This window comes from Rhea pennata, chromosome 4, assembly GCF_028389875.1.
Source record: "Rhea pennata isolate bPtePen1 chromosome 4, bPtePen1.pri, whole genome shotgun sequence".
NCBI lineage: Eukaryota > Metazoa > Chordata > Aves > Rheiformes > Rheidae > Rhea > Rhea pennata.
The window spans coordinates 74,818,905-74,961,025 of NC_084666.1; the positions used below are offsets into that span (position 1 = coordinate 74,818,905).

General features: G+C 45.4%; 2 protein-coding genes, 1 long non-coding RNA gene and 1 other non-coding gene across 4 annotated transcripts; 2 read left to right on the forward strand and 2 right to left on the reverse strand.

Annotated features, from left to right (window-relative positions):
• Positions 1-2,371: 2,371 nt before the first annotated feature.
• ABCG2 (ATP binding cassette subfamily G member 2 (JR blood group)) lies at positions 2,372-19,542 on the reverse strand. Its single transcript, XM_062575091.1, has 15 exons — positions 19,337-19,542; positions 15,396-15,455; positions 14,406-14,520; positions 13,123-13,275; positions 12,518-12,675; positions 11,619-11,770; positions 11,042-11,146; positions 9,708-9,958; positions 7,272-7,354; positions 6,551-6,640; positions 5,809-5,933; positions 4,381-4,535; positions 3,432-3,521; positions 3,000-3,091; positions 2,372-2,522 (listed from the first exon to the last, which is right to left on the reverse strand). The coding sequence occupies exons 1-15, from the start codon at positions 19,540-19,542 to the stop codon at positions 2,372-2,374; spliced, it is 1,986 nt and encodes a 661-aa protein (XP_062431075.1).
• Positions 19,543-29,558: 10,016 nt separating this feature from the next.
• Positions 29,559-45,885, forward strand: LOC134140115 (maestro heat-like repeat-containing protein family member 2B). Its single transcript, XM_062574977.1, has 42 exons — positions 29,559-29,583; positions 30,189-30,423; positions 30,585-30,750; positions 31,157-31,322; positions 31,515-31,613; positions 32,052-32,203; positions 32,518-32,661; positions 33,193-33,285; positions 33,537-33,606; positions 33,720-33,833; positions 34,168-34,241; positions 34,502-34,621; positions 35,157-35,264; positions 35,446-35,605; positions 35,793-35,833; positions 36,110-36,251; positions 36,857-36,909; positions 37,467-37,574; positions 37,868-37,987; positions 38,188-38,310; positions 38,488-38,640; positions 38,781-38,807; positions 39,154-39,276; positions 39,619-39,698; positions 39,793-39,928; positions 40,058-40,153; positions 40,443-40,547; positions 40,633-40,756; positions 40,899-41,008; positions 41,345-41,497; positions 41,886-42,040; positions 42,228-42,390; positions 42,681-42,874; positions 43,233-43,370; positions 43,555-43,666; positions 44,022-44,168; positions 44,465-44,647; positions 44,801-44,956; positions 45,106-45,225; positions 45,358-45,460; positions 45,574-45,639; positions 45,752-45,885. The coding sequence occupies exons 1-42, from the start codon at positions 29,559-29,561 to the stop codon at positions 45,850-45,852; spliced, it is 5,058 nt and encodes a 1,685-aa protein (XP_062430961.1). The 3' UTR covers positions 45,853-45,885.
• Positions 45,886-47,190: 1,305 nt separating this feature from the next.
• LOC134140205 (uncharacterized) lies at positions 47,191-48,756 on the reverse strand. The gene is made up of 2 exons (XR_009958343.1): positions 48,672-48,756; positions 47,191-48,260 (listed from the first exon to the last, which is right to left on the reverse strand). It is a non-coding gene; the product is annotated as an uncharacterized LOC134140205 (long non-coding RNA).
• Positions 48,757-96,707: 47,951 nt separating this feature from the next.
• TRNAM-CAU (transfer RNA methionine (anticodon CAU)) lies at positions 96,708-96,779 on the forward strand. The gene has a single exon. It is a non-coding gene; the product is annotated as a tRNA-Met (tRNA).
• Positions 96,780-142,121: the final 45,342 nt, after the last annotated feature.

Sequence of the window (142,121 nt, forward strand, 5' to 3'; positions counted from 1 at the left end):
AATTTCTGAGTGTTAGGTGAAACGGTGATTAACTGCCAGAGTCTCTCAGTGTATGGTATGCTGTTGGCTGCTCCATTCATGATTTACCTTGTCTGTTACAAACCATATTTTGTTCTGCTTTCATGCATAAATTGCCTGGTGTCATTGGTTGTCCTCTAAACTTGTTGTAAAGACATATTAAAAATGGCAGAGGAATCACCTTTCTGGTACAACAGCAGCACCTTTAAGAGGTGAAATATGCATAGACCTCAAATAACTCATTGTTAAGAAAGGTCTCTGTTACTTGACGTATGTCTCATTTAAAGTGCACTGTAATTGTATTCTTGTGGTATAGCATTTTGAGTTAATATGTAACAGTTGAATTGTCTAAAATCCACCCCCCCCCCCGAGTGCTTTGTTTAGAATATAGCAATTGCTGTGGTGTGAAAGGTTTATAAAATCAGCAGGACAAGTGTAAGAAGCTTTCAGTTACATAGATGAGTTGTGCTGTTTATTTTGATAGGTCTCTAAAAAGAAAGAGATTGAGAATTTTACTCTTAAGAAATGTTTGTGGAATCAGCAGGAGACAGCAGTTCCTAGAACTGTAGGAGAAGGTAGGGCAGTGCACTGACTTTGTGGAAACTGCTATTCTTTCAATTTTACTGACACCACAGTAACCTTTTACTGCTCACCATTGATTCTGAAGTCTGAAACAGTAATTTCTATGTAGTAAGCAGTTATGGCCCCATAGTTGTGACTCTCTTGACTCCACATTAAATATTGACGTAGAAAGGACTGCAGATGAACATCCGGTTTGAGGTAAGATGTTTTTTGTTATCTTGTATACAGTTTTATTGCAACATCTGAGTTTCATTCAAGGAGAAAAATGGGTCATCTACAGGATACAGGATACAGCAGGTAGACTAGAGAGGTAATATAGGCGGGCAGGTGTTTTTCCATTATGTTATGGTACTACATGTGCACCTTCTAAATAAACTAAAGAGGAGGGAGGACTGTCTATGCCATAGAACCTAGCCAAAATTAAGCAACACATCTTTAAAATTCAGCTAATTTTAGTGTATGAACTAGTACTGGGGATTGAGAAGGGCAGAGAGGTACATGCTAGAAATGCTAACGTATGTGTGAATTGTTGCAGATGAAAAGAGATATAACTATCATAGGCAGCTAATCTCAACTTTGGATGGTGAGGGGAAAATTTAGGCTACCACAAAACAGTTACTGTAATGTATAAATTGCTGTAAATGTAATACCATCTCAATTAGGTATATATTTAAAACTGGTCAGCATTAAAAAATAATAATGCCCTATAGCAGCAAGAACAGAACTCCTAAGGACAGAAAAAATGATTTGTTGCAGTTACTCAGAATGAGTGAAAATTTCAAGAAGGAATAAATAAAAGGATTATGCAAATTGGCAGATTAAAAAAGTACAGCATCACCTTTATTTAAAAAACAGTATTTCCAGTACTCTGGCTTGGTAAGAAAAACTTGGCGACATCAGTCAAACACACTGTGGAGTGGTTATGGTTCCCTGAATAGAACAGGATGTAAGACATGACCTAGCATGTAGAGGACACCTTTGTCACTGTCAGTTGTAGGACTGGAACTATGGTTCATTTATGACTTGTCGATACTAGCTATTCTTCCAGACAGTACATCACCTTTAGTAATGTAGTAGTCTGTACAAGCATGGAAACCTCTACCTTCCTGAAATAAGGTAGAAAGAAGGCATAATACTTGAGAGGCACATTTTATTATGCATTTTCACATTGTAGATAATTTAGGGCTTGGACTAGTCAGTAAGTATGTCTTAATTTCCAGATTACTAGAGTCCTTGAAAGGGACTTGCCATCTGTGCAGCATGGGAGTAGGGAGCAGAAGGGCAGCAGGGAGGAATAAGAGCATTGCTTCCTGTCCACTCCTGCTTGTGCCAGTGTTGCTCTGTCCCACATCTGCATAGGTGTAGAGGTCTCAGCATCAGCTGCGTCAGTCTGCTGATGTGCTTCTATTTGGACTGAATTACTTGCTAGTAAATGTAGCTGCTAATAAAATTATGGAACCATTTTTTGCAGATTAAGCCATTAAGCATCAGCTTTGTTTCTTAAATATATAACTAGAATATGCAGAAAGACTGTGAAAGTCTTGAAGAAATGAATAGTGTAGTACACTTTTAATGGCAATCAAGAGAATTGACGCATGCTGGATATTTCAGCAAAGTACATTAATACTGAGTATTTAATACTATACAAGAATCACACATTTTTGAATTATGAAATCAGAAACAAAAATGCAAAGGAAGATCTCTCAAAATAACCAAGTCAGATCTGCAATCAGTTTATCAAACAATGTGAATTACATTTTTAGTTCTGGTTTTAAGAGAACTTCTTCATGAAGTGCAATTTCAGGTATGAAATTGTAAGGAATATTACTATCATGCATGCAAGAGCCAGATGATTCTGCCATAGACCCCAACTGCTTGCATCAATGCCTTGTTTTTTCAAGTAATCTTCTCCTGTACACCCCCTGCAGATAAATACAAGCAGATTTATAAAGGCAATCTGTTTTAGATATTTAGGAAGTTCCCTAGAAGTTGTAGAGTGAGTTCATATTTATAACAGGCCAGGCAAACACTTGTGATAGGGTACTATTTTCATTTATAATTTTATTTTTCTTGTAGCTAGAATCAGCTTCTTTTAGGAAGATGAAATTAATTTTACAAGGCTGTATGATTGTCGTGTGTGTGGAGTTTTCAGTAAACAGAAAAGTGAAATGTATAATGACAGAAATGTTTCTAAATAGTTATGAATACTACACTTGATAATAACTATGTAACATGTTCTTTGCAGACAGCATGCAAAAATCCGGTAAAGCGCTACTTTAAATGTAAAAACTCTTAATAGATTTTGCTGATGATGAATGAATATTTCACAAACAGACTAACACTCAAGGACTTTTAAGCCTTTTGTGGAGGTATTAACTTTAATATAACAAAATACTTACAGTTGGCTTATCTCTTGACAACTATCATTGAGATTTATGGTACTACTGCTGTTGCAGAAGTTCAGACCTTTCAGTTCATTAATTTGTAAAGCCTTTTAAAATAAAAGAAACATAGAATAATAAAATATTAGAAGAATAATATAAAACAGAAATTAGTAGTAAAGGAATGATAAATCAACAAGGTGAGATAATACAAACCAATTTATCCTAAAAATGTGATGGTATCACATTTTTAATCAGCAGTAGGTGCTACTTGATTAGAAGCCTTTTGTCTTTCATGATATGACATGAAATTTGAAGGCTGCTATATCTAATTGACTTACCTTTTTCTCATTAATCCATTAAAACTTGGAATTCTCATTATCATAAGTGAAGACATTCGTTTCTAACAAGTCTTTTTGAACTTTGTACACAGGAAAATATAGCACTTACTGTCATTCCGTATCGGGGTATGCTAAAATACTGGAGCCAGGACAGCCAGGACATGATGCTTGTTAGATTTACCAGCAACCCAGAGAAAATCTAGAGGCAGTGAAAACAGAGTGGAAAAGGTAGATAAAAAAATACATGCTGTTACATGTTTTAGCTTCTAGCTCTTGACTCTGCCTCTTCAGATGAAAAAAAGCAGACCTTTCTACAGGTAGAAACTCTTCCAGTGGAATAATGGGTCAGAGGGAAGGGGAATGAGTGAAGAACTTCTGTTATCAAGCTCTGTGTTGTACCCTTTGAAATCTTTTTCTCGCAATGAATAACGGGGAATGCTTTCGCTCTTGCATTCATTCTGGATGCTTCCTGTCTAGTGGATGCCACATCTGTTCACATCAGCTGTCTGCTTTTACTATGTGGATTTTAGCTACATGGAGGTACTGGAGGTGTACACTCTGTTTTGCTTGTGTGTGCTGAGGCACCTTTTAGACTTTTTGTTTGTTTTTTGCTTATGGCTCAGTATTACCACATTGTTTCTTTCTGTGGTTTCTGTTTTCTCCCTGTAAGTGCTGAGGACCTTGTCCAGTTGGAACATGTCTAATGACTAGCTGAAGAGGATAGGTAAAGTAGTGATCTTGAAATGCAGGGAACTACTGGGCATATTCTCAGCCAGCTATATTTGTCTTTGGCTAAAGGGGAGTTATCAGAATGTTGCTCTAAGCCACTTCTCTGCTTTCCAGACAGTGCTCAGGTTGCCAGTCACTGAGAATGAAGCAAAGGAACCACTGTCTTTCCCATTCACGCCTAGACCCCCAGCCCCAAGTTCCTCAGAAGGACAAACCAGAATATAACATACTCAACCCCGCAGTCTTTTTGCAGAATTCAGAACTCAGACTGGAGTTGAACTCTGTAGCTGCTAGGTTTTCTGTCTAGAAAAATAAATAATGCTACTCACAATCATAAAAACAAATGCAATAGTCATGAGTAGGTTTGCCAAAGCGACCACACTCTGTCCTGTTGCAATGGCTAGCGCCATAGAAGTGGCTGTGTAGGACACCATCACAAGGGTAAACATCATTATAAAGAAGGCTTCTACTGTTGGTTTCAAACCTTAAAGATCAGAATAAGAAGGTTTTCAGTATGATTCTGCCAAAAGTTGTACCATAACCAAAAATAAATAGCACATCCTCCTTACATAATATGTTTATTTTGACAACATAGAATATGCCATTGAGATCCATGAGTGCAGAGAGACTTGTGATGCTTATGTATGCCCTGTCAGCAGTGGACAAGATGAATACGGAATATGTCTATAACTGCAGTAACAGCAGAGAGAATTTGCAGAGAAATAGGTAGAAGTTACAGTTGTACTCCATATAGGTCAAGGTCAAGGATTCACCATGGTTTCAAGTTTTCTATCAAAAGAGCAACTTCTGCTGAGCCTCCATAAGTGGCAATTATACAGCATTTCACTAGTTTCCAACAGACAGCTCTCCTAATAGTGAGTGGACTTTGTAGGGCTATAGATTTGGTAGCAGCTCATCCCAGTTAAGCATTCTCACAAGAGTCTCTTGCTGATGCTGTTTCCTGTTCTTCAGGAAAGACAAGTCTGATCAGAGTGAATTGTGATTATGTTTTAATTTGTTCATACTTTCAAATTTTAGAGACATCACAAAAGGGTATTACTAGCTGAAACCTTATCCTAGGAAAATGGTCTGCCTGGAACATGTTTAGAGTATGGTGTTTGAAGATGTTCTAGTGTTCTAGAAGTTGGCACTTGCACTTTACAAAGTCTTCTTATGCACCAGAAGGAACAAGCTGATAGCAATTTCTTACTGATTCTATGATTCTATGAATTCACATCATACTGAGTAGTTGTAACAAAACTTGACCTTTGATAGGTATTCTTGCAAAACACACAAGAAGGAAAAAGTATTGTGTAAAAGTCACTGTAAGTTACAATAACCATAAATGAAATAGAATAAATCAAATCTATTTAGTGTGGATAATGACACTGTTGTTTCTAGGGACAGTGGTGATGAGGCATTTCACAGATTCAGACAAGAATGCTTTAGGCTTCAGAAGTGTATCTATTGTGTAAATTGCATAGTTTGCTAAAAGCAACAGAGTCTTCCCTTCAACAAGCTCAGTAACTGATGCCACACTGATGAGGGAGTGGGAAGAAAAAATATATATATATTGCCCATATACATACACACACACACACACACACACATATATATACACATACATATATACATATATATATATATATGTATATATATATGTAGGTACATGTATAAAATGTGAGTGCATTGTTGATTTGATTTATTTCAGTGTTGTTCTTTGGGGAGGAGGGGGAACTTTGAGAGATAATACTTGCCTAACATGAAATAAGTTATACAAGTGAAGATGATACTTGGTAAAGTCCTTATGGGTATTAAATCAGCCATCAGCTTTGAAATGAAATATGCAGATGTTCTGTAGTACCCACTGATATATTCATGTCTGGAACACAGATATATGCATCATGTTACAAATCTAATCATTTTTAGAAAAGCAGTAAAATTATTTTCACTTAGCTAGCTTAAATTGAAAAGAAAAAAAAAAAGTGTTATTTTATGCCTAGAATGTAATGCAAATGTCCACCAAGATACCATAATAATGGTAGTATTTTCCTGTGCAAATGAACATGGATGGTTATAATTTTCAGTACATTTTTGTATCATCAAAATAGAGGGAGTTAAGCTTAGTTTATTTTTCTTTTCTATATAGCATTATCTATACAGCTTTAAAGAATCCATTTAGACAGTATTTACTAACTTTGGTAACAAGTCACAAACTTACTAATCAATACTTAATTGAGTTTTCAGGGTTTTTTCCTACATATGTTAATAATTTCAAACTCAGAGCTGCTCTCAATTATAAATACTATTTTTGAGTGGATTTGCAAACAATTCACTTACAGGCTAAGAATACATTTGCAGTGAGCAGTACCAATGAAAGAATTTGAAGTTCTGCATTGAACATACTTAAATGACAATTTGTTACTGCAAGAAGATAATCATCCAAATTGAACCTCTCTAACAGTAGACATTGTTAACTTTTCTGTATGTGTTACTTACATAAATATCTTTTTTTCCACAACAAAGAGTTCAATAGCTGAAATGCTGCTGAAACACTGGTTTGTGGTCAGAAAGAACAATGCACCAACTCTACAAAAAGTAAAACAGTAAGTTGTATGAACAATGTGATATATTCAGTAGCTTTTACAATATGGCATATATTGACCCAACCATAGCGTGTGGAGCTCAGCAGTATGTGAAATACCATGGAATTCCATGGGAATAGGCTTAGCTACACATCTGGGTCTGTAACAAGCTTGAAACTATGTACACCTAGTATTTGTTGCTAGAATGCAGCAATGTATGTCCTTTGATACAGGATTGAAAACAAACTGATTTTCCTTGATTTCTTTTTTTTTTTTTTTTTTTCATTTCCTTGTACTGGCACTTATTCTAAAAATTCTCTTGTTTGAAGAAAACTATGAGGAACTGATTAAATAATGTCAAAAGCTGTTTTCACATTATCTGCTGAAGTTAAAGGCTTTGTTTTCACATTTTCATATCCAATTTAAAATCGGAGAACTTCCAATATGTAGAAGGACATATTAATCTCAAAGTCATTGAAATAGGCTTGACTTTAATTCCTAATTTGAAGAGGGGCATTTTTAAAGGGGTAGTGATAAAGGGCTTTCTTCTCAGCCTCAAAATTTTTCACTATCTTATCACCATAATGAGAGCACCATATCAAACCTTTGGCTATCCAGTACCTAAACTGGCTAACCTGTTTTGTAGACCAGTGTAGTCATCTTTAACTCCGAAGAAAATGGCACCTACAATAAGTCCCAGGAAAGCTGTAACACAGAGCTAAATTAAAAAAAAAAAAAAAAAAAAAAAAATTATCCTTGTTGCTTTTGGAGTTCAAAGCTTTCATAATTATTTTGAAATATTCAGACAGTCAGTACAGACTAACAGGAGATGTATTTAAGATGACTAGGTAAAAAGCAATCCAAGTTGGGAAGGGAGTCAGTGGAAGGGTCAGCAACCTATAGCATTCTAAGATTTTCATTCATGCATCACAGTATCCTTGGAGAGAGATCTGAGAGACACAGTAGCTCCTGATTCCTGCCCTTGGCAGCAGCCAGCAACTTCTGCATCAAGCATAGGCAAGGTGCTAGAAAAAAATTTAGAAAGGAGGGAAACTCCAGGAGCTTCATTTGCTCCTTATAGCTCACTCTTCTGTGGTGGCACTGGCACTAGACATTCCTGGAGCAATATTACCATTCTTCCCTACCCTTGTGCCAAGCCAGATTTCTGATCTGAGAGAACTGTTCTGGGAGTGCACAGTGAACACTAGCACCAGTAACAGGAGGAGGAAGCTAACAGGGGTTGGGGAGGGAGGGGGTTAGAAAGAGGAAATAAAACCTCTGCACTGAGGTTAACCATTAAATTACCTCAGCCAAGTTTTGTTCCCCTCCATCCCTGTTTCATTCATTCTTGGATATCACTACTAAGTTAATCACTGACACATTGCAATGTTTCTCGCTCTACTAGTATGCTCTGCCATTCATACTCTTTGTGAAACTGGTGATTCACAATCTGCTGTCAGTAAGAAGTATATCCTCTAACTCTAGAGCTAACCATGGCTTTTCAGTGCAGCGTTTGCTGTGGGGTTTTCTCTGAACCTGCCTAAATGCTACTTTGAGCAGAATCAGGACATATGTGAACTGATATTTGCAGTCTGTATCACAATTCAAATAGCAAACATAGCAGCAGCCTCAAGGTTATAATTTAAATGACTGAAGTCTATATATCACGAATTTTTAAGACTAAGTGCAAATGACAAAAATCTCCGGGGGGAACAGTATCAGGCAGTTCTGTCAGTTTTAAGCATGAGCGATGCATGAGTCTTAACACCATAAACCTTTTGATCCATGGTAATGTATCACTAAGATCTTGCCGAAAGCACCAAATGTCAGGGATAATTCCAACCCTAAGCCAATTGTACTGGAAAGCAAGGATCATATCAAGACCAATTTGGAGCAGATTAACGAATAAGGCTTAATGAACTGTGTACCACTTAAAGAATGCATGTAAAATCCCTCCGTAATGAGGGTGAGCAGATAGAAAAGATGGTGAGAAAAAATTCAGGACCATTAACCGTGGGGTATTATAAGATCCTTAAGTGTATAATTCTTGTCACAAGGTCAAGCTTTTACAAAGCAATTATTACGGATTTCCATAATATCAACATACAGACACACACATATACTCAAAGCCTTTTAACTTCAGGGATTCTGCACTCCTTTCCTCTCCATGCTGGCCATTTTGTTCATTCATCACATAAATCTTGATATGGAAAACTTGTACCACTGAAATGGAACTGATTTTTCTGTTGGCTTCTCCAAAATTGCTCAAAATTCCAGTGGGAGTTTTGCTAGTGTTAAGATGACAGAATTTGGCCCATGAATTAGAGATTCCCAAGGATTAGTCATTCTTCAGAAGAAATCAGCTAGGCATTCTTTATTTTTAAAGGCAATGTGTAGCTTTAAAGAAATTCAGTCACTGTGTTGATTCTTCTAAGAAAGCAGTGCTAACAGGGCCAATCATGTATAACGTGCTCATCTTCCTTAACAAATGTTAGAACCTATTGTGTTTTCCCTGACATCCTTTTCAGAACGTATCATAATCATTATCAACAGTCACGTGATAAAATGATATGCACATTGCAAGACTGTGAAAATATCTCTATATTTGAGTCAACTACCAGCACTTAATTGTGTGCTGAAGTTTAAATGTACAAGTGTGGTCTGTTAACTTTCCTTCATGAGAAAGATTTGAGGCCTAATGCCACAATACAAAGCCTGGACAATTAGATGAGAGGTGTTCCTGAGTAAATGTGTGAAACTACTTGCACAATAATCTACTGACTATGAGTGGGGAGGGAGGAAGGAACACAGGAGCAGAATACACTGCTGAAAAAGACCTTGGCTCCTGAGATATTTAAGTAGTAAAAAAAAAACAAAGCAGTCTGTCGTGCTGCTCAGCTGGGACCTTCCAAGACCATTTCTAATGAATAAGATTTTCAGACCATTAACTCTCTTAGTTCAGATGCTAATTTTAGTCAAATATCAAGAGGCAAAATTGTCCCCAGTGGCTTATCTAATATAGAAGTGGAGTAAACTCAACATACAGCACAAACTGATGGACATAGTGTTACCTGAGCTATGGAGGCTTGAGGGTTTCCGATCAGGTTTTTAAATGTGCGTCTGGACACCCATTTCAGCTGATGCCAGAAGGAATTGGCATATGTAATTTGTCTGAAAACTGCTTTTGTTTTCTTTTTATTTCTCAAAGAAATATTCTCTAGTATTGCTTTTGTTTCTTGGTAGTAAGTAGAGTTGGAGTATTGTTCTGCTAACTTCTCTGCCAAAGTTTTACCACGATCAATGTGTTCTTCAGTGTCCTCTGCTGAAAAGATAAATATTTGACTGCTTACTGAATCCACAGGAATATTCTTTAGGAGTTAGGCTGAAAGAGTTACGTGAGAGTTATTAATGAATGAGAAGAATTATTATGTATATTTAGTTCAAATGTTTTATTACACTCAGTCTCATAGCATGTGTTTCAAAAGACTCTGTAAATAAGAGCAAAACTCAACAGAAATTCTGTGTTTGTCTGTGCAACCTATCCATAGACAGCAGCTTTATGGCAGACTGCATTGGCAAATTTTTGTGTGCCAATGAAGTCTGGTTTGTTAGTCTAGGGGATAATTTTGGCTGTACCACAGCTTTCGGGAAGCATCAGGAGAAAAGATGCTGCTGCACTTGTCTCCTGTCTCTATTCCTATTCCCAGCCTGATCAGAGGTGGGAAATGGTGATTCCGTAGTAGATGAGCCATTTCATTATGTAAAATATATAAAGCATAGCTAAATCATATTATGTCCCTAACCAAAATAATTGTCCTGATATATCATTTGTGCTTATGTTGGCATTTAGTTGATTTGCCTTAAGGAGGAAGGAAACTCACTCTGTGCTGAGTCGCAATAAAACAATTTCTTAAATCCCCAGATATGTATACTCAACACAGAAAGCTTCCTTCATTTTTAACATCTAGTAATTTGATCATGACACAAAAATATAAGGACTGGATAGCAATGATGGATTATTAAATAGCTAATTATGTGAAGTAAACTATTCTAGTAAGCTACATAGTTAGGAATATTTTATGTAATAAGGATGTATGTAAATTCAGTATTAATTTCAGGTTATCCTAACTGTTTTCCATAAACAAGTAACATAGGTTTAGGATTTTTTAAATTTTATTTTATCCCTAAAATAACAGTATTTTTTTGGTAAAGCAGGTGGTACAAACTTGCCTTTCATGGATCAGCAATAGATATTACTTGCATGCATACAAATAACTCTTAAATGTACATAAGTACAACACAGTTATTTGTGTGCGACACCTGTAAGTGATCTTTCTGTGTTGCACTGGATGCATTCTGGGAGAATGTGTGTTGCAAGAATTTAAATCATCACTGTGATTCATACCTGCGTTAGCTTCATCTGTCTTGCTTATTGCCACCGCAGTTGAGTCTCCATTAATGATGTCCAGAAAAAAATCAGCAGGGTTGTTGTATGCCTCACACTCATAACCTGTAGTGACAGCATTACAAGTCCTGAGCAACTGCTCTGTGGGTGGCAGAGTGCTTTGCACAGCATCGGAACCTGGCCGTCGTGACACAAACGTGCCATTATTCCCACTGACTAGCCTGCATCATAAGCATTTCAGGCTTCCCAAAGTCAGAGCCTACCTAGGTGATTAGCAATACTGTCAGCTGTCTTTGTCAACAAAAGCAAGGTGACAATATGCCCTTCTGAAATGTACCTAATTAAAATGCACCTACTAGTAGTTGCTTAGAAGTCAGCCAAATCGTTCAAAAACACATCAAGGTCAAGAGATGGAACACCAAGAGAAAAGCTTAGCTTGTTAAAATCTCAGCCTTGCTAATACCCACTATATTCAATTCTGGTCAAGTGCTATTGGCATACTTTCAAGTTACTGCCTACTAAACATCTTCCTCTCAGTTGTTACTAATTGTGACTGGTGTTACCCATGAAGGCTTACCGACAGATTTGAAGTACTCAATGGCATTCTGAGCTGGCCCATGGTACAGCATCCTCCCTGCAGCCAACAGTGTGAGGTTATCAAACAGTCGGAATATGGAGTACCGAGGCTGGTGAATGGAGAAGATGATTGTTTTTCCTTGTTTTGACATCCTGGATGTAAAAGTAAAGAATAACAGAGATGCTAGCTTTACAAGTCCTTTCGGAATTTAGATAGAGAATTTCCAAGTTCAGTTAAGGCTTACATTGCACAATGTAGTGTAAGGGGGAGGAAGGGGGGAAAGGAAAAAAAAATGCAGACCAGATATTTAGGTCATATTTATAATGTCTGTGTGAAAAAGAAAGTCTACTATAGCTGTGAATTTTTTTGGAGATTCACAAATCTTGAGCAAATTTCAAAAAGGTTGAATTCAAAACCTGGGTAGGTTTTCAAACAGAGGCTCTGGAGAGAGGTATTTAAGCCCCTTCTGATTGTATGAAATGCAAAATGATATAAAATACTTGAAAGTAGAGGGTGGGTTGTACTTCTTTCTCCAAAGATAGTCCTGAGATTTTGTGATGGGGAAAAAGCTAGTTGTGTGTTAACTACCCTCAGTATTAAAATCCATCACTTTACCAGATTGTAACAGGCACTTTAATCACTTTTTTGTCATCTACAATGGGGATGACTGTAACCAACAACCCAGCTATCACTCACAAATTACAGTCCCGGTGTGCATTTACTTCTAGCAAGGCACTTTGCATACTACTGTGAGTAGCTGCTTTGGAGTAAGAGATGTCCTTTATATGTATGTCCATTCAGCCTTTTCATACAGCTATGTGCCCATACAATCTTGGTTCACTGGTAAACAGTTAGATATCTGATTTCCCTGTTTGCTCAGCTGGTTTTGAGGCAAACACCTTTTCAGGAGCAGCAGGACAGCATTAGCAGTACTGGCATCAAGTCCAGTAGTTGGCTCATCCAAAAACAAGATGGCAGGATCTGTAATGAGCTCCATCCCAATATTCGTCCTTTTCCTCTCTCCTCCAGACACACCACGGATGAACGGGGTGCCAACCTGACACAAAACAAGAAACTTGTGTCATTTGATCTGATATCACAGTATCAAAGTGAACAGCATCCTACTAACATGTAAGCAAGTTAGAACAGTTCTGAGAAATTTTGACCCCACTCTCAGATACGGTTGTAGGTGTTACCTCATGGTGGCTCTGCTGCACATCAGGCTATTCCTTACCATTAAATATCACCTGAGATGATACTCACTTTTTGCCAACCACTGACTACCTTTCCTCTTCCCCATAGTGTAATAGTAATGGAGGTATCAGCACAGAGTCTGTAAGGGTAGATAGATTTTATGTATGTGGGTTTTATGTATCCCTGTGCTACTAAAAGTCTTATTTAATTCTATCTACATTATGTACCTGCCACATTGAGCCATGTAATTGTTTAAATACATCATTTCATATTTGTTCACAATTTAAGCAGCATGTTTACATGCCATTACCTTGGAATCTGCCACTTTGTTCAATCCTAGTTCCTTGATGAGCTGGTTAACTCGTTCATTTTTTTCCTGTTCCTTCACTGACTTGGGCAAACGAAGTGCTGCTGAGAACTGCAAATTTTCTCTTACAGTCAAGGTTCCCATCACCACATCATCCTTCCAAAACAAAAAGCAGATACGTGGTGTTCATTTTACCGTTTCTATTTCTTACTTTTAGAGCTGCTTGTATGTGTGTTTTATGTTGTCTTTGCATGCAGAGGGACAGTAGCAATTGCTAAAAACATGTTGTAAGATGAAGCTTTAACACCTAAATGTCATTTCTATTTACCTTTATCTATAAGGCAAAGCTATATAGGAACATCCTCTGTCACACATGATATCAAAATGCATAAACAGAACTACTTCAGTGTATTCTTACCGCTTTCATTTTTTTGGAGGTGTGGAGTAGGACACTGAAGGGCTAAAGGGAGCTAAAGAGCAGGTACAGTTCAGGTTGTTATCTCTATGTGTTTGTTGATCCAGCCTCAGCTGACTGCAGATAAAAGCAGGAAGAAGAGAAGAGAGAAAGTAGGGTGAAGGTTTTCTGAGCTGATTTTAGCCAAGGAGGAAGGAGGGTAGATATTTCAGGTACTAGCTGCTCATCTCTTATGAAGGGAATCTCTCTTGCAATATACAAGTTTAGAGAGATATGCTTGTTTTGAGAAACTACTTTTCTATAATGTGCTGACCATACTTTATAAGGGGTTTACACAAATGTGTCTCTTTAGATCTTCATAAACTACAAGCACACTGCTGAGCATGGGCTTTTGGGAAGGGAGATAAATGTAAAGGATGTTGTTTCCTTACTTTTATCATTCATGTTTCGCTCTCCCCTAACTCACTTTGGCCAGAGAAGATTTGCTCAGAGCAAGAGTTAGTTAGATGATCTCTAGGCAAGCTGAGACATGCTGTATCTTATCAGAAAGCATTAGACCTGGAAAATACTCTGTGCATACTGATAGCCTGCCACTGTTTCCACAAATGAAGAATAAGGAGATGGTTTTGCTAACAAGAGAAAGTATCCAAAGCAGCCTCTCCAGTGTATTGTGGGATATTAAGGATAGAGATTCAAATGCAAAACAAAATCTCTTTCCCTATGAAGGAAGATGTGTAGAGAGTTGCTACTGCGCAGGCCTTGATTCTTTGATAAAGGCAAGTTACTTGGAACACTGCAACAGTAGTAGTTATCTCCTGCAACTGCAGTCAGAAGGGGATAATAAAAGCCACAAAGATATTAAATATCTTACCTGTACTACATATCCAGAGGTACATTTAAAGTTGGCAGGCTGAGGAGCTCCATTTATCAAAACATCTCCAGAAAGCCCATGAGGATCTTTCCTTGCAGCCAAAATATCAAGCAGACTAGAAGAAAAGCCAGTCACTTTATAAAATCAGCCTGTAAGAGTTGAGGTCCCTGAACACCAAACCCAGTGCATGAAATAAACAGATACATGAAAACATTCCATATTAAAAATCTGCTATTTAAAAAAACTCCAGCAACTTTCAAGGGCACAGTTTCTTCTATCCTCATCTCCTAAGGAAATGAGATTGTTGCCATTTCCTAGCACCTTTATGTATCTGTGCCTCTGTCATTTGTCTCCTTACGATCTTTGAACTTGTTGGCCATTTTTGGACAAATCAGATTATTGCAAGTCTTGCAATTGAAAGCAGTCTTGCAAATTGTGAAAAAAATCCAGTAATAGAAAAGGAGGATGCCATTAATGCCTTATGGACATAGTGTAAGCTCAACTATTAGACATTAGTGAGTAAATTTCCTTTTGCAGATGCATCTTCGAGTATCATGTAAAGCACAGATTCTGTTTGAAGCTTTTCCTGTGATGAGACATTGATGAACTTTTTTTATGAGTATTTGCACCACAGCCTTTGCTAACTCAATTAAGAATTAGCGATTGTGATAGACATGCTTTGGAAACCAGACTTTCTTTGCTCTTTTACTCCTTTCATTATTCCTTTAATAATATAAGCTTTCTGATTTATGTAGATTGATACATAAAGATAGCTTATCAGTAAACTATTTACTAAAAAACAAAATTAATTATTTGCCATTTAAGCTAATTGTTTTTTGAATTAAAGCATTTCTCAGAAATTAGTAAGATTTGCACAGATATAAATGAGACCAAATTCTGGCCCTGTAAGTCTTATTCATTACTTCTAAATATGTACAGGGTAATTTTCTCTTTGGCATAATTTCTTTGTATAGCAAAAAGAATACTTACGAAGATTTACCACTGCCAGTGGGTCCCAAAATTGCATTCAGTCCTGGTTTCATAATACCACTGTAAGACAAAATTGATGTTTTGTTTTATTTTGTTTTTTTTTTCTGTTACTGTTGTGTCTGGTAGGCTAATTTAAATTATTTGGAGAACTACCTTTGGCATTCCATTCCTTTTGGAAGTAATAAATCTGACTGATGACAAACAGTAATTGCTGAACTCCACCATAATTTTTATCCTTAACTCAAGGAGAACTAATCATCATATAACAAAAAACAACCAGAAAATAGTAATAAAAAATAGCAAAACCTGTACGGTTGCTTTTTCCCTGATGTGTCTGAGGACATGAAGCAGCACGTACCTGCTTTAAACACATTCAGTTGGGGAATTTTATTCTCTTAGCAGCTTACTAGAGACAGAACATACCATGGACTTGTCTGTATTTAAAAAAGCTGGGTTTAGTTTTTTCTGAACCTGATTTTAAAGAATAAGCTCAAAAGTTAGATGGAAGTGGCTAGTAAGTATTTATTTGGGATACAGCCATTTTGTGTTATAAAGAATGAGACAAATATATGGAAATACTGCTGCCATTTCTTTTGTTTGCTGGAACACTTGAAGGCACCACTGATAATTCTCCTCACTTGCCCCTAAAGTTTGCACTCAACAAGCATTTGTAGTGCTACATATATAATAATAATTGTAGTATAAATAAGAATTGTAGTGTAAAGCCTACTAAGAATTAGGCTGTACATACAGATGCCTGTCTGTATGTTACGGTACTAGGTAACTGTAGTAACTAGGTTACTGTAGTAACATGCTGACCATACAAAAGTAGAGATCACTGCCTAAACAGTTATTGTTGAATGCAATATAAATAGTTGCTTGTGCAGGGCATCAGCAGGCTTCCAGCCAAAGGAAAGCAAAAAGAGCCCATTTAGTTATGGGTGATGGAGCCTAGGTACCTCAACTGAAGAAAATTAGCACTGAATTACAGAGAGCTAGAAAATTGGCAGAAGGGCTTGGAATTTGGAAATGGCAGAAAATTGAAAGTCTTTTATCCATCATTGCTTCCTATTTATTTTAACTGTTTTTTTGTCATGTTACTTGCTTTTGACCAAGAAGCCACAACATTTTTTTACTAAGCTTAGCAAGCCAAAGGTAGAAATGATTGAGGCAGTAAATTCCATTCATTTAACCTCAGTAATGTGCCAATCTCTAGAATGTTTTTTTTAACAAAGTAGATCACATCATACTGATTTGATAGCTTTCTTTAATAAGATAGCTGATTTTCTGTAGAGCCTAAATGCAGCTCTTCAGTTATGGATTAGGCACCATAAAAAACCTGGGACCATGTGCAAAGAAACTAGAAAGGGAGAATCCAACCCTCGTAGGCCAGGTTATGGCACAAAAGTAAAAACATCTGAATAGATTTCAAGAAAGAAATGTTTATACATGTGTATCTGCACAATTTACAAATTTACTGTTCTCTGAGCTCCATACAAATGTTTTTTTATTTATCTTTAAATGAAGCTCTCAAGACTATAGTAATTTTCCCTGGAGTCAAGTTAATCTAGCCCAGAACTCTTGTGCACAACTTTGAGAAGCCACATAACTAAATAGCTTATTTTAAACTTAAAGAACATTCCATCGAACCATATATGAATATTGCTTGCTAATAATGTCTGAGCTAGCATCAGAAAAGTATTTGACTTTGAAACTCTTCAACAAAACACATTTTAAAAGTCACTGAAATTACAAATTATCCTGAAATGTTTTCAGCACTGTTTAATGTTGATCAGGGATGAATTGTAGAATACTTTATAAATTCTCAAGGCCACTGAAACATCAGCTATCAAAGTGGATTCTGAGGATGACCAGCTACTAAGTTGAGCCCAGTGGTTCATACATTGTCACTGTCTTGGTGACAAAGCATTTTCTAGCTCTTTAAGATGACCCCAAAGCACATTATTGTATTCAGGTACCTTGCATGACTTTAGAGAACCTAAAAAAAAAAAAAGGCATCCAGGTTGAGTCTAGGAAATGATACATGCTAATGATCAATAAGAATTCCACTAAATTTACCTGTTTTGATAGTAGTACTGTCATTCAAGACACCTGCAAGCTTTTTAAAAAAAACCCATGCAGCTTCCTATTGTAAAAAAAAAATCACATGATCCATGATCCTTTTCAAGTACTCATGTTTGAAAAGCATTCTAAGGTCATTATTAGATTCCATGTGAACCACATTAAAATAGTCATGGTCTAATTATTAATAATCAATACATGAACCTACCACTTACGAGAGGAATTCTGTGTGAACTCTGTTTGGTGCAGGAAATGTCAAATACATTTAATACTGTCTTTCTGAATAGCTATGGGATAAAACCTTCACTCCTGGATAAAGCAATGCATAAAGCAATGCAGTGTGTAATTACAATAGGTAAAAAGTTAAAAGACAGGTTATGGCTACAGAAAACAAAATGTTTGTGTCGTCTCCAAACATGTAGATTATTCTAGTCTATATTGCAGCAAATCTGTTTTTTATGTTGGTGTGAGTTTTGTAAGAGAAAGGCATGCAGGAGAATATCTATTGTGTCATATCAAAGTCCCTCATGTAATATTTTGGGTACTAGAAACAGTGGTATCTTTCTAATTGGGATAATACAGAGATTACCTAGTTTTCACTGCCAGCTTGAAACATCAGACTGTTAGTTTAATTCTATGTTCCTGTGTAGAAATTTTATAAAAACTTGACATTAGCTTGCTGTTCATGTGGCATACCTGAGAGTGTTTTAGCTGGGAAACTGGCTAAAACTGTAATTATTTCTTAGCTTTGCTACCTGGAGGGTATATATTGGGGAATTTAGATTAGATTAGATGATGCTCTTTCTGAAGCATGTTGTACAAGTACTTGCCACTCAGTTTAATTAACTGTGAATGGGCAAACCTTATGCACAGATTATGGAACAAGGGGCATATAACGGCATGAGTCTTAAATAGCAGTAATGCAAAATGTTGTGCAAAAAAAAAAAACAACTTTACAAACACTCAAAGTTAATTATATTACTACTTTAAACATTATAAATTACCCCCTTCAAACGTAACCTTCTGAAAGACTGCCTTTTTAATGAATTCTTTCACTGAAATCTCTAGTAGATTTTTAAAGGTCATCATAGGTTGTAATGTAGCCTGAAATGAGTTTACAAGAATGGAGCATCCCAGAACATTTGCTGCACTCTGTCTGTCCTCACTCCTTGTGGTATGTACGTTTTTACTTCACTTATAGCATGAGTGAATGATATAAGATGACTTCACATGTAAGAAGTTTCATGGGACCAGTACAATCAATATTCTATGGCCAAGAAAAGGTATCAATTACTTTGACTTTTCAGACCCTTAGGAAACTGGTTTATTTGTGCATATTCCATTTTTCACTATAGCACCCAGTGGTGTTCAATGGCATGACCATGCCATTTTCCAGACCTGCCCTGTGAAACTTGCACTGGTCTTTCCTGTCCCTCCGAGATAAAAGGAAAGGAGACACAAATATCCAGGACAGGATGTTTGTTTCTCAGTTAAACACCACGTCACAGTGGGACACTGGCCAGGTAGTGTAAATCAACGTGACAAACTTGTATGCCATTGTATTGCAGCAGCCGATATGCTGTCCGGGAGCTGGGAGAAATGAGGTTTAGCATTGCAAGCTTTGTGTCTCAGCTGTAACAACTGTGGACCACTGAGGCCTTGCCAGAATCTTATAACACATGTAAGAAGAGCCTTATAGTAATCTGGCAGCTAATGTGCAGCAACTATATGTATATATTTTCTGTAAATGTTGACCAAATTCTGTACATTGCTCTTAGTGGCTCAGTGACTTCAGTAGGCTTAGTTGTCAAGAACAGAAATATAACACATATACTCTAAAGAGAAGTCTAAATACATACTTGATATCTCTCAAAACCTCTTTATCCAATGTTTTTTTACAGCAAATGAACCCACTCTTCATCTTCACGTGGTAGCAGACATTGTGGAAAGTTAATATGCTCCCTCCTCTGCTGGCAAGGTCTAGAGAGGACAGCTGTCTGCTAGGGTTGCCATTTGTGCTAGAGTCCGACATCTGAATACATACATGTGATTGGCCTTGTGCCATTTTTCCTCTATAAATGAAAAATAGGAAGAAAAGAAAATGAGAGATTAGTATCGAGAAAGACATATCTTAATGCAGTGCAGCAACGTTTGTGTAAATGCTCTACAGGAAGTCTAGTATTCTGCTTGAATAGTTTCACAAAGTCCTTTCCCTTCATCCATGCTCACTGCTTCGTGTGTCCTCTTTGCAGTGGCCTAGAAAATGAAGAAGCCTCATATGGAGAATACTGGGAAAAGAAAGAACTATAGGACACTCAGGAAATGCCATCATTAAGGTTGCTTATGGAATCTTAATTCAGGCCCTTTACCGTGTGTGTGTTGAGATATATATTATCTAGTGGCACAATCTCATGCTGCAGTTTTCGCAAATTGCTCACTTTGGTCAGAACACTGTGCAAAATTCAGATAGAGAAGTCTTCCTGTAACATTCAAATGGCATTTTTAAGGCAGTAGAGCCAAAGCTGTCTTAAGAGCCCATGAGGCTCTGAGTAGGCAGGCAGAGAGCTCTTGTCTTGTGTTGAGTGCCTGGCCCCTCATCCAACTGTATGCGCTGTGGAACCACCACCTGTGGATGGGAGGTATCTGGTTGCCCCATAGTTCAGGCACGGGGCTTGCGGTGGGCCTTGCAGATGTCCCTCTTGGCCTCTTTCAGACAAAGAGTTTGGGTCCTGTAGACTCAAACCTTAAGAGGACACTGAACGGATCTGGAGCTGGGTCTTCCATGTTGCTTTACTGCTCGTGTTGTATTAGGGAGTTAGAAGGGTCCCATCCCATTCTGTTCTACAGTTGCAAGCAAGCAGGTGCCTTTTGCAGTGGGTTTTATCTTGACATTATACTCTATCTGGAGAGCTGCCATTGAGAGAGAAGTTTTGTAAATGAACTTTACAAGCTTTTTTGAAATCACGGATACAACAGGTGACTCTCTGAAAGATCAATTCAGAATTTGTGAGAGCCAAAAGGACTTGGCTTTTTTACATTTTATCGTTTGGTCAGCCTTCTTTACGGTTTTGAACATGCTTAGAGTTTGCCCTTTACATACTATTTTAAATGGATAGTTTGAAAGTTGGGATACTCACCTTACCTCTGGTAGGCTTGTGCAACAACACCACAAACTGAAATTTGTTTTATTTTTTAAAAATCAAAATAATTTTGCTCAGAATACAGGTATAAGCAATTTGACATGTTTGGTGAGTAATTCTCTTTACTGGATTTGTTTTTAATGTAAACAATAGCAGAGAGTTGTTGTGTAATAACTAAAGTTATTTCTCCTCCTGTCTCCTGTCAGGTTTCTGTCTTTAAGGCCATCTCAAGGTAGTTTCGAGAAACACAGCCTGCCTGCCACCGAGGAATCCATACCCTGGGGAATCCCTGGTGGCCTTGTGCGTGCAGGCCTTGGTCCCCTCCGTATTACCTAAGTGGCACAGTAATATTGAGATGACCTGGCCTCTCCTTATATATCAAATAGACTTATCTCAGTCTAATCACTTTAATTGTCACTAAGGAAAATGTCAATAATTCTGGGGAACAGAGAGGGAAGATAAGCAGTTAGGAAGTTTAGGAAGATCAGTCCTGTAAGTTAGCATAGTTGCACTGCTTGGGAAGAAAACAAACTGTGAGTCCTTTTCAGATATGCTGAATGAATTTCTTTGTTAGTACTAGTCTCATGAACAGGCGTATCTTCATGGAAAGGTTTGTTCAACAGTTTTCCAAAAAATATGATCCCAAAGCTAGCAGAAAGTTGCTTCTTCTGACAAAAGCACAGTCTCCCATGCCAGCAAAAATATAAGATGTGAATGTATTAGCACTTAATCAGTAATCTTGGCCCATTTTCCCTAAAATGAAAAGAAACTCTGCTCCAAATATTACTATGATGAGATTAGCTTTATTTTTAATTTAAGTTGAAATAGATTTTGAGTGAATTGAATACCAACTGAATGTGTAAAATTTAAAGCCTGAGGTCTTTTATGGATATACTTCTTACGTTCCTTTGTACTTGTCCCAGAGAAGACTTGTCTGCCTACAGAAGAGCAGCTCATTTTGTAAGGCTAGTTAGATACCAGTTTTAGTGCTCATCTGGCTGTGCATCAGTCATTGTCATTTAAAAGGATGTTTTGGAGAAGCAGAGCTGTACATTCAGCACTACAGCCAGAACTTTTCACTTTGTTTCATCATATGCTGAGGAGATGTTTGCTAGCATGCCAGGCAGGGTAGCAAACACTCAACCACAAAGCAAACACCACGGTAAGACATTATGAAGTCCCTTGAACTGCTGGACAGCCCACAGCATAGTGTCAGTGCAAAATTGCTCACCAGAGAGTGCGACTCTAACCTTGTTATGTTACTATATCTGCAGTGTAGCTAGATCACTATTTTGCATGATCTATATTTTTTTCCCAGATTAATGTTTCAGCATTAATGATTTAATATTATGAGCATACTAAACATAGTTTGTGCAGTTGTGGGAGAATGAGCTGGAGTATGACCTCAGACATCATTGACAGAATAGCTGAATTCTTTTTTTGTTTGTTTGTTTGTTTTGTCAAGGCCAGAATAAAAAGCTAACTCTTAGTACTTGTACTGAATTTTCAGAAATACCTTTTAGAAAATAAACTTTTCATGTAACAATTAAACAAACTCAATCTGTAATCATGGGCAGACAATAAACTGGGGATCACAAACTGGTTTTCTAATTACAGGATCACACTATTTTGACAGAGTCATTCTTAAGAACAGACTGGCACACTGTACATTGGAGTTAAATTTAATTTACCATTTAAGTTATAGTTAGATTATGTAACTCTCTGCAGAGAACTTTTTAGGAGCTAGATATATAGATCAACTACAAGAGGATTAGACACATCCATAGTAGACAGGTCTCTCAGTGGCTACTTAATACAGCAGTCTGAAAGAACCTTCAAGCTCAGGAAGGCACACTAGATCTTGTTTAAAAATTATTTATTAAGTTTAATATGAGATATAGTTATGAAACATGTAAGTCAGAACATGTGCAGGGCAAAGAAATAGCCATGAAAATTGTTAATTAAATCAACATGTATGCAAATTAAAACCCCTGAAGTGAGGTTGCCTAGAACTCATTGCAAATTGTGTATAAATAATCTACTTCAGTTTGGAATTGACCAGCAGATTCAATGAAAATGTGTACTGTTGTTGTTCTGAAAGTACTGACGCATCACTGGTACCCAATCAAAATGCTTTAAGCTGCAGGATTCAGAAGGATTTGATAATATGATAAACCAAGTGTTTCATATCACATCAACTGTGGGTAAAATACATTATTTTTGCATCGGTTAAATATAAAAGTGAAGAACTGTTCAGGAATTTTATGCACTGTATTTCTTTTCCCAAATCTTCTTGAAGTATTTTTACTGCCAATGATTTCAGCGTTGCTTTCAATTAAAGCCTAACAGGAAAACCTTTTATTTTTAGATCTTCAGTCTCATAAATTGTTTTAGTGGTTTAGTAGTATTTCTTAATTTAGTATCTGAATTTCTTAAATTAATATCTTAATTTCCATAGCAAATAGAATAAACAAATAACAAATATTTTCAAACTTTGTATCTAAAAATGCTAAATAATTTTTCTTTTATGTGATGTGATCCAACATGAATCTTGTAAATTAAGCACACAGCTTGCAAATATTCACATTGTATTAATTTCTGTGGTGATAGTGTTTCTGATGGTTGATGTTTCTACTGCTTAAAAGACAAAAGGGAATGACCCTTTAGTCTTCAAGGTACTTCCTTACTCTTCTTTAATTTTTAAACATTTTATTCTTACTAAAGCTATCCACAAATAAAAGTCCTTTCTTTTACCATCTTTCAAAGCAGAAATTCAATGGCTGTAATCTTTCATGATATTATCATGTCAGAAGACAAAATAGCACCTTTGGAAAACTGAAGTATTCGATCTTGAGATTTAACCTTTTGCTAAGCGCAAACCAAAACTGCTTTCTTAAAAAAAAAAACCCATCAAATCTTTGTCCACTGTTTCTATCCAAAGAGTACAAAATCCTCACTCTACTCACTTTTCTGTGTATTCTACCCAGACTTGAAAAGTCCGAAGTCTTCTTTTCCCTCATATTCAATGGTAAAAAACTAACAAGATACACAATAAAGTTACATTGATCTAAACCTACTTGAGCCACAGCAATATCATGTCTGGACTCTTTCAAGCAGTTTTAGTAAAACTATTTGTTTTACTAAAAATACTTAAGATATTTCGTATATATAAAAAGATAAGTGATACTCATTCCTGCCAGTCTTCCTGCAAAGCTCTTGGCACTGGGGAGATTGCTGCTTTTGAAAAGAAAAAACAGTACTTGTAGATCAGTAGTAAAATTTCAAATGGCAAAATTCAGTAGTGCATTTTAATTGGTTTTTGAAAATCCAGCCAATTATTCTAAGTATTTTATTTCTCAAGAGAGAATTTAAATTACTCAGAGAATGAGTTTTAGAGCCCCAAGCAAATTTCAGCAAAGTTTTCTAATGGAAGCTGGGTCAAACCCTTCAAAAAAAGAACGTGATTTTTTTCAGCATACTTGAACATGCCAGATACACTACTATTAGATAAGCTGTTACGCCCCTTATTTATAATGGGGACAAAGTTTAGTCTTGAAATCTGCTACTAGCTGAAACAGTAAAGTAAGTACTACTGATACATGTTTTAGATTTTAGATAAATATAAATTCCAATAAGTTTTTTTCAATACAGTGCTTTTGAAGAGATGTAGACTGACCACCAAAGGCATGTGAAAACACAGAGAGGGCAGTACAGCGTTGTACTGTCACTCCAAGGCAATACAGTCTTCTTTTGCAGGAGTATTCATGGGAAATGAAAACCGTTTGAGTACATGAGGATATTGTGATTCAGGCAATCTGTAAGTTAATTGGCAACTGGTTTATTATGGATTTGTAACCTACGTTCTGTGAAAAGAGCACTGTGTGTTAATTGGGACTGAGCAGACAATGCTACGCGTGTGCGGGTTATTTATACCAGTGTTCCCTGCACTACATTAACACGCACAGAAAAATTCTTAATAGTATGGTAATTCCGGCAAAATATTCTGACCTTTCACTTCTTTACTGTTTTTATTTTAAGTCTTGAAGTTTTCTTTGCCCATTTATAAAATGTATTGTCATGAACTTCTTGCCAAATTACTCCGTAAAATTATCTGTAAAGCTAGGAGAAAGTAGGCAAGTGTTTTGTGATGTTGCCCTTTCCTGTCAGTGAAAAACAGCTGCAGAATTGAATTTGTGGTGGCAGAGTACATGTTTGCTAATGTACCGCACGGACAAGGAAGCAAGCCATTAAACAGAATTAAATCTTTCTCGATAGCAGGGCTGCAGTGCCGCTGCTAACTCACTCACCAGCAGGCTGTGGTCAACACTGAGGAGATGGCAGAGGCAGTGGAAGGGGGAGAAGGCCGGTGCGCGGAGAGACGTAGCAGAGAGACGTAGTCCCAACCGCTCATTCAGCTTGCAGGGAAAGGCAGTCCCAGTGGTGTCATCGCATGTGCTGCGAAGCCGAGAGCAGGGAGCTCGGTTTTGCCCCCTCCCCGTGGCCGGGAGGAGCCTCCGGCCTCTGCTCTGCTGTGCTGGGGGAATGAGAGGCTGGTGTGGAGAGGGCAGGGCCAGCGGTAGGCAGCACTTTCACCTCTGCTCTTCCCTCAGAGAGTGTCATAAATGAACAACAGGGCAGCACCTCCTCAGGGTTCCACCCCAAACACAGTACGTCACCCGGAGTAACTTTTGCATGTGGTATAGTGTCTAAGCCCACTAGGCATTCCCAAAGGCCGCTGAGGCTGCCTATACATGCGTATACATCTAACTGGACCTGACAAATGGCAGCATGGCATATGGGGCAGGGTGCAGCTTGTTGTAAGGTGTTCTCCCCAAAACTAGCCAAAACTAAGCACAGCTCCACTCATCCTCCCTCTCCGCCCAAGCCAAATGGTTTTCTGTGTTTTTGCCACACAGCACTTAGCCCTGTCTCCTGCCGGACCCATGTAGTGCCTTAAGTCAGTTGTTATTATCGTATGCTTTTCCTCAGTTCAAAATATCTGAAATAATGCAAAAGCAGTGTCATCCCCCATCACAATGGCATTTTCATAGGATATCATGAAGGGCATGTAATTTATGATATGCGGTGTGCTGTGAGGGTCTGTAGGGTTATTTATGGGGTGCATTCTGCTGGGGTAGTTTCAGATGACACTTGCTGGGTAAAATGAGGGGAGACAAACCTGATGCAGCCCTGTCTATGCTACCTAGCAGAATTGGTCCCTGGCACAGACTGTCTCCCAGGCTGGGCCTGGGCATTGTCCCAGAGAGCTTTAGGCAGCATGGGCCACAGCTGCCAGGGGTCCGGCTAACAGTTTAAGCCATACTGATGGTCAGTGGTGTGGTCTGCTGATTTGTTCCCTGCACTTGTTTTATTTAGCAGGATGGCTGCAGCATCTGAGTCCAGTAACCTCAAAGGTTAGGTCAGCCTGGCTCTGGGACAACTTGAAGAAACTCTTAGCTTTAATTCAGCTGCATTTCTCTCACTGTGCTGGCATCTCGGGCACCATCCTGCTGAAGGACTCTGCCAGGTATTTGACAAGAACAAGAATCAATTTGGTCAAAATTCTTCTCATTGGCAGAGGGACACAGAAAAGCCCATTACAGACATTTTCCAGTTAAAAGAATAAGGTCTATGCTGACATAATCCTAGCAAGACTTTTCACTAATTGATGAGCACTGCTCTGCAAGCGCAGTCTGGCTAAGAACCTGAGAATGCCGCTCGCTTCTTTAGGTAGGGGTACACCTGAGATGAGTAAGTGTCTCATCATTCAGGAACCTGACTTCTAGACTTTCTTAGTCCTTCTTTTATTGCTAATGCAAATGTAATCAGCTCTGAAGTATATTTATACAAGACTTTTAAGGATCCTAACAGCTAATGAAGATTATAGCATAGTCCCAGCAGTACTTGACAAGGACCTTATTTGTCCAAATAGATACAAAAATGGTGTTATTTTCTTCAGGGAGCATATCTCCAGAAATCTTAGCAGATCTTTTGTAGCATCAGATCGGAGCTATTCCAAAGCAAGCTGGGTAGCAAAAAGCAGAGTGTTTGCACAGGATTCAGTCAAAGGAGTATATTGGCTTTTAAGATGACTGGCACTGTCATGCTAAAACAACAACAACAACAACAAAAAAAAGGAAAATGGAGATGTCAAATTATTATTTGTTTTGTTCTCATAGATAATTGCAGTAGCTTTGAAATGTGATAGTTTTTTTTTTTTATCGAGTTGTACACACATGTCCACAAATGATCCTCTAGATCATTTTTGAGTGAGTCAATGCACCCTTGGCCCTGTTGGCAGAAGTAGCAGACTGTGGAACAGATTATCTAAAGAAAAGCCACTGTTCATATTTGCATTACTATCTGAAACAATAAGTGAGAAATATTTAGCCTCTGTTTCTAGTTTTTTTTTTTGTTTTGTTTTGTTTTTTTAAGTTACTCTCGTTGTGAAGTTTTCTTTGTTGTTTACTTTCTGATCCCATCAGGGCTCACTCCGATAAGACATTTGGTTACTAGAGTTTTCATCAGAGAGATCCAATATGGATTCTACTGTCCTGTGCAGCATGTTTTAAGTACGTAACAGGATCACGACAGGATTGGATGAACCCAGACCTCATGTGCAGGAAGAGGGCTTGACACCAGCTCCCACTGAAGTGCATGGCAAAACTGCTGATTTGATTACTGAGGGATCTTCAACCTTAATAAAGAGTTTTATTACTTTACTGTCTTTCCAGGCCATGCCTTCTATGGCAACTGCCTGTGGAGCCCTAAAAGCCTAGGCTTGTTTATTTGTCAGATAAGAATGCGTGACAGTCATAAAGACAGTCATAAAAATCTATCTCTAGGCACACCTATGACGATATCATGAAAACATTTAATATTAGTAACTAATTAAACAGAGAGTTCAACCTTTCAGCTTACTGTTCTGTGCTCATCAGATGTATGACACATCCCTATCATGTAACTGACCTTCGCTCAGCTCACAGAATATGAAACTTGAGATCTTATTGTAAATCGCAAGTGGGTTATGGCCTAATCAGACAATGTTTCAAAACAGCTTTCAGCAGTTTGCATGTGCTGTTTAATATTAAATCTGATAAAAGGTTACTGCAGGAATGTGTTAAATCCGACAGAAGTTGGAATCCATGTAATGTGGCCTGCAGTCAGTAGGGCACCAATTGCATAATTACTGGATCTGAATCTGTGTCCATTTAAAGAACTGAAGATTATTCTTTGCCTTTACCCCAGCATATAGAGGCAATGGTTTTTTTTGTTTGTTTTGGTTTTTTTTTGTTTTTAATAATTCAGTAGGAAGAAGAGAAGAGGAATGTATTTTCTATGAGTAACTGCAGTTAAAAAAAGACTTGAAGTGGTGAACACTAGGGAGGGCTGTGGAGCCTAAGTCTAATTTTACCTGATATGATGTTAATCAGGAATCACTTCTGAGCTGTGGATCAAACTGGCATGGTACATTATGGTACCTTGACTTGGCATCAGATGCAAATCTCTCAGGAGTTTCTTCTGTCAGTCCTGTTAGCACTGAAATCAAGATGATGGGCCTGGCCATGGAAAAGCTCAGCATTCATACATCAAATGATTTTACCCATGTTCTGGAAGCGGACCAGTTAGCACACCATAACATTAACGCTGCATATTTTACTGTACTTGCAATGTCTCAGCAGCTTTGCTGCTGCTGGATTTCATTGATGTGTTACCTTATGTTAAATCATGGCTTAATATTACACCTGTGAGCAGCCCTGGGGTCCTTTGAGCTTACAAGTGTCTTACTTTTATTTTTGCTTTTCAGACCAAGGCTTAGCATATTTTTGAAAATTAATGTACATATGGAATGATTTAAGACTTCTTGCTTTCTTGCGAATGAACACAATAATCCCTAGAAAGGCAGACTGAGCTAACACACAGGTAAAATTGACTGCACCTACAGCCCCATCAGTTATTCTGGCCTCAGTGTCCTCGTTGTTGGGGCAAGTACTGTGCTCACTGTGAAGAGTCACTAATACAAATTGAGTAGAGGAACAAAGACAACTTCATAGATACATTCAAAATTCTTATGCTCATTTATTGCTGTTCTATCATGTTCTACTGTTAAATTCCTGTAAGCCTTTTTGCCTTTGTGCCTAAGTGTCACATCATGCGGAGGGAAAGCCTAGGGACAAAGTAGCAGCAGCAGGATATTTCTGCAGAACACTCTTTCTCTTCCAGAAGCTGGAATATGAGCAGAGAGGCACAGTCCTCTTCCTTCCTCATCCTTCTTGATCCACAGCTCCATGCTCAGCCTGTGTTTTGCTCTGAGCATGGTGTGTTTTACAACGCTGGATGGCTGCTGTGGGTCCTCATCGTTCTCTCTGAGCCCGGCTGTGCCAGCCCCGGGGTCGGCATTCCTTAGGGACTTTTTTTTTGGCAACTTTGGTCCCTGCAGCCAGGCCGTGTTCACTTACGGCCCAGAGACAGCGCTTTGGCCTGCCCCGTCCCCTAGGTGGGGACCAGCCGCTTCTGGTTGGGTTTACTTCCATTTTTCTCCTGGAAGAACTTTGATTCCAAGGTAGGAAGATGTCACTGGCCGGCACCACCGAGGTGTTAGGTGGAGGGAGATGGGGCAGCTCGGCTGTGGGGCCGGTTGGATCCTTTGCCTCCTGCCCTGTCTGCTGCCCCGCCCCGAGCGGGCGCGGCCCTTATTGGCTGGCGGCCCTTTGTGACGTGTGCGGGCGGGGCCCGGGGCGAGCCCTCATTGGCCCAGGTGCAGGGGCGTGTCCCAGGCGGGCCCCCATTGGTGGGGCCTCTGTGACGCGGCGGGCGTGGCCGGGGCGGCCAGTGGTGGCGGCAGGGCCGGCGGCGAGGGAGGCGCTGGGAGCGGGTCCCCGCGGTGCCGCCGTGCTCTCGCGCGGGGCGGCCGCAGCGGCGCTGCCCCTGGCGTGGCGCCATGAGGAGACTCCGGGCGCTCCGAGGTGAGGGGCCGGCCGGGGGCGCCGGAGACCCCCCGGCGCTCGGCGCCGCCGCCGCGGGAGCTCCCCGGGCCCTGCGACCGCACCGGCTCCTCGGGAGGAAGCCTCCTCCTCCTCCTCGCGGCCGCGCGGCTCCCTCCAGGCCCCCGTCCAACAGGCCTTCGCCCGAGGAGCTCCCGTGCCCCCGCCGCGAGGGAGACGGGACACGGAGCAGACGGTGCCGAACTGTGCCCCTGCCTCGGGCTCACCCCCGGCACCGCGGGGGGCCTCGGTGCCGGCCACGAGGATGGGGCCCGATGGGCCCGGTGGCCCCAGCACTGCCCCAGCCGGGTAGCAGAGGCCTCGGCTCCAAAGCTGCCGGGCCCTGGGTGTTAGGTGTGCGGGTAACTGGTGGGGATGGGACCCTGCGGTGGGGGTCCGACCTTGGGCTCGGAGCAGGGCCCTTCGGAGCAGGGCTGCGCGGGCCTTGTCTCGGCAGGGTGGGAGCAGCTCCAGCTCTCTCCAGGGATGGAGGTCCCACAGCCTCCGCGAGCACCTCTTTCCTTGCTCGACCGCCCTCAGGGGGCCAGTTGTTTCCTGAGAGTTAACGGGAATTTCCCGTCTCCCAGGTTTCTCTCCCGGCGAGGGAGCTGTTCGGTCTGACCCGGTGCAGACAGCTGAGGCCAGCAGAGCTGACGCTCGTCCTCTGGTTCTCTCCTTCCAGGTCTCTTCACTTGTGGAGGTTGCTGGTCCCGACCTCACGTTCTGGAGGATGGAGGCCGGGCGACCGAGTCGGTCCCCGCAGCCGTCCCCACCTTTGCGGACCGTGTCGCTTCTCTGTCACACCGACTGCAAGACGCGGAGGTGAGGCGGGGGCGTCGCGCGGTGCTGCGCGCGGGCTCGCGGGCGCCCGGCGGAGCTCCTGGCTTCCCGAGGGCGCCGCTGCCCTCGTGCGAACCGCGCGGGCTGCAAACGCGGCCGCCGGTGGGGCCGTGTCCTCGGCGCTGGGGCTCCCTGGTGCTCAGGAAAAGCAAGGCCAAGCTCTTCCCTTCTGGGCTGCGTCCCCAGGGCGACAGAGAGGAGATGTACCGAGAGCTGGAGAGAGCTGTGCAGGACGAGGACGGCCGCTTGCCCAGCGCTGTCCTCAGCAGGGTGATCGCAGCGGCGTCAAGGGACGTGAGAGAAGCGCAGGTGAGCTGCTGCTCTCTGAAGGCAGCCGGAGGCGCCTGGCTGGAGCCTGGTTTGTGAAATGCAGGAGGGCTCTGGGCCGTGTCCGAGGCACTGAGACCCGTCAGAGGTTCCCAGACCCCCTGGGACAGCTCCTTCCCTGCGGACGTGCCTCCGGGGGCGCCTGCGCCAGGGCTGGTGGCGGAGCTGGGAGGCGCAGGGCCAGGATTTCTGCACCAGAACGCGTTTCCTGAGGCCAGGGCCACGGGGACTCGGGGCTGCAGCGGCTTTGGGGGCGCTGGCCGGAGCTGTGCGGGGAGGTGGCCGCAGCAGGACCCGAGGGCTGGAGGCAGCGGGTGGCTGGCGGCGCGTTGGGCCTGTCTGGCCGCCTCGGCCCTTCTCCCACTGAGGGGGTCGTTGCTCTCGCCAGGGCGTGACGGAGGACGTGCGGGCAGCTGCCAGCGACCTCCTGGTGGCTCTGGCACGCTGCCACTTTGACAGCGTCATGTGCGAGCTCCAAAGCCACCTGAGAGTCCTGGGAGGGATCTCGGAGGACTTTGTGTTTGTCACCCTGGGCAAGCTGGCCAGCAGCTACGGTAGGGCCCCTCGGCCCCGGCTCAGTGCTAACGGGGGGGAGGGATCAGCCCCTCTGGGGCCCCCTGGTGCATCCCCAGGGCCCTGGCAGCCCGGGGCCTCGTCCCACTGTGCTGCCCCGGGGCTTCCCCCGGTGCTGCCCCAGCTCCCACTGACGCGACCGCTCTCTGTGCCTCTGCCCTGCCCTCTCGCAGCGCTGCGGTGCGTCCCCTTCATTGGAATGACGCTCTTCACCCTGCGCGCGATGCTGAGCCGTGTGGGGAGCAGCCGGACCCTGCGCGCTGTCTGCGGCGGTGAGTGCTGGCCCCACGGGGAGGGGAAGGGCCGGGCAGCCTCGGCGCCCGGGGCTGTTCCCGGGCCGCGGCAGGTCGCAGCCTGCGGCCATCTCCGGGCTCTGCCGTGCCCGCCTTCTCCCTGCAGGGCCGGCTGCTTCTCCGGGGTTTAGGGAGGTGGCGAGTGCTCGGGAGGCTTGGGCAGGGGTGCGGGGAGAGGTGCAGGCGGGGAACCAGCTGGGAGGGGAGGAGGTGTCACGGGCAGGAGGAGAGCAGTAACGCGGCGTTTCAGCCCCGGCATCCCCGAGCGTTGCCCGGCTCGTCCCTGGAGCCAGGGCCGCTCCCGGCTGGAGCTGCGGCGCGTGGGGGCTGTGGTTAAGGGCAGGCTGGGGCGGCGGAGCTGGGTCTCCTCCCTGCCGCGAGCTCTGCCCTGATCCCGCTTCCCTTCCCTGGCGGCAGTCCTGGAGCAGTGGTCGAAGGCCACAAACAGCTACCTGAGCCGCTGGGAGAAATGTCCCTTCCCGCGCGTGGGGGAGGCCCAGTTCTGCAGCAGCGTTTACCCGCTCTTCTGCCACGTGGTCGGGAGCTGGCTGGACTGCGAGGAGGAGGAGGTGAGCGCGGCGCCCTGCCGGCCCCGCGGCGGCAGAGCGACGTCGCGGTCCGTCTGTCTTTCCGCGTGAGAGCGGCATGGGAGGAGAGGCGCCCGAGGAGGGCGCAGGGGTCTGAGGCAGCGCCCACGGCTGGACCCTGCCGGTGCGGTGGCACTGCGGATGGGGGGCCGGGGCTGGGGAGGTGCCCTGTCCTCTGGAGCAAGCCCTGCTCCTCCAGGGGAGCAGGGAGGCGCCTCTCTGTGGGGAGGGCAGACCGTGTCGGGGTGGCAGGACCTTCGGCCCCGATGAAGAGCGTCCCGCGGCCCTCCCTGCAGGTCAAGCAGGCCGTCCTGGGGGCGATGGCTGCCATGATGGGCCTCCTCCTGCACGAAGAGGAGCACCGTGAGCGGGTGTGGGAGCAGCTCCCCTGGCTCCTGGGCCAGTACCAGCAGGTCCAGGACACTTCCTGGGTGACCAAGGTGAGGTGGCACATGGGGCACAGTGCGGCCCTGGGGTCTGTACGTGTGCCGCGAGGTGCTGGGGGCTGGGGGGTGCCAGGAGGAGCCAGGACCCCTTGAGAAGAAAGGGAGAGAGCAGGGGAGGCTTGAGGCCTCCTGGGCTTCTCGGGCAGCCCCAGAGCAGCCCCGGTAGGGCCGAGAGGGAGCCGAGCGTCCCGGGGCCCGACCTCCTCAGGAGGGGAGGCCTCGAGGCCCGTCCCTGGGGCGTCGCGTGCGCGAGGGGCTCTGCTTGAGCGGCCCCGTCTGGCAGGGAGGGGAGGCGTGAGGGGTGTGAAGAGCTGGGAAACGCCATCAGAGGGGCTCTGTGCGGAGGAGAGGCCCTCTAAGGCTGCTGATGGGGAGGGAAGGACGCAGGAGCAGCCCTGTGCAGAAGGGTTTGGGTTTTCTCCTGGGGGCTGGAGTCAAGGATTTCCTCATGGAAACTCCAGGTTTCCTTTCTTAAGCTGTTGCTGTAGGTGACAGCCCCGCTCTTCTTCCCTCATTCCCTTGCAGGGTCTCCGTTATTTTCTTGAAATACTGGGAGAAGTGAAGATCCCCGTCCCCAAGGCCAAGGTGCAGGCCATCGGCACCGCTGTGCACAGCCAGGTGAGGCAGCCTGGCGCCGTACCGCTTGCGCTGGGTGCAGCGGGCCCGACTCAGGCGACCGGGAGAGTCCTGCCGGGCGGCCGGGCAGAGCTGTCAGGCCGGGTCTGTGCAGATGCTTGGGCGTCACCTCCTGCACCGGTGTCTAGAGGCTGCTGCAGCCAGAGCTCCCGGGGAGACGAGAGCGGAGGGAGCAGTTTTCCGTCCCCTCAGTCCGGACGCTGCTTTCTCTAACGCGCACCGTGTTCCCACAGCTCAGCGATGAGACGAAGCAGCACAGCGGGGAGCACTGGTCGGAGCTGCGCTCCTGTGTCCTGCTGCTGGGTGAGGGCGGGAGGCTCCGCGTGGCACCGCCGTGCCCTGGCTGCTGTCTCCCAGGCCTCTGCCAAGGGGGAAGACATGGAGGGCTGACGCAGAGCACGAATTTTCCCTCGCAGCCCGAGTTAGCCTGGAGGACACAGTGACGTTTCTGGGGTCACAGCTGGGGAGCAAGAGCGAGGCCGCCCGCGTGGTGTCCTTGGATCTGCTCAGAGCCCTGGTGCGCCCTGCAGGTCAGTGCCGCGGGGCGCAGCGAGGCCGGCCGGGGTCCGGGCTGCCGGGCTGGGGGCAGACACGACTGCGAGCGATGCACAAATGCCCGACACGAGCTGCAGAGCGCGTGCTCCCCGGCCGAGCTGCCCCGCGGCTGCGGGGACGGGGGTCTGCCAGTCCCGTCGCACAGTGTGTCTGTGAACAGAGTCCCTGGGGCACTCTGCCGCTTCCTCGGCCCTCACGGTCTCGTCCCCGGTTTCTGGGCCGCTCGTGCGCGAACGAGCCGGGAGCGGGGCCAGGTCCCTGCTGAAACGAGGGCTCTGCCTCAGCGCCGCCTCTCCCCGTCTTTTCCAGCAGCGGAGGGAGGACAGAGCCTGGCGCCGCTTGCGCGGGCGGTGCGGGGCGTGCTGAGGGACCCCGGCAGGGAGGTGAGCTGCGTGGCGAGGGGCGGCTCCGCGGCGGGCGGCGGGGAAAGCTTCCGCTCGGGCAGGGCCTGGGCAGCCCCCGGCGGGGCTGCTGATGGGGCCGAGCCCAGACCAGCGTGGTGCTGCAGCGCGGCGGTGACGGCGGGAGCGGGGGTCTGCTGCACCCGCGGGGTCTCCCCAGGGGCCCCGGGGCTGGGTCGGTGCTTGGGCGTCTGCCCCGGGGCTCCTGAGCAGAGCAGCAACCGCAGCCTCCTCGGCGGCAGGTGGCGAGGGCAGTTCTGCGCTTCACCAAGGAGCTGCTCGGCTGCAGCGTCCAGAGCTGCTCGGCCTGGGAGCTGGTGGCCCACGTCTTCGCCAGGTTCAGCCAGGCCTCCGGCAGACTGGTGAGGGCCGAGCGTGGCGCTTGGGCTCCGCTCCGTGCCAGGGCGTCCTGGGAGCCCCCGCGGGCGCCCTGGGAACGGGGAGGCCCCGCGGCAGGGCCGCAGTCACCGGTGCGGGGGGCTGAGCGGCGTCCCCGTCGCCGTTCCTCGGGGGGATCTCGGAGGGTGCCGGGGCCGCGCTCTGGCCTCCCCCCCAGCGCGTGACAGATCCGACTGCGGCGCTGGCTCTTGGCCCCGGGAGCTGAGTGGTGCTCACCAGCGCCCTGGCTGGAGCCCATCTCAGGGGGTCCTGGTTTGCACCCCGACCGAGGACGCTGGCGACCGCCCTGCTGAGCTGCGGGTCTCCCTGGTCGCAGCCTGTTTAGTCCTTCCTCCCCCTGGGATCTGGCCCCTCTTGGGGGACTTGCTGCTCTCTCCTCCTCTGGAGATGGGGGCTCCCAGGGGAGGGAGCATCACGGTGGCGCTGGGTGGTACCTGTGTCCCTCTCCTGTCTCAGGGACAGGGCTGATGCTGGTGTTGTCCAAACTGTGTCTTGCAGGCGGAGGGAAACCTTTCGGAGGCAGAAGCACAGGAGGAAGCAGATCTTCAGGCCCTGTGCTTGGACATCCTGCACTCCCTGGATGTCTCCATCAAGGGGATGAGCAAAGTAAGTTGTCCTGCCGCCGGCTGCTGCCTCCCGGCCCTGCTCTCCCCAGGCTGCTCCCTGAACAGGCCCTTGCACGCACAAGGCGAGCGGAAATGCCGAGCATCGTTGCCAGCTCAGAGCTAAATGAGCTCGCGCTGAGGTGGGAACCCCGAGGTGCTGAATTGCCCTGTTCTTACCACAGCTCTTGTGGCCGCGGCTCCTCCAGTACGTGGTGCCAGCCCAGTACACGGGCACACTGGTCCCGCTCTCCCGATGCCTCCGAGAGCTGGCAGAGAGACGGGAGAGCGCGGAAGGCGAGGACGGAGAGGAGGAGCCCGATGCTGCGGCCGCTCGGGATCAAGGCAGGAAGCCAACCTCTGGCATGAGTGCTGCCGGGCTGTGCCGGGGCCGGGGCGGCCTGCGTCCCTCTGCCGCCCGCCTGACCCAGGCGGTCGCCGGCCCGTGGGCTGCGCGGGGGCTGCCCGGCCCGGACAGGGGCAGGGTTTAGCGGGCGACGCCGCTCTCACCGGCCTCTCTTTCTCCTTGCAGCCAGGCTGCCAACGCCGCAGGCCCTGCTGGCTCGCCTGCTGGTGAGTAGGGCCCTGGGGAAAGGCTCCCGGGGCCTCGAGGCAACGGGAGAGGTGGGGGCAGAGCCACTTCGCGGGCCGGGGCCGGCAGCCTCCGGACAGGAAGGGGCGTGCGAGAGCGAGTCGGAGCCTCCCCTGCCCCGCGGGGACCCCGCTGCGGTGCGGGGGAGAAGCTCCCGGCTCGGCCGGGGCCCGGCGACCGCCCTCCCTCCCGGGAGAAGCGGCGGCTCTCGGACTCCCGCAGCCGCCCCAGCCCGGCTCTCGCCTGCCCTCTCCCAGGTGGTGGCGGCGGCTCCTCACGCCGGCGGCGGCTGCGGCATCGCTGCCCTGCGGCTGCTGCAGGCCTTGTCCACGGAGATCCACGGCGCCGTGGGCATGGTGTGGGCCGTGAAGATCCCCTTCCTGCTGGAGCACCTGGCAGGTAAAGTGCCGTCGGTCGGGGAGGAGGAGGCTGGGGAGGCCGAGGGGGAGGCGGGAGAAGGCAGCGCCCAGGCGCGAGGGAGGGGAACTGGCACTGGGTTTCTGGGCGCTTGCTCTGCAGCCGTCCCCCTCCCCGGGGGCGAGCGCTGGCGCCGAGGGCAGGATGGGGCCCGGAGCAGCTCCCGGGGGCGGGGGCCTTTGCTGCCCGTCACCACCGTGAGCAGGCTTTGCAGCAGCCCAGCGTCCTCACCGGGGGACGTTTGGGAGGGCCAGGCTTGGCACTCCGGGGGGTGGGTGAAACGTGCCCCGGTGCAAACGCCTGCGCGCGGTCGGTGTCCTCGTGTGACGGCCTGGTTTGCTCTGAGAGCCGCAGTCGAGCGATGGGGATTGGGGCCGGCGGGGCTGTGGCTGACCTGAGCCAGTGACCCTGTCCCCAGGTCCCTCGGGTGTCCTGGGCCTGGCAAGGAGTTTGGCGCTGGGGCTTGAGCCTCCCGGCTTCAGCCTCTTCTGGCGTGGGACCCGGAGGGTGTTTGAGTGCGCGGGAGACCCCGGGGCTCCTCTCCGGTGCTAAGTAACGCAGCGTGTTTTCTTGCTCCGGCTTTGTAGAGAGAAGCGAGAGCTCCCTGGACTCTGCCGAGTGGGAGCATTTTCTGCTTAAGGTACGGCACCGCTGCGAGGCAGCGGAGACGGGCGGGGAGCAGAGAAGGGGTGGGTGGAAACAGGGGAAAGCCGGGAAGGAGAAGGCCAGTTCTGTTTAGAGAACGGGAAAGCCAGCAGACGCCCTGGGAAGGCCCTGAGGATGTTGTCTGCAAAGAGCTGGGGATCACGGAGGGTCGTTTCCTGCTCTGCCCTGTCCCGGCGTTGCGACCCGCTCGGCGGGGACACGGGCAGCGGCCCCGTGCAGCCGGGGAGCTGCCGGGGGAAGGCTTGCGCTGGGCGTGCCTCCGAGTCCCACCAGAAGGATCTCCCACCGCCCAGACAGATGGGAGCAGGGAAGGGAAAGGCGGGTGGGATTTGGGGCTGTCTCTCGTGGAAAGCTCTCCCTGGGCACACGGGCAGGATTCCCTGACCCCACGCGGTGCCTGCAGGAGAGCTGTGCCCCACGGCCGGTCCCTCGGGCTCCCCGTTTGGAGGGCGGGAGAGGGCAGGAGCGCCGGGCGCTGGCCGAGCAGCTCTGGGGCCGGGGAGGCTCTGCCTCAGCTCGTGTTCCCCCTAGTTCCTGAGGACGTCGCTGGAGACCATCGAGAGCCAGGCCTGGACCATGGCCTTCAGCTTCGAGCTGAACCAGCAGGCGGGCAGCTACTGCCGGCTCTCCCGGGAGCAGGTGGGTCCCTGCCGAGGCCTCGTTCCTGCTCCCGGCGGGCGCTGGCGGGAGAGCCGGGACGCCGCCCCGGGCTGCGCCTGCAGCTCTCGCCCCCTGCGGCCGGCCGGGCTCCCCGGCTCCCCGGCCCTTCCCCAGACGGGCTTTGCTCTCCGCACCGCGGGCAGCGGCGCTGGGCTGAAGGGCCGGCGCTGCGGCCAGCTCGGCTGTGCCTGGTGCGGGCTGGCGCTGCCCGGCCCGGCCGTGTCCCGCCAGGGCGCGCGTGACCGCGTCTGGGGTGGCCTCTTCTCTTCCAGGCCTTCCTCTACAAGGCTGTCGGGGTGTCCCTGGCAGCCTGTCAGCACGTCCCCTACGTCCGCGGGGAAATCCGGAAGTACCTCTTCCAGACAAACTATTTGGAGGCGTCTGAGAGAGAGGTGAGTTTCCTCTTCTCCCCTTGCTCTCCCCGGAGACCCCCGTGTTTGGGGAGCAGTGACCTCTCCCAGCAGGGCGCTCCCGGGTCTTCCGGTCTCCGTGTTGCTGCTGCAGCCGTCGGACGATACCGCGAGTATTGCTCAGAGCTTGCCGTGGCCGAGGGCCAGCCAGAGGCTGACTCCCGCTCTCTCCTGCCTTGCAGGCAATGATTTCTGTTGTCGCCGGCTCTGCTGAGAGCCACTTCCCCCTCGCCTTGGAGGTGGTGCACGAGTTTGGGGCTACAATGGAGGAAAGACCAGTGTCCGGGGCTTTCAGACGCCTCAAGGTGAAGGATCCCGCGTGTCTGGCTTGTTTCCCTCTGCTTTATCCCCACTCCTAACCAGAGGCCGCCCAGCGGTGGCGGCTGCGTGGGAAGCGGGGCGGCTCCTTCGCTGGGGGGCAGCGGGAGCTGGGGCCGCCTGAGGCGCTGGGCTGACGCCTCGCGGCCTCTCCCGCGGCGCAGGAATACCACCAGGGCAAGAGAGCGGGGACGCACACGGCGCTGGTGCTGGCCTACGGCCGGATGGCGCTCTGCGCCCCCCGGGAGCAGCTCCTGGCCTGCGTCGAGAGCGACGTCGTGGGGCCCATCCTGCGGCACTACCGCGCCAGCTGCCAGGTGGGTGCGCGGGCGACACAGGCGTCCCGGCTTGTCCCCGCCGTGCTGCAGGGTCTGCGCACGCCGTGGCCGTCGCTGCGCGAGCTGCGTCTGGGCGCCGCGGTTCGTCGCCGCTCACCGTGTCCCCTTTCCCCTTCCAGGTGCTGGGCTTCACCTTCTCCACCAAGGTAAGTGCTGCCCAACGGGGCCTCGCTTCCTGCCCTTCCCGCACACCTTCCCTACTGCGGGCGTGCAGGACCGGCGCTCCCCAGGCCACGGGCCCGGGCTCTTCTGGCGGTAGGTAGCCGGGAAAGCTCATGCCGTCCCCGAGGGAGCTGCTTCCCGGGAGGGGAGAGGAGGTTTCCTTCCTCGGGGCCGTGTGCCGAGCTGCGGTCCCCGAGGCTCCCGGGAGCCTCAGTCGCCCCTGTGTGCCGTGCGTTGGGGCTGGGCTCTGCGCCGCGCCGCTCTTTCGGCCCCTGGCGCTGCGAGGAGCCCGTCATCGGCGCCACTGTGTTTCTCTCTGCTGGGATGCAGGACGTGCAGCTCAAGCTGGCGCTGGTGCGGAGCGTCGCCGAGGTCAGCCGGGCCATGCAGGGGGCGGGGGGCTCCCAGCGCGCGGAGCTCTGCTGCAAACGGGAGCTGCTGAGCGTCCTGCTGGTGAGTGCCGGGGCCGGGGCGGTGCCGCCAGGGAGTCGGGGCTGTGCCCCGAGGCCGGCTACCCGGAGGGGTGATGCTCTCCCTGGGCCGTGCGCCACCTCCCCAGTGCCTGCGCCTTGTCCCCGGGCAGCGGGGCCCTCGGGTGCTGGCGCCCAGCAGCCGCTGTGGGGCCGAGCAGCGGGTCTGTCCCCAGCGGGACCGCAGCCCGGCCCCAGGGCTGTTGCGGGAGCCATGCGGGCCCCCGGGGCTGGTGCCTGGGGCAGGGCGAGCGGCAGAGCCTGTCCCTGGCGGGAGGGCGCTCGGTCGCTGCCCACTGCACGCCTGTCTCTCTGCGACCTGCAGGGCTTCGTGAGGGCCGAGCCCCGGGATTGCCTGGCGTCCCCGGTGCGCCAGGAGGCGTTTCTGGCCGTGGGGCACCTGAAGTAGGGTCTTCCCGCCGGGGCTGCGGGGGCTTTCGCTTGAGCGCGCCGGGGAGTGGCAGTAAGACTCTTCCCTGGTTTCCCTGTCCTCTGCCAGCAAACTGAAGCCGTCACTGAGCCGAGAGGAAAGCCGCGACCTCCTGGATCAGTGCCTGCAGAGCGTGATGCCCCTGCCTGCCCTGGAGCCGGCGGAAGAGGAAGGGGCGACAGCGGCGGGCGCTCTGCACCTGCGGGTACCTGCCGGCGCTTCTCTGCCGGCCTCTCCGGGGATCCCCCCGCAGCACCCGCTGCGCTCGGCCCCCTCCGGACGAGCCGGGCGTCTCTGTGCATGGCCAAACGCCCGTCCTGCCCTCCGCTCTCAGGCTCTGCACGCTCAGACCATGGGGGCGCTGGGCGAGCTGGTGACGGCGCTGCTGGAGGAAGACCTCACCTCCGGCTGGCTCGCGGAGATGCTGCACGTGAGCACCCGTGGGGCGGCGGGGGAGGCGTCCCCGGCGTGGGGCGCAGGGTGCGCGGGAGAGCCGGGCTGCGGAGTCGGCAGGGTCGGCGCCAGGCAGCCGTGGGGCAGCTGCGGGGCACGTCTGCGCCACTGCCCGCGCCGTGGGGCTGCCGGGGATGGTGCGGGGCTGGCGCCGCTGGCTGCCGAGGCGGCAGCTCCCGAGCGGGACGCTGTGCGGGAGGGAGACGTCTGGGGCGGCGGCGGGCAGGCCGGGGCCGCCGCTGTGAGACAGGGCTGCTCTTGCGCAGGTGCTGGAGTACTGGCTCATCTCGGCCCGCGAGTGGGAGCGGGAGAGGGCCCTGCAGGCCTGCGCCCAGCTGCTGGGCGCCTACGAGGAGCGGTTCGAGCTCACGGTGAGAAGGGACCCCCGCGCACCGCGTCCCCGTCCCCGCCGGCCGCAGGGCTGCCATGACCTCCTTGCCGGCTGCTTGTCCCCAGGGAGAAAATTCTTTCGGGCTCTTTGGCTCCACGGTGGGACTGCTGGCGCCTTTCGTCTGCGACTCGCTGGCCACGTCCCGCCAGCGGGCAGGCGCCTGCCTCGGCCACCTCCTCCGCATACAAGGTGGGGGCAGCCCCCTCTCGGCCCCGGCCGGCCGCCCTTGCCGCACGGCTGCGCGGGGCCGGGCTGCGTTCCTGCTGGCCCGCGGCCCAGGGGTGGGGTCTCCGTCACCACCGCTGCCCTTTCCTCCTGGTGCTCGCTGCAGGCAAGGCCCTGGAGACGACGGCCGAGGAGGACGAGGTGCAGTCCCTGTGCCAGCGGCTGCGAGCCCCCGACGCCGAGGCTCTGCTCCAGGCGTCCTCCAGACTCTCAAAGGTACCTGGTCCCGACAGCATGGGGGAGCCGGCGCCTGGGCTCCTGCGCGGCTCCTCTTCCCTGCCGGGGCCCCGCTCCGTTCTGGGAGAGCTGCTGCGATGGGCGGCCGGGGTTAGGGAGTCGCGAGCTGTTGAGTGTGTGTCCGTCCTCCGGGCATGCTGGGGAAGGAGGAGAGGCCGTGGGTGGGGGGGTGCACTCCTGTGGGACGGCCGTGCACCCGCCCCGAAGCACACGTAGCTGTCGGTGGGGCCCGAGGGGCTGGAGGGAAGGCGGGAAGCTCCTCGGAGCCGGAGCAGACGTGTGATGTGGTCTCTCCTGTGCCTGATTTCTCCGCAGATCGTTTGCAAATACATCCCCCCGGCGCAGGCGGCGGATTTCGTTTCTGCCGCCCTGGACGGGATGCTGTCGGCGAGGGCGGCGTGCGCTCAGGGAGCTGGCGAGTGGCTGCTCGCCTTCCTGGAGACGTGCGGGGGACAGCTGCTCATGCAGGTGCGAGGGACGCCTTTCCCTGGGCTTCGGCCTCCCCGCCTCAGCCGCTGCCGCGCACCTCGCGTGCCGGCAGCCCATTGCCAGAGCTGCTCTTCGCCCGGCGACACCGACCCTCCTGGGTCCCATCCTCCCGATGGCTCCCGCGGCCGAGGCCCCTAGAGCAGGGGCACCCAAAGCGCCCAGTTCCTGCCTGGTGCGCGGGTGCGATGCTCAGCCCTCCCGGCCCCGGGTCAAAGGGGGCCGCGCGGACGGCTGTGGCCCCCGTGGTGGTCCAGCGTCCCCCCGCGGCTGCGCAGAGCCGTGGGGCTTTAGGGCTGGGTCTTGAGAAACGGTCGGGGAGCAGGACGAGGACAGGATGGAGAGGACGGCTCCTCCGCTCTGCGTTCAGGTGCCGGAAATCCTGAGCATCATCTACATCCGGATGCCGACCATGCAGCAGGACACCCTCCGCGGCCTCCTCTTCAAGGCGGTGTCCCTGCTCGCCCACTACCACCCCGGGGCCGTCATCGACAGCCTCCTGCACAAGCAGCTGCCCGTGGACAGGTACGTGCGCTGCGCTGGCCCCAGGGGCGGGCAGGACCCCCGCTGCCGGGGCGAGGAGGAGCCGGCGGGGAAGCCAGTGCCCGGAGCCTGACCCCCGTCGGCCCCTCCGGGGGCGGGAGAGCGTTTGGCTGCTGCCGAGGGTGTCGCAGGTACCGGTGCTCACGGGGGGTCTTGTGCTCCCCTGCAGTGAAACCGTGGAGCTGTGGGGGGTCCTGGGGAGGACGTTCGTTGCCGGCCAGCTCCTGGGGGTTTTGATGGAGAAACTGAAGGACTCGGGAAGCGACCGGCCCGGGACCAGCTCCGCCAAGCCCGAGGCAGACGACAGCCAGGCTGCGCTGGAGCCTCTCAAGGTGCGTGCGCTGGCCGCCACCCTGCTGCAGCGTCGCGCCCGACGTCCCGCGTAACCTTCAGCCCGGGGGAGGCTGTGCCTCGCGCGCGCTGCGCGTGCCCCCGAGCCCCCCGGTGCCGGGCCGGGCCCTGGGCAGCACTGGCAGCGGGGGCGCCCGAGACCTTCTGCTGCTCGCAGCCTGCAGGGCCGCTGCCGAAAGCCAAGGCGCAGGCAGGAGAGGTCCCCGAGGCGGGCAGGGGGCGGCGGGGAACGGCGCGTTTTCACGGGCCGCGCTGGGGGCACTGTCTGCAGATCACCCGCGCCATCTTCGAGGTGGTGTCAACGCTGCAGAGCCCGGAGGCTGTGCAGCACCTGCTCCCGGAGCTGCTCCCGGTGCTCCTGCAGCAGATCAGCGCCACGCTGGGAAAGGAGATGCCGTTCTCCAAAGTCAGCGGCCGGGGAAAGCTGTTCCTGAAGGGACACACGAGCGACGACAATCCGTGCAGGTAGGAGCCGGCGGGACGGAGGCGCCGGGGCTGGGCTGCGGGGCCCGTGACCAGGCCGCGTTCGCTCGTGGCCCCGAGGCAGCGCTTTGGGCTGCCCGTCCCCTAGGCGGGGAAGCCGCTTCTGGTTGGTTTCCTAGTGCTGCCAGCGCGTTTGGGGCATCAGGAGGGGGAGGAGGGCGGTTCCCTTGCTGCTTGGCAGACCTCGGGGTCGTGGGGTGTCACTTCAGGGGTGCGGTGCCCAACCCACCCCAGTGGGGCTGAGCGCGAGCGACCGAGCGCCTCGCGGGCGGCGGTTCCCTAGCTCTGCCCGAGACGCCTGCTGCCGCGATTCGGGAGTCGCCGCTCTTTTTCCGCCCAGGCTTTCCCTGGAGACCTTGGAGGCGGTGCTGCGCGCGTGCCTCCACGGGGGATGGCTGTGGCTGCTGAGGAAGCAGGGAGCCTGGGCTGCGCTGGAAGACCCCCGGGCTCACCACGACGGCGTCTGTCTGCTGACGGGGTGAGAGCCCGAGGAGGCGCCTGGCTGCTCCGGGGCGGCCGCGCCCGGGGGGCCGGCGGGACCCTTCCCCTCGGCCCGGGCGTCTGCGAGCTGCCGAGCAGAGCCCGCGCGGGAGCCGGTGGGTTTGGGGGGCCAGGTGCCTCCCCGTGTAATCGCGCGCCGCCCGCCTGTGCTCCGCACGCAGCGTGCTGCTCCGCGCCGGCGTCGTCTCGCTGCCCGTGGTGCTGGTGGTGACCCAGTGGCTGGACTCCCCCTCGGCCAACCGGCGGGTCATGGCCGCGGCCTTCTGCGCCGAGGTGAGAGGGGAGGTGCAGGGGGAGGCTCGGGGGGTTTCTCACAACGCTGCTCTTTGGGAAGGCGCCGGCGGAAAGCGTCGCTGTGGGGGCGGGAGCGGGTCCCCTGGCAGGGGGACCCGCTGTGGGGGCGGGAACTGCCCTGCCCCAGCCCCTGCCGCGTCCTTCCCCTGTGCTGTTGCGGGGGCTGCTGCTGCCCCTCCACACCGCTCGGTCCCGGCGCTCGTCGCCGCAGCGGGCGTCGGGGCAGTCCGCTGGGGCGCGGGGGGCTTCTTCGCGTGGAGCCCGGGACAGCTGCTGGTCCCAGGCCCGGTCCGTGCCCGCGTGCGGGTGCTGACGGCCGGTCGCTGCGCCCCAGCTGATGAAGGCACCAGTGCCCTGGGAGAGGAGGTGCCTGCAGCCGATCGTGGGGGCCCTGCTGCAGAAGTCGCGGGACCCGAGCGGGACCGTGCGGCAGATGGCAGCGCGCGGCCTCGGCAATCTGGCCCGCGGCACGCCGGAGACGGTGAGCGGGACTTTCCTGTGCCCGAAACACAGCCCCGGCTGGCCGGGAGCCGGGGGCGGAGAGCGCGGGGGGACTGGGGAGACGGGGCGGAGCGGCGGCGGCGGCTGCGCGTCTTTCCCCCGACAGCGCTCTGCTCCCGGGCGGCAGCCGGGCGGCGGAGGGGACCGCGGTGCGGCGGGAGCGGGGCCGCGCGCTGCTCGGGGCCGCTCCTGAGGGCTTCAGCCCTGGGGGCAGGGGCACGACGAGCGGCGGGGGCCGGGCTGGCGCGAGGCCCATGCGCGTGTCGCACCTTACAGCTGCGCGAGCACAGGGGAGCCGTGGTGGCGGCGCTGCGGAGCGGCCTGGAGCCCAGGGTGGCAGCGGCGGTGGCGGCAGAGAGCCTGCTGGCGCTGGCCAGGGTGGCGGAGGAGCTGCGGGGGAAGGGCCTGGGCGCCTCCTTCAGAGACCTCGCCAGGGACGCAGCGGCCTTCTTCAACGCCGTAAGTGCGCGGTGCCGCCCCGCGCTGCTCGGAGGGTCCCGCGCGGCGGCGGCCCAGGCGGAGTCCACGCTCGGCCAGTGGCGCTCGGCGCTGCGGAGCAGCCGCGCGCGGGGGCCCGGTGCCCACGCGGCAGCCGGGGTTCCTGGGTTCCAGGAGGAGGCGGCGCTGCGTGCGGCAGCCTTCACCCTGTACGGGGCGCTGGCGGCCTCCGCCTCGAGGCGGTGGAGGCCGTTCTTGGCCGAGGAGCTGGGGAGCACGTGGGCCAGCCTGGTGCTGCACCTCGGGGACCCGGACCCAGGCGCCTGCAGGGTGAGAGCCCCGGAGCGTCCTCGCGGGGCCAGGGCCGGGGCCAGGGTGGGCGGCACCGCGGGGCCGAGGGCTCCTGCGCGGATCCGGGCGGCGGGGTTCGGCCGTGGCGGGCGGCAGCGACGGGCTCCGCTCTCCACTCTCGTCGGCAGGTGTGCCGGGGCGCGCTGCAGCTGTGCGTGCTGCTCCCAGGGCTGCAATGGCTGCGGCAGAGCATCGCCGTGGGCGTGGGGCTGAGCGCGGCCGAGCTGCTGGACATCTGCGGGCAGCTGGTGAGGAGCCGCACACCCGGCGCCGCGGGGCCCTGCCCGGCCAGGCCGCGCCGCGTCCCCTCCACGCCCGGGCGTCCTGCTCGCCGCGGGGCGTTCGGGGCGGAGAAGGACGCTGCGTCCCCTTGTCGCCAGGCCTGGGAGAGCCTCGAGCACCAGCAGGCGCTGTACGTCGCCGCCCGGCGCTGCTTCCTGCAGGGCTGCGGGGAGGTGCGGGCCGCCGGCCTCCAGGTGGCTGGTGAGTGGCCGCGGGCGCTGCACCGCTGGGACTGGGGCTGTGCGGGGCGGCGGGGGCCAGGCCGGGCCGGGCGGCGGCAGCGCCCTGAGGCCGCGCGTGGCTGGTGCCCGCAGGGGTCCTCGTGGCGCACGCAGGCACCGTGTGGCTGACGGCGGAGGAGGCGATGCTGCTCGGGGCAGGTAGGCGACGGCACCCCGGCCCAGGGGCTCCGGCAGTTCGGGGCCGCGTCGACCCCCGGGGCGGCCGGGCCGGGCCGGGGCCGCGGTGACGGGGCGGCCGGTGCCGTTGCAGCGCTGCGGGTGCTGAGGCGCGACGCGGACCCGCGGGTGCAGCAGGCGGCCGCTCGGCTGCTGCAGGACACGGGCCTGGACCAGCTGCAGCGGCGGCGCTGAAATAAAGTCGGGGCGGCGGCAGGGCAGAGCAGGGCGGTGTGCGCCGGGGGCGGGGCCAGAGCCGGGGGGCGGGGCCAGAGCCGGGGGCGGGGCTACGGGAAGCGAGGAGCCAGCGGAGGGGCGTCGGACAGGAGGGGGCGGGGGCAGGAGAGGGGCGCAGCCGAGGAGGGGCGGGGCCAGGGGGGCGGGGCCGTGGGCGGGGCGCAGCGGTTTTTCCCGGCGCCTGCGCAGACGCTCGGGTTTGACCGCGGCGCCACGGGCGGGGGCGGTCGGTGTCCGCGGGGCTCCGGCTTCCCGCAGCCGGCGGCGGCAGCGAGCCCGAGGTGAGCGGCGTGGCAGCGGCTGCCCGGGCCACGCGTGGCAGAACCACCCGATTGCGGGAGTGAGGCTGGGGCTCTGCCCGGCCACGAGAGAGCCAGTACCCGCCCGCCAACCGCTGCCGGGAGCCGCCGGGGCTGCGGCGCCGCTGGCTGGAGCGGGGGGTCCCGCAGCGCTGGGGCTGGGCGGGGGCCGCGGGCGCGCTGGGGCCGGGAGCCGCTCGCGGGAGCGGCGGCTGCGGGGCTGCGCTGGGGGGGGGGGGGCCTGAGAAGGGGGGGGGGTGTGGGGCAGCGGGGAGGGTGAACTGCTGCTCTTTGGGGCTCAGACGGGTCAGGCGGCTGCTTTGGGGGCTCGCTCTGCGTTTGTGAGCCCCAAAGAGCCGCCAGAGCCGGTCGCGAGCCCCCGAGGGCGGCGTTCAGCCTCCAGCTCTGCACGCTGCCTTTCGTGGGGCCTGAAGAGCACGTTCTCGGGGCTGGTGCAGAGCTGCGGAGCGGAGGCCCAGTCCTGCCTTTGCGGTGCTGAGGAGCAGCAGGAGCGGGCTGCTGTCAGTGCTGCAAAGCAGGGGTTGGGTGCTGCATTTCGGAGCCCGGTTCCAGAGCTGGGCGTTTGCGGCTCCCAGGCGTGTGCATGGGACCGATGTCTGGGCTGGAAAGGGAGGCTAAGTGCTGCGTTTGGTGGGGCTGAGGAAGAGGGTGGAGGGGTGTTTGGGGGCTCAGGAACGGAGGCTAAGTGCTGCGTTTTGGTGGGGGGAGGCTGGAAAGCAGAGGCCCTGTCACCCGTAGGGAGCCCCCAAGCAGAGGCTGGGTGGGCTCTTCCTGGGGGAGGGTGGGGGCTCGGGGCTGGGCCGGGCGGCGGGAGGGGTGGGGGTGGGGGGGCCGCGGACCCTCACCGGAGGTGGGGGTCCGTCCGCGTGCGCCCCGAGGCCAGGGAGGCCGGCATGCACCAGGCCGAACTTCGCGTCTGAGATAGTTTCTGGGGCGAAAGGCACTTTTGGGGAGGAAACGTGAGCAGAGGCCGTCCGCCGCTTCCAGTGTTTATTCAGTGCTTGTGCAAGACTCAAGGTTTATTCCACACATTTACAACGTTAATAAACTAATTGCTCCATGTGTTTGCAATAATAAACGCTGACATGAATGTGCAAGTTGTGACAGTGATTGATTTACGGCCCTGTCAGTGCCCAGGGTGGCTGGAAGGAGCTGGGCCTGGAGGAGCCCGCGCTGAGCTCCCGGCTGGGTCACCGAGGGGGCCCAGAGCCCGGCGGAGGGAGGCGGGCGCAGTCGTCCTGCAGCACCACAGGAGGGCGGAGGGTTGGAGGCGCCTCTGGAGATCGTCTAGTCCAAGCCCCCTGCTCCAGCAGCGTCGCCTCGAGCACGGTGCCCAGGCTCGCGTCCAGGCGGGCTTTGCGTGTCACCGGAGAAGGAGACTCGGCCGCCTCTCCGGGCAAGCTGCTCCAGTGCTCCGTCCCCCTCGCGGCACACAGGTTCTTCCTCGCGTTCAGCGGGAGCTTCCTGGCTTTCCGTTTGTACCCGTCGCCTCGCGTGCTGGCGCTCGGCACCCCTGAAAGAGAGTCCGGCCCCACGCCCCCGACACCGTGCCCTTGAGGTGTCAGGGGGACTCGAGAAGGCCAACGAGAAGAGCCCAGAACCGGACGCAGGGCTCCCGGCGGGGCCTCCCCAGGGCCTCACAGAGCAGCAGGGTCACCCCCCTCGGCCCGCTGGCCACGCTCCTCCCAGGGCCCCCACGACACCCTCGGCCTTCTCGCACACGGGGCGCCTCGCCGTCCAGCGGCGCTCCCAGGCCCCTCTCGGCACGGCCGCTCTGCAGCGGGGCGGCCCCCGGCCCGTGCTGCTGCGCGGCCTTGCTCCCCCCGGGCCGCGGGGCCCCGCACTTGCCTCTGCCGAGCTTCAGGAGGCTCCTGCACGCCCGGTTCTCCGGCGCCTCCAGGGCTCTCGCACGGGCGGCACGGCCCTCGGCTGCATCGCCCGCTGCTCCCGGCTTGGGAGCGGCAGCCGTCGTCGGGGGCAGGAGAGGGGGGAAACGAACCTCCCGTCGCCCCTCTGCGCTGCGGCTCTCCCGCTCTCAAAACCTTTCTGGGAAAAAGAGAGACGAAAAAACGTTTCCCCCCCGGCCAGAAGCACGAGGAGCTTTTGCAGCGCTTCTCCGAGCGCAGGCGGCAGCGGCCCGAGCCGCCGCCGCCCCGGCAGCCCCGGCCCCGCCGCCGCCCCGGCCCGGCGCCGCTCCGCCGCCCGCGCCCCCCGCCCGCGCCTCGGCGCCGTCGCGGCAGCGGCAGCAGCTCCCGGCGCCGCGCGGCTCCGCGCAGCTTCCCGCGCAGCCCCCGGCACCCTCCGGCCGCCCCCAAGCGCCCCCCCCGCGGCCCGAGCTGCTGCCGCAGCCGCCGGCAGATGCTGCCGAGCCCCGGCCCCGGCTCCCCGCACGGCCTCGGCCCCGCCGAGCCTCCCGCCGGGGCTTTGCCGTGCCCGGCCGCGGCGCCGGCTGCTCACCCGAGGCTCCGCGCAGCTCCCGGCGCGGCCGCCGCCTGCCCGGTACTGTCGGCTGCGTCGGCGGCGCTGCGCGGTCGGGGGGAGGGCGGAGGGGCGGGGCGGGCGTCGGGGGCGGTCGGGGAGGGCGGAGGGGCGGGAGAGGGGAGCGGAGGGGCGGGGAGGGGAGGGGAGCGGAGGGGAGGGGAGGGGAAGCGAGGGGGGCGGTCGGGGAGGGCCGAGGGGCGGGAGGGGAGCGGAGGGGAGTGGTGGGGGGCGGGCGTCGGGGGGCGGTCGGGGAGGGCGGAGGGGCGGCACCGGGCGCCGGGGCGGGGCGGTACCGGGGAGCTGCTGCCGCCCGCCCCGGACTTACCGCGGCGGGGGAGACGCGCCCCGGCGCTGCCCGGCCGCCGAAGGGAAGCGCTTTCCCGCAGCGGCCCCTCGGGGGTGGCGCCCGCGCAGGGGGCTCCTCCGCGCCCGGCGCTCGCACACGTTGCCCGGGCGGGAGCTGCCGCCGCCGCCGCCTGGCGCCGCGGTGCCCCGCGCTGCAGCCCGGCCTCGGGGCGACCGTGCGCGGAGAGCCCCCGGGCGGGACCGGGCGCGTTTCTTTTTCTTTTCTTTTCTTTTCTTTTCTTTTCTTTTCTTTTCTTTTCTTTTCTTTTCTTTTCTTTTCTTTTCTTTCCGTTTTCGCTTTGCTTTCTTTGCACGGGGCGCGGGGCAGAAGCCCAAACCTCGCGCCTTTCGTCACCAGCCCTTCCAGGCCAGCGGCTCCCGCTTGCCGAGGGCTGCGGCGCAGCGAAGGTTGCGGGCCGCAGCGCGGAGCCGCGCTCGCCGAGCCCGGGGCCCCTTCTGCCGCGAGGGGCCGCGGTGCTCGGGTGCTGCCGCCCGCGGCCGCGGAGACGCGGGGAGCTGCGCGCGGGGCCTGGGCGCTTGGCGAGAGTCTCGTCGGGCAGCGCGGGCGGAGCGGCGCGGCGCGGGGGCGGCGAGAGCGGCGCGAGCGGAGCAGCGGCGGGCGGCGGAGGCGGCGCGGCGCTCGGGCGTGGCCGGCGCGGGAGCGAGGCGCTGGCGGCGGCTGCCCCGCGGGTGCCGGTGCTGCACGGGGCTGGCGGCGGCGGTGCGGGGAGCTGCGGGCGGGGAGCGGGGGCGGCTCGGGCGGGGGCGTGTGCGGGGCGGGAGCTGGGGGCGGGCGAGGGGCGTGCCCACGGCCGGGGGCGTGGCCAGCGCCGTGGGCGGAGCCGAGGCCGCGGCTGGAGGCGTGGCCAGAGCAGCGGCGGGGCCAGTGAGGGGCGGGGCCGGGGCCGGGGGGCGGGGCCGGGGCCGGGGCGGGGCGGGGCCGCCGTCGGGGGCGGGGCGGAGAGGGGCGTGGCCGGGGCGCAGCGGCTTTTCCCGGCGCCTGCGCGGTGCCTCCGGTTTGGCCCCCGACGTCGCGGGCGCGCGCGGGCGGCGGCGCTCGGTGTCCGCGGGGCTCCCGCTTCCCGCAGCCGGCGGCGGCGGCAGCCGCAGCCGCGAGCGCTGCCCCGGCGGCTCCGAGGTGAGCGGGGCGGCAGCGGCTGCCCGGGCCGCGCTCGGTGCCGCCGCCGGGGCCGCCGCAGGGCAGCAAGCAGCTACGGAGCCGGCCCGGAGCCCGCCCTGCCTCCCTGCCTCCGTCCCGCCGCTGCCGGGAGCCGCCGGGCCCGGGAGCCTTGGAGCAGCCGCGCTCGGGCGCGCCGGGGATGCGGCGCCGCTGTCCGGAGCGGGGGGTCCCGCAGCGCTGGGGCTGGGCGGGGGCCGCGGGCGCGCTGGGGCCGGGAGCCGCTCGCGGGAGCGGCGGCTGCGGGGCTGCGTGGGGGGGGGGGTGGGGCGTGAAAAGGGGGGTGCGGGGCTGTTGGGGGGCAGCGGGGAGGGTGAACTGCTGCCCTTTGGGGCTCAGACGGGTCAGGCGGCTGCTTTGGGGGCTCGCTCTGCGTTTGTGAGCCCCAAAGAGCCGCCAGAGCCGGTCGCGAGCCCCCGAGGGCGGCATTCAGCCTGCAGCTCTGCACGCTGCCTTTCGCGGGGCCTGAAGAGCACGTTCTCGGGGCTGGGGCAGAGCTGCGGAGCGGAGGCCCAGTCCTGCCTTTGCGGTGCTGAGGAGCAGCAGGAGCGGGCTGCTGTCAGTGCTGCAAAGCAGGGGTTGGGTGCTGCGTTTCGGAGCCCTGCAAGCAGCTTCGGGGGCTGGTTCCAGAGCTGGGCGTTTGCGGCTCCCAGGCGTGTGCATGGGACCGATGTCCGGGCTCGAAAGGGAGGCTAAGTGCTGCGTTTGGTGGGGCTGAGGAAGAGGGTGGAGGGGTGTTTGGGGGCTCAGGAACGGAGGCTAAGTGCTGCGTTTTGGTGGGGGGAGGCTGGAAAGCAGAGGCCCTGTCACCTGTAGGGAGCCCCCAAGCAGAGGCTGGGTGGGCTCTTCCTGGGGGAGGGTGGGGGCTCGGGGCTGGGCCGGGCGGTGGGAGGGGTGGGGGTGGGGGGGCCGCGGACCCTCACCGGAGGTGGGGGTCCGTCCGCGCGCGCCCCGAGGCCAGGGAGGCCGGCATGCACCAGGCCGAACTTCGCGTCTGAGATAGTTTCTGGGGCGAAAGGCACTTTTGGGGAGGAAATGTGAGCAGAGGCCGTCCGCCGGTTCCAGTGTTTATTCAGTGCTTGTGCAAGACTCAAGGTTTATTCCACACATTTACAACATTAATAAACTAATTGCTCCATGTGTTTGCAATAATAAACGCTGACATGAATGTGCAAGTTGTGACAGTGATTGATTTACGGCCCTGTCAGTGCCCAGGGTGGCTGGAAGGAGCTGGGCCTGGAGGAGCCCGCGCTGAGCTCCCGGCTGGGTCACCGAGGGGGCCCAGAGCCCGGCGGAGGGAGGCGGGCGCAGTCGTCCTGCAGCACCACAGGAGGGCGGAGGGTTGGAGGCGCCTCTGGAGATCGTCTAGTCCAAGCCCCCTGCTCCAGCAGCGTCGCCTCGAGCACGGTGCCCAGGCTCGCGTCCAGGCGGGCTTTGCGTGTCACCGGAGAAGGAGACTCGGCCGCCTCTCCGGGCAAGCTGCTCCAGTGCTCCGTCCCCCTCGCGGCACACAGGTTCTTCCTCGCGTTCAGCGGGAGCTTCCTGGCTTTCCGTTTGCGCCCGTCGCCTCGCGTGCTGGCGCTCGGCACCCCTGAAAGAGAGTCCGGCCCCACGCCCCCGACACCGTGCCCTTGAGGTGTCAGGGGGACTCGAGAAGGCCAACGAGAAGAGCCCAGAACCGGACGCAGGGCTCCCGGCGGGGCCTCCCCAGGGCCTCACAGAGCGGCAGGGTCACCCCCCTCGGCCCGCTGGCCACGCTCCTCCCAGGGCCCCCACGACACCCTCGGCCTTCTCGCACACGGGGCGCCTCGCCGTCCAGCAGCGCTCCCAGGCCCCTCTCGGCACGGCCGCTCTGCAGCGGGGCGGCCCCCGGCCCGTGCTGCTGCGCGGCCTTGCTCCCCCCGGGTCGCGGGGCCCCGCACTTGCCTCTGCCGAGCTTCAGGAGGCTCCTGCACGCCCGGTTCTCCGGCGCCTCCAGGGCTCTCGCACGGGCGGCACGGCCCTCGGCTGCATCGCCCGCTGCTCCCAGCTTGGTATCATCAGGGGAAGAATTAAACATCACATTGCCTGTCTTATTTTTTTCCTGCTTTCAAAAGTGTATTGGAGAAATATATAGAAAAAAACCTTTTTTTTTTCTTTGCAAAAAGCAGGAAAAGCTTTTCCTGTGCTTTTCGAAGTGCAGAATGTACGTGTGAGGGTATTACACTGTATCAGTATCCCCAAGCATGACACGGGGACGGGCAGCAAGGCTGAAACTGTTGTTCCCTGGGGACAGAATCCCTCCAGGCTGTAGGGGGAGAAACCTCCAGGAAAATATGCCCCCTCACCCTGTCTATGAGGCCCTAAGGGCCCTGCATGGGTGAGGTGGACTGAGATGCAGTGCTTCTGGCTAGAGCTGCTGTCCCAGGCTCTATGCACAGGCATCAGTTGCTGGAGCCGGTGCTGGCACTGCTGCTTTTGCTCCAACCGCGCTGAGCTGCACTGTGGCAGCTCCTTGCGGCCTGGAAAAAGTAAAAAAAAGTAGAAGTAAAAAAAAAAAAAAAAAAAAAAAAAAAAGGTGTAGGGCATTTTAGTAAAATCCCAGCACCACAAAAAGCAAGTGCAGACCCTGCAACTGGGCCCCTTCCCAACACAGCCTCAGCAGCAACAGTGACCAGGCTCTGGTGGAGGCAATCACCGCCAGCAGCAGCTCCCACGGCCATGCTGCGTGCTGGAGCTTTCCTCAACTCCCTTTGTAGCAACCCATCCTGCGCAACATGCGACACAAACCTCCCCATGAGGGCTTCGTGCCCCCGCATATCCCCCCTACAACCTAGGGGAAAGGAGACGCTGCTCGGGGAGGGTGCGCGCTGCAGCTGCAGGTAGTGCCCGCGAGCCTAGTGGGACTCATGTACCGACACACACTATCCCTCAGACTCCCCCATGCACACAAGAAAACTAGAAGCCACAAGCCAAAAAAAGGGGTTTTCCTTACCAGCAGCTGGGCACAGGCTCCTCAGCCCCAGCCTGCTGCTGGCTTTCCTCTGTCTCGGCCCCTGCCACGTGCCCTGGGTACAGCCCATGTGGCGCCCAGCTACCCTCAGAAGCCCCCCTCTCTCCCAGGGCCTTGGGGACCCTTTGGGCCCCGCCAGCAGCGACAGCTCCCTGCAGCCCCTGTGTGCTGGGCACGGCTGGACCCCAGGGATGGGATATGGCTCAGCGCTGCTGTTACTACACGCTTGCAACGTACCTGGCATTTTCTTTCAGGGGCATAAAACTGAAGAGGAAGAAGTCCAATCACATTATCTCAGTAGTTCTGCCTTCTATTCCATAGAAAAGCTTAAAAATAAAAATGTTCTGCCACTGGGAAAGGATGCAGTTACATAGAGGTCTTTATCTGTAAAAACTCCTAAAGGAAAATACTTGGATTTTTGCAATAAAAAAAAAAAAGATCATTGCACAGCAGCACCTAATGACAAATGCTGCTATGTCTGTGGGATATGATTTTCATGCTTACTGCTTAGGTCTTTTACTTAACTGGACATTTTATCTTGTCTTCTCACTGTATACATCAGTTTCCTTCTAAAAATACATCAACATGGGAACATCAAGGGTATCTAGTATGTCCGTGCCTACTTATGTTGCATAAACACATTTATGCTGCACTGAGTTCCTGTATTGTATCTAAAAAGAAAAATTGTATTTATTGATGAACTACTTCAGTATCTCACAGAAAGCTCTTTTTTTTTGTATCCCTAGGACTGTTTAAAGGTTTTAATCTTTTCCCCTTCTCTGGTACCTGGGAAAGAGTGTTTTGCCTCATGTGGCAATGTTTTTTCGTTAACTGTAATGCCTGCAGTGTTTTAGCACAACATTTCAAATGCTGTAGTTACAGCCTTTCCATGGGAACTGAACCACATGCTCTTTGTGAAGGTAATGATGGATGGTATCTTACAAAATCTCATAATCAAGAAAGATGAGTAGCTATACGAGGAAGTAGGAGAGGGAGCAGGGACATTTAACTTAGGGTCCTTGTACCTGTGGTAGGGACCGTTTGCTGCGCCTCTCCACAGCAGACATACTGGAATCCACTTGTCATTTGAGCCGTCATTCATGGATGCCTGGATTAGCTTCTCTTCACTTTGGCTGCATTCTGTTAGGACAAAAAGTTGTTCAGGATGGGAAAACTAGAGGTAACGAAAGTGACAACTATCTTTTACAAGTTGCTCCGCTGTTCTTCTTTCGCTTGTACTTTGGCTGTTGAAGGTAGTCTCTTTCCTCTGTAGCACAGCTTTGGCTTGTGGCTGACACCCATTCTTACCTAAATCTCCAGGATTTGAGGCTGCTTTCTGGGAAAGTTTTTTTATCTTTTGTTGGATGCTGTGAGTACATGCTTGCAATGTACCTGGTATTTTCTTTCTGGAGCATAAAACTAAAGAGGAAGATGACCAATCAAATCATCTCAGTAGGTCCCACTTTCTTTTCCACAGAATAAGGACCAATATCCCCCCCTCCCTCACCCCCACAAATGATACCATAGCTTTAAGCTGTATTCCTAATTGTTTGCTGAAGTGTTTCTAAGTCTTAGGGGTCTGGTTTTTCAAAGAGTAGTTCTAAAACTCAGCTCCCAGTAAAATGCATGAAGTCTGAAGAAGACAGAATCTCAGAAATTTATTCAGTAATAGATCTTTAAAGAAGCTATTTATGACTGGTAGCACCCTTTGCCAACCAAGACAAGAAAAGAGTACTTTTGAGAAGAGGAGGTGCTGGTTCTGCTCAACAGAGCATCAGACAGCATGCCAAAGTCTCTCAGAAAAAGCCTGAGAGCTTACCATAAGAACATGGGATACAACAAAAGATCTACAACAAACCATGAATCAACCTGATCTGCACTTTTTGATGATTTCTGATCTAATGAAATTCTGATCTAAAAATTGCTGGATTTGCTAGGTACAGTAAGCTCTCATAGGTGAAAGTTTCTGTGGCTCTTTGATACCCATAAATATATACTTTTGCAGACCTAAACTCTATTTCCTCCTTAACGAAAACCTGGTAATTTTTGCCATCAGCATGAGTGGCTTGGTCTTTACAATTCTGTGGTCCAAGCATCTAATCCTGAAAGATGGTCTTTACAGTAGTTTGTTCAACTAAAAGCTAGTTTTATCTGTCGTACTTTCAACATTAGTTATTTTGAAATACAAAGATTACTTTTAGTTCTCTCTTGTTCTTAAAGGACATTTTCCTAAGACAGATTTGCATGAAGAAATGGAAGAAATTTGTATAAATTTTAGCACTCTTCATGTCAACTGAACAAACCAGAAAGGCTGGCAGTCTTTTGATATGGGCAGCTGTCAACTGCAATACAGATTAAAGTCATAAAATTCATTTCTCACATACCACAGTACCTTTCTGAGAGCATCACACATTCGAGGTGGACATCTTGGCTGGGCTGGGTCTGAGCTTATGCGCAGGGGGTGAAAACTCCAAATTCCATTATAAACCTCTACAGCCATCCCATCCATCCTTCAATATGCTTGATTCTGCTTCAGGCAGCCTTTTCTTCCTCCTCCTTGAAAGAAAGGTGTGTTTCCTCATTACTGTTGTTCTGCTAAAAAGAAGAGTTACATTTTAACATTGTAAAAAGCACTGCTATCACTGCTAGATAAAAACTACTTTTTTGTTTTTAAGGAAATAAAGCACAGAACAACAGCAAAGAGTTCCTCTGTGGTCAGATGGATTGGGCAAAGCTTCTTATTCTACAGTAATCCAAAAAATTAGATACTTTAATGCTTGACAAAGAGGTGATAGGCTGAACATAAATGCCCTGGATACTAAGGCAGGTAAAGAAAGGTTTCCATTTCTAGCAACTTTTTTTTGTGAACTTTTTTTACATTTGAAATAAAGAAATGCAGGCAAGTTCATTAACCCCTAATACCTCTGATCACTTCATGATATGATGTCACCTGCTGACTGCTAATACCTACAAAAAGACAGAAAACCCATTACCACCTGATGAACCTAAGGACTTCTGTCTCAAAAATGCTCTTTCCTATAAATTTCAATGAACTGATGAAGAAATAGTAGCAAAAAGAAGCAAGACCTTTCTGTCATTCACCTTGATCTAGTAAGCATACAATGTCTTTTTTTTTCCAGGTTTTACACTTACCAGTCATTATGATGAGTTTAATTATGAAATCCAACTGGGATACACCTCCCTAGACCTTCTGCCCAGTTACATCTGCTGTTCATAGCACTGCCAGTGCAATGCATCAGTTTTAGATTGCAAGCAGAGACTAAGATGGCATGCCCACTTCACAGAAAATCTGATGCCAATATTCTTTTCTGCAGCCTTTTTGAAAGCCGTGACTTCAAATCAGTCCCTAGCTTCTTTTTATTTCATGTTTTCTCCCCCTTCATCTGCTCACCCTGAAAGCTAAGGGTGAATCGGAGGATTGTAGTGGTTAGGCCCACAAATTCACTTCTATAAACTCCACTCATGTTAATGTGAAGCTACAGGCAGTTCCCATGCTCAAAATGAACACATTATGGGGCTTCCCAGTGCCAGTGGTAATAGAAGAGGAATAGCAAGGAGGAAGACTGTTGGTGATCAGCATAGAGCTCTCTAGGGAACGGCAGGATCATTTCCGGGCCTCACGTGCAGGACACAACTGGATTTAGGTCCCTCTGTGCCAACAATGAGGTTGAAAGCTGGGGGAACTTGCCTGCCAGCTTGAGTTTTGTGCAATGGGTCAGGACACAGGTGGAGGCAGACAGAGATCTTTATTGCACCTTCTACAGCATCTGATTGTCTAACCTTAGGATGGAATTTATCATGCTCCACATGCAGTCTCCACCTCCCACTCAGCCCTCCAGAACAGAGCAGCTGTGTGCTTCCCCACTGTGTCCAGGCTTCTGAAAATTCAGGGTTTGCTCACTGAATGAGCAATGAGGCAGACCTCCTTCCTCCAGAGCAGGACAGGGCTGCACCTATGGAGGAAGAGAAAACGAGGGAGTAAGGGTACCTCTGTGGCTACACCACTGCACAATCTACTCTTGGATCCGCAGAGCTGCAGCTTCTTTCTCCTCACATGCTTTTCCCAATTGCTCTATCTCTACGCCTAGCAAATGACCAGCGGTAGCTAGTGCCAGGAGGGCAGTCCAAAGCAGCTGACCTGTCAGCTATCACCAACTATTCTACACACTGCTAAAAGCAGCTGTCACTTACATATGATAGAAAGAAGTCTCCTGCTTGCACATATACAGCATATCATCATTGCAAACCACAGTATTATCCAAATTGGTTGTAGAGGTTTGTTTGGCAACTGCTTTATTATATTTCAGTCTATTCCCTTCCAACAAGCAACACATCTGTCAGTTGAGCAATAATGTGAAATCCAGGCACCTGCCATCTTTCCAGTGGCATCTACAATTTTTCTCTTTTTTCTCCATGCTGATAGAAGAAACCAATTACTTCTTATAAAAAAAACCTATCACTTGCTTATGCACCCTTTCCACTTGAGTTCAACTTTATGCTACTTAGTTTTCAATGAAACATGATCTATCATCAGTGGAAACTTATCACTAAGCCTTAAGGCAATAAACACTGCTCCATGAAGTCCAGTTGCATCAGAAAGTGAAACGATTTATGTTTTGAAGGCTAGAGAAACAATCCCTATGTGTAGGTTTCTCTGCTGAGGAGATGCTGCTGCATTTCCATAAACTCTCTCTGGAGGATGTAGATAATAAGTTTTCCTGAGAGAATGTCAGTAAGATTGTCTCAGCAGAAGCCCAGTTAAATTATTATTCATTTGATGTGTATCAAAAAAAAAAAAAAAAAAAAAAGGTAAAAAAAAAAAAAAAAAGACCAAAAACAACCTCACAGAAGAGCAACATATGCATCTGTCCTGAAAGGATATTTTCTTGTTTCCATAGACTCCTGAACATCTCTAAGTATGTTTTGTGTGCTGATCACCAAATGCCAGAAGCACTGCCTTTGCATTTCCAGGAGCTAACACGTAGCTCAGACGTTCATGGGCCTGAGAACAAGACATAAATCCTGTTCACAGCAGGCTTTTCAGATCGCACTGTAAACATAACTGCATGAGGGAAGCAGAATATGCAAAGGCCAAGCAATGCTACAAGAGCACTTGGTCCCAGTGGTTGCCTCGCTCATACGCAGGCTTGAGGAGTGTAAGACTTAGTTACACAGGCTGACTGGAATTTGTCAAGAAAAACATTTCTACTTTAGCTCCATGGCTTGAGTGAATAAATCTGCCCTTTTCTTAGTAATCCCCATATGAATTACAGGCTAACGGCAAGATACAGCCTCAGCTCTAATTCCAGCATATCTGCTAAGGAAAAAAATACTTGGGCGACGAATTTCTAGGCATAGGTAATTGCTTCCCCACACTGAATGTCCTTGGACACAGTGACACTGAGTGGGTTGCCTCTTAAAATACCCTTAAGAATGTAAAGCTTTGAAAGCTGATTCAGTACAGATTTACACTACTAAAATCACTATCTTGAAAGCTGCATCTTCTCCTCAAATACCTACCTCGAACTAATCTCAAAATCTTCCAAGCTCCCTTACCTCCAACTCCTCCATGATCTCAGCCCAGCCTTTTGCTTTATTACAACTTTAACACTCAACTTTCCAGGCCAGTAAGCCTAACTTAAGTACCGCTCTGCTCTTTTCCTTCCATAGGCATTTTTATGCTCTTTCCCTTGCCAGTTTTTGCATGCATGTGCATGGAGGGACAAGGCCCTACCTCAAATTCTCAGCATTGTTACCTTTACTTAATATCATGCCTTCCAGAGACTCTGCTTAGCCTCTCTGCCTAAACAGATGAAAGATAGATAAAAACTAAGCTTTAAGACAAATGCTTCCGCACTGCTAAAGATCGCATAAGCACACTAATGTGTTTATTACCCCAAACACTGTCTTCCAGATCTGGCTTTTATTTGTCTTGTCACCACTTATGTTAGGTTTCTTAAATTGACTTTTCTCCAGCACACAGACCTTGATTTGATCTGTATTTGCATGAGGTCATGGGGCCCTGATCTGTTCACACTGCAGGTGCTGCCATAAAACACAAATGAAATAAAATTGAACTAAACCATTAATTGGCAAGCCAGCTGCTCGTCATGAGACATCCACAGAATATTAAGTGATTTACTAGATTGAATTTATGCTTGAAGAGTATTCACTTCACACACGCTTTCTCAAACACAGAAAGCATATGGTAATGCTGCCTTGAATATAATGCAGAGACTACCGCTATGCTAATAACTATAGCAAGAAGTCTGTTCAGTTTTTTTTTTTTCCCTCTATTTTCTTTTCTGTACTGTCTCCAATATATACTGTCTCGGTATAATTGTCCTCCTGCTCTACCCCCCCACTGCAACTTGCTGGGAATTATGCTGATACATAAAACATGTATGGATTTCACGGTCTCATACAATTGTATTTCAGAAGCATAACACAAGCCATTATCAAAGCAAGGTTCCCCTCTGGGTTAGCAGTTATTGTTCCACTTAATGGCATTACAATACAGGTTATCTTGTTCAGTTCAACAAAACTGTTTCCTGTTGAGGTGATCAACGTTCATTTTTTGAATTGTGGGTGTTACACTCCTAGAGCCAGATCTAACTCCAGTCATTTGCTCTCCCCACTTCTCCTTGAAAAAGCATCATGTAATATATCAATTCCCCTTCTGTCTCCGCACACCTCTTCCTTTTTCTACTTACAAACATCAACTTGATTTCCTGGCCTCAATCCATGGCAAGTCTTTCACTAACTCAACAAGGCCCAAACACCACCCTTGATTTTTGGCTAAAATTTTAAATATGGAATAGCAATAATCAAATCCTGCTAATAGTGCCTCTACTACAGAGTTAACTATGACACACTGCAGTTTCCACATCTGCTCTGGCCAAGCTTAGAAGATACCACAGCACAAATGTGCTTTTCTCAGCCAGCTTTTATCAGTGTTCTGACTGACACAAAGCTACTTTTTAGCTCACCACACTTCATGACAGCATGGTCTCTCTGTTATTCCTAACACCCTGATAGGCCTTTGTTCTTATGTGCAGCTTTACACCACCTTTTGCTTGATGAACAGCAGCAAATCCCCATCTGCAAACACACCAACCTCTGTGAAGCAATTCTGTCAAAGGGGGAAAACATGCACTGCATGATCTACTATCGTTCTACTTCAAGGGATATAGAAGGTCCCTTTCTCTTGCCTCTTACGTGGTAGCTAAATTACAAAGTATATTTGTCCCAGAAACTGCTGTTCCCTGGACTTGTCCTCACATTGTCATAGGCTGCCAAGGTCAGTGACTTAGCCCTGGATGCTGCTAGCCCAAAGGTTTGTACCAGCTCATTTGTTTCTCCTTTGGACAGCAGTGCTTTTGCCCCTGCTACAAAGAGCCACCTTTTCAAGGGCAAGGCGTTGGGATGATGCCATGCTGCCATATACTGCAGTCGGACTACTCTGATGTTCTTTTGGGGCCTCACATAGGGAAAGCCAAAGAAGATCTTACCAACTGCTTTCCTCTAGGGAGCTATCTTCTGTTTTTTATCAGGAAAAACCTGACAGCCACAAGTGATTACAGATCACTGTGCAAAGCTATGTGCCTAAGCAACAGAGTTCATACAACATACAAACCAAATGACCATCCAACCTACTGCCTACTTTGTCTTGTGAGCAGTACAACTGTAATGCTTGCTAGCAGGCAGGGCTGCAAGTGCTGCACTATTCTTCTGCACACTAACTTTCAGAAGGGAAACTTTAAGGTCAAGGGCTCTAAAAGAATTTACAGTAAGTGAACTTGTTCTTCTTACTTTATGCCTATTCATTTTTTGCTTGATCATCTACAGCATAAGGCATTGAGTAACTCAATAGCATTGTCCCTTACTGAAGTATAAAACCTAGCTCTGCACATGACTGACCTGCAGCGGTGCCCTAATATTTGGGCTGCAGAGCTTAATATCCCCATGAGGATCCCAAGCCTGCGCCTCCATGAGACTGCTGCAAGAACCACCAGTTGTAGCAACGTGAGCTGGCTCCCTTAACACTTGAGCTGCATCTTCCCTACCACCCCACAACAAGCACATTGAGCAGGATTATGAGAACAAAACTTAGACAGCACAGAGTGGAAGAAGAAGAAAAAAAAACCCCGGAACATAAACCCATTATATATACACAGACAAGCCATTTGCATCTGGTTAGAAACATTGTTCCCTGCTAAGTACAGGCATCTGTCAGAGTAGCTTGTAGTCTATTCTCTCCTGCCTTCAGCAGGAAATTCAGTTGCGTTCCTAGTGTTGCTTTTTTTCATCCCCCCCACATGTGGACTCACTACTGTCACTATGGCATCCCTAATGACACAATCAGACCAATTCTACAATCCTGGATTCTTTCCCCCCAAAAAACCTGCTCTGGAAGAGTCCCCAAGCTCATCTTCCCTTCTCTTGCCCAGGTGAAAGAAATAAGGGGAAAAGAACAATATACCAGCTTTTAAATAGTCAAAGGGAAAGAACAGAAATGAAGCCATTCACACGCTTTTTGGAATCAAGGCACTGAAAATCACTACCTGAGCTCTGCAGGGTGAAGTGGTACAGAAGAAATGCAAGCCCCGGTATTACTAGTAAGTGGTGATAACGAGAGCCTTGAGGAAGGCATGAGCGCAGCTAAGAGGTCTCAGTACCATTTCGATTCCCTCGATGTTCAGGGAAGCATCACAGAACGGTGGAGGTTTGAAGGGAGTGCTGGAGATCATCTAGCCCTGCTCAAGCAGCGCCATCTAGAGCACATTACCCAGGATTGCGTCCAGAGAGCTTTTGAGCATCTCCAAGGAAGGAGACTCCACAACCTCTGGACAACCTGTTCCAGTGTTCAGTGACTCTCAAAATAAACAGGTTTTTCCTCATGTTCAGACAAAACTGCCTGTGTTTCAGTTTGCACCTGTCACCTCTTGTCTTACTGTTGGGTATCACTTGTTAAGAGCCTGGCCTCATGCTCTCTACGCCCTCCCTTCAGATACTTACGCATGTTGATAAGATCCCCTCTCACTCTTCTCTTTTCCAGGCGGAATAGTCCCAATTCTGTCAGCCTTTCCTCATACAAGAGATGTTCCAGTCCCTTCATCATCTTAATACACCTTTGCTGCACTCTCTAGCGCCTCCATGACAGGATAGTTAGGTTGATTCGTTTTCACAGGCACTGAAGCCACTCTTATTTGTCTCTCCTTTACTTTGAGGAAGGTATCGCACCGTTAGAGCTGACAATTGATGATAATCTCTGAATTACCAAGGGGCTTGAACTATTCAAGACAGCTCAAGAGCAAGGAACATAGCCTGTATCACAACAGAGATAAGAGCTAAGTAAGAGGAGAGGTGGTCTGACTTTAGTGTTCTTTAGGAGTTACAGTGATCGCATACAACCACCTTCCATGAGCTCCCCCTCACCTTGCTTTTTCTGTGCACAGGCTTCTAGCAGCAGGCTTTAAGTGTAGTAGGCTCAGCACGTGTTATTCTTCTCGCTTCTTCATTCGCTGTCCAGCTGACTAAAAAGAAAGAAGTTCAGTAAAACCACTTGAACAAGGACCCCTGCAACAGCCCTTGTTACCAGTCTGTAAAGTATATGTCTAGTTTGAGAGGAGCAATGGGCACACAGCCCCAGAAGTACTTGAGAAAAATCCAAGCGTAAAAGTAGGTATCTAATATGATTTAAATTATGAGAGTATTTCAGTAATAGCTCTTAATAACAACAGATAGCTCATGATTATCCAAGTTTACATAGTCCAAGGCAGTATTCCATAAACATTTATCAATCTGCTGGCTGGTGTGTTAAGGGCCTTGTCATAAACAGAGCACCAAGAACATTGCATGTAATGAGGCTTAGAATTACACTATTTTTTATTTTTTCTCTGAAGTGTGCTCCCTACTACAGGAGTGACAATATTACTGCAAAGCTCCTAAAGCAGTCAGGTTCCCATTTTACCTGGCTGCAGTTGTCCCCAGCTCAGAAATCCCTTCTAGGCCAACACTCTCAGGACACCATTTAGATCTGCGATCCACCCACTGGCACTGCTTTTCCTTCTTACCACAGTACAATCCTCTTGTTTCAGCTTCTGCTAATTAAAACTACAGTAGCAAATAAATACTTGAGAACGCTGAAGTAAGGCAAATACAAAAGCATTAGATAAATTGAAATATGAAGAAGTACCAAATAACTAGCACAGTTTTTCTTCCCCAAACTCCTGTTTCTACCTTAATACCATAGAAGCTAGCACCATTTTTTTCAAATATATTCAGTGCAGACCACTTCAGGAAAAAAAAAAATAAATCCTACTCAAGAATAGTAAGTCCTTCCCTAGGAAGGGTTTTTCACATGGGAACTCTAATAGGAGTCCCGCAAATCTAATTCCAAAGATAGCTTTTTCCACTGGGCAACAGTATGAAGTAACTGAGGCTTTAAGATTTTTAGCATTTACACACCTGAACGTACTACAGAAAAAGACAATGTAACGCTCAACAGCAAAAGACTAGCCTAACATACTTGCCCAGGTCAAACCCTTTTAAGAGGCATTAAAACATTAGAAACAGAGGAGCAGAACAGAAGCAGTTGGTCTGCCCCATCTTAGAACGCCAAGTCGCAGTAAAAGTAAGAATTTAATTCTGTCCTCCAAGTAAGCTCAGAGTTGGAGATAAGATGGATGGAATGAGAGAAAGGCCAGGATTTCTTCATCAATAAGGACACAACCTTCACAAATTCGCATACCAATTTACAGCTCTAGTGTTGCACTGCTGCAGAATTAAAGTAGGCCTTTCTTTGTGAAGACAATAGTGAGACAGAAAGTTATTTATCCCACACAATTAACTTTGAAGTACATTTCTCTCTGAATGACCAAACTCCATACTACCAAGCCTTCAAAGCCTGTAACATTTTGGTTTTAGTTATTTCAGCTGAACTACAGGATACACTTAACTATTCAGTGTTTTAACATCCTTGCCAATTTTAACTAAGTTGTATTTAAACTGATAGACTATCCTGGAGTGTGGCTGCTTTATAATTCAAACCCTTTGTATTTGAGTCTAACTTTTTCTTATCAAGGAAACTTTTGCCCCCCTTAGGCATTTTTCAATTTTTTTTAATGGTCTCTCTTCAGCGTGTCTGAAAAGAAGTAATATTTTAAGTTCCTGTAAAACAATACTAATACCCATGAATCTGCGCTAGAACTTCTCCCCAACTTACTACATTTCCCAGCTCCCACAGGTGCACCTCATTTGCACATGCCAGTCGCGGCTGGTCACCTACCTCACCCACATCCCCTCACAGCTGTGACACTGAGCGGCCAGTATGACTACTGCTAACTATTACTTGTAAAGCACTTTCATACGACTGTGGCAATTCCAACACGAGCTTTGAGTCTTCTACCGCTGCCGAAGGGGTCAGACCTAGAGGATGTGTTGAACACAGGTGCTTGGAGCCGCTCAGCAGCGCCCCCTCCCCGGGCACCTCTTGCTGTTACCCCCCTTGCCGCCCTCGCTCTCAGCTCCGCGCTTCCCCCGCTCGCCCTTCCTCAGCGCTTCTGGAAGGTTCCGGGGCTGCCTGTGGGGCGGGACCGCAGCTGATTGGCGGAGAGGCGGGGCGGGCGCGAGCCGGCGGCGGCGGCCGTTGAGGGGCGGCGACCGTTTTAGGGGCAGCGACCGTTGAAAGGTAACGGCCGCCTCAAGGAGCGGGTGTTGTTTCCCGGGGACTTGGGTTGCGCGAGGGCTCGGCGCTTCTTGCCGAGGACGGTTGCTGCTGGCCTATGGGAGTCCGCTCTGTTGGAGGTAGCGGTTCACTAGGGAAGGAGGTGTTGGCATAGCACCGGGGAGGACGAACTACAGGCACCGTACCCCTCGGCGAGATCTCATGGAGGTAAGTGCCTGAGCCCCGGGTGCAGGCAGGAGGGACAGCTGGGGCCAGCAGCCAGATAGGAGGATTGGGCCCTGGTAAGGGATTGTTCAAAAACCAGCCGGCTTTCAAGAGGCAAAAAAGGCTAGTGCATGTTTTGCACTTCATATATTACAATGTCCTGAAAGGAGGCAGCAGGTGGTAGTGACTGGGAGCTCCTTGCAGCAGGCTGGTCTCCTCCTACCTTCCTGTCAGATACGCTGTTATGGCACGGTAGTTGCCTGTTGCGGGCTTTTTTTCCTAGACTGAGTATTCTTCGAAGAACAAGAACGCTTTTTGTCTTTGTCATGTAAGGTTGTGAAGGACTGAGATGTTAATGAATTGCTAGAGGAGCCATCCAAGGAGGTGAGTGGCTGTATGTTTCGAATTTCTATTCTTTGCCTAGTTCATTAACTGCAGTGTTGATGACCCACAATGGTCCTAAATAAGTATCTGAATAAGCTTTTCTTGGAGGTATAACAGCATAGTGATTGCCCCTGTGTTTAAGGGTGTAACATGCAAAGTACTATAGCTAATCACAAAGTACAACTGTATGTATTTTTTTTTCATGGTGTGTCTTTGAAGAATGTTTTGGCTTGTGAACGTGAGAAGATGGGGTCTTGCAAGGCAGACATTGCTGGAATTTGAAGGCTACTCTTGAAAGCTGAAAAATGTGGCTGGTATGTTGTGTGTCTTACATTGCTTTGAATTTTTAGAGGCATGGCAGAACTCAAATATGATTGCTTCAGAGACTACTTAAAAAATACTGTATTTGTCAAGTGGATCCCCAACCACCTTTATAATGTATGGTGTATGCAGGAACTTTCGAGTGGTACAGGTCTACACGCCACTTAGTCTGCCAGGAGACTCCTGAGCTTAACGTAGTGTGTTTCAATATTAATCCTTTGTGAGCAGAGTTCAAATACATGTTTTGCGTGTAGTGGTACCAAGAGGGAAACTCCTCCCAGCAACCAGCCAGTGGACCACCCAAAAAGGAGTAAAAAGTTGCAGAACTGGTTAACAGGAGTCAGACTATGGGGAAGTTTTTTTTTTTTTTTTTTTTTTTTTCCAATTCTGTTGTAATGTGATAAATAGAACTAAGAATTGGTCGGAGGCCTCTGTCTTTGGAGGCACGTAGCTCCAGTCGTAATTACTGCACGTGTACTATTAGAACTTAATTTGCCTTGATTTGGCTTTGAACTTTAGTCTTGGCGGCAGTCTAGTATTGGACCCTGTTGTAGTGGCTGCCAGCAAATGTAGTTTTCCTTAGACAGGTGAGGGCTGTTGTCTTAACAGGCTCATCTGGACTCCTTGAGATGGATGAGTCAGTCCAGGTGCCTCTATCCTTGTCCTTAAACTTAATGGTACTTTCCTGCAGTGATGCTGGAGTTTGGGGTCCCTTTTGGGTACCCTGAGATGCAGGAGTGAAAGTACTATGAATTGGTGATTTGATTGTTGCCTTACTGGTTAAATAGCCTATCGTGAATATGTAACCTTTATCTCGCATAAAGAGTTGTCGGCAGTACTTTGAGGAAGCACTGAGAAACCTGTAATTCAAAGGTGGAGCTGAAACCATTGCAGTTCCAGAAATATCTGTGTTTAAAGAGGAGCAAGCAGCAGTAGGTATTGCAGTGTCACTTAGAGCGGAAGCCAAGAAACAGCAGTGTACTCTACAGAGAGCAAGACTGAGTATTGACCCTCTAGTCAATTGCTGAGTTAAGGCAGAATGATTTAAACAACTCAGTTGAAGTTTTATTTCTGAGGGGCTTGTGGAACTAGCATGTGATGTTTTTTGAGGTTTTCTCATTGTTGACAGTTTCTTTACACTTTGAACGTGTGCAAATAAAGTAAAATGTTTCAGTGGAGTCTGTTAGCGTTGGAGTGTTTCTTGTTAAGTCTAAGTTCTATCTGAAATCAATAGGACAAATTACATAAAAGCACATAAAGTGGTTGAAAATGCTGGGCTTCTAGCCTTCCTTTGGTAGACCAAGGAAGGCTTAGTCAAGACCTGTGTCAACAAAAGGAGGAGAGAAACATGGATACCTAATTAGCTTGTTGCTGGAAAGGATCATTCTGTGGGCTTGACTTGAGTGCCTGTTTAGGCTACTGTGAAGACTCCTGTGGACTTGAATAGATGAGGGGATTACATTGCTCTAAGTTTTTCCACATAACACTTGGTGAGCACTCGAGATGCCTGTCCTGTACCACGCTATTTCTTTTCTTTGTCTGTCTCTACATGCGAGTCTGTTTCCATCCTCAACACAGGAGGATAAGCATAGTCAGACTTGTGCTTCTGGCTCAGTCTCAAAGTGTTGTTGATGGCAGCCAGTCATGGATATGTCATTGAAGGGGAGGCAGGCAGTTAGAAAGGGAATAAACTCTACTGCTGTTGTCTTGTTTTTCAAATGTAGGCGTTGTGTCACAAAACTTTTGACCAGGAGAACTTTGATCGCTGTTGCTTAAATGTTCTGCTTTCTGTATGTCACATCAAGTAATATGGGTCACTTCCTCCCCCCTTGCCATGGATTTGTAGATGTTGAACAGTGCACTTGAGGCTTAGATCTGAAGCAGTCTCTTTAAAGATGTAATTTGGATCTGCTTGCAAAGTGAGACCTTTTCTGTAGCCAACTTCTGCTGTCTCCACCACACTGCTGTTTGTGCATCTTTGCTAGTCCTGCAGTTACTGCACTACTTCTAAAGCAGCCTGTTGGGAGCATTAAGTTGTTGGTATCAGTGGAGTTTGTGGAAGCTGCAAGTGCTATGTAAGTATTGTAATCCTCAACTTGAAAAGGTCTTCTGTTTTACAGATAAAACAGTTTTACTGGTACTGCTGTTACTAGTGTGGGAGCTGATAGGAACAGGTCAAAATAGTACCGGTGCATGCTATTTGCTTAATTAAACTTACTGCTCTCCAGACTGGTATGTGCAAAGCAAGGTTTTACTCAGCTGTGAAACCGAGTTGGCAGCTGACCAGTTCTGTTCTATGTGTACAAGATGTTGCATTAATAAAATGTACTTCTTCCCTGCTGCTGTCTGTTAATGCACATGCTGTTTATAATTACACAATGCTTTTTGTATGGTGAACAAATAAATCTTGTCCTTGCCTGAGAGAGCAGATCAGATGCTGTAACGAAGCTGGATCCTTAAAAATACTAGATTATATCACAAGATTGCTAGTGGATTAGGGAGCAATAATGGCCATAATTTTTCAAGTCTGAATCTTGGGGCTATTTAAAGACCTTGAAATTGTACCATGTGCTACTTTGGCTGCTGCCTAGGTGGAGCAGGAGGTGAAAGGGTGGTTAATTTATATACAACTGGAATTCATTTTCCCTTTAGTAAGGGAGATAGATTAGAGAAACTCCTCTGGTGTCCCTGCTTTTTGTGATTTTTATGCATCTCATTAAAACTGGTTTAGACTATAGTCATAGCTGTACTGGAGCAGAAAAAAGATCTGTCTAGTATAGCAGCTGTGAAGGCTGAAGTTAGGATACCTGATGCTGCTGTTCACTCTGTTCTTTTCTGTATTTCAGTGTGGTAAATTTCAGTTCATGTAAATGGCAATTGCATGAGCAGAACATTATTATTTTTCTAGATCAAATGATTTGTTGACTTTCATTTTAGAAGCAAATGTTATGCTTTGATTTTGAGTTATCTTTAATATTGGTTCTTACTAGATCTTAATCTGCAGACACTAATGTCTTGTAAATTGCTAACATGTGCCAAGATCTGTGGCTTCTGACAAAGCTTTAAATGCTAGTTTCAGGGAAATAGCAAATGAGACAAAGCCAGGTACTTTTCTTGTGTAGGATGTTTGTAGATGATTTTCCACCAGGATGCAGGTGTATAGGCAGTTTAGTTATCCAAGAGGTCTGAGGGAGTGAGCTGTACCTGTTCAGATGATCAGAATAGGTACCTGTTCAGATGATCAGAATAGGTACCTGTTCAGATGATCAGAATAGGTTATTTTGAGTTGTAGGAGCGAAGTCTGTTTTCCTTTTTCTAGATGGCAGAAGTCTGAAAAGCTTCATGTAGGAAGCATTCACAATGTCTGAGTAGAGTGCTGTGTGTTCTGTTGTTAAAAAGGAGCTGCGCTTACCAGATAATGAGCTTTTTCCAGTAATTGGAGTTCTGAATTTGGGCTGCTTTTAAAAAGCATGTTTCTTACGAAAGAGACTTGTGTAGTTTGTGAAGTACCAGTTGTTGTCGTCTTCTACTTAAAGGAATTATTTCTTATACTAGTACCAAATCATAGAATCAGTAAGGTTGGAAGGGACCTCTGGAGATCATCTAGTCCAACCTCCCTGCTCAGCAGGGTCACCTAGAGCATGTTAGACAGGGTTGCATCCAGGCAGGCCTTGACTGTCTCCAGCGAAGGAGACTCCATAACCTCTCTGGGCAACCTGGTCCAGTGCTCCGTTGCTCTTACAGTTAAGAAATTCCCCCTCATGTTCAGATTGTATTCTGCAGACCTAAAATGATCCTCAAATTATGCCTGATGGTGCATGAATGGACACTTGAAAGTTAAGTGCTGTTGAAACAAGGAAGTGAAATCTGCAACTGTTTTGAAATGCTCACTTTAACTGCAGACATCAGGCCTTAGGTTTGACCCTTGGTTGCTGTGTTTGTAGTAGCTAGTTGGAGTCCCATTCACTTCTTACATAAGTTCAAGGGATACTGTTAGCTCAGATGGAAGAGGAGTGGGGCTCTTTTCCTAGAACTACCTGGCATGTATTGCACATTCAAAGCTGACAGAGCTATGTTGTTAATTATAACTTTGTATAGTGTCCTTGTCTGCAGAGTGGGGAGATGGGTAGGATTGTTAGTAAAATTTGCCACAAAGAATGAAGGTTGCTACTGCTCCTCTGCTGATGAGGGGTAGTGGCTAGGCAACTTTATTCGTTTGTTCCAGGCACTTGCTTAGTGTAACTTAAATTTCATATGCTTCCTATGGTAAGACCTGGGTAGCGCAAGCTTGAACTGCAGTTTCCCAAGCCTGTTATAATATCCCTGCTTCCTTGACTGTGGCACTAACACTTGGGCACGTTGTTTTCTCATTGATGGATGCTCAAACCCCTTGAGGTCAGCTGGCAAAAGGATACTTTATAGGGATACTACTTGCTTGTAAGGGCTGGGGTGAGGAGAAAGAGCTGGAGGTCAAGCTTTTCTTTTTTTTTTTTTTTTTTTTTTTTTTTTTTTTTTTTTTTTCCTTTACTGTGAGGCTTTGAAGTACATGCTTGCTCTTGAGTGTAAAGAGAAAAGATTGTCCTGGATGGTATGTTTCATGTGTGTATATGAAGGGGATGAATATACAATGCACAGGATAGCTCCTGTACCACAAGAGAAAAGATGTTTTGCCAGTTCTCTTTGTCAATTTGTCTGCCTGCAGTTCTGCAGTGTTGTCCCTCTTACTACCCCCTCTGTGGGGCCCCTTCACTATAGAAATAGTGACATTCAGAGGAAAAGGGTGGAAGCAAACGTCAAAAAACCTAGGCAGGATGCTGGTTACTTGCTGTTTTTGTTTTGTAAACCATTTAGGCTGCTTTCTGGCAGATCCATGCACCTTTGTCAAAATGCTTGACCAGGAAGATGCTGGTAGAGAGCATGGAAAACACACCATGGAGAGAATGGCACTGGCTTAGCTGTGAGGAAGATTTTTTCTGCTGAGCTCCCCTATTGCTAAGGGATGCTTAACCTGGTGCTGTGATGAAGACACTTTCCTACCTGCTTGTATATGGCAAAGTTAATTCCAGAGCTTTTAGGCTGCACATCGCTGGAAAAGGGCATCTCTCTTGTGTTTGAGGTAGGTGATTATATGTGAGGTAGGTGATTATATGTGGGTATGTGTGCAGTGATACTGTTTGACCTCTTGTTCCAGTAGTTTGATATGTCTCCAAAAAGCTGCAAGTCTGACCTGGCTTGTGTACCTCTTCTCTGAGGCAATGGTTGTGGGGTGGGGAAGATCCAGGGAGATGGGGGTTCTTTTCTGTCCAGTAGAGACACTAGGTGAGTTTGCCTTCTTTTTAACATCTTTGTGGATGAAGAACTGGAGCTGAATTTACTGCTGCTGCTTACTACTCACTTAAGTGCTTTGATTAAAATTAAAAGGCCCTGAATACCTTTCTTTGCTTCCCCTTAAACATGCATGTTAACTGCCAGTTATATATGCCAGATACTGTTAACAGCAGCAGACAAAAATGCTCTGTTGCTGAGATATGATGGTGTCTTAAGCTTCCTTTTTTGGGTGAGAAGGAACAGCCAGTGTTGCAGTGTTCCCTTTCCGTGTTTTGGTTTAAGAGGAGGAAACTTGTTAACTGAAGCATGCAGTTAATATCCTTGAACACTCTCCATATAAGTGAACTCAGTGGTTCTATGAAGTCTTGTCTGAAGGCTTGCAAGAAGATTTTAGCTAGACTTCACTGTATTCAGAGTGACTTCCCTGGTTTCAGGGGCTCTAGTCCAAATTTGAATGGCTGCTCATTGTGGCAGCATCTTTTCATGTGTAGGTAGCAAGAGGCTTTCAAGACCTTTTGTTTTTTGCAGGAGGGGGATGCTCTTCTATTTTGCAGAGGGTAACTCTTTAAGTGAGAGTATATTATACCTCATCTCAGAGAAGGTGGCATGAAAGGTCTTTTATGTTACTTCAGTTATGTAATAACCTCTGCAGGGTAGATCATACCCACCAAAGGTGCAAGTAGGGCTTAGGAAATGCATGGTCAATATTTCATGTTTTTGATTAAAGCTTTGCAGTATAGCTGGCATGATTTTCTGCATGTCTTGATTGTTTGATAGCATACTTAGGCATCTTGTTAGGTTCCTGGTACTCTGTGTAAATGACTTAATGTGGATTTCAAATTTTTTCTGGTTTAATGAATTCCTTCAGTTGCCTTTCCTGTCTTGTGGTTGGGTGATAGCTGTAAGAAACCATTGCAGTAGGCTTGCATTGTAAGATTAGCTACAACATTTTAAGCTCTGCCTTTAGCAGAAGCTTGAACGCAGTGTAAGGTTTTGCAACTTGGATTGCCAACACTGGAAGGGAAAGGTGGGAGGAAGCTATTAGTGTTGTCTGAAGATCAGCATGAATGGGATAGCGTAGTGGTTATCACATCTGTTCTACATGCTGAAGGTCCTTGGTTCAAGCCCCAGGGGAACCAGCACGGGGAAATCTCTGGGAGGTTGGACTAATGCTCTCCAGAGGTGCCTTCCAACCTTACTGATTCTGTGATGCATCTTAAGACAACACTAAGCATGAACCTTTTCCTGGATCACAAGCTTTATGCTGTAGTACTGTTTTCTAAGTTTTAACAGATTCTGTACTAAAAACTGTTCCTGTAGGCTATATTTGTTTGAAACTAGCAGCGGAAATTCTTTCTCTTGAGCAAAAGATCTGAGTGGAGCAGAGCACGTCTTTCAGGCTCTGGCTTCTCAGTCTTTCAAATAGATAGAAAGTAAATGATGTCTTACCAGGAAAAACTTGTTTTGAGTTTACAGCAGTGAAAGCAATGTTCAAGTCTGTTAGCAAAGAGCGCTGCACATGCAGCAGTTCTAATGTAGAGTCCTGATGTTCCCTGTGTCACCATTCGATACCTGTGGACTTGCACTGAAGAGATGTTTGAGTCCAGCTGTATCCCTCAGCTATTTTCAGTGTGTTTGTAACTAAGAAATAGACTCTACTTAATTTAAGAGGCTCTGGTAGATTCTCTTTAATTTACCTGCGTGTTGTGGCTGCTGTGGCTGTAATGGGGATGTAGAAGACAGGGTAAGTATCTTGGGCAAGAGGAGCACAGAAGATGTAAGAGTGGCTTGCTTGTCTGTGGCTCGATATCCAGTGGGTCCATGTAGTTAGTGACTGCTTTCCTTGTATCTGGGCAATAAAACTCCAGTGACACCTTGGTCATGTCCTAATTCTTGAGGAGAGCTGACTCTTGACAGGCAAGATCACAGTAAGAGCTGGAGAAAAGCAGTGGTGAGGAAGCGGGTTTGGCATGATGTGGCCCTAAATTCTTTGCTGTTGAAAATGTTATAAAAACTTAGCATGATTCTTCTGTATTTTGAGGGGGATAATCTTGTGTTAACTACTTAATGCTTGGTGTGCTTAAATAGAAGCTTTCTACTATGAAGTGTAGCCATTTAAGAAAAGGGTGTTTTAGCATTGGTTGTTCTGTTGAGTACATTGACACCCCTCTGAGTGCTACTCTAGTGATCAACCCAAAATCTAAGCGGTGTTCTGCATCCAGAAGTTTGGTTCCTGTGAGTAAGACAGCCTTGAAATCTCAGATTATAGGTACACTTCTGTGATTTCTTTTTTTTTTTCCTGTTGCTTAGTTTCTCTGGCTAATGTTGCAGTGGTAGGATGGCTTGTGGAATAGTGGTCATTGGCTTCAAGTTCTGCCTGTCCTATATCCTTGACTTGCTTGTAGCTAGTTCTGTGGATGATGACATGATGACTCTGGTTGGGCTTATAGACCTGCTTGCTTCAGTGAATCCTCTCAACTTGCCTGAGGCTGTGCTTTTGAAGTGGAAGTTCAGTGAGCCTGATCAAGAGGGTAACCTCAGGTGGTTTCAGAGTGCATAGCTGAAGCCCATCTGCTTGTATTTGTAAGGGGGTTAATAGCTTGCATTACATGTTTGCTGTGAAGCCAAATGCCCTGCAGATAGGAAGGTTATCATGCTGCTGGCAACTGGAGAGGGAGAAATACTTGTGATGGACTGAAATCTGAATTTGCTGTAAGTGATCAGAGTGAGATCCTGAAGTGAAGGATGTTCTTGTATCAGTGAAACTTCATTTCTGAAACCAGCTTAACACTAGCTGAGTCTTATCCTCTGCTAAAACCGTTAAAATGATCTCCATACTCTGTCTGACCTCAGTTCTTATGGTAGTTTCTCATTCCTTCTTTCAACTTTCTGAAAGTCCAAATTGTTCAAATTCTTGTGTCAGCACAGATTTAGTTGCAAAAGGGAGTTTGCTCTAGACTGTTGCTTCTTTCTTGTATCACTGTGAAAGGTGGATGGCACTGGAGATTTAATCCTTTATTTATTTTTTTTACCTCCCACTGTTGGAGGATTATGAGCTGAGGGGACTTCATTACTGGTGGCTTTAGAACACGTTTTAGCAGGGAATTACTAGGAGAAGATACAGGACAAATGAAGTTTCTTGCCCTGTGAGCTACAATGTGAATAAGAGGACTTAAATGGCAGAACTAGTTACATTGATTAGAAGGAAATCCTCTGAGCCAGATGGTCATAGATCTTGATGAGCTTGTACTAAAAAGGTGCAGCAAATGTTGAGTGAGGAAAAGATGGTCTCTGGGTCCCTTTTACTTCAATTGAAGTAATTCAGCTCTACCTTTTTTTTTTTTTTTTTTTTTTTTTTTTTTTTTTTTTTTTTTTTTGTCGCATGTGTTCACTTCATCTCTTTCTGGTTGCCCTTTTTCTGTGGGGGGGGGGAAGCACCTTGAAGGGGCTACAAGGATATAAGGCCCCATTCTCAGCAGTAGTCTTCCAGTCAAGCAGCCTGTTACACAGATCAGTCTGGCAGTCATGTTCAACTGCAGCCGTCTTTGAATGCAGATGCCCTAATTCTAGTTTGCCTTTTTTTGTGGGAGTGAACATTAAACTAATGAGAATAGATGAATTTGGAAGAGAGAGACTTTCTTAAATTGTGAATAAGGGGGTGTTTTGTGTGCTTCAATGTGAGTGTTTGAGTAATGCCAAGGATTCCATGTACTGCTAAGTTCAAAGGGACTCCTATCTGTCTAAAACTGAATCTTGCCATATTGTGATCTGGTGCAGTCTTAAGCATGCAGCCAGCAATTTCTTATAGTACTTAGCTTTGAACCTCTTTTACTGTTGCATGACCTTTTCTCTGCCATGAACTACAGTCTCCCAGTAAAACAGAAATCTAGGAGTCTACAGCTGCAGAATCTGGCAGTTGTGAAAGAGCTAAGTTTTTAGAGCACCAGATGCAGGCCAGCTGGCATGCCCTGTAGCACATGGAGTGGTGTACACATTTATCTAGACAGGTGATTTGAGTTGCTCGTTGCTTCAGTTCATGGAGCTTAGTGACTCTGCTTATCTGGAAGCAGACATCTAATTACTGCTCAGTTCTGTAACTCTTGGATACTGCTCACTTCAGTGACAGGATATCCTTTGACAGCCACAGGAGTTGAGAAGCCTTCCTTAAATATACATACCTACCATTAGGGGTATTAAGCTCAAGCTGAATGAATTAAGCTATACAAAGACATTCCTGCTTATTGTTGATAATGCAGAGCAATGCATCATCATCATATCAGTAGCAGTACTTCTGGAGTGACGTTTGGAGAGATTCAAGCAGCATCTATCAATACAGTGGCAAGATGTTTTTAACATGTTGTACTTCTGCTTGACACCAAACTTAGTAATGCCAAATGAATCTCCAGCAGGTGGGCTGTAGGAACCAGTATGTTATGTCTGGCATGCATGTGTTCAGGTATTTGTTGAAACACTACTTAAGGATATGAGAAGGAGCATGGGTGCTCTTCTACAAGATCATGTGAAACCTGTATGTTAAATAGCCCAGGAGACATAGAGGAATGTGTGCTTATATGGTTGTAAAAGGTAAGCATAGGTGGCCTGGCAGATGCATAAACTACTTTCCAAGAACACTGACTGGCAGATTCATGTACAAGTTCAATGCTGGTTGTCACATATAACTAGAAAAGTTCAGACTCCTGTAATGATGGAAGAGCAGGCATATCTTAATTGTTTTTGATAGCAAGTAATTGAAATGAGTAGCTAGGACTTTCAGGTTAAATGCATGCAAGTAGAAATCTGCTTTGTGTCTTCCCACTGGATAAGATGTGGAGTGTGTGGAATAGTGCTTCTCTGCTGTGGAACAATGCACTGCTACTTCAGCATTGCAGAAGAGGCCAGGGTCTGTGTTGATTTAGTGTGTGGCCTCTTCACTCTAAATTTGTTCAGAAGGGCCAACCAGAATATACCATACTATCCAAATATAAGAATATAGAGACTATATTACAAACACTTTTAAATGTTTGCATGTTCTTAAAATGCAGCTACAAAAGGTAGAACTAGAAGACAGTTATGTGTTTTAGTTGTCATGGGGGATTTGTGATATTGAGGAAATGCTTTCTGTGCCAGTTGAGTCCTGCTGTGCTCAGAGGCTCTCAGCCATTTTGATCCGAGAGTTGCTCCTCATATGTGCCTGTGTGTTTAACTGTGGGGTTTGTATACCTTTTACTGCAATGCTATTTCTCAAACTGTTGTAGCATTTTCTGTGGAACTAGAAGAGGCCGATGCTTCCTAATCAAAATACTGGCAGTTACTTTTTTAAACTTGTCTGCCTCAAAAATATTTGCTCTTTTCGGGACACATAACCCAGTTGTGATTTCAAAGCTATCTCAGTTGATGCTGAAGTATATTCAGGTCTCTGCTATTGAAGTAAAGATGATGGCAATATTGTATTGCTAGGTACTGGAAAAGGCTTATATCGGAGAAACCACTTGTTCGGCATTTTCTTCTGTGTGATGCCACTGAGGAGCTTAAGTAATGCTGACTGTGAACTGGCTGTGGTTGACTGTCTCAGCTTTCCCTCACCTTTTAATACATATCCTTTCCATAAACAGCTACGTCCAGCTCTGAAAGCAAGTGTGAATCTAATGGCTGAGAACATGGCTAATTCAGTCTTGACAATACCTAACTAAATCTTTCTGCTGACACAACAAGTGCATGTAGCTGAAAGTCGTATGTTACTGCCTACCTGGCATGGACATTGAATTTCATTGTATTTTCATCTTTCAAATGAGTTTGCTATTAGAGCTATGAAGAATTTTATGTATATAGATATTCTTGTGTGAAACTGGTTAATACGAGTTTCAGAAGCTTATGGGAGGGAAAACAGAGTCATTACAGAATGTATTGGGAGCTTGGTGTTGCTGATTGTTTTCCAGGACTTTTAAGCCAGATGTGTGGTTCAGTGGCTATGTGAATGATGTATCACTATTTCTGAGCTATGACCGTGTAGCTATTGATTGCTTTTAAGAGGCATGCTGCATTTATTATCAGTATCTCGCTGTAAGCGAAGGTAACAGTTGGCAATAGGTGCATCTTAAAATCATCCAGATTGTGTTGCAGACAGCAGTCTGTGCATACTGATTCATTGGACTCGATACTTTCAAGAAGTGCCCTGTCAGGGCAAGAAAATAAGACTTACACAAACGATGCTTCCGGCTGAAGGAAAAAATCTGCTGTAAACCTGGGCATTTGAAATCTTGCTCCTATTTGAGTTAATAACAAGGCTCAGTGAAGGACTTGAACACTCACTTCAGGAAGGATTGAAGTTAACTAATAGGCAGTCTGCATAACTAGTCCTCTACTTGACTATTGATAAAGGTGATTTTAGCATTGGCCTTCGTGCTGTTGAGATCACAGTGAATGAGGTAGCAGTTGTGGCTGTTATTAGTGTGGGAAAGATGTTGTAGAGAAGTAATTTGTTTGAATACATGCATCTCAATTTTATCCTCTTACGGTTTTACTAGCAACCATTTTCATTGCATGTTTTCTGAAATCCTGCTTGGGTTAGAAAATTAGGCTTTGTACTCAGTAGTTAGTTTGTAACCTCATGCAAATAAGTGACAAAACTAAAACTGTTAACATTTCTCAATATGAGTTTTAGCTTTCTCCTTAGCTTCCATATATAGACCATGTAGGGAAAGAAGCACAGTCCTTTCAGTTTAGGATTTCAATCCACTGCAAAGACCTGTAGCTAACTGGAGTTGGTAAGTGGGGGGAACAGGATGATGCCCTTTATATGCCAAAGCCAGCCTTACGAAATTCTTTCTTTTCTCTTTCCCCATAGCGTACGTGCTTTAGTCAATAGCTAATAAAAGAAGCTAGAACTAGATGTAAGGTGGGTGTGGAGAGAGGTGAGCTGTAGTGAACTGTGGTCATGTGTTCAACTTGTTGCTTTTTTCCAAAGTTGTGAGGTTGTAACTGAACTCAAAAAGCAAAGCAGACAGCCAAATCTCCCAGACTTTTAACTACTACCAAACTCATATGGATGAGTTATGATATCTCCTAGAGCTGTACGTAGGAGAGGCTGTTGGTTGGGTATTCTGCCACAGCCATTCAACCATTTTAGCTGCAGTGGCTTGTAAAACCTCCACCCCAAGGTTTAATCAACTTCTTGCACTTAGCATTTCACCTGGGGGCTTGTGTTGTAATCTTTGACCAAGACATACTATGCAGAAAGAATTAAGTGTTCAGTAAGTGGTTCTGCTTTGTATTTGCTAAAGACATGTCAAGATGATCAGACCTTTCCGAGTCTGACAGGGATGAGAAATGGTGTTCAACAGTAGATACTAAATCTTGTTGGTATCTTGGTGGGACTGATTGTATAGTTAAATGTTCTCGGAGTTGACCAAAGTGATCTCTGGGCTGCTAAGGGTGTTTTTCAGCATGTCTTGGAACGCTTTAAAGTGCTGGCAGCTGGAGGAAGCTAGTGTTACACCAGTCTTGTAATTATATGCAAATGTGATAAGGGAAGCTCACTCACAAGAGAATGCTGCTGTTTCTCATGCATATAAATATTTTCTTTGCATGAATGAAAGGTCCTCTTCAAACCTTCATGTAAATGGAGTAGTTGAATAACTGTCAAAAGCCAAACATGCTAAGAAGTTTGATTTACTATTTTGATTTAGTAAGCACAACTATAACAAGCTTACCTTACTGCTTCCTCAGTTCAGTTGTAATCTGAATGCTAGGCATAGACTACTGCATGTATATCTTTGTTCAAAAATGTTAGGAGTCCTGCAAGGAAAACAATAGATGTGACTTTGAGGGGTAGAAATCTTTTTTTTTTTTTTTTTTTCCCCAATACTGCCATGTTGATGTCACACCTAACAATAAGTGTCAGGTACTAATACATACGTGTTGTGTCTGAGCTGGCCTCCCTAATACAACTGTTAATTCACGTAAGAAAGCCTTTCGAGTACTAGGGAAGGGAAATTTTGAGATTATCTGGAAGATATGGCTCAAGAGTCAAGCTAAATGGCTTGGAGCTTGAGTTACCCAATATCAATCATCTGAAAGTTCTTCTCCCAAAGTACTGGGAATGAGGTTCTCTATTTTTCCAGCAATAGTCTGTCTTCACTCTAACAAAGTATTAATACTTACAAGTTTCAAACCTTACATAGCTGTGTCTTCATAAAGAATAGAAGTTGAGTTTAATTAGATAATTGACACTAGTATGCTTTTTTTGGTCTATGAATTGATATGCTGTGTACCATTTAAAACAATTCATAAGTTCAAGCACTTTTTTTTCCTAATAAGTCATGTTGGATGCTTCTGGTAAGATGCTTCACTCACAAAATTTCAGTTAGCGTTGAAAAACTGTACATGCATTTTCTTGGCCTAAAGTTTGAAGAAGGGAAAACAAAGTTAGCTAGTCTTGTAGTAATAGCTCATTATGGTTATATTCACTAACTGGTCTCTTAGGCATGTTGACAGAGTTGTAGACTGGTCAGATTGATTTATCCAGGAGTAAGTTAATGGGTGACTTTAACTGCTGTTTGGATACAACCTCATGGAAAGGGAGTTTGCTGCCATACCATACAGTGTTTTTTATGGTCAGGGCAGAGGTATAAGATCAGAGAACTAAGGTAAGGAACTTTGCTATTTTGAACTGATGATGGTAGTCAAAGTGGATTTCTTTTTTTCTTTTCCTATCTGAATTTTGGAAAATGTTTTTGGCAACACAGCCCATATCATCAGTTTGATTCCCACAGGTTATATGATACCTGTTCGAATTTTGCTTGCTAAATTCACTGTGCAGAGGATGTAGTCTGCAGAAGCTTGTAGTAAATTCGAAGTTGGTATAACGTCTGATATGATCTAAGAGATGTTTGCCCTGTAGACTTAGAGACCAAATTTGCTTTTATAATCTGCTCTGTGCAGAACAAATAGGGAGCAAAGCTGGCGGATAGTTTCTTCCAATTTGCCAAAAAGTTTGAGCTTCTGATTTTTCTTCTATTAAGTGCTGGATTACTTGTTTCTAAGTTGGGTTTGCTTAATGGCTTTCCTGAGGAAAAGATGAGCAGTAATGGTGACAGACATTGCGTTAGTAGACAGTTATGTCAATAAATGATTGTGTTCATGAATATTGCTTGTGACAAAAGCCATGTTATATAGCAGTTGATACGCTAGCTCTTAAAGAGAGAGCATAGAAAAAGTGAAAGCCAGATGGGAGTGATCATGGAGCAATAGCAGGGAGATTTCTGCCTGAGTAACTGTCTTAATTATTGTCATGTGGTTTTTGTGGAGTCATGTTTCAGAGTGGAAAGTACTTGTCGTGGGGATTGTGATACTTGCAGAAGGCTCGTAGTCAGCATTTGTTCAAATTGGGAATAAGTTGCTCTATCGTATGCCTGTATAAACATCTGCTTGTAATAGAGCAAGGGGCTTATGAAATGCCGTGGCTTCTATAACTTACTATACTAAATTAACAGGGAGAGAGAGAGGCAGTTGTGTTCATGGTTTGCATCTTCAGGCCTGTCAGCTGTGCAGCTGTTAGGAAAGCCTGACTTTCCTGATGAGGTGGTGTGTTTTTATATTCAATACACTTAACTGAATCTTTCTACTCATCAGTAATGAACCACTTAGCATTAATATGTAAAGTTGCTGTTAGGTATCCAGTCAAAACCAACACTCTCTGGCTAATGTTTTATATAAATTTTAAGCGGGCAAATCTGCTATGTAGAACTCAAAAGCATCACCTGTTTGAAATGGACAAAAATGGCGACAGCTTCATCTTCACCTTCTCCTAACATAGGGTTCAAGGTAGGCTGTTTGCCAAACTTGCTCTGTAGTCATTAGGGATAGAAATATGATTGTTAATATTTTTCTTTAAAAGTATGTTTTAGCAGGGAACCTAACTGACGCTTATAGAACAAACAACAAGCATTGCAAGATTTGACAAAGCTAGAACTGTTCAGGGCACCAGCAGTGGCTTTCACAAATAACTATCAGTTGTTCATTTTCAGACCCTGGCTTCTGTCTTTAACGGTGGAACTGGGCTCCAGATTTCCTGCCTTTCAGGAACTGATGTGGAGTTGGATTATACCTCATTTACCTTATAAGTTTCAAAAAGTTAATTGCCTGACATTTATTTCTTTAAATATGTTGTTGTTTGATTAGCTGCTGGTATTTTTATTAAAATTGAACAAGTGTTTCACATAGTTTAAAAATACTTGTTATTTTCTGGGTCTTGCTTGGTTTTCCTGTCTGGTAGTTGCTAACTATCATACAGCAGAAGCTGGATTCTTCCCTGGCTTATATTATGAAGTACTATCACTAACGCAATTCCAGGAATTTTAGGACTTACTTTCCAAGTACTGACTTACGTTCCAGGTAGTAATAACGTATTACCTGCTGTGAAAATTGCGTCTGCAGGAGATGCTAGTGGATATGTTTGCTATCTAGATATTTTTTCTGTGCAGACATCATACTTGTTTTGTGATAGTTAAGATTACTGCATGGCCAGAGAGCTCCAAATACTGGGACTTGATGTAGAAAATGACAAAAGCTTGGACATTTCAGGTAATGTCGTCAGAGCTGGTCATGCTGAAGGAAAGCGGGTTTAGTATAACAAACCACATGTATCAGTTTGTTCATTAAATAAAATGTATGTAAAAATGTTGATCATAACTCACTAACACTGCATTTGCGTTTTGCTTAAGTCACAAGCCAGAGTTGTTCTGTTCAGCTTTCCTGTCTAGATCCAAAAGGATTTCAAGGGAATGCAGAGTATGGAGGTGTGGTGTATTGTGTGAGGATGAAGGCCATTAGACTTTGCAGTTCTTGCTTAAAGAGCTGCAAACCTGTTGGTCTCCATGGGAGGCTGCTTAAATGATATGAATTGCTTTCAAGGAAACTTTTCAGAGGATGCACTGTGCTCTGGGTGACTCTCCAGTTCTGAAGAGCAAAATGGTTATGCAAAGAATGATCTAGGAAGTTCCACCGACCGTAAGACTAGTGCTCCTCCAACAGAGGCTGCCTCTCCTCATTATAGGGAACAGACTTCATCATGTAAAGCGGCAAACTTTGACTGCCTTGATGTTTTGGTGTATACATATGCTACAGATCTGTATATATTTTTCCTTTTCTGGAATGGTATATGTGCTGATCTGGAAATGTCCTTCAGGTTGCCTGTTTCCCTACCTGGGTTCTGAATGTTTAATGCAAATTTCAGCCCATGTTGTTTAGAGGGAGACTTGATGCTTCTGCTTTTATCTGTGTGTGCCACAGTGGCATGAGGAAGATATTGAATAGTTAGCAAGAAGCAACGCAGATCTGACAACTGTGCAGTTTGAATTAGGTTTTTGATGGGAATTCTGGTAAATGAAGAATTGCAGCTCATTCTTAAGAGTTGTATGCAAGAATAACATGTTGAGTCATGGGGAACTTCTTAATGTTGTCATGCAAAGAAAGAAAAGGAAGTGTTGACGCTTTCTTTTTTTTAAGTGTGAGTATTGTGGCCCCCCGATTTGAGTAGTTGTGGAAGCTGGTACTTTCGTGACTATAACAGGATGTATGCTCAATATCTTTGCATGATTTAGTCCTTGGCCTGTGTGAGTGTGTGTTTTTTCTCTAACCCCCAAACTTTTTTAAACTTGGAAAGTGAGTCATAAAATTCCTGGAATTGTGTTGACTCACTGAAGCTGCTGTTGAGGTTTGTATGCTTTTTCTTTCCCTTTGTGGTGCTTCTGTGCCTCTGTCCTGGCAATTGGAGAACAGGACAGCACTGAAGACTTCAGTGTTCCTTGGAAGGACTAGTAATATAAGTGCTTTAGTCACAACTGCTGTGTATGTGTTTTTTAATTTTATGCTGACAGAAATGAGCATAGCTCTGCCAAAGATGTGGACAGCTGCTGGAATGAACAAGTGTTCTGCACGTGAACTGCATCCCTTTATAAAAGGTATCCAATTTGTGGTGTTCGTGAGTGTGCAGTTAAGCAAACAGCCTGCTATTACTACTGAATAGACCAAATTTCTTCAACAACTGCATCTGATTTTGAATTGTCTTCTGTTTTTCTCTTCTCCTTAATACTGACTTTTTTCATATATGATATTCTGAGCATATAGTAAATGCTATATGAATCTGTGTTTATCAAGTTGGTGGGAAAAATCATCTGAGCAAGAACAAAACACAATGGAACAATACTCTTCTCCTACGGAGGCTCCAGTGTTTGAACTGCTTGATTAAGTACCTGCTTTTGGCCTGAGGCACTTATTGCGTGCTTTATTATATTGTCTTGAGTTTGTTTACAGGTTTGTATATACAAAATGAACAAGCACTACGGATGCATTACTCTAGTTTTCAGTGGGTGTGAAGTGGCAGCTTGAACTCTTAAGGGGAAGCAAATTAAGTTTTAAAATGTTTCTGTGCACAGTATGTTGGGGGGCATGGGAATTAAGTTTAAACTTTTGCAGGGGAGAACATGGCTGTAGTGCCATGTCTGAGGAGTATTTGTAGTCCTCACATGCTATTTAACTGAAAAGCCAGTTGAAATGAAATATTTCCAAATGCATTGGCTAAACTAAGAAGCAGATACATACTTTGAAGAGGAAGTGTTTCTAGTGTGCTGCATTACTGCCTGACTGGAGGAGTAATGGATGGAGCCGATTGGATTAAGTCACGATAAAAATTTGGATGCATTATTTCAATTAGTGACCTTGAATGCCCTTCATGTAACTTAAATGTTATTATTTAGGTTACAGGTTTCCTCTAAATCTGTGAGATTGTAACCATGTGCATTGATTCTAACTTAAGTTTTCATTCTTCTGGCTATGGAAGTCAAGTTTGTTGAATGTCTTAGTAATCTTACTAGTTTTTTCTTACACATCCTCCCTTGTTATTGCTTGTCTAACCTTTCAGACAGTCACTGGCTTTAACTCCAGTTAAAATGAGAACATTACCCCATTTATTACACCTTTGATGTGTTTACAGAATAGTCTTGAGAATCTGCTGTAACTAGGTACTGCATTTACTCAGAGGAGATCTTTTTTTTTGTCTATACAGAGAGCCAGTAATGCTGTTGTGATTCCCAGTTGCTGAAGATCTGATGTTCATAGAATCAGGATGAAAAACAAATTGGTAAAGCTATTCTGTGTCATATCAAAAGCTACAATCTTGTCTTTCAGACTTGAATCACTCAAGCAAAATGTTTCAGTGTTAAAGGACTGTGTCAAATTTGGGGTACAAAGTATTGAGCAGGTGTACAGAATATCCAAACTCACAATGCACAAAATGAGTTAAAAGCTTGATGCTCTTCCTACTCTTCACTTCTGTATTCTAGAAACTTTTCACTGCTGTGCTCCGATTAAGAGCTGCCTCATCTATTACGAGCGGTGCCAGGGTATGGACTTCACTGAGGAACTGGTTAGAGTACCACCGATACCCATTAGTGTTGTGCTTTGAGATGTTACCCTAAAGGAGCTGAAATATCAATGTGATGAATGTTCTGGCAATTGTAGGGTGATCCATAATTGTTATTTTTCATTTGTTAAAACTTCTGTGCTATCATGAAAACCTCAAGAACTAAGTCTCATCCTTGGGAACCAGGTAATCGCAGTTCAGGTTTTGCGTCAAAAGATTCCTTTAGCGTGTTGATTGCTTAAGGTTGAGGTCTATCTTATTCATGCAGGACTTCTGCAACGTCTGTTTTTATCTACTCTGGCTCTGTCTTAAATGTTTCCTTGCTGGAAAGCTTGTCTCCTGTAGGTAGTCATTTGTTGCTGAAGAGCAAGGGTGGGTGGGAATGATGTTTCTTGAGTGCACACACTAATATAAAGTGGTTCAATGATTTTGAAGCTGAGAAGCCAAAAGAATCTGCAGGGAAAGTATATCAATAACACACCCATCTCTCCTTCAGCAACATTGTCTTAATACGTGTGTGGCCTTACCTAGGAGGAATCTGTGGCTGTTTTAATCGAGACAAAATAGAGAAGTGTCTGTTTCAGCTAAAGTCAATTAGGTAGAGTCTACTGAAAGGACGATTAGTTTGAAGTAGCTGTAATTGGGAAGGTGAAGTATAAATGGTACTCCCAGGAGACCTTCAGGAGTTGAGAAATACACCACAGTAAAGCTAAAAATGATGCTTTTATCTATGGCTCCAGTAAAAGAAACTTGCAAGCAGATGATGGTTTAACGTGGAATACTTGCCTAACTAGTTGGCATGTATCAGTAGAATTGGTTATGTGTATTAAGTTACTTGTACACAAGTATGTTCTCCTGTAAATCTGAGTGTGGAAGTATGTGCATATAAACGAGTGTATAAATAATGTAGTTAGAAGATGGGATTTAGTGCCACTTCAAAAATGATGTGCATACTTCCTGTTCTGAGTAGTTTTCAGTTGCTTTCAACTTGGCTGTACTGAGCTCATTTAGGCTGAAATGTCATTCGTTACATATGAAACAAAGACTGACCAGTTTGAGTGCTGCCCCCAGCTGCATATTGAACAAGAAACTAAATAGCCAGCTCTTTGTTGATGTTCTTTGTATACTTGAGTGATAACATATGTAGTGTTACTGAAACGTATGGAACTTAGGATGCTCCAGCTGAAGTGTTTTTGACAGCCTACTGTTACAAAGAGATTTACTTTCAAAAGTGAACTTCAGTTCAAAAATCTCTACTTCAGTAATGGGTAGAGATCACAGAAGAGGCCTCACAGTACTGTCACTTTGTCAGGCACATGCCTAGTCTAGTGGCTCTGAGTTTTAAGACTACTCACAGACATCTGAGTTTTTCCTAAATGTGAAGTGGTCAGGTAGTCTGTAGTGAGTGGAAACAAGACAAATGTGCATACATCCAGTGCTGAGTTTGAACTCTGAATTAGGTTCTTCAGTCCTCAAGTATCAGCTGTATCTGCAGTCATTCAGTGGTTGTTCAGTTGTGCGTTTTGGGTTGTTTCCTGCAGAGTCACACAGTAAGTGCATCTGACTTGTCTGGCACTTCACATAAATATCCAGGAATTGGTCTGAGAACTGGTGAATGTATCTTACTGTTCAGATTGACTAGATTGGTCAGGAAGTAGCGAAAGTTTAACTTCTATGTTCCAAGGTATCTTTGACATTAAAGACCCCACTTACTCTGTTCATGGCTGCTTTATCTGTGAAATAAAAACATCCTTTCATTTCTCTCAGAGCTCAAGGAAATCATTGCTCTCCCAATGAATGCAGTGATGATTTCATTTTTAATGTAATGACTGATAAATTAGGCTTGTTTTTGTTCAAGGCTTTTGGGCTACTGTAGTAAAAGTAATTGGATTGCTTAAATCTTTACATCATTTCAAATCTTATGTCCCAGTAGCAGTAATAGCTGTAATGTACACACTACATTTTAGTGTTATTCCTTTAAGGACATTAGCAAGAAGCACCTGCAGGTTTTGTTTCACTCTAACAAGGCGCTGTGCTATATAGCTGGGACAGTGTTTGCTTGGTCAATTTACTGTTGGCATCAGGCTGTGAATTGGTCTATTTGATATAGATAGAGGTAGGTATAGTAAGAAGTCACTTGCCAGATGTTTTGACAGTGGAACTTCAATGTCTGTGGGAAATTTCTAGTAATGCTTACTGAGATTTCTTGTTTGTCTTCTCTAAAATTGGTTTCTATTCTTGTGTCAATCCTGATGCAGTCAACAGAACTCTGAAACGAAATTGGAGAGAACTATACACATCTCACCTCAAGGTTAGGCTTACTGACTTCCAGTAAAAGGCTTGATGAAAGCTGTTAATCAGGGCTTTGCAGTCTATAGGGAAAGCTTAGGAGGCAGATGTTAAATACTCCCCGTGTATTCAATGGGCTGTATTGTATTTAGTGAGATGCTACTTTGCAGTGAGTGCCTGCAGTTTTAGGTGAAGTGACTGGGGTTAGCTGCTGGGAGCTTGCTGACTCTGCTTCCCAAGGGGATGTTATTGCAAACTGTCTAGCACAGGCTTCCTTTCTCTGGGAGGTGAGGGCATTTGAAGCTATAACATGTATCACTAAATAAAAGTATTCACTATCTATGTCTCATTGATCTCTATAGCTTTTGGATGTGTATTTTGAAATGTCAGCAGTAAGCTTTCTAGGATATATCAGTTCTTTTGGCCTGGCAATAATTTGTCTTCTGGGGACTGATTGATTTAACTAAATGTAGTTGTTACCTTACCAGCGTCTTCTCAAATGCTGTTAACTCTAGCCCCTCTAAGGCAGTCTGTCATGGCATGTGAGGTCATGAGCTATAACTGGAGGTAGGTCCCAAGACTGTTATCCTTCATTTCCTTTTCCTCCTTTTTTTTTTTTTTTTTTTTGGTCTAGTTTGTAAACCCTTACTTTCCCTAACTTCATTTTCTATCCTTAAAAGTACTCAAGCTCTTTCATCTGCTGAAGGACCATGTGTATGCAGAGGTGAAACCATGTTTTCTAAAGACTAGTTTGTAAATTAACTGTTGTCAAATACTGCTATTTCACTGAATCCATTTTTAGAAAGCCATGTTAATAGGCACATGTTTTCTGGGTAAGCTAGCCCTGGGTGTCTTTTCCTGTTTGTTGTAAATTAGGAGTTGGGTTTTTGTGAGGTGAGCTAGAATGGTGTCTAGGGATTCCAGCTGAGCTGTGGGCCTAGTTACTCCAGTCTGGCTGTCCTGCACTGGAAGGAATGGCAACAGAGGTGCTGTCTGGCATTGAGTATATATTAATGTCCCTGTGGGGCCTGCTAGTGTACAAGACTGAAGGATCTTTGCCAATGTAAGCCCTGTTTTTAGGAAGTGGTATTTGCTAGCTTGATTTGGTTTGGCCTCATGCTTGCTCTGTGCCAGGACCGTGCTTGTAATTGAGTTTGTGTATGCTTTATCCAGCTGTGAATACTGGAGCAGAGAGATGAGTATCCTGGAATGGACCTTGCAGAGGTATGGTTACTAGGGGTATATTGTTATGCATAACTAATGTGTATTATTACTGTGATTGGTCTGGTAGATAAAGCGGTCAGATTGTTTTTGGTGCCAAGAACTTCAGTAGATGGTTTTTTGTTGTCACTGTGGCATATTTTAAAGGACTGATTGGTTACCTTCTGGTACAGCAGTCATTTTTGATAGTCTTTTGCTGCTACTATGCTCTAGTTATTTTAGCAGGCTGTGTTTTCTGCATGGATTTTCCTGCTGAATAGGTGAGATCATTCTGAGAAATTCCTACACAGCTTGTGGAACAGACATCTGTGGTGCCTGGTGCTTTCCTCCTCCCCTGAAGTTGTTGTGGGGAATGGCTGTGTTTTTGCAGAGGGAGGATCACAAGGCCTGACTCTAGGTTTTATATAAGTTGTGTTTCAAAGTGGTCACTCAGCTGTGCTGCTCAGATTAATACCCCAGTGCCCTAAGATGGCAGGAAAATAAACAAAAACAAGACCTGAGATGAAAACATCTAACTGAAAAGTATGACTGAAATCAACTAAAAATTGTTCTGAGTACTGGCAGCACTCTTGTGAATTCTGAGGATCCTGTTCTGGTTGAAAGTGTATCAGTTGGCATTTTCTGCTACAGCCAAAAAGCTTGGTGTGATCTTTCTCTGAGGAGAAGCATAGTCAGAAGGAGGAGGTAGCTTGTTGAATTCAGACCAATCCTTCATAAATATGTATATTCACTAATACATGAATTGTGGTAATTAGGGGAAGCTGAACATGCTTAACTCCACGAAGCAGCCTCATGGCTTGCCTTGTTTTTTAGTTTTGGAGCACTGATATTCCTGTCCCCAGTGGCCCTAACAGATGCATTACTGAATGGACTACAGAATTTCTGAGTGTTGATACCAGGCAGCCATTATGTATCTTATTATATACAGTACATCAACTTCTAATGGAGTAGTATTTCATAGTTGTAATGAGCTTGTATTGTTTCTCACAGTAATGAAGGCCTTTGCAAGGATTAGCTCTGCAGTCGTAATACTGCAAAGTCCTTTTGAATTTGAGACATTGAAAACCCTTGTCCTTAGATTACTCCTGGTTGTATGTGCAATGCAAGCTATGAAATGTAGTTTTAAAGACTTCTAGCTCCATGTTGTGAATGATACTAACATAAATCAGCTTGTTCAGGGGCTTTGCCTAAGGTCACAGGTCTGTGTTAGAGCTCGAAATAGAGATCAGCAGTCTGATTTTGCTGTCTGCACTTGTGCTTGGACATGATGAGACTGAGTTGTTCCACATATGGTCTGTCTTAGGCAACATCAGTGTCTCTCACCTGTCTGCAGAGACTTGAAAGAAAATACATTAAACTTCTAACACCAGCTTGGATACTTGCTTTGTAGTGTTCCCTCTTGGTACATCCAAAGCTCCTGTAGGAAGTAAGAGGTTAATTAGCTGGAATACAGGAAAAAAAAGCTCTTAAAATGTCAACTGAACAAGAACCAAGATATATATATATTTATATATAGTGTGTGTCTGTCTGTATATGTATATATGTGTATGTATGTTCCAGTTGTTTGACCTTGGCCTATCTCAACTCCCTCATCAAATGGTTACAACCATAAGTACAGTCCCTGAAGGGTAGGTTTATATCTTCTCCATGTCTAGAGAGGATGAAAATGTATAGAATATCTTATTGGTAACATAGACAAGAGGAAGGAGGGAAAAACAAAGTGAATTAAATGCAGACGATGGTGTTTGCGAAGATGGGGGGGAAATATGGAGATAGAGATCTTCCTCAAAGTAATTATCCCTGCAGTCTTATGGTCTGGATAAAGTAAAACTTATTGCAGTATTACTGGTCAGGCTGCTAGGTTAGATTATGGTTAGACTAGGTCACTAAGCTTTGGTTAGGCTGAATGTATGATTGAAGGGTCTCCTTGTTTGATTTTGCTATGGATTAATCTCTCTTTGAAAAGATGGCAGGTGTCTCATGCATTGTCCGTGCAATGTTGACACACATGAGAACATAGGGAATGAGAGGACAAGAAGGAATAGGCTGGGCTTGGTCATCATCTGTCTAATATCAGATCCCCCTGCCATCAGAACTCATGTTTTACACTGCTTTTTTTAATACTTCAGTGCATATAGATATTTCCATGTAGGAATACAACAAATTCAAGTAGTTGACCTAGCTTTATATTGTCTAGTATCTTTGTTCTATGGAGAAGAACAAGTAAATGGCACTTGGCTGTTAAAACAGCCATCTCTGGTATTTAAATATGAAACCTGGTGCTGTTTTGGCTGTTTAAACCTGTTCTGTTTGAAGAAATGTCTCTTAGCTGCTCTAGGTCAGAGCTGCCTGTAGCAGTTACTGATATTGTCTGCCCTCTTTGAAAAGTCTCCCAATGCATTTTCACTGAGGTGTCGAGGGCAGAAGCAGGGAACGTACAAGCTGCTCATAGATGAGGGAGAACAGAACTTGTCAAGGCCTCTTTGGCAGACTTCCACATCAATAATAAAACTGTTCTGTTCTTTCAAGAGATGTTCATGAGTGTAACAGAACATAGCATTACTGCTTAAACGGCTTATGTGAAGCGCTCTTCTGGGCTCAGCAGTGTAAGATAACTGACAACCTACTCAATCTAGACCAGTGGAAGAGCGGCATCTGCTACACTTGCTTGTGGATGATACTTTTTATGCCTGCGGTAGCCTGAGGTGTAACTTACCTGTTTGCATCTCTTCTGTTCAGTACTGTCTAAATGCCTGCACTGCAATAGTTGAGAGCGTTACTAATTTTTACCATAAGCCCTGGAAGTGAGCAATAATCTAAAGCGTAATCAAAGAGCATAGCTTTGCAAGAGGACAAAGTTTAAAAGCAAAAGGCATTTTCTTCTGTTTGTTTTTGTCATGGTAGTAATCAGTTGTCAGACAGAAAACTTGACTAGCAGTTTAAAAAAAAAAAAAAACTCCTCACATTTGAAAAACAGAAGCTTTTTGAATGGGCAGAACTCACTCTTCTTCAGATTGCTTCCACAATTGTGCCTCCCTCAGTCCAGTTGCTCTATACAGAGGAAATACTTTAGCCCTGCTTTTTTCCCCCCCATATACTTTGTTTCAGGCTGATCTTGGGTCTTCTCTTCCTCTTAAGTGTCTGCAGTGTGAGCCATATATTACTTGCAGGTATGGAAGAAAAAAGCCAAAGATATGTGTTTGAGTGGCAAGCATTAGAATTAAAAACTAAACTCCCAGCACAGGGCTGATTCTTGTGGTGAGTGATGAAACTGATGAAATGTATGGATCTGCTCAGTGTAGCTTGGCTAGAGAAATGTATTTGTAGGTTCTCATGTAATCTTGCTGATAAGACAGTGAAGCATAGCTGCTTGTACTTAAAGCTTAACATTGAAGTGTGATTTTTTTTTTTTTTTTTTTTTTTTTGGCTGCAGAGAGAAGCTGATATGGGTGACCTCCAAGTTAAGATTAAAAGGATATAAGGAAAAAAATAAAGCTTTTGTCTATCGGTGAACAGGTGCATCAAAAGCAAGCCTGTACTTGCTTATCTGTTTCTTGGACATGTCATTGAGACCTTTAAGACTTAAATCTGGTAGTAGAGTGAAGTCAGTTGCCCAGAAAAAGAAGCTGCTCTTTCCTTGCATGGTGTACCTGGTGTGCACTGTGTGATTGCTTATTTCAACTGGCATCTGTTCAAACAGAGCTGTGATGTAAAGTCTGAGTAACTGCTGAACTGCAGGCTTTATAAATGTCCGTGTGTTCAGTGTCACAGATTTTTAGGAGACTGCAACCACAACTATTTGACCAAGTCTGTTATACTTTCAGTGCATTATACTAAGTGGAATATTTTTATAGTTAATGAGAAGGAAAACAATTGCTGACGAGTGTGGTAAAGTTACCTTTATGGTTGCTATTGTGAGTCTGATAAATTTTGTCTTTAGATATTACCAAGAGTCATTTAGAGGGTGGTGGTCCAGAAAAGGTCTGAATCCCATTGTATGGGGCTTCATATCTACATATCATAAATGTACATTTGTCCTTCTCCCAAAGATGTTGTAACCTAGAAGATAAATCTGAGCAGCTGGATCCTAAAAACAAGCAGAAGCAATGAACTAAATGAATGGCATTATACTTGCGCCCAGACTGTTTGGGTGCACAACCTTAGGGAAACTGGGCGTTGATACCTGTTAAGTCATAGGGGAAGCTATTACTGATGGTGTATAGCAGGTGCATGCATGCAGATATGGGCATGCTTATGGTAACTGCGGTTAGAACTTTGATTACAGAATAGGCATAACTGTAGCAGTGATTTGAGTGTCTTACAGAACTCTGTTCTGATTTGAACAAGGTAATGTGGCCCTATTTATCTAACCTTTGAAAGTGTGCAGGGAAGCTGTTGTGCTGTGCTTTTTAACAACTTAAAGGATTGTTCACCTGCTTTGCGGAGGTGCTATAGTTAAGGTGATGAGTTTGAAGGAACTGTTTTCAAAGGGGCGGGTAATGATTTTTGGTTGTTTTTGCATGTTTTATTTGGCATGTTCATAACTATTTCTCTTGGGCTTAGCTTGTAAGCAATGTGTTAAATGTTTTGAGTAGGTCATGTGCAGGCCCTGACCGTCTGTCTGGGAATTCTGGTGGACAGAAAAGCATTTTAAAGGATGCTGTTTGACTTCTGAAGTCAAAACAGGAGGACCCTGGTGAGCTGGAACATGAAAGTGTTTTGAAGCAGATGGAGATGAATAATTGGATGATCTATCCATCAGTGTCCTTGGGAGGAATTTGGCACAGCTAAGACAAGCTAGGCTTTCTTTTGGTCCAGTAGGCAATTAAATACTGATTTCCTGTCAGATTGTCACAACAGCTGTGATAATGGCAAATGAACTACCAACATCAGAGCTGAGCTTTCAAGAACCCCTCAGATAGTTACTTGAGGCAATCATTACTGTTGTGCTTTGTTTTAAAAGATATGTAGTGGCTGGTGATTGATTAAAATAATGACTCTTTCATCTCTGAATTTGCCTGTTGTGTTCATTTCATCAACATGTATCACATGTTAATGTCTGTTTGCAGTGAGCATGTACAGGCCTAGTAATCCTCTGGACCTACTGGTCACAGAGGATTCTCTGAAGAAGAAGGAATGAGGCTTAAAGAGGCAGGAGAAGACACTAAAAACATCTAGGCAGAAGTGAGGGAGTAGATGGAACAAGAAATCCGTTAAAATAGCAGTTCACATTGTACTGTTTACAGCAAAGTTACTGTAATCTCCTTTTTCTTTACTGTCTTCTCACCTTTGAATGAAAGAGGCCAGACAGAAGCTGGTTTAAAGAAGCATTAACTCTGCTGAAGTCAAATCCTTCTAGGTGAAGATCTCAGTTCATAGTGCTTTCTGTCACAATACTTTATTCTACCTGGGGGCAAAAGCCTAATTCTGTTGGTGTTGCAAGGAAAATGAGTTGGCCCAAGTTTTTGCTAGAATCTTAAGTCTTAAATTACACTGAGTTTAAACACTTATCCTATCAGTGATTACAGAATCTGTCTCACTTCTCCCTCTGTTTATAGTTGCTTTTCTAACTGCTAACAAATTGTGGTTCTGATTTCAGTTTTTAGTATTAACTTTACAAATACCTGACAGTAAAACAGTGCTGTACAGTTAGGTGGCCCAACTACCTAGGAACAACCTGTGGTCCATGAAGAGGAAACTTCAATTTGTGCAGCATCCTCTGTGTTAAGATCATGAGATTCATGTGAGCAACTTGCATTTCTTATACATGGAATGAATGTGTATTCATGAAAATACTATTCTGCCCCTAAAATCCTACTTGGGAAAACATTTGTGAAGTATGTATGTCTGTTACTCCTTGCCATTTGATTTGTATAGTGAAGCCTTTTAATCTGGTGGAAGCGTTCATCTGCCTTTTTACAAGGTAGCAAAGCCTGCTTAGATAAGATGTGCTACTGCAGCATGTCTCAAATACATGGTACGTTCTGTTGGGGCTTAGAAATGTGTTGTGCTAGGTACTGTATTGTATCAGTTTCTTCTGTTCTAAATTGGCAAGACATGTACAAGTTGAGGGGGTGGAATGAGAGGAAGTTGAGATGAAATGAGACTCTAGAGTTTTTGCAAGTCCCCTCTGAGATGGGCAACAGGGCTAAGAAGCAATTTCTTGCAATCAGTTTCTCGAATCTGACAAAATACTCTTAAGAGGAGGCCCAGCTGTCCTGATGGGGGAGAGTGAGCATAAAACAACTGAATTGTGCTTCCACCCATGATCCCAAACACTCAAATTGCTGATTTGGATTCTTTGACTAAATGACGAGTGCTAAGTAACAACTGATTTTGATTGCTGTAACAGTTGGCAGATGAGTTTAATGATTGCTTATTCTTGTCTATAATTGGAGTGCTAGATAACAACTTAACCTTTGCAGTTTATGTGAAAATAAGTCCACCTCCTATGCTCAAATCTATGTCAACTCACAGGTAGGGTAGTGGAGTCTGTGGGAAAGGAAACAGACTGTTTGGGTTTAGAGACAAACCCAGAAGAAGTGGTAACATATACTACTGCTGCATCAAAGCCACCCCCTACAATATTTGTGTAAAGTAAGTTTGGAGGAACTTCTCTGCACGTAGAGGGTGAAGTGTTGATGCAGATACCTGCAATTCCTGTTGCCTTGAGCTATTTTTCTAATAGATGACTCAGAAGCTGACATCTAAAAGCAAATCTTTGAGCTTCCTGGTAGACTGAGTACAGTCAAACTCTTAAGGTACTTTTTTTTGTGGAATTTTATGTAGAGTTGAGTCAGTCTCACAGGCACCCAGTAAAGGTGGTGTTACAGTACACTTCATTGACCTACTGAATTTTTTGAGTTGAACTTCCCCAAGGGGTAGTATATCTAACAATTTCCGTGACCTGAGTGATCTGACTGCCCTCCTTAAACTAATATGTATAGAGGGAAGTTATAAATGGACAAACAGTAGGCTTCTGGGAATCTGTAACTTTGTTTTATAGTAGCTATTGATTGTATTGCTTATCTGTCTGTGTGGAAGTTGATCGTACTGTGGCCTGTTGGAACGCTTTCCTTGTCGTACTGTAGCTAGGGACATACCTTCCTACAGAATACTTGTGGTCTTACTGTATCCTGGGCCACATCATACATCCTCCACATTATTGGGGAGGATTAAACTTCACTAGCAGCTTTGATCTTTGATCTTTTTTTGACAGTAACTGGTGACTGCAAGTGAAACTGCAATGTGGATGGTAGTTTTAAAATAACATGTAAAAAGGTTGTAGTCCTTACTGTCACAGTGATCTGATGAATGATCAGATGCTGCTCAGCAGTGGGGTGGAAGCGTTTTGTGGCTTCTTCCTCCAGCCCCTTCAAGGAAGAGATGGTTTAAGCAGTTTGACTGTTGAACATGCTGGGTTTTTTTTTTTTTTTAAAAAAATCATGTTTCAATAGATTGCAGTTCCAGAGGTTAATCTTCCCTTAAAGTCCTAAGTTTTTAGTTTTGTTTCACTGCAGCAAATGTGCCTTCATTTAGCAAGTTATTAGATAATGTTTAGCATTAAATAAAGATAAAAGTGAATTTCTTTTTTTCTGTTCTGCATTTCATCCCATCAGCTTTCCCTTAATTATCTGAGTGTACTGCTAACCTTCATTATCTAAATTGGATGCAGATGATGGTCATTAGCTGGAATACAGATCCTGCTGGCAGATTTAATAGCTTTTCACTTGACTAATTGATATTGCCAGTATTCCCAGAACCCGGAAGAAGATCAAATTATAATCAGCTGAACATGAGGTAGGGTTTCAAATGATGAATTTTTCATCTTTCCCAAGTTCTATCTCATCCAGTATGGAAGTGAAACTGGTATGTGGCTTGAGCAAGGATAATGATTACGGAAAGGAGCTAATATTTTTGGCAGGTCCTGTTGTATGTTCTTAACAATACTCCTTTTAAAAGATAAAAGTGCTGCTTGAAAGTGTTCTTCAATTCCAGGCTCAGTAGTGAGTGCATGGCTGTCATGATTACTAGAAAAATGCCATGTGTGGTGGTGTTTTGTTTTAATGTCTACGTAGTTCATGGCTTTGCTATAGTGCACTGAAGAATTCTATTCTGTAAAGAGGTAGAGGAAGTGAGGACCTGATTACTTGGAAACAGTCTTCTCCAAGAGTACTTACTGCTAACTGAAACCTGTTGGCCCTTCTGCAGGCAGTGTATGGGGCTTAGAGTATGGCTGTCTTCCCACTCTGCTTCTCATTAAGTGCCCTGTTTGAGCTTGGCCCTCCCCCCCCCCCCAATGCTGCTACATGGAAATGGTCTGCCTGTTTAAAATCTGACCGGAAACTTCAGCCAACAGCTAAAATTCACTTACACAGCCAGCACGAGGAGCTTGGTTTACATTTGACTTTTAAATGTTTTGCAGGATTGCACATAAACTGCTTTGTGCATGGATACTGCTATTGCAATGTCAGTTTGGTCTTGATGAATTTGCAGTTATGAACTTCGGTTTAGACTTGAATTATGTTCTTTCAGATCTGGAAAAGGACATGTGCATCAGAAAGCTTCTCTTACTATATCCATTACTGTAGTTAGAAAATAAGAAATGATTTTTTTCTTGGAGCAGAGTGGCGCAGCGGAAGCGTGCTGGGCCCATAACCCAGAGGTCGATGGATCGAAACCATCCTCTGCTAAGACCTTTTTAGGGGGGAGGGGCAGCTGGACTAGATCTCCAGGGGTCCTTTCCAACCTTACTTATTCCATGAGAAATATCTTAGCTATTTAACAGTGATCTTGATGTAATCTTCCTGTGCTGTTCTTGTGCAAACTGTTTAGTCCTCGGGGGACTTGTTTTCTTTGTCTCAGCCTTGCGTGGTGTATTCATTTTGACCCTCTGTTATACTGATAAAATGCTGCTTTTCAAGGAGAGGTGGTTCTTGTTCTTTGTTCTGTTTGTTCTTTTTGTGCCTTTACGTATTTTACTGACAGAAGATGTTGGGTTGAGTCATCTTGGTGTCAGCATGAAATAAATCTTTAAGATGGCTATTTCAGTAGTAAAATATGCGGTTGGACTTCGCATATCAGAGGTAGCTCCCTCTTGAAGCTGTATTCTTTCACAATTAAATATTTAATCACATAAGTCAGCTGTATCACCTGAAGAGTGTGGTATGTGTTTTACCTAGAAAAGTAATTTCATTCCTTCTAACCTAGCTGACAGAATAAACTTAATGGTAATGTCTATCTAGATGCCAAGATGAGTTGTTAGATAAGATCTACTTTGTTTAATAATGCATCAGAGCTACTCATTAAAATTTCAGATGTTGCTTGTAAGTTGCTGAGTAGTGTGAATGTTTTCTGAAGTCTGATATCCTCTGCACATCTTGAAGTGGTATTCGAAGTCTGAACTACGAGCTTCCTGATAATGAATGTCACCATGGCACTATATGCAAAGGAAACAGGAGTGAGGACTTAGAGTTCACTTGCCTTGTGCTGTCCCTTGCTGTGGTAGTTGAGTGCTTCCTAAGTGAATCTTTTTATATGAAATAACTGCTCTCTGAGGATAACTTTCAGACAATGGTCTCTTTTCTGTAATGGGAAAATGTATTGCTATGTACAGTTACAAGACCTCTTTTAATTGATTGTTATAGTAGTAGCTCTTCCCTTGAGGATGCAGTTTCTATCTCATAACTGTGACTTTACAAAGCATGTGGATCCTAAACTGAAGATCAAGCCTACTGGGAGCTCAGGAGAGCCAGTCACATGCTCTCAAAATTAAGCTACTTGGAATGCACTGGCCTCAACTTCATAGAGTTTCCATGTGGCTGTCATCTCTACTGGTTGCTTCCATGTTGTTAACAAAGGGAGATTTGGTTAAAGCTGACATTGAAGGGCATTTCAAGTATGTCAGTTAATTAGATGGGCTGAGCACAAAGAGCACAAAATGACAATTTGAGGAAGAGAAACTGCTATCAACTAACTTCATCTAGGATTTCTCAGACTTTTTTCACTCTTAAGCTAAGGGGGTATGACTAAGGGCTGGTATTTTACTTTGAAACTTCTTTGAGGTGTTCTGTTTTCAATGCGTTTTGTCACTTGTGGAAGTGGAGTAGCCTCATTACTTTTAAGAGCGGTTCAGTAGCACTACTTTCTTTCCCCAGAGTTACTCTGTAAACATGATGGGGCTGGGGAAGAGTTTAACTCCTGCTAGCTCTGGTAAGTGCACAGCGGAGAGCAGGCACAATGTTGGCAGCTCACTCTGCAGAGTAAAGGATGGGATTTCTTTGCCTTTTCTGGTGGCAAATTTCAGCACCTTGGCCAGTGCAAAGCCCTTACCTGCCCACTAAGGGCTAAGCTACCTTCCTGCCTGGGCAGCTGCTCTTAAAACTGCGTTGAGGCTTCAGAGCATCCAGCAAAGAGATGTCACTGTGTTCCTGAGACTGGGCAGCTGCTCTAATTAAATCATGTTAGGCACCAAAGGTGACTTGACAGATGAATTCAGACAAAGGTAAATGCTGTTCTGTTTTTGTGTTCAGTTGATGTGGCGAAGTTGTTCCTGTGTTTCTTGTTTTTGACTCTACTGTGTAAGGAATTAGAGGAAATGTCATTGACAAGCAGTCTAGAAGTCCATATGCAGTTTGTTTCTTTCAGTGAAGTGTTCAGTACGTTAGGGATTCATTTTGCAAGTGGGAATAGTAGACGGGGGCATGGAATATGAATCTGTATATGTAGAAAATAGGTTATGATGCACAATAAGCATGGTAAGGATGCATCCACCTTAGCTAAAAAAGGGCAATTGCACTATAGATTAGTGTCCTCTGGAGAAGTTTATGTCCTTGTTTCTGACATCATGTTTTTGTTCATTGAGTATGTTAGTGGGCTGGCTTGGTCTTTGATCTGACATTTGATTTAGGTTTAACTAGCCATTTAGAAAATTCCTTGTAGTTCCAAGACAGCTGAAGAAATAAAGCCATGTGTTAGGCAGATGATCTGCTTGTGAAAGTTGCATGCTGGCTTCTAAAGCATGCTGAATTTGCAGCTTATTGATAACCTGACATTATGGAGGCATGTTTTTTGCTAATAGCATTATTATACTATCCCAGTAGTTCAGTGCAGATTTTTACTGTTTATTTAAGATAGAAGTTACTGCTGCAGTCATTCCCAAGTAGACAAAAGATGAAAAAGATGTCTTTGTGTGTTACATGCTTCTAAAAGATGCTATATTGTAGTCCTTATCTGCTTCTAACAAACTTTTCATAGTTGAGTGAAGAAGCTCGAAATAGTTAATTCTGGAGTGACAGACATGACGGTGTGGATAGTGGGGATCCAAGAAGCTTTTCTGCATCACTGGCCTGGTATACTTGAACATGGTTTTGTCTTTGGAAACCATTTCTATGTATGTGAGGATAATTCAGAGTCTGTTACCTTCTCTAGCTTGAGTCAGTGTAGCTCTTGACTTTCAGGGTTTCTTTATGCACAAAAAGATCTAAGTGTGTGCTAGTCTCCTTTATAAATATGAGGTAAGAGGTGATACTTACCTGCTAATATGGGTAATTATATTCTGCTTTCTTATCTTACTCAGTCTTAGTCTTACTGAGTTACGGTATTTTGCAATCACATTAATCTTTGAGTTATATTACATTCCTGGTGATAAAGGACCGTAGGTGAATTTCATTGACAGCATATAGTAATGAGAGGAAAAAATAGACATGATACTAAGATAGCTCCTTTTCCCCACCTTGTTTAAACAATGTATTCTTATTTGGTAATGCACAAGGGTACAGTAAAAATGTACATACTTCTTGCACAATTTCACCTTTGATTTTTGCTTTGCTATTAAATTTTTACGTAATGGATGAACACTACCACAAACAAAAGCACCTTTTTTTTCTTGTTTGAAGTGATTGAGTGAATTTCATTAAATGGTTGGACAAGTTGAGGCAGACCTTGATTTTTAGAATCTTCATGTACACACAGAAGCATAGCATCCCACTGGAGAGAGCAACCAGTCTTGTGCCTTGGGGAGGCAAAGGAAAAGTCCAGGACAAGTCACCTTTGGAAATAAGACTTTCTACAGGATTTCTGGACCATGTTCTGCTTCTGAAGAACTACTTGAGGGGAGGCTAGATTGCTGAATTCAGTGCTGTCTTTCCCTTGGTCATCTCATGTCATGTAACTTGGGAGAAGTGACTTGCATTTTTAGTATTTGAAGTGCTGAAAACTGGTAGACATAAACAAATGACAAGTGTTTGTGTGTGTGATGTGTTTGTTCATTTTATCTTTTTTGCTTCTCCACCTCCAAATGGGGGAAAGCAGTGTGGATTTAATTCTCTAGACTGATCACTCCAGAAACATGCCACTTCAATCTCTAAAACTGTATTTTTGCTTTGAAGTCTCCACATCTCTACATGTACCTGCAAGAATGCCCATGAGACTAAGGGTTTTTGAGGTTGCTGTAGATGCTTTGCATCTTGTACTGCTGAAAGCTAGAATAGATTAAGTCCTTAAGGTGTTCCACATCACCCATGAGAGCAGGTGATATCAAAGAACGCAAGAGATCGATGAGTTCTGAGACTGTTAACTCAGATCACATTTTACTGTGTACTGGAAGCAAGTATCAGCTGACATGAGAAACTGTCAGTGGTTCATTGCTTCTGTGAGAGAAGCTAGGTCTTGCTAAGCTCATGGCACTGCTTTTTTGACACTATGACAATGAAGAAACATACGATTTTCAGCATGTAGTTTAGCTTTCTTTCAGTGCTATGAGAAATGGTTTGTGAATGTAACTTACCTGAAAACTTAAACGAAATTTTTGTCCCAATCAAAGATGGGGAAGGAAAAAGAAAAAACCCTAAAACAGTAACTCCTGGAACTGTTGCCATTGGTTTTAAAGAGGCTTTAGATCAGACACTTAACACTTGCAACACCCCAGTTCAGAGGAGTGCTTGAAGTTGTTTCTCTGTTCTAGCTCTTAACAGTACTTGGCAGTGATCATATTGCCCTCCAGTAAAATCCTAGATGGTCTCAAGAGTAGGGACTTGCAGTGACTTGACGTATATATCTGAAGGAAAGAACTAGTCTATTAAAGCCTTGCTTCAGTGAAATCTAAATATACTTTTAAGATGCTTTGAACTGTATATAGTAAAGCCAGACTTGAGCATGTGCTAAAATTTTGCTGAGTTGAGATAAAATGTATTTCTTTTCAATTGTACAATTACTTATTAATGTTAAGTACAACCCCCTATTCATATTTTAGGTAAAACTTGTTCTAGAATAGAGCCCCAGATCAACTGTATCCATAGGCTTATAGGAAGAAAACTGCAGGCTAACTGTTTGGCTCTGGGAAAACCAAACAAGTCTACTGTTAACAAGCTGTTACCGTATTTGACAAAGTGATATTAGTGGTTCATGACAGCTTTGGTAGGTTATAGGTAAGTAATACCTTCTAGTGTTGGCTACTGAGGAGTTAGCTGATGCAAGGTGATGTCATATTGACGCAGTGTTCAAAATGTTTTCCTTGAAGCTCCGTAAATACGGATGACTGTTTGAATTCAACTGTGATTTTGATTGTCTCACTGATCATGTAGTACCAAGAATGTGGGCTTGCTCAGGGAAGCAGTGATCTCCTAGACCACTGAATGTGGTGTTCTCTTCAGATGGTGAGTGTTTATTATCGTGGCATGGTTGGAGGAAAAGAAGTTGTTACAATGCCTTGTTATGGCAGGACCTTGGAAAGTTGCACTGGCTCATCAACTTCTGAATGCTTTTCTAGTTAAATGTATACCCAGGTATCTCAGTGATAGGTGGTATTGCTTTAGCACCTGTAGCAACATTTGATCTTTAACAGGAAATGACATATAGGTATTCTGAATTCCGACAACATGCTTCTGAAGAACTTGTGGCAGAAGATGGGTCCAATTGCATAGTAAGAAGAATGATTGTATTAGCTCAAATTTGTATGTGAACTTTCCATATTCAGTCCTGAAAACTACTCTATAAAGTTTTGGGATGACCTGTTGGTAGAGTTTGTTGAGCAAACGGTGCCTTTCCTGGAGAAGGTTCTTTGGAATTTTGTATCTTTGAAAATGTTCCTTTTCTGTCCCTGCTCTTCCCTTCTCCCTGTTTTTTTCAGCCAGCCAGGAACAGCTTAACCTTGAACTTCAGTCAAGTTTGGATGCTTATATGGCCTGTACCTGATGTCTGAGTTGTAGTATTGCTGTGTCTGAGCAGTGTGGGTCTCTATCTGGAGCCAGTCCTCATCTGTATCCAGCCTTTTTGTTCAATATGAGACGACTGCTAATGCCTTGTGTCTGGGTGGTCATCCTGCAGTGCCAGTTGAAACATGTGACCAATTAGAGACAGGTATTTTTGATGTTGAAGAGCAGTTCTAACTAAGTGCAAGGTAAAGTATTTATAGGTTACTTAAAATTTTTTAATGGTAACCATACTGGAGTGATGTTTAAGTGAGAAGTGATGCAGTTTTGAATTAGAATGGCAGATTTTAACTGATGGCAGACTTACAGACATGGTGAATGAGAGAAGCAAGCACAATCTTAACTGTAATAAAATCAGTTTTTCAATATTATTGTCTTGTGTCCTGATCAGGCCCTGTTACCCTGGTAAGAGTTCTTCACGTTGTTAGCATGCATCTTTGCAACATATTGATGAAGCAAGAAAATGTCATCCATTTGTTGGGGGAACAGATGAGGGTAAACAATGCAGCCAAGGTCACAAAGTTTGTATAGGGCGAGTAATCAGAATCAGGTTTTGGGTGTCCTAGATTAGTATTTTCACTGTTGCTTAGGACACAAGAAAAGCTCTTCTGCATGTATTGAATTAGTTATTTCTTATGTTAGAGTACTAAACACTAATTTTCAGGTGCTAGTGACAATGTTGTCTTAATGAAGACTACAGTCAGAAATTATATGTTGTATTCTCTGTTCCTTCTCAAATACGAATGACTCGTGGGCCCCAAAGGCAATACAAATGTGAGCCTGGACTGAACTGAGCGAATCCTAATGAGTGCTTACATGCCAGTCAGGAGCTGAGTAAGAAGTATTAGAATATATCACTAGCAGATAAGCCACTTTGAAATTTTTCAGTGAAATAATACTTGAACCAGAGACAAAGATCAATATGACGAGATGAGATTGTGGCCTCACACTTGAACAGTGGGACAAAAAGTAGTTTTTAAGTCAGGCTGAAATTATATATATCAGTATTCTTATCTAGATGAGGTGTGTGTGTGGATGAGGCGAGTGTTTTTTTTTTCCAAGGCTGTAGAGTCAGGATAAAGTGGAATGAAGAATAAGGTTTGAGGTAGTAACCTTAAATATCAGCTGATAATTAGCTGTGAGTTTGGACTAAGGTTCTATCAGTGCTCCTTCAAAAGGCCAAAATACAAGCAAATGAGAGAGGCCAGGCGAACTGTGATCTACTTGGACTTGTAGAGCTCCTTCCCTGCTATAGAGATCTCTGTAGGCTTGTCATGTTTGTCAGAACAAGAAGGCTTTTACCTCAGGTTATAGTAAGCTAAGGACAGATCTGTCCTGAAGTTAATGAGAACTCAAGTTGATAGCCTGTCGCAGACAGCCGCTCGGAAGGCCCAGGGCAGAGAGCAATTCTGCTGGTAGGGGTTTGGCCATTCTGGGAAAATCTGTGGTCATGCTAATGCACCAAGAGAAGGAGCTGAAACTGGGAGGATGGTGGCCTGTTGTGCAGAGGGGTTACTGCTGGAAGAGCTGGTGCTTAGTACCTGTGTCAGCTTTGCACTATTGCTAGTTTGTCTCTGTAGGAGCTGTTTTTCGGTGGTTTTGTGGGACTTTACAGTCCTTGCAAGTTCAGTTAAGGTTTTACTATGTGCCCGAATGTTTGTATTTTATGCATACCTCGGCCTTCCCTTTAGAACACTCTCCTAGTTAAGAGTTTAAGTAATCAGAATTTCTGGATTCCTTTTCTTTAACCTTCTGGGTTCATTTTAAGATTGTCACATGTATATTTTTCTTCTGCAATTGTGGGTATTAAACCTAACTCTTATTTGCAAAGGAAGCATGAACTTACTACTACTTTCCAGTATCTACAGCTTGTATTTTACAGTACAAGACTGAAGACATAATGGTGAGTTGTTACTCAGTGCAATATATTGCAGTGCTACTGGAATATACTGTTTTATCCCATGTAGAATGTAGTTCTTGTGCAAATGCCATCACTTCTATGGGAGAAAGAAGGTCAGTGAAGTGTGCAGGTGTGTTTTAAATGAAGTGGGAACTGCTGTGGGTTGATTACCTCTTGCCAATTTATCAAGGAACTTGAAACAGCTAGATGCCATTAAAGATAGATGTCCAAGGCTCTAGTGACTTACTGTGGTACTTCCTTTGTAAAGGAGATGCACTTGCATGCAGTCACAGGATATGAAAACTGTTTAAAAATATGCTATTAAGAAAAGAAAGCAAGTCTTGTTTTGGTATGTGGCTTGTGACTTTTTTTTATAACTCTTGGTTTAGCAATGCCACCCATGTGGTGGTAAGGGCATGAAGACTGCTGTTCCTCTTCAAAGGGGGGGGGGATGGGCAGGAGATGGGACTCAAAGATTAACTAAACCTCAAAAAATCTGTTTTTGTGTAAACAGTGCTCTCTGTTAACAGTAGTTAAAGGGAAAGTTGCTTATTCTTTAACAGCTTAAGCCAAAGGATGTTTTGAAGTAGAGGAATGATCAAATGATGGTATTGTAGTTGCCAGTTGGTTTGAGCAATAAAGTGAAGAGGCAGAAGTCAAAGGAGATATAAGGGGAAGGAAAAATGATCCATATAGGGAAGATCTGAATTTCTGTCTTTGGAGATAGAGGGATTTCATAGAAATACTGTTCTGAAGGACAGCTCCATTGGTGAGGAGGAAGATGGAAGGTGTAATGACAAAAAGCTGCAAAGGAGGGTGGATCATTGGGATAAATGAGTGTGTGGGGGATTTTTTTGTTTGTTTGTTTGTTTTTCCTCCTAGCTATTAAGCAATTCATTCTCCTGCCACTGTGCCCAACCCAGGAAAAAGAGGGGACAAAACAAACAATATATAAGATAAGTCAGCAGATGATGCTCAGGGGCTTGCTTTAAAGGGGGAGGAAGTCAGCATCTTTGCAGTGTGAGCTGGAAGCCCAGGGCATCAATCAGTGAGTAGAGCCTCTTGGGATATCTGTGGCAGTTGTCAAGGTTTTATTCACAGCTAGTGTGATGTCTGGAAAAATACAGCCTTATGAAAAGGGAAGATGAGAGAGATTGAGCTGTGATAAAAACCATTTTCCTTTAGAGGCATGCAAAATTTGTAGGGCTTATAGTCAGGTACTCACCAGCTTGTACTTAGTGATGTATCCTGACTATGCTATGTATGGTTGCTTTCTCAAACAGTCCTCTGTTCCCACAGTAAACCTCCCTTACATGCCTGGGTAATAGGGGGAAAGACTGAGAACTGCTTCAATTCAAGCTGGATGTGATTCTCAAGCTAGAGGTTTGGGGAGGGGGCAGCTGAATGTGCAAATGGAAAAGGAAGACAGGGAAAGGAAACAATGGGGAAGTGCAAGTCTTGTCACCTGAAAGTGTTGTGTGGTTTTTTTTTTTAATCTTTTGGGCAATACAGCAAGCTGTAGTACACAGGTGTGGAAATCACATTTGCATGATCTCCACTGTAATGTGCCTCTATGGGGAGGATGGAGAAAGAGCAAAGGCATCCATTTTCCTGCTTAATGAGTAGCTATAATCTTCCTTTTGACCCAGAATATGTGCATAGCAAGAAAAAGAGCAACGAAATTAACCCAATCAATATATTCCAGCTCTTCAGTGCAACACAAGCATGTTAAGACACTTAAGTGGTTTGCTTTCTCAGACAACTGCTCTTTACATTAAGTTGTGGTTGTTTGTTTTAATGAACCCTACAGTACAGGAGTTCATCTTAGTGCTGTGTAGCTTGATAAGCAGAACCCAAGAGAATTGCCTGCTGGCTATGAAGAACTGTGGTGTAATAATTACTCTCATTATACCCACCAGCTGAGCCTTCTGCCAGGGGGATAGGCAGCATGAAGTCTGAAGGCTGCTGTTCTTCAACTCCCATTGATATGAGCTCCCAAATTCAGCAGGACCAAAGATGTTTTCTGTCCCTGTTTCCTGTATTCCCATGTGTGTGCCTTTTTAAAAAAGTGAGTGAACTCTAAATAGGCAGTCCTATCATCATTGCAGATTCTTTTTTTTGTTGTTGTTTCTGTGCCTTTAATTTTCTCTTCCTTATTATGGATTGCCAGTTTTCTGCTTAGCTGGTGGAGAGCAAAAAGGGAGTAACATCTTACCCCTGTTATTTCCGGAAAGGTGCCTTACCCTTCTTCCTGGCTTTTCTTCAACCACTGCTATCTTTCTGGCAGCACTTCTTGATTTACAGATTCAATATTGTACTGTATGGCCAGTTTCTACTGAGGGTGACAAGAGAACATAGGAGTCATTACATTAATAACAAATACTTGCATTTGGCCCTTGTTATCAGGGAGGCAGAAAATACAATATGCATCCCAGAATGTAGTCATGATGCTATTGTGTCATCTTAATGTGTGATGTACTTCAGGGTTGCATTTGGATTGTTTTTTTTGGCATGAATAGTTGTAGTGACAAATGTCTCTTTCACACAAAGCTCTTCTACATCTGTAGACTTCACTTCTTGCACAAGAAATGCTGGTTTAGTGCTTGTACAAAGCCTGAGCACAGTAGTTAGATGTTTCTCCTAATGATTGTCCACCAATAACTGTTCTCTTGACTTCTGGTGATAGAAATCCTACTACTGTAGGGTAGAGCTGTTCGTATCTCTGAGCTGTTACTTTAGACTGCCTACAGACTCCAGAAGACAACTTTTGAGTTTGTTGCAGTTCATAGTTTGTAAGATTTCCCTAAAAGCAATAGAGTATTTAGTTTAAAGAAAATATTCAACTCTGAAGCAAAAATCTGCTGTGAGAAAAGTCCTGCAGTCAGTGAGCTTAATATATTCTTTAACTCTCCTATCACAATGTTTGCTTTTTTAGAAAGTTCTGGTATATGCTGCGGAGATGTATGTAATGCCCTCAGGCCTTAATTACAGTTTAAGTTTTACATGTTTTGAAAAACTTGGAAATATTGTTTCCTATTTTAATGACTTCTTTAATATTAAAGGCTTTGTCAACATTGTTTCCCTGGGACAGCTTTAAATTCCTTTTGGAATTAAATTTCTATTCCAATCTTGTTCCCCTCTGCACTGAATTTTTCTTATGTTGCATTTAAAATTGAAATTTAAGCCCTATTGTGCTACTGATGTACAGACATACTAATGATGTGGCTCTGTGGATTTTATTGGTAATGTTTTGATGGAGGCACAAATGTATTATCACTATGCCTGAGTGATGACTTCCCTCTTGTAATAGTCAAGAGCAGAAGGGGGGGTGCTGCAGACATGTAGAAGGACTGTTCCTAACTGAGCGATTCAATTTTCTTTATTAAGTTTGGAACTTACTTATAAGAAACACTTGCCTAAATGCTTAATTTTGTACTTTTTGGCTGAGATAGATGGTCAGTTGTCTCGGCTCTAGAAACCACATACCATACTGAAATATTTCATGTGGGCAAAGCACCTCTGAGAACTCAAGGGAGGGAGAGTTCAGGAAGCATTTCACAAGCAAATGATGGCAGTTTCTTAAGATACCTTTTGTAAGCTCAGCTGCAGGAGTGCATGTGCTGCTGCTGTGCCTGAAGGTGACCTGTTAGTGCTATCCTGCAGCCAAGATGCAGCTCAGTTGACTAGGCCATCTGTGACTCTGCTTCCCTGGTGCAGACCATGCGCAGGACTGCTCTTGGGCCTTGTGAGGCTCTGAAGCCCTAGGTTGCTCAGGCCTCTGCCTATGGCGTGGTGCAGTTGCATACCAAGCTTGTATTGAGCCCTGCCTTGTAGGAAGACTTAGCTCTGTAACCTTTTCTAGGCATTTGTAACAGCCGATTTCTACTCAGATCTGTGTGCATAGTTTCCTGTGGGCTTGAGGGGTTTACTCAGGCACAGGAATTTCATAATAATGTACTTGCAGCAGTGTTGGGTGTTTTGTATAATCTCCTGGTGCACCATGATATAAAATCTAACCTGTTTTAGATTTGTATGTTGAGGTTGAATCAGTAGTGTGTGGTACTGCTTATCACCTATGTGCATCTCAAGATCTAGCTTTGTTTCTGTAATGACAGCAGTGATCTGATGTTCTAATAACATGATTCCACTTTGGAAACTTTACAGGAGCAGGATGCAGCATATATAGTGCTTGTGCTTTGCAGGCTCTTGTGAAGAACCCTCGCCGCTACTGATTTTTCTTGTGTTAAGGGCTTAACTTCCCTACAGTAAAGACAAATATGTCCCTGAATGCCACAGAAATTTGTACTAGTTCCTGCTTGCAGCTTAAGAGCCTGTCGTGCTGGCTTTACTATAGCTATGAAATTGCTTTTAAGCCTCTGCTGTGCCTTCACATCCCCACAGATAAGCAGGTGAATAAGGAGATGGAATGCCTAAAGATCTATTTCATCTTCATTAACAGTGATTCTGTTCATACTGCGTGCAGATGAATGATTTTTTTTTTTTTTAATTGTGGCAGAGGTAATTCAGCTTCTGTTCTAGCATGAGGTCTCCACAGTATGCAAGAGCCTTATACAGTTTAGGAAAGAGGAAGAAACAGTGTTGCTCTTATGATACCCAGGGCACAAATGGGGCTGATGCTGCAGAGTGCACAGAGTTGCCTGCAGAACATGAGGTACTAGCTTGCTGGCTTCATGGGGAAAGAACTGTGACCTTGATTTTCCAAATGTGTTTTATTTCCTTTGGCTACTTGAAATTTAATGGTTGTCTAATATGTCTCTAATACCATAGTGGGCAAAGAAGCAGACCCAATTACATGGCCTGAAAGGGCTTAGTGTGCAGGTAGCAATGAATAATGATGAAGACTGGCTGAGAAGTGGTAATTCACGTGGGCTTTGGCAGGAGGAAGGCAGCACCATACTTCAGGCTACACAGCACGTGGTGCTCCCTGAAATAGGACTTAAAAGAAGGATGTGGTCCCTTGTTGCTTCGTTCCTTTATGAGGATAAGCTAAGTACCTTACAGCTTTTTTTCCTTTTTTTTTACAAAACTGCCTTAAATGAAAACTGAGGCAGAAGTCATTTTATTCCTAACTTGTTTTTGGAGTCTTAGGCGAGTGACTCTTCCCAGCTGGAGGAATAGCAGAGCCTCCTATACTTCTGGCACGTGCGTGGGCAAATGTCAAAGTTTGTACCTGTGGTCAGAAACTGAATAACGGCTTGGAAGGATGTGTTTGGAACAGGGATCCAAAGCCTGTTGTTGTTGTCTGAGCACTGCGATATTGCATGTACTCACTGTGGATTCCTGGTGCTGTTTGGTGCTTCCCTTAATACAGGCAATGACTTCCTCACAATTGCACAGTTTGAGAACAGTGCTTGGATCTAGAAAATTAAAGATGAGGCCTGCACTTGTGGAAGGTTGCCAGTCTATCAGCCACTGCATGGCTTACTTAATTACTGAGCTGTGGCTATGTAATGAGGGAGGAAGCTTTCAAGTATACAGACAATGTGTGTTTCATTAAAAAAGCAGCAGCAGCAGAGGGGATCCTAATTCTATTTAAATGTTTGATGGTCTGTCCTTCTGTAAAGAAGTGAAGCCTAGGTGATTACTTTCTCCCACATAATGGGGCCTTAAGAAATGCAAGTGGTTCTAAGCTCAAGTAATTGTCTAGACTGAGATGACACAAATCTCATGCTTACTCTATTTCAAGTCTAATCCTGATACATATGCTCTTTCAGTAACTGTTTTGATAATAGTGGAGCTGTAGACATGAGTGCCCTGAAATGGATCCTCACTTTAAAGAATGTCTTTGTTTTACTGAGTTGCTGAAGACTTTGAAGGCCAGCTCACTGGATGCACATCAGCCATGCTCAACCATCTGTCTCTTGACTTTTCTGCTTTAGCTCAGCTAACTGCAGGTGAACACAGGGGTGGTTCTCTCTCTGGACCCATTTCAAGATAGCAAATAGATGCTGCTCTGATACCTTTGGCATCTATTTTTTTTTCACAAAAAATACCTGACTTTCCTGAGCCTGCTGATTCTGCAACTCGTATTTGAGTTCTTATTGTGTTTTTTTTTTTTTTGGTAACAACATACTGACTCTGGGTTTAAACTCAGGGTTGGAAAGCTTGGGACACTCAAAGCCATACTGTGTCCATCAGGCAGCTGTTGCTATGCTTTTATTGAGAGCAGTTACGTATAGTTAGTAGATGACCATCTATTCGTGTGCACCATTTCAAATTTTCTTCTGCTAGGTTGCAGCAAGAATTCCTAACCAGCAAAAATGCAGCAGTGTTCTGTTACTTTCTTTTCCTAGGTCTAGAACAGCTTGTGTAGTACAGCTCAATTGCCTCTTTACTTATCAAAACAGCTTTGAAAGCTGCTTTACCAACCTCTCCATCTGTAGCAGACCATATAATCCACTCCTGCAGTTGAGGTGAACATAAATACCGTTTCATTCAAAGAAAAGTTTTCAGAAGCTCTTGTGGTGGGATGTACATGTTCATATAAACTGATCTAATCAGTATTATTTTGTCTCATACGTTGCTAATGGTGCTTTTCTCCTCAGAGCTTTGGTAAGATAAAGGAAACCACTTTTACTAGATGCATGTTTTCTGCTGGGTATATGTCATTAAAGTTGATGACTCAACTGTGTCATAATAGCCTCAAGAAGAGTGCTATTTTAAATTTAAATGTACCAAGGCTGAACAGGGATCATTTTGAAAGGGATACAAGTGAGATGCTGTCAAAGAATTTCAGGCTCATGCCTAACTCCCTAATATTGCTAGAGACTGTAAAGCAATGACCTATTCATCATCTATTAGTGTTGTGAAATCATGTACTGTTAATGTAACAAATGTTTGTCCTGTTTCAGAATCAAATGGATAACGGACAGGCACAAAACTGAATAGTGAGTCTTTTTCCTAGAGCTCTGATTAAAATTTAGTGACTTGTAATTGAGGCTATAATGATACTAAGAAAGAAAAAAATGGATCTGATAGTTAAAATTAAATTTTCAGTAGAGCAGAAATAGCATAATTGGAATGCAACTTGCAGACTAGCAGAAGATGTGTTAATCATTATGTTGAATATTATTGCTAATATCTTTCAGGGAACTATGAAGAATCAGTGAAGTGAAAAACAGTTTTGGTTTTTAGCTTAATACCACTTCCAATTTATCTTCACATCACTTTAGACTTAGGGCATGAAACTGGAAATACAAAGAATACTCTAGGGATAGTTAGAGTACAGGAATTTTTTCTAGTGTGTAGCAGAAATGCTTAGTAAATGCAATTTTCTGGAGTCATCTGGAATTCAGTTAAGAGTTGCTCTCAAAAGGAGTTCAATAGAATCTAACAATTCCTGTCCTGTTTGCTAGGATGTGATAACATCAACGTAAATGTCAATCATATAATACTGCATTGGGGCCCAAATACAAAGCAGATAATCAGTAGTTTAAGTGCTGTTTAAATATATGTAGCTTACAGAGGTGTATGAAGCATTTTGCCGAATGGGTGCCACAGAGTTGCACAGTGTCAACACGTGGGTATAGACTGCTTCTTCCTGATGGTTTTGAGAGTTGTCATATGGATAAAATATAAATAATTTCAGAGCATGGATAGGTAAAATCTCTGTTCAATGCTTTCATATGAGCAGTGTTCAAAAAACACTTTTTGGAGGTGGAGTCAGGTTGGTGAGGGGTTTTGTCTTGTCTGCCTCAGCACTAAAAACAGCTGGTACAGAGCTACTGCAAAATGCACAATTAGCCTAATGCTGTTTGAATGTTCTGGCCTTCGTATTAATTGTGTTTAAATATTAATTGCAACACAACTGAAGGTCTCGGTATCAGTAATTGTTCCAATTTGGTGTGTTGCCATTCTCTGGATTGTCTAACTTTTTTGTTTAGCAGCCCATCTGCTCTTTCAGGAGTAACAGTGGATGTAAGATCTCCTGTGGACTTTAGGTAATTCTGAGAAATTGTTAACATTGATAAAGCACTGCTTTTGTTTTTTAATTGTTTTAACTTCTGACTTTCCATATAACATCAAGGAAATCCAATTTGCCATTGAATCTGGAAACAGCTTATATGGGTGACTTGCTTTAGCTGGCTATTTTTGCTTTTACCTTCTGTCCTGTCCCTTTGGGGCAGATGATAATGACTTATCTGAAAGCTACAATAATACCAAATGTTAAGTGATGTTTATCTTCTAAAAACAGGCTGCAGGAGTAATGGTAATAGAAATAACACTCAAGGTGAAATGGAACTGAATTTAGAAGCTTCGTTATGACTAAAAAGACTCTCTTACTAGAATCATGCGTAATGCTTGTCAGTAGTGTTTTCTCTTCGTTGTGTTGTCCCTCTTTCTGCAGGGATAGAAGTGCATGAGGGGAAGTGGTATCCCATGGCAACCAGCTCCAGTGTGAGAGGCAGCTAACTTTGGAAGTGATTCTTAATTAACATATGCTTGGTGAGGAAGCTCAGGATAGCTACTGCTCTTGTCTGTGTCAGGGTGCAACATAGATCTTTTACTGGTTTTGGCTGCATTGTGCTGGTGACAGCTGGCATCCTCTTAATGGCTTCTCCAAGTTTGCTTTCATGTTAGTGGCTGTTTATGTGTGTGCATGACAAATGATAACAGGCTGTAGGAATTGCTAGTAAAGGCTACCTGCACCACATAGTTTAATGTAATCTTTTCATGTTTTTAATGGCCATTGCCTTAAAAAGCACTCATTCCCTGACGCAGGGGGAAACTAGCATTTCAGAAAATGCTGTACAGTACTGGTAAAATCTTAAATATTCCTATGTGTAGTATGCAGAGTCATTTGACCACTCATGGTGGAAGCAGAGCTTAAACAATAGTGATATGACTGCCAAAATGCAATGACTTTGACCTTGTCAGTGAGGAAGTTATGTGAATACAGATCTCAATTTCTAGTGTACTTGTATCAACTTCTGGGGGGTGGGGGGTAATCTACTGTATAATACACACCACGTGCTGTAACCTGAAGGGTTTTTGCAAATGGTAATGTAATGACTTCTCAGACAAGCACCTGTGTGAAATGCAGGAGAGATGTGCTGATGTTTTTGTCTGTTCCTAAATGGCAGGGGGATGTCTGTGTGTGTGGCTAAATTAAAAGAATCTTTAAAGGAAATTTAGAAGTGACTTTTTTCAGTTAGGGTGTTGGCTTAGGAGACAAGCTATTGCTCTTAGCATTTGAGTGTGAAGTAGTACACTGAGACAGGAGATAGGACCAGCTTCCTAGTAGGCTTTCAGGGTTCCCTTGCAGAAGATGGTTACCAGCTTAGCAGGTTCACAGGTAGACCCTTAAGACTTGTTTTGTTTCATCTTAACTAGTTGTATTAGAGCTGATTTTTTGTTTGAAAAAGGCTGTGCGGCAGTCCGTGATCTGACTGCTCTAAAAGCGAACGGATCTGTAGGTGTGAGCTGAATTTAATGTGCTTTGGCAGCCAGACTTAGTATAAGGGAACTTGGGCTCAGGGTAAGGGGATATCATGAGTCTGCCCATGTCCTAGAGTCTGACTGAAGGCAAGCATTGGAAAAAATGGAGACCTTCACAGAAAGTGGTGGGATATGGAAATTTCACAGCAGTTAGTGCATTTGAGTTGCTGACTATGGGTTTGAGGTAAGTGCTGACAGAGGAGAGAGCAAAGGCTTTTAGTAGGAGAGCAGCAGGCAAGGTATCTTGCTATATGTTTATGAATAGGGAAGGTAGAGGAAGTCCACTGGATACAGAGAAAGTTACATTATCAGGAGCTTGCAAAGGTGAAAATTCACTACTTGCTGTATTCCTTGTACAGTCCTAGATTAAGATGTGGTAATGAGAGATTCTGGTTCACAGAAGTTTTGTAAGACCTTGTACCATCCAAGTCAAACGCATGGAAGTGTCAGTTATCTTTAGAGGAACACTTACTATGTTGTGAGTAGCAAGCATCTCTGCAGCTAGAGTCAGCTGATAGTGGTATTCAGTCAGTGGCATTTCCATTAAAAATAGCTGTGAGGCAGTTTGAGGAGATAGGGGAAGAGTTGCAGGTGATAGACATTCCACTGCTTGGCTGGCTGAGGTGACTCTTGTGTGTGTTGCTGTCAGTCCTTAGCATTGATCTGCAGTGTTGATAGAAAACGGTGTTTTGTTTGATATTGTGAAAGAGTAAACTTTCCAGCATCAAGTGATGCAATCTCATCTTTCTTTGAGATGAAGGCATGGAATCTATAAGGAGCGAGAAGAAACAAAGGACACTATTATATTGTAGCTACTGCAGGGATGTGTGTTTCCAACCCAGCTGTGTTGTGAAAGCTGGTTTTGTTCCTTGCCTCTTAATTTCAAGAACAGTTAATTTCAACTGGCAATATCTACAGTATGAAATGGCTTTATAACTCTGGAGAGCTTCCACTCAGGTGCTGTGTTAATCTGTCCTTAGCTCTTCAGACATACTGTGTTCCCAGTAACTCTAATTGGCAGCTGATATGACACAAACTGTTTACCGGTCTTGAGAAGCAGCAGCAAGCTGTGTAAGTACTGTCTAGCAGCACATGACCTGTGTTGAAGTTCAGTGCACTGGTACCTGCATTTGGCTGTCTAGAATGAGGGGAATTTGAGGGGAGCGTGAGTGAGAGATGGTGAACTGGTTAACCCTGCTGAGAGTTTTGCAGCAGAACCATGAAGAGTTAGTCTTTGGTGGGGCATGGAAAACATGTTAGACTATAAAATCAAGCCTGTATTGATTCCATCATTTTTAGGGGTGATATCAGTTATGCTGAAATTGCAGTAACGCTTGGGCAATATCGCTGTACAAACACCCTCATGTGAGGAAATTGTGTGTGAGTACCAGCTCAGGTACAGCTACCTGGAAGCCAGAGCAGGTGCTGGAGACAGGAAATTGTGGCCTTTACTACTAAAGCAAGAGAGGTAGGTATTGTGACCTACTTCTGTGCAGCTGTTAAGCCGAACAAAATGATTTGTTTGCCATCCTTACCTTCGTCTGAAGTCGGCTCTGTTACAGTTCAGTGAATCGTACCATACAGGTTCTGTCAAAAGAGGTGCTGGGCATGCTGTTTGGCTACCATATAAGCAATGAGTTAAGGCAAGGACTTAATTGAAACATATGGAAGGACATCATTGAAACATATGGAAATGGCTAAATTGGAGTCAGTCCATTGCTTATCTCCAAAATCACTTCCATAATTCTATGCCATATTGCCCACTTGTGCTGCGAGCTGAATGCTTCCTCTTTTGTGGTCAGATGCTGCTGTCGAGATGTCTTCTACTTGCTCATGTCTTCCTCTGGTGCCTGTCAAGGAAGGACCTAAGGCCTCTTGTTTGTGTTTCTTACAGCTCCCAATGTCTGGGAGATTCTTAGCTTGGCTGTGTTTTCCTGCTATATTACGTTGTCTAACTTGAGGACTGATTGTCTTATTTCATAAATGTCACTTGAGCAATTTGCTATAGCACCACAAGGACTCTTCATGTGAATCAGGGAAATACATTGCAGTTCTTTCTTTCTCATTTTTAAAACACACGCAATGAACACCACCACTGAATTGGGGGCTTGCATCTTAGTAGAGCAAAAATGTCTCCTAACTGGAGGGTTAAACAGAACCATTCCTTATTACATTTCTCACACTCGTTAGTGATATAGTTGTGGGGTTATAAAATGTGTTATACTTCTATCTCCTTAATTCAAGTTTTGCTTTTAAAAGTAAGTTATTGTCTATATTGTTCTTATACTTATTTTAACTGAAATGTCTACTTTCCTGTTCTGTTTTTTCTCATGTTTGATTGTCAGGGATACTTCACTTGTGCATAGCTTTGAGGCTTACGGCAAAAGGGTTGATCTCTAGAGAAAACTTACTGTGTTGCATCTTCTGCCAACTGAGGGTTTTTTAATGGTTTTTACTGATCGCAGTGGTAAATTTATCAGCCGAGGACCCTGTCTGCTCAAACTGTATAGTGAGCTATCTAATATATTTGATTTAGACTGACTTACAGGTTATTGATCAAAGTTCTCTAACCTTTTGGTCTCTGCCCTGTTGGAAAGGTGCCTAATAACCAGGTTCCTCTTACTGGGGGAACAGTCCTTGAACATGAGCCTTGAGAAAATGTGTAAAAATACTAGCAGTAGCTTACAGAATACAAAATCCAAACATACATATATTTGACTGTCTTTAACTGTTAAAAATACCGAAAGGATGACTGCAGTGAGAGCTGCTACTTTGTTTTTAGAGGTAGTATTACAGTGTAGTGGTTACTTAGTACTATTCAGTGCCATCAGTCACACAAACTAGTGCAGCATGTGTAAGGTGAAAATCCTATCTTTTAAGGCAAATACCTGAACTTTGTTTACTTAATCTTTTTCATTTAAATATTAATTTAAAATGTTTTTCAGTAATGGCAATTCTGTGCATTGATCATTGTGCATCACAATGTAACTGGTTTTCAAAAAGAAGACTACATATAGCTATTCACACACTCGAAGACTTAGCATTCTTGCATTGATTACAGTTGTATGCTTTATTGGGCACTCTTATGTACATGCAGTATTTAAATGTATAATTGGATATTTACATCTTCATGTACCTATTCAGCCCACTATCTGCAAAAATCAGGTTGGAAACTTCATGCTTGGCTCTCTGAAATTGGGCTGTTTATAGTTGGTGTTTCAGACTGCAGAAATGCAGAGGCACTTCAGTAGTAGTTTAGTCCATGGGCAGATTTCAAAAAACTACCAATCTCCCCCCCCCCCCGCGTGCCCCCCCCCCCCCCCCCCCAAAAAAAAAAAAGTTGCTTTCCTTAATCCCTAGATTCATCCCTGGAGCCTGATCCCAGTGCTGCAGGGCTAGTTAAACTGCACTTAAGTGCCAAAGGGCCTCCTAGAAGCCCTCAACTGTTCTGTCGTGCTCCTTCCTCTGTGGAGTGGAGTGGTGAGCACTGGCAGCAGTGGCAGTAAGGTAGGCTAGTACTGAATGTTTCATTTGTCCTTTTTCCAAAAGATTGTCTACATACTTCTGTCCCTCCCTGTAGTCCTAATCTTGCTCTAGGTGCACCCAGGCAATAAGTGCTTTCCTGTCAATCTACTTTGCTCTAAAACTGTTCTCTGTCTCCAGGCCCACTGAAGCCTGTTTTCACTTGGACAAACCTGTGCGAGTGCCTCAGCTTATCCTCTAAATTCTGTACTCCTGCACTTTCCTTCGCCTCAAGCATGGATGCTTTAGTAAACCTGTGTTCCTTACTTGCTCTCTGCATCTCTATCTCCCTTGTCATGTGACAGTCTGAAATACTTGCTCAAATGTTACTGCCCATATTCTCTGCTTGCAGTATCTGTATTCCTTGTTCAACTGCCACTTACCACCTGGAGCTACCAAATTCCCCCAGCTGAATTCCCAGCCAGGTGCTTGGCTGTCTGTTGTGGTTTTGTTTGTTTTTTGCTGTAGCTGACAGTGACTCAAAGATGTGAAATCTGCAGAAAGAACATATATTAAATAATTCAAGTTTCATATAAAATTGGGTAGTGGAGCCTGCAAGTAGATCTCATTTTCACAGTATAATCAGGATCTGCTTGAGCTATTCTATACATCTATTAGGAAATACCACAACGTGGATTTAGAGTAGGGGAGAGTTGCTTGTGGTTTGTCTCAATGTTATGTTTCGCAGGCGCTCTCCCTTCTGTTACCTTCCTGACAGTAATAAATGATGACAGTGCTGCAGTATCCTCTTCATGGTACTGCTTTTGGGAATATACTGAGTTTTTCTAATTTGTGTACTGATGAAAGGTGCCAGATGGGTAGTTCTGAACAGGGAAGCTGCTGTTTAAGTAGGAAATTCCCTGCCTATCCCAAAGGCAGGGATGGCCCAGATGGTGATTGAGAGCCAGCTCCACAGGCAGTATGGATATGAACTCATGTCATCTTTTTCCTGCTTAGTCTTTTGCCTTTATTATCCTGCAGTCATGGGGATCACCTACACTCAGCTGTCACTCATGACATTGTAGTCTTGATGAGTATGAGTGTTTTCAGCTGTTTGTGTTTTCTAGAGGATTTCTGTCTCTTGATCTGCCTTTTTATGGTAGCTTCATGTTTTTTCATCTGTAATGGCAAAGCAGCCTTTTTGACTCCTACTTTGGAGATCAAAAAGTCCAGTATTGTAGCCCACTGTCCCTTTTACATTAGACATAGGTCTGCATACCTATTGGTAAGACCTTTCTGCTCTTGCCAGGCTGATACTGCTGTGAATGTGGCTGAATGGTATGTAATTAATGCTAGTGGGTTTTGTTGTGAATACTTGTCTGCTGGGATCTGGCTGAAGATCACAAAGTTCACTTTATATGGCATGCCAGAGAGATACAGCAGATAGTAACACTTTCTTTGTTCTTCTAATCTGCTGTGAATTTGGACCAGTGACCTACAAGAGGTGGGCTCTGATGCTTTGCTTGTTGTCTGTGGTCTCCCAGTCTACCCACAACTGACTCTGTTGCTGTGGAAGGTCTTATTGTAAATTTTAATTTGAAGAAGTTACACTAATTTCACTATGAATGATGATGCAATATAGAAGCCTGAAGTGGAGAGTTGTTTAGATTACTTGCAAACTGGGAAGTTTTGGAGGCATCTTGTCTTTGTCTACATAGCTCTGAATTTTTCTGTTTACAGGTTAGCCTACAGTATATTTACAGACTTTTGATAAAATCTGATTAATACATGAAATACGCTGGGGAGCTCTCCAGACTAAAACCGTTAGACGGGAGTTATCCCTGGCTTCCATCACGCTTTCCTTTTTCTGGCCTTTCTCTCACCTTTCCCCTGCGACTTAGAGCAGGGCTGGTAGGCTTTGGGGAGGCCAGGGAAGCGGCAAGTTCTCCTTGCAGCACAACCTGCTGCTATTGGCGTGAAAGTAGAGGTGGCTGCCATTATGATACTGCTGCAGAGTCATGTTAGTATTTTTGTCTGGTTTCTTTTTATTATGCCTACCCATGGCTACTTATCAGCTCGATGCTTTAAAGTGTTGGGGAGAGATGGGAGAGGGAAAGAAAGACAAATACCGCAGCTGCTGCTGTGATGACAATGTAAATGATGGCTGGTAATGTACAGGGAAGGAAGTGAGTGTTCTCATCTAGTTATCTCTCTCCTGTTGGGGTTGTCCTCAGTGAATTGTAATGGTAACTCATAAGGTGTTGAAAGCACTTTTATTAAGTGCGCACTGTAAAAAGGGGAGCCAAAGAATAAAATAGCTTCACCAGAATTGTACGAATTCCCACAGCTTCTCTGTATTGTTTCTGTCATGAATTGCAGGTATCTGGAGCAAGGTATTACGAAGGTGTAAACTAGCATTGTCCAGAGCCCTTACCTTCAGCTACACAGATCTAATTCTGCTTGCTGCAGTCACACAGGTGAGCTTGAGTTCATGCATCGTGGCTTGGTTTGCCTTGCCCTAGTGCTGAGTGGTGCAGGCCAGCTGCTGCTGCAGAGTACGCGAGTCCTGCCCTAGGAATAGGGTTCCAATTAGCGATGCAAGCAGCTTGGCAAAGTCTCAGTATCTAGCTGAAAGTAGTAGGCTTCCTTATTCCTTCCTGCATTGCTGTTCCTGGATCTGTGGGTTGATTGGGTGGAGGAAAATGGAAGATGCACTGCGTGTAAGGTGGAGAGAGTAGGTGCTAAGTGATTTTCCAATTAAGATGTTGAGGCAGGATGAGTTGATGGATTGTTGTCTGCCTTGTCGTTTGGCCTCATGTGACTTAATTTGAAATTCATAATTTGTACTGACTATTCAGAAATGAGTGTGCAAACTACCCTGGTTGAAAAGGTGGATAACCTGATAAATATTTTTAATACAAATATCCAGATGGTACTACTGTACAAAATCATATTAGTGTTTTTTGCAGCATATGACTGCTGCTTAGTATGGAGAGCAGCTTTTTACTGTTGCTGGTTCTATGCTATAAGATCTGCTGGTGGAAGCTCTGGTAAGCAGTAGAGTAATTTCTCTGGCTTTTTTGCTCTGAAATCAGCCCCACCACAGTAGGTTTTTTTGCCTTGGGATTAAAGTGTATAGGTAGAACAATGCTGTCTGTCATCTCTGTTTAATGACTTGAAAATGCAAAATTGGGCAGTTGCAACTGTTTTCAAAGGCAGATTCTTTTCTGGTGGTAAATAGGTCTTGCAAGGTCTTTACATATGTATTCTGCCCTCTGGCAAAATGGCCGTGCTGTCTATTAAGAAAATAGAGTTCAGCTTTAAAATGATCTAAAAGAAGAAATTCACTTTATTCTGAACTTCAACAATGGATGCAAACAAATACATTAGAAATGGGAGTATTCCTTAGGAATAATTCAGCTAGCTCAAAGCAAATTTCTCGTATTTTCTGATACAATGCTCTTCACCGGGCTTGTTGTACAAGTAAACTAAGTAAGGATGTTGGAGTTTTTCACGATACTGTCCATTCCTTTGCATTATTGGCACAAAAGGCAGGCAAGTGTTGTGGCTGGAAATCTGAGACAAGTTATTTCCTGCAGCAAGAGAATGGGAATAGATTCTGCTTCTAGTTTTCCCTTAATCTGATAGGACTGATAATTTAAGCCAATGAAATATTAATATTCCCTGGCATTGTGTTGAGCTCCAAGCACATTTTTAAATGACCTGCATAAGTAAACTGAAATAAGATGACATTTCTGTATGATGAAGGGCTTTATCAGTGAGCGATTTCAGTTTTGTACTCTCTAGAAGGGTGCTTAGTGGCAAGCGGGTAAGTGTAAATGACGATGCGGCTTTATAGTGGAAGGACTGAAATCCAAAAAATGGAGATGGGGTGAGAAGACTAATAGCCGATGTTTGAAGGTTTTTTGGGTTCTTTAACATTTTATTAACCTTTGGACTTGGAATAAGCAGTGATGAGGGAGGTTAAGTCTTTGAAATGCATCTGGCATTAGTTCTTTTCAGTCTGCAGTAAAAGTAGTAATAAGGGCAAGATGTATTTATGAAAACAGATTTCAGATCATGCTTGCAACTTTTATTGAAGCAAATGCAATTTTATTCTTCAGGAGAGAATGAAATTCACTGAGGACAAACAAGTCCATAAAGTCCAGATGAGTTCTTGTGATGTGCACATGGTAAGTTCTACAGAACTCAGAAAAGAATATTTTTCTTTGCCTGTTCATTTGGTTGTTGAATTAGGGGCTATTGCTATTGAATGCTGAAACATAATAGAAAGGCAATTATCCTGTTAGGTAAACTTAGTTAATACTATTTAGCAAGTAAAATGTGATTTCTTCTATTCACAACTACCAGGCCCATGGTTAACCACAAATTTGCGGGGTCAAGAAGAGTGGCTTTAGAGAGGAGGGAAGGTCTTGCGTAGTACTAAAATAGGTAGTCACTAGGCCTGTGTGATACATATCTACTTTAGAAGATGAGTTGTGTTTTTCTTAGGAAGCTGGCCCAGGACTTGACATTCTGACCTGAGCTTTTTTTTCAGATTTTGTAGATATTCCAATTAAAGAGGCTTGATTCTTGGCCTTTTTTTTTCCTATTATCTGTGGCTTAGCTCTCAGAAATGCTACTTGATTTAATAAATTTTTAAACAAAGATTTCTGAACCAGAGTTCTCTGTTTCATTGGAATTCCTAGGGTGTTGCCATTAATCGTTCTGCTTCCTATTTCATACTATGAGGATCCACAAGATGGCAATGTCCCACAAAGGGATTTTTGCCAGAGGAAGGGCTACAGGATTGTTCTGTTTCAACCTGAGAGAAATACAGATTGCTTGAATGTGAGTTTACAGAAAGGCATCACTGACACATGCTGTGGTAAATGAAACTCAACTGACTACTGACTTCAGTGAGCCTTTCTGACGGTGTTGCTTGGGACAGGGCCAAAGGTACCTGGTGCAGAAAACTCTTCACTGTACTGTATCGTCTTTGCTTCAGGTTGATTGCAAATGTGCTCTTCCCCCCCCACTCATTTTTGCATGCTGGGTGGCCAAGAAAGCTCCTTTTTTTTTTTTTTTAAACATCTGCCCACAATGCAATCCTGCTGTTACTGCTCACTGTCAACCCTTTGTAGAAAATGTCATTTACTAGCTTGCTGTGCCTGCAATGTCAGAGTTAGGGTATTGGTACATTTCAGATAATTAACGTATCCACTAGTATGTCAATACTTTCCTTACAAACATTACTTACCTTGCTTATGTTTCATACTGTGAGTTCAGGTACCACTTCAGGACCATGAGATAAAAACCGTACAGATACGGTCTGTGTTGTCAGTGAATTTTGCCTCTGTGGCACTGAATGGCAGATGAGTTCTTGTGATGTGCACGTGATCATTCCTTAAATAAAAATGCTACATGAGGACATGCCCAGCAGTGTAGCAAGCTTGTCTTAGCCAGTGCAGAGCCTATCATTAACTTACTGATGAGATTTAACTTAACTCCTTTATTACTTAGAATCTGTTAAAATAAGGTAGGTGTCTGGATGTTTGTTTTGTTAAAACAGAGTTCCCTGGAGGTAGCTAGAAGGTTGCAGGGATAACGTAGTTTGCTGAATAGCTGGGGGAGCTGCCTCTGAAAATTCTTTTCAGCTTTAGAGCAACTGTTTGATGGGGTGCAACTGGGAGCACTCTACAATCCCTTAATGTTGTCATGTGTGCTCACTAGCCCTTCTTCTATTAATTGCTTCTATTAAGTCCTGAAATTGTATATTCCCTTAAGCACATATTATACATATGTATATTCCCCTCAGCTGTTCAGTGTGTTTCATGGTCAAGGATGGTCTTTATATTCTTGTTTTACTGTAATGCAGGGAGATGTCATGGGGCAAATACTGCTTCTGAAAGCTGTAATTTTAGCTGCCTGTGTAGAAGTGCAGGAGCTTCTGTAAGACAAGAAATACACACCAGGTATTTGTGCCCATGAGCATTAATCTGTCTTGGCAGTTATTTATGTACGCTGCTTATAAAGAAGCAAATGTTTCTTTAGGTTGCATCAGTTACTTTTCTTTTTCGTCTGTCTTGGAAAAAATCCTATGGAAAGTCAATTAGTAAAGAGCAGAGCTGAAGCTGTGGCCTTACAGAGCTCTTTAGGCAGCGCAGCATGTGCTTGCAGTCGGCACAGGCCTAACTTGGAAATGCTTACAGCTATTTTGGTTGGTTTCAGCTTGTGACTTGGTTAGTGGCCAGTTCCCTTGGGCAACGATACCACAAGGGCACTAGAAATTAGGAGACATCTGCCAAGTTTTCCTTGGGAAAATGGCATTTTGGAATATGAATGTTTCTATTTTATTTACTGGAAATCGAGCTGGTGTTTGGCATGCTGACAGCCCAAGTCTTGTCCAAATAATGTCCCTTTTCAAGATTCTGATTCCTTAGCATTCCCACAGCAGTCTTGCTAGTTACTGAGGGAGATCAAGGACCTCAGTAAGAATGTGGTAGATCAGTGATGGTCTTTCCATACCTTTCTGTGCTTTGGACTCAGCCTTAACATTAGGCTTTGCACTGATACGGAAAACCCTCAAATGCTTACTTGGTTCTTGTCTTCCAAGTGTTCCATCTTATTTTATTTCCTGCTCTCCATTATTAAAATAAGCTTGTGGAATTAATTAGCTTCAACTAAGATAAATGTACAAGGTTGCACTGAAAAAGTACCTTCATGTGAAGTATATGCCTTAATCTCTGAAACAAGAGGTGAGTGGGTAGCAGGTGTTAGGGGTGACCTTGGTTACACTGGTGTGGCTCCCTGGCCAGTGATGGGGGGGGGAGATAGGCCTCTACAGTTAATGCAGGGAAGGAGGTCTCCTAGAACATCCTCCTTAATAAAGCACTCTTTTTTTTTTTTTCCTTGAATACTGAACTTCCTTTTCCTTCAACTTTATTCAAGAATAAAGCTATTGCATTACTATTCCAGTGTTTCTTCTCCACGTAGAAAAACATATATAGCGGGTAGGGGGATGACATTCAAGTATTGTCTTTTACTACCTTTCAGTAAAGATGGTCACACTGCATTTGAAAATACTCTTGTACTTTAAAACAATTATGTATTTTCAGGGGACCTGAAGATTGCTGTTCTTTCATCATCGTGTGTTGACCTGAATATATATTTGCAAAAAAAAACCCCACTCTTAATCTAATCTTGATGCATATTTTTCCAAAGGAAAAACTGAGAGCTCTGACTTGTAGGCAGTAACAAAAGGAGTTGGAGCTATGCACTACTGTCTTCAGTTCTCTGCTCTTGACAGATTGTTCCTGTATTAACAGCAGCAACTACACATAATGTGGCTGTTTCTTGGCCTGCAGGAACAGCTTACTGCTTTTATTCCATCTCCCTACCTGCCTTGGTTGATGTGAAGATAACATGACCATGAGTTCAGCAGATCGCTACTGTTGGGCTACCATTGCTGGCTGTCTGTGTTCTGTTTGAGTGGCACAGGTGGTAATACCTTAAAGTCTTAAGTACCTTAGCTAAATCCTTTAGAGTTCTTTATTTAGATCTCCAGGGCACAAAGTGATAACAGGTTGCCCCTTGTTGTAGAATAACTTAGGGAAACAGAAGATGGGGACTCCAACTTGAATTTCTTAAACTCTGACAGGAGTTGCTGGTTCAAAGAGCTTGATAGGCAGGCAGTTCCCACAAATGAGAGCCTCTGTATGGGGATCAAGAACTGGCTGTATCTGTAGCAGCTTCTTTGGAAGATGATAATGAGTTCTTGTTTGTCAGATCTAATAACTATGTTGAAACAAGTAACTTGTTCTTTCTGACTGAGTTCCACTGGTATTATTGGGTCATGTTCTCGATAGTTATTTATCTATTTGTGCCCCAGGGCTGAGCTTTGTTCCCATTATTCCTTTCCCTTTAAAACAAAGGAGACCGAATAGATAGTATTTTTTTCCATCTTTAATAAGGATTACTTATCCCAGCATTGGAAACAATAGCAACTATCCTGCATGCAAACTATTCTTCACTTCCATATTAGTTTTGAATTTGAGTTACTCAGCATGAAATGCCAATAACATTGATAGTTGTGCTACTGATTTCTTTACTCAGCCTCACAGTTGAGGGGGATGGAGGGCTGAGTTGCAGCATACGTGGATGAACTGCATGCTGTTAAAGTTGTTAGTAGGCTTTCAGTTACCAGTGCAAAGAATTTTCTAGTTATGCCTTTTTAAGTGAAGTATGCTTTAGGAGTCAGCCTTAGTCAATATGGCTCTTATAGAGGACTGAGATGAACTGAATCTGAGAGGTGGTTTTATTCCTTAAGAAAAAAGGGCTGTGCTAATTGAAAGGCATGCAGATGAAAGTGCTGCCTGCAAAGCTGGCAGAGTGGGCCCAGAGGCAGCCCTACATACAGGTTGGAACTGGGGAGCTCTTATGTTCACCCTCTAAACTGACCATGTGCAGCCTTCAGAAGCAGGTATGCTAATGTATGGCCATTCCTCTACCATTTTTCTGCATCAAAGTCTTTTAGAAAACAGCAGGTGAGCTATTTCTCAGGACTGAGAGTCAGTGTGATCCTGATGGTGCGGAATCTCTTTACAATGCTGGTTAAGTGTGGAATGCAGATGAAATTAATATTCCCCCCCCTTCCCTTATTTTCTATTTCTACCCTCTCTTATGAGAGCTAGCACTCACGTAATTTATGCCTGAAAATAAGGTATAGTTTTCAGTCAGATCAGTGAGCTGAATCAACTCTTGTACTTGGCTGATCAGAAAGCAGAAGGTAGGCTGTACTTAGAAGCATGCTAACGACCAAGTGTCAGAGTGCCACTGTGCAATCCCTGACACCAGCGTGAACTTCTGACTTGGTTGCCTGCCTGGCGTGGCTGCAAGTGACTTCATGTGGGGGCAAAACAATTAACTGGACTTGCCAGAGGCTCAAGCTAGAGCTCTGAACTAGTAGACATCCAGTGATGATGATCTTGTACGAGTTTTCTTTATGCAAAATGTTAGTGTCAGCCTTCACCAAAGGGAAGATGCAGGGTGTTTTGTTATGTAAACTGGGACATGTGGGCGCACATGCAGTGTTTCAAACATGTAAATATATCTACTCATTAATGACACACCAGGGTGTGACCCTCAGAAATGCAGTTGAGGTTATGTTGGCACTATAAAATTTATAGCTTTAGTTATGTGTTTCTGTGCTTTTTTTTTTAAGGTCTGACTTTTCTAAATTAGGAGATGGAAAAATAGGCTTTTACCGTAACCAAGGATGCCCAAAATGACAAGAGCTGATATCTAATTGGCTTTATGGCTAAAACTTTAATGCTCTAAACTATGGAAGCAAGTGTGGGATATCTGAGTCTTTCAATAATCATTGAAAATGTTTATTGAAAAAATATGCCTATGCTTTTAGACAAGACTATCCTTTTGCTTGTTCCTGTTGGTGAGCTTACTAGTATCATGAGCTGATAACATGCTGAAAGCAGGCAGCCACACAAATCTAGATTTGAGTGGAGAGTTTTTTTTTTTTGGGGGGGGGGGAGGGTGGAAGAATGTTCTCTTAAAATGCTATTTTTCTCTGTTGAAAGATGACTTAGATGCCTTCTTTACATAATGCAGAGATGAATGAAAGCTGCATATGTCTTTGCCCTTTTTGTAGGTTGCTGAATCTGTAAGTATTGACCTTCTTACTGGAGGCATTGAATATATTTTGCAGGTTTAGAACCTGCCTGATACTCAGATTGTATTTGCTTGTGGGATTTCTCTGTTCAGTTACAGACATCTTCCTGGATGCACTTCAGAGCAATGCACTGTATCAGAGGGAGATGTTCTGGTAGCTGCCACGTGGTGGTTCTGTTTCAGGGTGTAGACTTTAAGTGCTCATAGGTTTCTCTCTCAGTGATACTGAGAGCCATGACCCTCTCTTCTGATAGGTATTCTGAACAAGTAAGGGATTTGGGAACAGTTACAGTTTTGTAGAATGGTTGTAGGTTTCCCTCATCAATGTAATTAGCTTTCTTCTTTGTCATGAGGAATATTGCTTGCTTCTGTTGTGAAAGGGTACATGAAAAGTCACAACTTACCTTGCTGCTTGAGAGCAATTATGGCTATAAACAGCAGCATCAGGAAAACTTTTGTATTTAAGCTTTTCAGTCTTGTTACTACAGGGACAAGTTGACTAAGTATAACTGCTTGCGCTGTTGGAGCTCCAAGTGAAAAGATGCCCTGGGAAGCTGGGGGGGGGGCAGGTGGAGGGCAAACCAAGGTCCTCGCACTTGAGCATCTCGATGATATCCAAGGAAGGGGGATATGAGTCTCGAGTGCGCTTCTACGGTAATGTCCCATTCAGCTGTGTAAGCTAACTACCAGAGTGTGATTCAAGGTAAGTGGGAAGATCTGGCTCAGTATTTGGGACCATAATCATATCAGTACAGATAACTCCATTTATGTTCCCCCTTTTCTTAGATTTTATCAAATGTACTCAGTGTCCTGTTTCTCTCTGTTTCCTCCTCCATTTTGAATAGTAGAACTATATGTAATAAACTTGATGCTGGGATTTTAGGGTCTTTCTATGAAAGAGAAGGGGGAAGGAAGAGGCTACAAAAGCTGAGGGGCAGCAACTACTGTTAGACTGAAATTTCAGCCTCAGAGGAGTTAGATTGTGTGTGGGTAGGGGGTAACTGCACAGAGGATAGAACTTAGGAATTTTGTTTTGCAGCTTGCCTTGCTGAACACAGTTTAGAGCTGTATTCATGGACAGTTGTCACCAAAAATATTTAGTGTTAACTAATTATTTAGTGGATGTCCAAGTGTCAAAAATAGCCAACTTACTTTAGCTATTTTTTCATTTCTGTATTGCCCCAAAAGAATGGAAAAAATAGGCTTTATAAATACAGCAGGAATGAGTATAATAGAAAAGGGGACCCTCAATTTAGGACTTGAAGTAGGCAATAGCCCTGCCTGTGCCTATTCAGATGGTAAGTAGCAGAGATGACAGCTAGTGCTTTTTAGTATAGGAATTGATTTTTTTTGATATATGAATATGAAGCTTTTAATAGGAATAGGAAGTTTTCAGTTCTTCTACTTGGATTAAAAACTAAACACCTTGCACCCCGATATACAGATCATGAAGATGGTCACTGAAATGCCTCTTTCCTAGTAGCTGCTCTCTGACCTTATGTGAAAAATAAGCAAGTGCACTGAAATCCTGAAAAATGACTGTGTTGCTCAAAGCACTTTAGAGGTTTTGAGCAGGCTTCCAGGTAACTGCTGCAAAATAGTGTCGCATTGTCTCCTGCTGACAGCAGAGATTTAGATAGGGAGGAAGGGGAGGGGGGCAGGTTTCTTGGTCCTTGGCTGACAGCTGACAGGTGGGCAGTGATACTGTAGTTGTCAGTTTATGGGATTTGCCAGAAGGTCTGCATGCCCTTGGCAGGTACTTATCTTGACAGCACCAGCTGTCAGTCAGAGAAAGAGATGCCTGGATGCTGTTGTGCCTGCTACTTTCTCCTCTTATGCTGAGGACTGAGATTAATACTTGATAATGGGTTGCCTGATGTAGCAGAGTAGATTGTGGAATATTCTCTGCAGTCTTTTTATTTTTTTATTATTTTTTTTTATTATTATTATTTTTTAATTGCTTGTTAGACTAGTTTTTTTAAGAGATGCCAAAGCCAAAAAATGGAGGGGACATGCAATGTGAGAACAGAAGTCAAGCATCTTGTGGAGAGACTGCTCTTTTGGGGGAATAAAACTTGTGCTGTTTTTATTTTCCACTTTTTTTTTTTGCATGGAAGGAATATTTTTGTAGATTCAATTCTCATTCCCCTTTGTTGCCAGCGTCTCCTGTGAATTTAGATTACGTTTCTTCACAGTACAGAAATGCATGTTTTCTTAACATGATACAGAAGATAGGCATCTGACTGGGTGAAATGATGCATGCAGCTGTGTATTTGAGAACTTACTCTGGGTGAAATTCTGACTCCATTAAAATGAATGGCAGTTTTGTCCTTAACACAGATGTTGCTGATATTTGGATAAAGATTACATGTTTCTAGAAGAGCTGAACAAGGTATATAATAATATTAAACCCCCCCCCCCGCTTGGATTTCTTTAGCATTCTTGCAAAATCATGGTGATGTACTGAACAAAAAACGTAACCCAGAGCAGTTGTTGGTCCTATAGTGCCAAATCCTGTTGTTGAAGCAAATGGGAACTTGCTGATAGCTTCTATTGAATGAGAACTTGAGCTGTGCAAGTGTCCAGGCAAGCTGCGTGAATTTTTTGCACCTTTCCTGGTGCTTTGTTTGGGCTATTGCATGTTGTCAGGAGTGAGTGAACTACTTGGAGAACAATAATGTTCAGGTTCTGTAGAGATTTCTAAGTGCTTTTAACTTCAATTAAGGTTCATTTCTACACTTTACTTGTAAACTTGAATATGCAGGGTATTGAATAACTCTTGAAGTTGAGTTAATTCTATGCAGTCAAGGTCAGAGTAGTATTTTAAATAGCTTTTTTGCAACTTTTTCTTTGAAGCTACAAAACTTTAGTTAAGTGCCAGTAACAAATATGGATAGATTTGGGTTCTTTAGTTTGTGTGTTTTTGGCCTCTCTGGCTTTGAGACACTGTCTTAAACTGGTAGTGACAAGAAGGTAAGTAAAACTATTTGAAATCAGAACTCCTTAGCAAGTTTGTGCTTGGAGTTTCTTTTGTTGTAGTAGAGGCTGATTAAACCATGTGTGTGTTAAGGACTCCCTCTGGGGCACTGATATGGCTAGTGTGCTCCCATGTGAAGGTATCCATGACTGCCAGAAGAAACTGGAATGGGAACTTTGTAACACAAAGTAGTAGTTAGCTGAGGTGGTTCTACTTTTCTCTTTTCAAGGACGATTGCTACTCAGGCAGTAAAACTAAGTAGGGCCAAGTCTGTTTCATGACATGGCACAAAAGAGTGTTTTGGAAGAGAAGCTCTATTGACTGACAGTGTTTTTCTGTTTGCAGCCACTGAATATGGGGGATGTTTGACTTTTGCAGGGTCACCAGTGAGTTCCTTTTGATCTCCAGGCAGAGGTGGTGTTTCTGTTCAAGAAAAGTCTTGCCATTCTTCAGCTTGCCTGAGACCTTACATCAGAGTTACGCTGTACTGAATGTTTGCCTTGCTCTCCCGGCCTGTTTCTCTCCAGCCCCCTAATACAGACGTGCATGCAGTTACAACAGTGACAGCAGAGGATTTCCTACTCTACCAGTATACCAGTAGGACTTACGTGATGGTGTCTGGACAGTGACTGAGTTCAGTCTTGTGTAGCTTTACAACTGGCATCCACCAGGGAGTCTGCAATCAGAGTGATCTTTACTGTTGCAGTAGAAGAACTGGAGGTGCTATGGCAAGTTGATTGCTCCAAGGATGGCTTGGGGGTTTTCTTGGTGGCCACGTACTGTGTGCAGTTGGTAGTTTTGGGTGCTGTATCCTTTGTGGTCCAAGCTCACGAAAAGCAGGGAAGAGCTGATAATTGCAGAGATCTGCTTCACAGTGGTTGTCTGGCATGCAAGGAATGGGATCATGTGCTGGTCTGGGCAGTCAAAGAAAAACCAGGCTATAAGGAGCAACAGAAGCTGCTCCAGCTGTCAGATCAGAGTTGCATCTCTTAGAGCAGTATTTCAGGTCTGAGGGGATAGAGATGCCTTGCTGACATGCCTTCTTCTCTAAAGTCAAGCTTGTTGCTTAAATGGGAAACGTGGTAGCGGCTCCAGGTTTGACCGATAGTACAGTTTCTCCTACCTGGACTTCTCAGACTGGACACTTGCGCTGACTCTAGCCCCTGACGTAGATGAAACAGCAAAATCTGCTCGGATGAAACAGCTTGGGCCATGATGAACTGCTGCTTGCTTGCTTGCTTACTGGTGCAAATCTTAGCCATCCTCTTGACAAGAGGAGTCCTATGGCTGGTATCAGAGAAAGCTAATAGTGGTAATGCATTTAGGTCCCAGAGCCTTGTTTACTGGAGAACAGGAAAACTGATAACTCTCAGTACCACAGGAGAAAAAGAATATAGGTCCTCCTTTCCAGAAAACAAAAAAACAATCAAAAACAAACAAAAAAACACTATTGTGTTCTGGTGCCAGTTGCTCACATCATAACACTTCATCTAGCAAGCATCACATAGCTATGTGGATTTCTCCAGGGCCAAACTGACCTAAGAAAAAAGCTTTCTGAATCCTGTTTTACTCTGTGTGTAAATTCTTAAGACTCTGCATTTGTGTTGCTTGTGCCTACCTGAAGTATGTTTCATGGTTTTAACTCTATCCCATTGTTGTAACTAACACATTACTTCCCCCCATCTCTCCTTTTCTAATCAGAAAGGAAGAGAAGTAGGGAATAACCAGACTTCTGGTTAAGTTCTTTTGACAAGTGTTTTATTGATTCAAGCAGACTTCTGATCACTCTTCCACAGGCAGTTCAGTGTGGGTCATTGCAGCAACCTCTTCCTGCTCTGCCACAGAGGTCTGAAACATGTACAGAAACTTGCTGTTGGACTGCCTCCCTGCTGAAGGACCCCAGCAGTTTAGCTACATATTGCTAGAAAACAGAGGGCAAAGAGTATTTGCCTCTTTAAGTATACCAGCACTGCTATGTAGAGGGCCTAAATGCACTCATGTCAGCATTTCATTTCCTTTGATTGTTTCTCAGTCTTTTTTATGCTTTTTATGCATAAATGCCCCAGAAGAAATCCTAATCTGAAGCCCTTCCAAAGGGCTAAGCAGAGCTTGCTGTATTATCTACTGCTGGAACTTTCCTGACTGTTTTTCCTGAAATCCATTTGCTGACTTGACTCAGCCCCTACTGTGACACAGAATATCAGGCTGCCTTGATATTCTGTAAGTTAGTCTTGTGATTTCTTTTTCTACTCAGGTCCCTCACCAAAATGGAAATGTGACTAAATGGAAAATAAATAGTTTAAAAAGGCAACAGCTCAATCATGCTGTAGCATAACTCGCCCTGCAGAGAAAACACACTGCAACAACATCCTAACAGACTGGCAGCAGCCTCAGGGTGTTCATTAATTGCTAGTCTCTCTCCTTGCTGCCTGAAGGGTAAACTTCTGGATGAGTGATGGCTTTTCCAGTGAAACCCTGTCCCAAAAGCCTTGGCAGTACTACCTTCCCCCCCCCTCCCCCCCCACTGCTTCTCCCTAACTCTTGAACAGTTAAGTTCCGGTGCCCTGCACAAAGCATAGAAGTGCTTCTAGAGTTTAATATTTCTTGAAGGTCCATACCTAAAGTGTTTGTGCTGAAACTGTCTCACTGTGTAGCATTTGACACTGAAAAGTGTAAATTTTCTTTAGGATGCCTGCTGTCATCAAATGAGTGTTCTTCTAACGAAGTACACTTTCATGGCTTTTCGTTTAAAAAAAGAAAGTGTTAAATGAATGAAGAATAAACGATTGGTTTGTTAAGGAGACTGAGAGAGGTCATTTAAATTACTGCCTTTTGTCACTTAAACTGCTAAAGGAAACTGAAGAGTCCAATTTTTAAATTAGGATGATATTTTTATAGTTGACTCTGTATGAAGATGTTGAGGCCTATTTTCCTTGTTCTTTTTAAACAAGTTCTGGAGAACTTAACCTAAATAAATGCTGATGTCTGTCAGGCGCAGTTCTGTTCTTAAGGCTACCTTGTTGCTATAGGAGTGTTAGGCTGTTTGCATCATACTCTAAGCAAGCTTGCTGGCAAGCTAGATTGATGGCTTAAAAGATGCTAGCCTCTGCGAATTGCACGGCAATGCAAAACGAAATGATACGCTCAAGTCCCTGGATGGATTTTAGTGTGTTGTGTGATGTGGTAGAGATGGTCCCTGAAAAGAGATGAGTCCAGACTTCAAAGTTGAAATTTGGGTGGGGCATTTAGTAAATATTTAGGGAACTGCTGAATAAAGTAAGGTTGACTAAAGAATTTATTTTTCTTCAGTGCATTAACTTTCTCTATCATTTTCCAGCCAAGATGGCATGATTTGATTTACTGCGTGGTTGGAACTTGCAGGGTTTGTACCCTTGAATATGTTCTCTAGAATTCCTTGCTTATGTTTGGACATAAGCTGGAGTGGAATGAATACCTCTCTTTAAGAAGAACCTGAAGTATTGTACCTGCTCAACTGCACTGGTGTTGTAGGAAGTCCTTCAGCTCTATCCAGTTGGTACATTACTTAACTGACAGTTTAGCCAGGTGAGTAAAATGAAATTTCTCTCACTGAGGTCACAGCGTAGCCTCTCAGTATGGGGCTGCCATGCAGGAAGGCTTGATGGTTGAGTAGTGGGGAGGCTGACACCAAGGTGTGCAATTGCAAAGGATGACGCAGGACTGTATCAACCCTTAAGTGACAAGGTGACCCTCAAGCAGCAGAGACTAGGATGCAGATGAACAACTCTATGTACAGCAGAAAATCATGATGGAGAACAGGACTAATGTGTAACACTTGCTGTTAAATAGATGTTTATCTGCACCTGTTTGACATGGGATAAACATGCTTCCAAAATAAGTTGAAGAGGTTTTGTTCATGTATCTGATGTGCTAGTAATTATATGACATTTTGGTGCAGAGCGCCTCAGACTGACCAATAACTGTAGACAACTCTTGCATTTACTGCAGAAGGCATACAGTATTTTCTTTTTTTGAGGAATGTATGTTTGCCTTCTGTAAAGGGGCAGCTACATAATTAATCATGTGCTTAACTGAAGTATTGCCAACTTTTGAACAGGTGAAAAATAGAGGCACCATGGAGAGTCTTGGAAAGGGTCCTGTTGTATAAGTTAGTCTAACTGCAGAAGGAGATGGGTTTAACCTATCCTTCTGACTAGGCAGCACAACACAAAGTCTGCTTGTTGGGTTTAGCAAGTCTAACCTACAAAGTATTCTAGCCAGCCTGTTAGGGTGACCAAGATGATCAGGTATGGAGAGGGTCTGTGCAGCTTCCTAAAGGAAGGAGCAGGAAGAAATCTCAGGAGGCTGTGCTGTGGGAATGGCCAATATGGGAACTCATTGGAGATGGCAGGGCATGTCAGCGCAGGTGGGTAACGAAGACAGAAAAATTGTACTAGAAGTTCATTAAAGAAGCAGGTGGAGGGAATTGCCACACTGAAGGACTTTGAAGAGGAAATTTGACCAAGTTAGGTGAAATGATAATTCTTTATGCATTATACAGCAAGAAAGACTGATCATCTAGTCTGTATAGTGCAGGTGTGATAGGATATCTGCTAACTAATTTGTTCTTACAATAGCACTTCTTTCTGGGAAAGATCTAACCTTGATCAAATCTTTTCCAGTAATGCAAATTCAGTCTGTTTTGTCTTGTTTGTAAGATTAATTAGTAATGGCTTTGTTCAGATTTTGGGGATGTTTTTAAATGTAGGCCAAGACTTGTATTCTTTGGAACCCTGCTAGAGAAATACATGGTGATTTGGTGATTATTTGCTGCTTGTAATTAGAGAACTTTCTCTTAGCTAGTGTTTAAGACATTTTAGGTGGGATTGTTTGCAGATTGGCATAAATTCAGGTGTCCGGGCGTAGCTATGTATGCTTCCCAAGCATCTCAGCTCCCTTTACAGTCAGTGGAGATCTGGAACAGCCAGTGGAGTCTTGTGAGGTATTAGGCTTATTCTGAAGTAGGTGGCTGAAGTGGCGACAGCTTAATCTGGAAACTAGATATCGCTCTTAGATCACATAGGTTTTGTTTTCTAATGTTTTATTTAAATAGCATGGGATACCAAGTCGCGTGCTTTCCTGGGATGGGAAAGGCCACAGAAGAAAGGGGAAACTGAGTAGCTATGGAAATTGATATCTTTAGTAGAGGGAAAATATCTTTTTTGAAGGGAGAAGGAATAATGTCAAGCCTGAGAGTAAGGGGAAGGAATGAGTTGGGAAGGATAGAGAAGTCTAGGCTGGGGGTGCTGTCCCAAGAAGAAGTCAACAATGAGTTTGGAGTTGAAAGTAAAGGTACCTTAGAAGGGAAAGGGTTTGCTGGATCACCTCTTCAGAGCTGATAATGAAGTAATAAGTTATAAGTTAGAATTTGGGCAGAAATGCAGGAGGGCGCACAGGATGGGGGGAAGAGAAGAAATTCCAAGATTTTGAGCAATGGCACTAGAGCTGTTCTTGTTTTTTGGAATGATAATGAGGCAGCTCTGAAAGACGAGGAATGACCTGCAGCAATTCATCTGTCATCACAGTGTGGTTGCAGTTAGGATGCATTTATGTCTGGAATGTGGAAGTGAAAATAGATATGTGGGCTCTATTTCTGTCACTGCTTTACATCCATGGAGTTACTTAGCTCTCTACTGTAGTGCCTCAGTCTTCTGTGTATAAAAGCAAGCTGAGAGGGTAGTACTTCCTTATTTTGTAAGGATAGTAAGATCTAGGCCAAGCTTTTCAGGCTTTCTAATTAAGCTACCTGTCACTTTCATGCACTAATACTCTAGGCTTTAGAAGTTACCCAAAATTTGAGTTACTTTCTAATCTTGAGGCCAGGCCTTGATGGACCCTTGTGGCCTCACTGATTTGACTGATCTCCTGACCAGGTAAATTGAGATGGCTGTTTTAGGTCAGTTCAGAAGCATTCACACTGGGTTTTGGCACTGGCAGAACTGAAATTGTCTTTGAGAATGTATTTAATTAAATTGAGGCAACCTGAGAGAGCAGCCTGGGAAAGGCAAGATCATAATCTGAAAGAAAACAGCTTGAGAAGCGTAGCCATGTCTCATGGATATGCACCGTCTTAATATCAGCACTTTCACGTGCACGATGCTATTAAATCAGCCCAATTTAACACTGTCTTCTCTTTTCCTACCTATATAGCTGTGAAAAATGGCTTCCTTTAGTCTGTGACCTACAGTGTTTGCACTGCTTGCTTGGACAGCTTAAACAGCCAGCTTGAGGATTCAAGTTTAAGCCTGAATCTGTTAGCACCTTATTATAATACACCACTACTCTATTCCAAACAGCTGTCTGGTAAAACAAGTTTTATTCCCCTGTTTATGAACAACTTGTGGGCTTCTGTTGAATAGTCTGAAAACAAACCAAGAAAACCCTGCCTGTATACCACCTAAGATGTACTGTTTATAAGCCTGTTATCTCAGTGGAATATTTTGAGGGGGCCTGGAAATTGAGGGAAGGTTGAATAAAACCACTCATCTGAGATGCTGTGAGGAGGTTTTGGCTCAGTGTTGCTGTCTGCTGTCAGACAGGCCCAGGAATCTTATTTTGTAAAACGCATGGTAATATTTTTTCTTTCCTACAGAAGCAGGACTTTGTCCAGAGGGAGTGCATAAGGAGTTCTTCTGTGTATTGGATTTTATGCAGCTGCTAGGCAGAAGGAGAGTCACCTGCTCACAACACTACTTATACTCATTAGAAAGCTACTTCCTTTAGGGTGTTGCTTGCAGATGTGGTTCCTTTATCTACACAGCCAGACATTATTCAGTAACTGTCTGGCATAGAAGGTAGAATACAGGTACTCTAAAGCTGTATGTTTTTTTTTTTTCTTTTTTGTAATAACAGCTTTGTGTATCCTTCAAGCACAAGCTGCAGCGCTACTAGTATTTTAAAATATTGATTGTATGCTTAAGTGTATCAAGGGGGGAAGGAGAAAAGAGCGCTTCCTTTTAATTACTTTATTACTTCACTTGCAAGTAACAGTTAAATTTCACCAAGTCTTCACCTCCGTTTGTTATTTCTCTTCTCCCGCATTGTTTTCTTCACACCACTGAAATCCTGATCAGATTGCTTTTCCTAGCACAAGGAGCCAGGGACTCTGTCTAGCTTGCTTATAGACAATTACAGCAAAGGGGCCCCAGTGCAAGTTTCGACTCTAAATTTTGCTCATTATTTTTGATATGTTCAGAATTTAATTCTGGTAACCAGATAACTTGCAAAGGATGTTGAGTGGTGAGTGGCACTATAGCAATTTTGTCAAGCGTCTGTCCTGTTAGCTAAGAATGTTGTGCTGAAGAAGCGATTAGGTATCACTTCTCCAAATGTCTTTATAGTGATGAAGTAGGCTATCTGATCTGGCTTTTTTCTTTTCATTAGGTAACTAGAGGCATTCTCTCAATTTTCAGTTTTATACCAGACCAATATTTGTTACATGCAGTGAGTCAGTAGTGGTGTTCAAAAAATTCTTAGGCTGTGAGGAAACTTAAGAAACCCCTGAACTAAGAAAAAAAAATGACACAGCTGCTCCTAGAAAGTTCAGTACACAAACTAAGACATAAAGGTTCAATGCTTTCATTACTTTGCAGCCTTAAGGGCTGGATGAAGGGGAGCAAAACAGGTAACATTTAGCTGAAAGCAGTACAGCTTTTACTTGCATTAGAACTTCTGTTGTAAACATTGAAATGACAGCATGCCTCTCAATTTTCACTATCCTCAGGTCATATGATGTTAAGTATCTTAAAAGCTTTTTCTCTAATATTTATTGAATACTCTAACTCCTGTGAATGAACGAAAACTTTCTGTCCATTTCAACAACTCATTAGAAATGGAGAAAATAAGGGAGGGTGAGAAGCAGAGTGCATTGATTCAGCTTCTTTTGAAAGTCAGAAGCTGGAGCAGGCTGCACATCCCTGTCATAAGCCCAGATAGCAGAGATGTGGAGATAGTGCTTGATATGGAACTGTGGTAATTCCTGGCTGCCTCTGTTGGGTGGGGGGTGCTGCTCCTGGCTGTCCTTGCAGGAGTAGAGTAGTACCTGCTGCTGCCTACCTCCACTGGAGGACTCGCTCGGAAGAACGCATTTGGCCCATTGCCCTCCCTGTCCAAAGGTTTTGCTCTGCAGCTTGTGACCTGTGTCTGGAGACAGAAGTTCTAGTGTGACTTAAATACAAGAGGAGGACAGCCCTGTCAAGCTCCTGGAGTACTGTGCTCTTGTCCCTTATCGTAGAACCCACATCTAGCGAAGGCATCAGTCCTGGCAGGATCTGAGCTGAACAACCGGTTGCCAGTATGTTGCTGTTTAGCCTGTGGTAGTGCTTTGCTCTGTATTGCCCTCCTGCGTGGAGGGCAGTCAGAAGCCTCCTGTGTCAGGCTGAGCAGCGTTCAGCCAGCGGCGACATCTGGCCCCCTGACCGATTCCAAAGGCAGTGGCTTCTGTGCAGGGCCTGTAGACGCCTCGGGCTTTGTCACGTGGTTGGGTTGCTAATGGCTTTCTCTGGTCTGTGGTTGTGATCGCAGGGAGCTAATGCAGTTTTCCTGCTTGGAAACAATTGATATGTGAGGATGAATCTTAAATGCCCTCCTTAAGAGAACAAAGAGGGCTGCTTTGTAGATATTTATTTTTTTTTTATGTCTGATTCTTCTTGGGTTGTGCTTTGCAGGCAAGCTGTTTCCATGTTGGAGGTGAAGGAGTGATGGCTGTACTAGGCATTGTTAAATAGTTCTTGGGTATAATTTCCAGGTGAAGGGAGCTTTATGTAAAGCTAACTGTGGGGCGAGCTTGACTACCTGTACATCTTGCTCCTGAGGCAGGTCTCCCGGTTGCAAGGTAAAAATTAGTCTCTGCTGATGAATTATCTTTGAAATACACAGGATATCTGCAAGCTTCAAAAATGAAGCAAAAAATGAAACTAAGGGGACAGGAAGAAAGTTTTCTCCAAAGAAAATACTTGACTTGCATAATTTAAGATTCCTTGTAACCCCTGGAAGGCAAGATGTGTTATGTTACCAGGTCACTTTGGCCTCCTGATAAAATACTTGAGTGCAATTCCACCATACCTCTCAGGCTTTTAGTCTTTTTGTCAGACTCTTGCTCCTTTGCAGAAGGGATGTGCAGGACTAAAGAGCTTTTTCCTAGGAGATAATCGTCAGTTCAGGATGGATCACACCATACCATAACCACGCATAGACTGAGAGCTCGATTAAGTTGTGTCTCCAGATAACTGGTGACGAACCAGAGTTTTCTTTTTGTCTTGGTCTGGTGCAGTGTCACTATGTTTTATTTCCACAGTGTTCGTAATTGTCCTTTCTGTAACTTGACAAGAAACACTCTTGATATATGTTGTTGTTTTATGCAGAAGGCTGAGGTCAAGCTGCACAAGTGCAGGCAACATAAAAGGCTTTTGAGAAATGAAATCAGCCAGCCTGTTGTGGGCTGTTTAGTCAGTATTACAGTTTTGGGTGTGCATGCAGAGCACTGTAAACAGAAGTCTCAATTCATCCCTTCTGCCCTTGGGCTTTAACTGCTTTCTGTGGGTTTCAAAGGGATCTGAAATCTTTTCTTACAGTAGGGGGAGTAAATTGTCAATGCAAAACTTGCTTACTCGTGTGAGGTCAGTAGTGTAATATTAGTAAGCAAGTAACAGTGATGCTTAGGGACATTCACTTATCTTGATGAATACCTGTTACTTGATTAAACAGAAGAGAGGTGGTACTGTTGGCCAAAAAGGGAAATTAAGGTCATCTGTCCTGGGGCTCGGAAATGAGTCGAAGTCCTGATGTTGGACAATCATAAATTGGCTGGTAACGAGGGGTCTGGATTTGCTTGCTCTTCTCTTAGGTGAAACACTGGTTTATCAGTCTATAGAACCTCCATAGTATTTCTCTTTTGAAAGTATTTTGTATGTAGTGTTACTCTTTCTGTTTTGACTGAATCACTTAGGAAAAAAATCTCTGCGTGTAACTTTCTTGTTTTATTCTTTTTTCCTTTTTATTCCTATTTCCTTTTGTATTGTGTATACAATCAAAATTCTTTGTATTCATCTTAAAGATTTGTCTCCTTGTGAAGCAAAGACTTGTTTGTTCCCCAGACTGCTCAGGCAGTATCACTGTTATCAGCAGTCACTAGTTTTGTGAATAGTACTTTGTATTTAGTATCATAATAGATGTATGCTAATTGTGGCTGAAATCAGCCATGTTGTCCAAACATACAATGGAAAATGAGTCTTAGATGAGAATGATAGTACTCAGCAGAGACTGTCTTCTAGTTGCTTTTAGCTTAGCAGACTTAGTTTAAGGCTGAAACTTTCCTTGTTAAGTGGCCAGGTTGTCTTAATCTTTGCATTTTCTAATTCAGTATTTAACTTCAGATTTTTCATTGTAATTTCAAAGTATGCCTTCCATGTAGCCCAGGAGTGGTGTCTCTGTGCCTGTGTCAGATGCTCTGTTGTACCTTAAAACTACAGCAGACCATCATTTAAGTACATAATAATTAGACGTGTCTTTTGAGAAGTAGTGGGGAAGCAGTGATTTATAGCAAAAAGAGGACTAGGATTATTCAGGAGGCTGGTTGATATGAGCAGCTCACAATTCTTAAATGTTCTTCAGCAGTATGAAAATCAATGCACTAGCTCTTAAAAAAAAAAAATTAAGTGTGTAGGCTCTAAATCCTTGAGAATCACTATAAATTCCTAGGGATGGATTTCCTATGCAGCCATTTATAGAGCTTTCCATTCTGAAAATGCTGTACAAAGGTCAGGTCATTAAGCATCAGCTGAAATTGCTCCAATTACTCTTTAATAAATGAATCATCAGTGAAGACATTGGACAGGCATTTCTTCCCTGGATGAAAGGGTCCGTTATTTAAGCTTCATTTGTTACCTGAAATTTAGAAGGCGCTGTGATGCTATAAAAGACTTCACTGAACCTTTGTCTCAAATTACACTGGCTCTCCTCAGGTGCTCATTAGTTTACTGTGGGGTGTTGCAGGGAGTTCCCAAAGTCACCTGTTAAACTGTGCTGCCAGTCAGAAGGGGAATTCGGTGCAATTTCTGTGCTTCACACAAACGCTGCACTGCTCAGACTTGTGTAACATTGCCAAGGTAGTTACTGCAGAATAGGCTGTATTGTATATTGTATAATATTGTATATTTTTATGTTAATAAATATACAATATGTTAAATGTACAATATGTTAATACTGTATATTTTTACCTTTGAAATTATATATTTTTACCTGTGGCTACCTTTTTCCCATCAACTGCAGGTGTAGCCTGTAATTTCAAGATGTGTATGAAGCATATTCACTTTATTGTGTGGCTGTCTTTGGGAATAAATTTTAATTTACATACTTGTTTCCAAGTGCTCTGTAAAAATAAAGGTGTGTGGTGCAGAGGGCTCTTCACTCTTGGGGCTGCTTGTAAGCCCTGTCATTCGCAAGGCAGTGGGAGCATCTCTGGCATGAGCTGCTGCTCTGTGTAAGGAGAGGTACCAGAATTTACCTTGTCGGAAAAGAGATGTGGGAAGGCATGTAGAAATGTGCTGCTTTCTTTGACTGTGTACCGTAATATGCTCCTTCCACTTACAGGTACTTTTGAACCATAGATAAGCAGGAATGGGGCAAGATATTCAGTTCTTCAAGGGGTTTGTACTGTTTTATTCTCTGCCCTTAGTGACCTTCTGTGTTTTTGATCTTCCCCATTCTCACTTGTCTCCTTTAAGCTTTCTCCCTAGGTTGGTAGACAGCAGTGTGTCTCTGATTAGCTCCTGAGTGCTCACTTAAGCAGTGTTTCAGGTATCAGAACCGTTGTACCTAAACACTTGATGTATGTTAATCATCAAGGTGTGTTCCCAGATGCAGGTAAGATGACTATATGCAATTAAGTGGCTTATTTTAGCCTGTGAAAAGCTGGGTGGAGGGACATTTTGCTCCTCTTGCTCCAGAAAGATCTAGTGTTTTTTCTAGCCCTGTAAATAGGTGTGAAAATGCAAAGTCAGTATCTTTTTACAGTAGATGAAAAATCTAACAGTGGAGCCTGATCGTTTTACTATTTTGATGTTGGGGGAAGTGTGATCCTCTCTGACCTTGAAGCATACAAACAGTGCTGTTACAGTTGAGCACATGCTTATGTGAATTTCTGAAACAAGACCCCAAAATATTGGAAGGAGTTCTGATTTTTCTGAGCTTTCTGTTGCAGTGTTGCATCTTGGTTTTATTGCTGAAGTGCTCTGGGTTGTAGGATACGTTGTTTCCCTACACCTGTGCATCTTAGCATTCATGCAGGCTTCAGCAGTTGATC

Excerpts from the sequence above, each read along its gene's own strand:
- ABCG2 (XM_062575091.1), bottom strand. The coding sequence starts at position 19,542 with ATGGCACAAGGCCAATCACATGTATGTATTCAGATGTCGGACTCTAGC. Across the intron at positions 14,521-15,395 it reads ACTGGCAGTGGTAAATCTTC|TCTGCTTGATATTTTGGCTG; the intron begins GTAAGTATTCTT and ends CTTTTCTTCTAG. Across the intron at positions 5,934-6,550 it reads GTGGAAAAAAAGATATTTAT|ACATGAATATATCAGTGGGT; the intron begins GTAAGTAACACA and ends TCTGTGTTCCAG.
- LOC134140115 (XM_062574977.1), top strand. The coding sequence starts at position 29,559 with ATGAGGAGACTCCGGGCGCTCCGAG. Across the intron at positions 37,988-38,187 it reads TGGAGGCGTCTGAGAGAGAG|GCAATGATTTCTGTTGTCGC; the intron begins GTGAGTTTCCTC and ends CCTGCCTTGCAG. Across the intron at positions 40,548-40,632 it reads AGGAGCGGTTCGAGCTCACG|GGAGAAAATTCTTTCGGGCT; the intron begins GTGAGAAGGGAC and ends GCTTGTCCCCAG.